The sequence below is a fragment of the Mesoplodon mirus genome (assembly GCF_964341445.2).
Source record: "Mesoplodon mirus genome assembly, chromosome: 18".
NCBI classification, from domain to species: Eukaryota; Metazoa; Chordata; class Mammalia; order Artiodactyla; family Ziphiidae; genus Mesoplodon; species Mesoplodon mirus.
Window position 1 is genome coordinate 5,421,249 of NC_138994.1, and position 100,978 is coordinate 5,522,226.

The 100,978-nt window shown below is 52.5% G+C and overlaps 6 protein-coding genes across 11 annotated transcripts; 2 read left to right on the forward strand and 4 right to left on the reverse strand.

Annotated features, from left to right (window-relative positions):
- Positions 1–10,601: 10,601 nt before the first annotated feature.
- P3H4 (prolyl 3-hydroxylase family member 4 (inactive)) lies at positions 10,602–17,420 on the reverse strand. The gene is made up of 8 exons (XM_082604947.1): positions 16,632–17,420; positions 16,365–16,517; positions 16,075–16,246; positions 15,212–15,340; positions 13,952–14,097; positions 12,993–13,076; positions 11,375–11,519; positions 10,602–11,049 (listed from the first exon to the last, which is right to left on the reverse strand). The coding sequence occupies exons 1-8, from the start codon at positions 17,112–17,114 to the stop codon at positions 11,027–11,029; spliced, it is 1,335 nt and encodes a 444-aa protein (XP_082461073.1). The 5' UTR covers positions 17,115–17,420; the 3' UTR covers positions 10,602–11,026.
- Positions 17,421–18,178: 758 nt separating this feature from the next.
- FKBP10 (FKBP prolyl isomerase 10) lies at positions 18,179–26,192 on the forward strand. Its single transcript, XM_082604946.1, has 10 exons — positions 18,179–18,512; positions 21,287–21,432; positions 21,759–21,948; positions 22,045–22,190; positions 22,677–22,866; positions 22,976–23,121; positions 23,720–23,912; positions 24,225–24,367; positions 24,594–24,757; positions 25,111–26,192. Exons 1-10 carry the CDS (start codon positions 18,271–18,273, stop codon positions 25,294–25,296), a joined length of 1,746 nt encoding a protein of 581 aa, XP_082461072.1. The 5' UTR covers positions 18,179–18,270; the 3' UTR covers positions 25,297–26,192.
- A 1,516-nt stretch (positions 26,193–27,708) lies between these two features.
- NT5C3B (5'-nucleotidase, cytosolic IIIB) lies at positions 27,709–36,273 on the reverse strand. 4 transcript variants are annotated; one of them, XM_082604949.1, is made up of 9 exons: positions 36,175–36,273; positions 35,853–35,951; positions 35,208–35,277; positions 35,075–35,121; positions 32,128–32,213; positions 31,477–31,566; positions 30,332–30,494; positions 29,283–29,483; positions 27,709–28,486 (listed from the first exon to the last, which is right to left on the reverse strand). In XM_082604949.1, exons 1-9 carry the CDS (start codon positions 36,184–36,186, stop codon positions 28,376–28,378), a joined length of 879 nt encoding a protein of 292 aa, XP_082461075.1. In that variant the 5' UTR covers positions 36,187–36,273; the 3' UTR covers positions 27,709–28,375. The 4 variants fall into 4 exon arrangements, with proteins under 4 accessions (XP_082461075.1, XP_082461074.1, XP_082461077.1 ...); XM_082604948.1 differs by having other exon boundaries at positions 27,756–28,413; XM_082604950.1 differs by having other exon boundaries at positions 28,360–28,594.
- Positions 36,274–36,903: 630 nt separating this feature from the next.
- On the forward strand, positions 36,904–42,666 carry KLHL10 (kelch like family member 10; the record flags this gene model as incomplete). Its single annotated transcript, XM_082604376.1, has 5 exons — positions 36,904–37,287; positions 39,436–39,925; positions 41,005–41,622; positions 41,928–42,077; positions 42,295–42,666. The coding sequence occupies exons 1-5, from the start codon at positions 36,989–36,991 to the stop codon at positions 42,664–42,666; spliced, it is 1,929 nt and encodes a 642-aa protein (XP_082460502.1). The 5' UTR covers positions 36,904–36,988.
- Positions 42,667–45,904: 3,238 nt separating this feature from the next.
- KLHL11 (kelch like family member 11) lies at positions 45,905–53,681 on the reverse strand. Its single transcript, XM_082605042.1, has 2 exons — positions 53,093–53,681; positions 45,905–48,633 (listed from the first exon to the last, which is right to left on the reverse strand). The coding sequence occupies exons 1-2, from the start codon at positions 53,635–53,637 to the stop codon at positions 47,052–47,054; spliced, it is 2,127 nt and encodes a 708-aa protein (XP_082461168.1). The 5' UTR covers positions 53,638–53,681; the 3' UTR covers positions 45,905–47,051.
- A 967-nt stretch (positions 53,682–54,648) lies between these two features.
- On the reverse strand, positions 54,649–97,558 carry ACLY (ATP citrate lyase). Of its 3 annotated transcripts, none has more exons than XM_082602910.1 (29): positions 97,410–97,558; positions 92,320–92,501; positions 91,022–91,144; positions 89,245–89,307; positions 88,599–88,789; positions 88,057–88,136; positions 86,871–86,998; positions 85,965–86,083; positions 85,219–85,355; positions 84,386–84,447; positions 82,478–82,595; positions 80,334–80,488; positions 79,792–79,882; positions 78,676–78,705; positions 75,445–75,586; positions 74,991–75,159; positions 73,130–73,234; positions 71,751–71,947; positions 68,999–69,080; positions 68,194–68,304; positions 63,977–64,104; positions 63,287–63,380; positions 61,098–61,252; positions 59,579–59,729; positions 59,236–59,379; positions 57,066–57,179; positions 56,617–56,699; positions 56,258–56,334; positions 54,649–55,612 (listed from the first exon to the last, which is right to left on the reverse strand). In XM_082602910.1, the coding sequence occupies exons 2-29, from the start codon at positions 92,476–92,478 to the stop codon at positions 55,518–55,520; spliced, it is 3,303 nt and encodes a 1,100-aa protein (XP_082459036.1). In that variant the 5' UTR covers positions 92,479–92,501; positions 97,410–97,558; the 3' UTR covers positions 54,649–55,517. The 3 variants fall into 3 exon arrangements, with proteins under 3 accessions (XP_082459036.1, XP_082459035.1, XP_082459037.1); XM_082602909.1 differs by having other exon boundaries at positions 86,871–87,001; XM_082602911.1 differs by lacking the exon at positions 78,676–78,705 and having other exon boundaries at positions 86,871–87,001; positions 97,410–97,557.
- Positions 97,559–100,978: the final 3,420 nt, after the last annotated feature.

A 100,978-nucleotide genomic window follows, 5' to 3' on the forward strand; every position in this document is an offset into this window, starting at 1 on the left:
GCAAAGTGGTAATAACATATTAGTATAGCATTTCATAGGCTTTTTTTTCTGGGTTGGGATTTTTTTCCCCCAAAGATGAAGTGCTCATGAGCTTTACAATTAGAAGTCCTGGATTCGGGTTCTGCTACTTAGTAGCTATATGATCTTAGGCAAATTACTTGTCTTTCACCCTGTTTCTCCACACCTGTAAAATGGGTTTATGAGCTATATCTCTCTCTCATGGGGGTGAAGGAAGTTTTGTGAAGTCACTTGGACAACTGCTAAAGCTTAAAGTTAAATTAATGATGGGTTTAAAAAAAAATTCTCATGACAATTCTGAAAAATTGTTAGGGCAACAAAATGGTCCTCATTTCAAAGATAAGGAAACTGCTTCAGAGAGATGACCAAACTAGAAAATGGCACATCCTAAACTAGAACCCTTTTCTAACTTCAAGATCCACCAAACCACATGCTCTCCTGGTGGAATAATAGCATAGACATAAAATGTCAAAGCAGTGGGGAGGGGCTGGGGAAAAGGCAAAAATGAATATTCTGGGGAGAGACAGAAGAGCCACGATGTGTGTCAAAGAGAAAGTATTGGCGGGTTTGGAAAAAGCCAGGCAGCAGATCTAAAGGACATCAACCCTGGCATAAAAGAAATGGGGCGGCAGGCCCCTCAGTAGTGGAAGGGTCTGGGTTAGTTATCAGAAAGAACTTCCCCGGGCTTCCCTGGTGGCGCAGTGGTTGCGAGTCCGGCTGCCGATGCAGGGGACACGGGTTCGTGCCCCGGTCCGGGAAGATCCCACATGCCGCGGAGCAACTAAGCCCGTGCACCACAACTTCTGAGCCTGCGCTCTAGAGCCCGCGAGCCACAGCTGTTGAAGCCCACATGCCTAGAGTCCATGCTCCGCAACAAGAGAAGCCACTGCAGTGAGAAGCCCGTGCACCATAACGAAGAGTAGCCCCCACTCGCCACAACTAGAGAAAGCCCGCGTGCCGCAACGAAGACCCAACACAGCCAAAAATAAATAAATAAAATAAATAAATTTTTTTAAAAAAAGAAAGAACTTCCCAGTAGGCGGGTTGAGAAGACAAGGGTCTTTCTGTGGTTGATGAAATGAATGCCTGCTGTACAGTGTGCCAAGGGTCTTACAGATATTCATTTATTAACACAAGTATTGGGCTTCCCTGGTGGCGCAGTGGTTAAGGATCCACCTGCCAATGCAGGGGACACGGGTTCGAGCCCTGGTCTGGAGGAACCCACATGCTGCAGAGCAACTAAGCCCGTGCACCACAACTACTGAGCCTGCGCTCTAGAGCCCGTGAGCCACAGCTGCTGAGCCCGCGTGCTGCAACTACTGAAGCCCTCACTCCTAGAGCCCGTGCTCCACAACAAAAGAAGCCACTGCAATGAGTAGCCCGCGCAGCACAATGAAGCGTAGCCCCCGATCGCCGCAACTAGAGAAAGCCCGTGAGCAGCAATGAAGACCCAACACGGCCAAAAATAAATAAATTTATTTTTTTAAAAAAACACAAGTATTGAGCACCAACTGTATGCTAGACACTGGGTAGGACCCTGGTGACACGGAAAATCAAAATGACCCCAACCCTCAAAGGGCTTCCAGAGGGCCAAGTGTAAACAGGTCATCTTAGCCATTCTGTGTGTGTTGGTGTTGGAGGGGTGATTGTTCAGGAAAGGGTCCCCCGCTCAAAAAACCTTCATATCCCCAAAGCTAGCCCTCAGGATGGGCTGCATGGAGGTAGGTCCATCCTTGACCACTTTCTCCACCAGAGAAAGGCATGATGGCCAAACGGTCTCACTTCTGAGGCTTGTGCCATCCAAGTCTTCCTGGAAGGGGCCAGGGAGACATCAACATCCCCAGCCAGTCACCATCCACATGCCCTGGCCACTGCCCTGTGCTTTGTTTCCCCTACTCCCCAACTTCTTTCTCCCTACCTTCCCTGTGCCCCACCCACCTGCTTGCCACCCTGCCGCGCCATGCAGCAGCCAGCCCCCAGCTTGGGAGGAAAAGAGCTCCCAATCCTAGGCTGCTACCCCCTCCAGGGTTTCTCTTCCTTCCTCTCCCACTTCCCATCTTCCCCTGCCCACTTCACACACCCCACACAAGGCAACACACGGACACACACACTTCCAGACCTAAGCCTGGCTTAACCCCTTCCTTTCTCCTGGCTTCAGTAGGTTGTTTGACTGCAAAGGGGTGGAGAAGCCTGGGTGGGGTGGAGAGACAGAAATAAGGCTTCAGAATAAAGCCTGTGTGTTTATGTGTGTGTCCCCAGAATTCTCCCTGCATGTCAGCCTAGAACATGCTGCAACAGGCTGGCCCCAAAACTCAGCCTGAGACTGGGTGGAGGCATCACCACAGCAGCAGGAAAGACTGGGCGAAGAGCTGCATCTCCCACATCAAGGGAGTTTCTGCATGTTTATGAAGCACCTACTGTTGCCTGCTAGGCACTAAGGATTCATCTGTAGGATACAGAAAAGAATCAGAAAATGATGTTTACTAGAATCAGCTGTCTGTATAGGGGATTTGGTCTCATGGGGCAAGGAGGTGCCTAGGGATAGGGATGAGAGTCCCTGTGGCCACAGTCTCCTCTGTAGCTTGAACTTGAAGGAAAGGCCACAAGACCATCTTACCCGGTCCCCTGCCTCCAAGCCTTTAAAGGCAGGGACTTCTCTGTTTGACAAATCTCCAGGAAAGGAGATTCTTCAGCCTCCCTTATATGAATACCCTTGTCTCCTTATTCTAACACTGGCAAATTCCTTCTGGTGTCTAGCCCTAATTCATATCCCTGCAGTTTAAACTAATTTCTCTTGCCCAGAGCTGAGTGGAAGCAGAGTCTTTGGGCCACCAAGAACACATGAAGTTAATTCAACTTTGCAGATTTGTGGGGCCTCAGAGTAAAGAAGGAAAGGGCATCAAGGGGCCCCTCCCAAGTCACCCCAGAGACAGGAGTTACCGGCAAAGAGGGGCCCGTCTGATGAGGGGAGCCGGTGGAGGATGGGAGGCGTTTCCCTGGAGAAAGGTGACCGAGGCAGCCCGGCTGCCCCCCTCTCCCTTCTTCTCAACCTCTGCAGGGCCTCTGGGCCATATAAGGAGGTGCATGAGTCTCTGTTGTCTGTTCACAATCAGTCCTTTCTCTGTGGAGGCCCCTTCCCCGGACAGAAACAAGTAGACATTTAGATCTGCACACGTTACACACACACACACACACACACACACACACAAACTTCCATGCTCATACCTCAGGGATATACACTCACAGGCACAGATTCAGACACACAAACCCCAGCCGTGTCAGCACTCTCTCCCCAGTACACTCAAATACACATGGCCGGGCTTCCCTGGTGGCGCAGTGGTTGGGAGTCCACCTGCCGATGCAGGGGACACGGGTTCGTGCCCCGGTCCGGGAAGATCCCACATGCCACGGAGCGGCTGGGCCCGTGAGCCATGGCCGCTGAGCCTGCGCGTCCGGGGCCTGTGCTCCGCAACGGGAGAGGCCACAACAGTGAGAGGCCCGCGTACAGCAAAACAAACGAACAAAAAATACACACGGCCTTCTTCCCTCCTCTTCTGCCTGGCCTCAGGGATGGCTGCCTCCATAAAGGAAGACCAGGTAAACAGACGGGATGCTAAACTTCAGGCTGATGACGGTCCCTTGCCACCACCCAGCAGCTCTCCCCTGGCGTTACAGCAGCGGGAAAGGAGCACGGACGAGTGGAAGTCATTCCCGGGTGGCACAGTCCCAGGCAAAGGGGCAGAGCCCTCCGCACACCCAGGCCCCTGCTCCGGTCCTTCTGCGGTTGCGTCCCTCCACACAGAGCCAAGGGCATGAACGTACACAGATTGATGCCTTGGCCCTTGGAGATCACACTGCGGGTACGTGCCCAGCACTGACCCTGCTTCTAGGGCCTGTGGGTCTCTTACTCAGGTTCTTTCTCCTGTTCAGATAGCAGCACTGTGCATGGTGTGAGCGTAGTAGGCCAAGGGGCAACAAGGGGCAGTTATGGGTAAGGGATGTGCACAGCGGGGACATGCAAGCTGGGTACCTGCACCCACATGCTGGAGGCCCTTTGTGGTGTGGGGGAAGCCAGGGCTGCGAAGGGGAGGGGAGATGGCCCAGGGGCTGGGGGTCAGGGAGAAGTTTTCTGCAGGCTTCCATGTTCTGAGAAGGAGTTAGAAGTCTGAATTCCAGCCTGGCTTTCAGGTCACGGTGGAGGTATACTTGGCAAGGTGTATCTATTTTTTTTTTTTTAACAAAAGAACATTTATTCTTCTCTTCCTTATTACAAAACATGTTAAGTATAAAAACTGAAAAAGAGGGCTTCCCCGGTGGCGCAGTGGTTGAGTGTCCGCCTGCCGATGTAGGGGACGTGGGTTCGTGCCCCGGTCCGGGAAGATCCCACACGCCGCGGAGCGGCTGGGCCCGTGAGCCATGGCCGCTGAACCTGCGCGTCCGGAGCCTGTGCTCCGCAACGGGAGAGGCCACAACAGTGAGAGGCCCGCGTACCGCAAAAAAAAAAAAAAAAAGAGAGAGAAAAAGAATCAGCTATATTCCCATCATAGTTAAATAATCTCTGTTCATATTTTGTTGTATATATTTCCAGCATTTTCTCTAAGCATTTTCACGTATCCATTTTTTCTTTTTTTTGGATTATAGTTGATTCACAATGTTGTGTTAGTTTCAGGTGTACAGTAATGTGATTCAGTTATACGTATACATATATTCATTCTTCTTCAGATTCTTTTCTCATATAGGTTATCACAAAATTAGTACAGTTCCCTGTGCTATACCGTAGGTCCTTGTCAGTAATAAGGTGTAGCTTTGAACAGTTAGCTTGACTTGTAGCTTATGTAGATCTATGTATGTGCAACTCCGTCTGCACTGTTGCCCCTGTTCTCTGCCCCTGGCGTTGGGGTGAGGGGACTTGCTCAGGGTGACCCCTTCAGGCCTGGGGAGAGGACATTGGCTACAGAAGAGTCTCCCAAATGCTCTGGCTGGAGTGGGCCCAAGCATCGCCAGGAGTGGGAACAGGGCAGGACCGTGCAAGGCCCCAGAGGTGAGGGTGGGTGTGCTCCTGCCATTTTTGCTCCCCTTTGTCCAAGGGGAGGAACCTCGAGGCCAGAGACTGCCCACGGCTTGGCCCAGTGGGTGTGTGCCCAGCCGGCCTGGGGAGGGCTCTTAATAGCAGAGGTAGCTCCAGCCACACTTCCCAGCCAGGCGAGGTGTGTGGGCGGGGATGGAATGTCAAAGGGAAAACAGGGAGACAAGAAAACAGAGATAGGATGGGCCAGAAATAGCACAGGCGAGGGCGAGATACCAGGGGCCAGTGGTGGTGGACGGAAAGGCTGGAGGAGGGTCAGGACCTCTCCAGAGAATGTCCATCTCCGAGCGGCCCCCTCCTCCCCCCTCCCCTACCTCAACTGTCCCAAAGTACGATTTCAGGGCTTCAGGAGCCCAAAAGGCAGGGCCCCAAGCATCAGAATTCTATTCTGGAGCTGGGTCTCCCTGGGTCTCTGAGCAACCTTATGCCCGTCTTGAGTGGGTTGGGGGAAGGGAGGGGACGAGGCCTTGCCGCCTGAGTCACCCCGCTTCCTGTTCCTGGCCTGGGCGACTCCACTCACAGGCTGACACAGCTGGGGCCCCACCCGCCTTGCCAGCCTGCGTGCCCCTCCCTCCCACAACAAGCCAGGGGCGATGCCTGCCCCGACAGGCACCCTTCCCACCGAGAGGCCAGCCCTCCCTGGCCCGCATGCGTGCGTGCGTGTCAGCGCGCGCGCGCGCGCGCGCGCACGCACACACGGCTGGAGTTTCTCCCCCACCTGTTGAGAATCCTTGGGAAGAGGGAGGAGAACTCTAATCAGAGCCCCCTTCCTTGTATATTTGGGGACACTAAATTTGGAGCTAAGACAGGAACTTCCCCAAGGTCACACAAGCAAACTCCTGGCAGTTGTGGGGAGGGGGGCAGATGAGAACCAACCTTGGGAGAAGTCAGCTGGAGGTGTGACTTCAGGCAAACCTCCGGATTAGAGCCAAGGCTGGGGGAGGGGTGGGGCAGCCCGGGGCTGGCCGGCCCTCCTCAGGGACTAAATCAGTACCTTCCCTCACTTCCTCTAAACCCTCTAAGCCGGCGAGGGCCCTACACAGACCCACCACCATCGATTATACAAAGAGACCCTTCCCCCACCTCCTCCCGCGCACTGGCCTTCCCGGTCTCCCTGACCTGGACTCCACCTCGGTGGGAACTAGGGCCAAGGTTTGGAGGCCTCTATCCTTGTACATTAATCCCAGCTTCCCTAGTCCCATCCTGCGGCCACCAGGGAATGTGAGAGTTGAGATCCTTGAATATTTCATCAGCACTTCAGCCTGCAGTTGAAGAAGCAGCCAACTTACAGCTCATGGATAATTTATGGCCCCAGCAGAGAACCTGGAAGTAGTGAGGGGGAGGGGCAGGGAGAGTGGGGGCGGGTGAAGCCTGGACCCGGCTGTGAAGCCAGCTCCATCCAAAGTATGTGTTGGGGGCCGGGGAGGAGCTCCAAGACCAGGGACATTTCCATTTTTGAGGATATCAAGGTATTACCAAAAAAAAAAGGGGGGGGTTATTAAAGTTACATGACAAGCATTTTCTGACTTCATTCCTGTGTCTCTGTCACTGTGTGCATAACCTCACTTGGAGATAACAAAAAATTTATGTTATCTCCTTCATGGCTGTGAAACCTCCAAAAAGACCCCCTGCTCCCCATACCCACCCAGGGCCAGGGAAAGAGGCCAGACTCCCCAGTTAGACTGTCTGAACCCCACTCCTTCCTAGCCTCCTCCTCCAGGAAAGCCACCAGGATTTAGCCAAATGCTCAAAAGAAAAGAATCTCAAATGGCCACCACTTACTTTGCTCCAGGAACATAACATAGCACTCTTCGTGTTAAAGGAAAGCTGAAAAGATGACCCAAAATAGAAAATGTCAAGTTCTCTTGGCCTCTTTTTTTTTTTTTTTTTTGGCCTCTTCTTTACCAAGGGACATACCTTAGTGAGTTCTTCCACAGATTCAGAGGATCAAGTATATGGGGTGGGGGAGGGGGGTAAACAAGCAGCCATGTCCTCCTTTTACCTCAGTTTCTCCCCCTGAGTTATGAGCATGAAAGGTGCTCCCACCCCAAGGGCTTTTTGGGGGTCAGAAGAGATGCTATTCAGGCACCCCGGCGCCAGCTGGCACCCAGGCAGGTGGTGATTATGGGGTGATGTGTCCCCAGTTTGGGCTGGGGCTGGCTCCAGTGGACAGCCCCAGCACTCAGCATACTCCCATCTAATCCCCAAGTCATCTTGGAGTTTTATCATGCAGCCCTGGGAGCCCAATCTAGTCTCTCTGGGCCTCAGTTTCCCCATCCATGAAATTGGGGCCATCTGCTGGAGCCATCCTTGGAGAGAAGCTGCAAGAGGAGGCCTGGATGAAGGCCCCTGAGTTGGGAAGCTGCACAGAGCTTGGGCCCTGCGGCTGCCAGGACTCCCCCAGGAAGCTTATGAGGTTGGCCCCAGTGCCAACTGGACACAGCCTTCTGACACAGGAGGGGGTCAGGGGGACCCTACTCTCCCTGAGGAGGAGAACACTAGGGTGAGACTTCAAGAACTAGTTCTCAAACCTAAGCGGGGAATTTCTTCCATTGGAATTTGCAAGAATTTGGGGGAATCCCATAGGACCCTCCCTCCCCCGCCTCCCTTGGCCATCACCTCTCAGGATTCAAGAAGAGGCTGGTCTAAATGACCCCAGCGAGTCTGTCCCCAGGCCCTCTAACATCTGGTCCAATCCCAGGGAGCCAACAGCGGGAAGTGGGACTGGGCTATGGAATCAGGCCTGAGAGTGAGGCTCGACTGCCTGCTCTTCCTCCTCTTCCTGCTTTCCTCCCTTCCTTCTGGAACTCTCTGCCTCCCTCGGTGAGCTGTGGCAATGTATGGGCTTTGTCTCCACATCTGGTTCTCACCTTCCTCTCCTCAGCCCCAGCTGACAGTATAAAGGGACAAAGCCAGCTCTGGGGACGAGAGAGAGGAGACCAGGGTGTTCTCTGCTCTCTCCCTTCTCTGAGCATCATGGATTTAGGGAGAAATGTTTCAAACCCAGCTCAGGCACCCCCCACCTTGAGGAACCTTGGACAGGTTGCTCTCCTTCCTCAGCCTCACCTGTGGCAGAAGGGAATTGGTATCTATGTTGCAAGACTGTTTTTTGTTTGTTTTGGCCGCATGGCATGCGGGACCTTAGTTCCCTGACCAGGGGTCAAACCCTTGCCCCCTGCAGTGGAAGCAAGGAGTGTTAACCACTGGACCGCCAGGGAAGTCCAGGAACCGGAAGACTGTTTTGAAGCCTGTAAAGCACCTGCCAAGTGCCCGGCACACAGTAGGTATTCAATACATTGTAGCAGTGATGCTTTGCTTGGGACGGGGTCTTTCTGGGTCCAGGACGCCTCTGTGACATCTGAGTCTGGCCCTATTGTGTGAGGTCATCATCCCCAGCGCCTTTTTGGCTGTCTCTACCCTTCTAGCCATTTTGCTACAGATGGTAGGGCTGCTGAGGTGCTGGGTGGGTAGTTGGGAGAGGGGTAAGGAGAGGACCGAGTGAGACAGAGATGTGGAGGAGGTGAAGGCGTCTGGGCTGGGTGGGCTTGGGAGAATGGGCTGGAGGGCCCCAGAGGGCCCACGCTGGGACTTGCTAGAACTCGGTCTCACCGGTTTGGGGAGCTGGCCGGGCAATGGGGAGACGCTGGCATCAGAGAGAGGTGGCAGTGGCTGGAGGCTGCCAGGGATGCAGAAGCTGTGTAAGGCCCACTGGAAGGGGTGGGCCTGGGCTAACGCCGGGATGTGGGTGAGTACCTAGAGAGGGGCGGCCTTCTGTTCCCAGGACACGCGCGTGCGCGCGCGCGCACACACACACACACACACACACACACACTCACCCTCAGATGCCACCCTCAGATGCACACTTGGACACACACATCAACACACTTCTTAAACCGTACCCCCATTCCCGCCCTGTTCTCCCGATCCTCTCACCCTGCTCTATTTTTCCAACGCACTTATGTAACAGCCAGATAATTCATTCATTATAACATTTATTGTTTATTGCCTGTCTCCCCGCTGGAATGCAAGCTCCAGGAGGGCAGGGGGTGCTTGGCTTGCTTTGCCCACTATTGTATGCCCAGCACCTGCGACGTACCCGGCTCGTAGTAGGTGCCCAATAGATAAGCGTTGAGTACAATCACATATTCTAGGGTTAGGGTCACGAATGCGCGCACGCTCAGGGACGCATGCGCAAACCCGCTGTCGCCCACGACGCTGCCACGGACGTTCTCAGACATGTGCACGCAGGCACTCGTTCACATCCACACTAACACACAAGCACACAGGCCTTCTCGCTCCCGCACACAGGCGCTTTCAGACTCAAACCCAGCGGTGCAGATTCCAGAGCTCCTACTCACGCAGGCATGCTGGAGCACGTCCCCACTCCCCACCCTCCGGAGGGCAGCCCCTCCCAGAAACAGGGGGCGGGGCCTCGGTGGAAGCTGACAACACAGCAGCTTGAGAGGGGTGGGGTGGGGCAGGGCCGCCCTGGTACCTGGGAACTCTTTGGAGACCCTGCGACTGCAGACCCACCTACGGGAGGGAGGGAGGCGTGAGGTCACCAGCGCCCCGAGCTTTGACCCCGCCCGTGCTCCACACTCCGACTCCGTCCTTCCTTTCTTCATCTTCACCAAAGGCCCAGGGGAAGGGCATGGGGTAGGGCAGGGAGTCCTCCTGGGCACAGCGATGGGCAGGGCCCAGGCCACGTCAGCTGGCACATCTGGGCAGGGGTGTGGACGGTGACAACTGGGCTTACCAGCTTCCGCTCCACCTTCCATAAGAGGAGAAAGGTCCTCCACCACCCTGCCGCTGGGAGAACAGAAATGGGGGCAGTGGGCCAGAACTGTCACCTGGCTGGCCCTAGCCCGCTGTCCCTCCCCAGAGAGACCCCTTTTGCCCCTACTTCCCTGCTCTGGAACATGAAGTGGGGGGGAATCACAGGGTGGGTGGTAGCCACCTCCAAATTCTCTGCCCCCCAGAGCCAATGCAAGATTGGGCAAGATGGTCTGGCAGTCCCACTGCCACCACAAAGTCTCATGTTATCAAGCCGTATCCCTAGGGTCCCTCTGGCCACTAAGAGGGTCTGTTCCCTGCTGTGCAGTGAATGGGAGAATGGGCAGAGAGGGCAGCGCAGGGCATGCTTGCTCTGACTCAGTAAACGCTTGGAAAGTAAAAACCGGAAGTGTCCTTGGCCCCCTCCCCACATTCCCTGAGGGAAGCGATGCTGAACTAGGAAAATACAGGACATACCACCTTAGAAATCTGAAACCACCACCTTGCTCAGGCAGAGCTGCATCCTCACGCCCCCTAGTGGCAGATTGCAATGGCAGGCTGATGCTCCTCGTGGTCGCAAACACCCAGGGTCCACAGAGGCCAAACTGTGGCCCCTCACCTGTCTCCACATTTACTGATGAGGGGAGATGGGTGCAGACGGAGGGAGGGAAGGACCTGCACCCTCACCACTCTGCCCAGGGGAGTCTGGACCCCAATGCTGTGATTCATTCAACAAGAAATGTTTATTGAGCACAAATTGCCAGTGTGCCAGGAACCGCTGGACTCCTGGTCCAGTGCTCTTTGTGATGCCAGCTGCCCCTCTGCGGTGTCTGCAATTCAGGCTGAGACCCCAACTAGGAAGAGCTAGCATGTTCTCCTCCAGGAGACTGCCCCACTGGGTGGGGAGGACGCTGGGAGGAGGGCAGGCCGTCAGCAGCTGCAGCACCATCATCCGGTGGTCCAGAGACCCAGAGAGGAGGCAAGAGGGGTCTGGGGAGCAGTGCTCACAGTTGGGACAGGATGGGGCCTGGTCAGCTATGTCCATTTACATGTTTAATAAATAGTTGTTGTTGCTGCCCAGGCTGGTGGGGGTGGTGCCACTGGGCCCGGGATTCCCAAAGCTCTTGAGGGGTGCCGGGGGCCCTCTTCTTATGCAAGTTCAGGCTCCGGCTCTGAAAAATGAAAGGACAGAGCATTGGGGTTAGCTTCCCATCCTCAACAGGTTTCTGGGTGCTGTCCTCGGGGAGGTGGCGCAGACAGGAGTGAGGGTCCCCAGGAACGGGTCTCAGCTGGTCCCTGCTCCAGGAAGGATGTCACCCCCACCCCTCTACCAGGTGGGACAGGGGTTGCTAACAGGCCGGAAGCCCCCAGAAGAGGGGCGCCAGCACCCAGCACAGCTACTCCACAGCCTCTGCAGCCCAGTGCTTGGATCTTCCTGTCCCTAACGTCCAGCCCAGGCTGCATCCCTGCCCCTCCACCAGGACTCAAGTCGCTGACCGGCCTCAGCCTCGTCGCCCTTGGCATCTGGCTCCTGCCACCAGTCAGCATAGATGCTCTCCTCGTAGTCGCCCTCCCCTTCAAACTCGGCATCAGACGGGGGCTCCGCAGGCTCCACGGGCGGTTCTGTCTCCTTCAGCTCCATCTAGAGCAGCCCCAGGATGGGAGGATAAACCAAGTCATAGCAGGCACAAACTCAGATCGGCTCCCTTCCTGGCCAAGGGACCCTCCCATCCCATCTCGGTCCCAAATCCCTCCTTCCCAGTCACACTCAAGACCTCACACAGGAAAGACTGGAGGGTTTCTCCCTAAGTCCTGTTCCCAAACTGCCCCCTCAATGAACTGATGTTTGGGGCTCCACCAGCAGAGCTTCAGGGTTGGTGTAACCTTCTTCCTCTCCACAGCCCCCCTTTTAAGCATAAATACACAGGCCACACTGGTAGTCCATGAATACTGTCTGCTCACACTGCTTCCTGGCCAGGAACACCTGTACTCCCCTGTGCTTGGGTAGCTTTTGTTTATCCCTCCAACACCAGGCATCAGCTCCAGCATGCGGCCCTTGCTGGTGACCCTGGCTGGGTCTGGAGGCCTCGTCCAGTGCCCCGTGCTGACTTCTCCCATTGCACTGAACTAACGGTGAGCTGACTGGGTGAGGGACTGTGCCTTTCATCAATTGACCACAGCCCCAAGCACGGTGTCTGGCAAACAGCAAGCAACAAATAACAGTAATCAAAATGGCTACCACCCCCTGAGCACCTACTATGTGCCAGCTCTACAGTAAGTGATTTACATACTAGATCTCATTGAATTCTCACCACAACAGTGTAAGATGGCCGTTATTCTCTCCGTTCCATGGATGAAGAAATGGAAGTTAGAGGGTTACCTAACACTTGCCTGGAGGCTATCCAGCTGGGAAATGGTGGAGCCAAGTCTGGTAAGCACCAAAGCCTGGGGGCTCACTGGGCAGACCTGGCCCCCTGTTTGATGAGGGGGGGCATGGGTGCACAAACAATGGAGGGGATGGATAAATAAGCACTGGGCAGCAACACCTCAGAGAATTCAGGCTCTCAAACCCTCATTTAGAATCAATGTAATAACACACTGTGGTCCTTCCTTCCTGGCGTCCTGTGTTCCTTCATTCACTCACTGGTTCCTTCAATCCCAGTTTCTGAGGGCCAGCTTGTGCCAGGTGCTGTGGGAGAGCTGGGAATAACCTGGTCCCTGTCCTGGAGCCCAGTCCTCTAGGAGGCTGGCTGGAGAAAGGGGCGGGGTGAGACAGACGAGGGCTGTAAGTAACTCCGGTCCAGGGAGGCACAGACGGTCAGAGTAGGCACTGCAAGCCCAGAAGACAGAGCCAGGACGTACAGCAAGGGCTTCTGGAGGAGGCGCCACCAGAGCTGGGCCCAGGAGAAGCGAGACTCAGACATGTAGAGAAGGGGGGTGTGAGAACACGGAGTGGGGAGAGGAGGGCAGGTGTAAACAAGGGACAGGTGAAATCTCTCTGCTTCACAATGGCTGACTGCCACGAGCTGAGGCTGAGATTTGGCACAGCGGCCCCAGGAAGAGGATCAAGGGGTATCCATCACCACCCAAGCCAGGAGGGCAAGGGGCCACTTACCTCGTCATCTGACTGCAGGTACATGTGCGCAAACTCCAGCAGCTCCCGAAGCTCAGCTGTCTGGTTGTGGTAGAGCATGGCCTCCTGGGAGGAGGGAAGGAAAGTGAGGTGAGCCAGGCCCTGCTGCCAGATGGTGGAGGAGCCAGAGCTCCTAGGATCTGGGCCCTCTGGCCCTTTTACAGCTCGAGGAGCAGGGAACAGGTATCAGTTCACATGCTGGTCGAAAAATCACAGCTGCTTGAAGTGCCGGGTTAAGAAGGATTCTGAGGGCTCAGTGAGAAAGAGTGCCTAAATCGATTCGCAATGTCTGCCACTGACAAGGAAGTGGGGAGTGGCACCACGTGCCCCATATTTGCCAGTCTTGCCCTAGAATTCCAAGGGGTTCCTCAGTTGGTCCAGGTTATGGGGTCCCTGGGGAAGAAGGGCAAAGGCCAGCAGTGAGCATGGTAAGAGTGGGGAAGGGAGCAGGCAGGGACAGATATTTTTTACCTCCCACATGCCAGGCACTGTGCTGGAGACGTAGGCTGTTCCACCCCCATTTTGCAGGTGAGGCAACAGATTCAGTAAAGGCCAGTAGTGTTCCCAGGACCACACACCTGGTGGCTTTGAACCTAGGACTCCAACTACAACCCAAATTCTTTCTTTTTATTTCTCACCCTGCCTTTGGAGGAAGGCAGGGTTTTGTTTTGTTTTGTTTGTTTTTTGGGGGGGTATGCGGGCCTCTCACCGCTGTGGCCTCTCGCATTGTGGAGCACAGGCTCCGGACGCGGACGCGCAGGCTCAGGGGCCATGGCTCACGGGCCCAGCCACTCCGCGGCATGTGGGATCTTCCCAGACCGGGGCACGAACCCGTGTCCCCTGCATTGGCAGGTGGACTCTCAACCACTGAGCCACCAGGGAAGCCCTTTTTTTAAAAAAAATCAAATCACATATCCTAAGAATGCCTCGGCAATGCCCACCTCCCTGGGCTGGAAGTCCTCCTCCTCCAGGCCCCAGCGGGCCCTGTGGAAGCGATAATACACCAGGTTTTGCTGCATGACATTGTCTTCGGGGTCAAAGAGCATGTAGCTGGCGGCACCGCGGGCGGCCTGGCGCACGTCGTTCACTGCAGGCAGGACAGGAGTGAGTAGTGGCCCTGGCACTTCCCCACCTTCAGGGATAACCCTCAACTAACCCACCCCTATCTCCCAAAATTTAGTCCAGTGCCCCTGGTTCCCCAGCTGCCTCCCAGAATATCTGTTGGGTGCCTCACCCCACGCAATAATAATACAGGCTAGAATGTAGTGGGCACTTACCCTATGCCCCATGTAACTCATTTAAGCCTCACTCTTACTGTCATCCCATTTTACAGATAAGAAATCTGAGGCACAGAGAGGTCAGGTAAACTGCTTGAGCTCACACAGCTGGAGAATGATGGCATGATGGTTCTGGGGAATCAGAAGCCGGTGGCCCAGCCCTCAACCTGTTTGCCAACTAGAACACAAAGGGTCTCCTGGCCCTTGGTCTTCAGCTCCTCCTCTCCAACTCCAGCCTGACTGAATCTTGGCATCTCTGCATTGCAGAGACCCTGGAGATTGACCACCTTAGCCCCGGCCGATGCCAGAATCCCCCTTAAGTGAGGAGAGCCTTAAGTCCTGGTGCTACTTTTTTTTTTTTCTTTTTGCGGTATGCGGGCCTCTCACTGTTGTGGCCTCTCCCGTTGCGGAGCACAGGCTCCGGATGCGCAGGCCCAGCGGCCGTGGCTCACGGGCCCAGCCGCTCTGCGGCATATGGGATCCTCCCAGACCGGGGCACGAACCCGTATCCCCTGCATCGGCAGGCGGACTCTCATCCACTGCGCCACCAGGGAGGCCCCTGGTGCTACTTTTTATTAGCCATGTAACTAATGGCCCCTTACCCTCTGTGAGCCTCGGTTTCCTCATCTGAAAAATGGGTCCATTAACGCCAGCTACCGGTTGCTTGTGAGAGGATCAAGTGAGATAAACAAATGTGGCAGGGCTTTGTAAACTATCAAGTGCTGTGCAGTTGTTGACTATCTAGTCATTTACCCAAGAGGCCCTGGCATTCTCCCCTGAGGCTGCTCTCTGTTCCCCGCCACAAGCTTCTCACCTGCCTCACCACCCCCAGCCTTCCCTCCCATCACCAAGGGTCCTCAATTCTGGCTTGGCTTCACTCCCAGTACAGTGCTCTCCCCACCCCAAGCCCACCAGGAGGCTCACACTTGTAGTAGGCAAACTGCAGGTAGTGATACATGGTGGCCACGAACTTCTCCACGAAGTAGCCGCCCACGTTGGGGGTCAAGTTGGCCTCACAGTCCACCTTGCACTGCAGGGATTCTGCAAAGAGATCTAGGGGTGGGGGTGGCAGCGGTGAGGAGCTGGTGTGCTGAACAGCTCCATCCCGCTGATGGGGATGACGGGCCGATGACTTCCAGTCCCAGCTCTGCCTGCTGATCCCACGAGACAGTCGAGGGACAAGGGATGCTGCGGAAGCCTACAGTGGCCTGGGCTGACTTATCACCCCCACAGCTCACCCACCGCCCCAAAGCCAGAGGAAGCCAGGGCACACTGGGAGGTTGGCAGGTGAGGCCTGGAGGTGGGACTGAAGGCCGAAGAGAGAAGCTCAGGACAGTCCCCTCTGCCCCTGCTGAGGGACTCCGCCCTTAGGGACCCCCAGACTAGGTGTGATTTCTGGCCACAAACTGCTTTCTGCACACACCTGCTGGGTCGTTTCCCACCTCAGCAACTTTGCACCTGCGTTGCCCTCTGCCTGGAAGGCCCATGAACCCAACCTCCCCAGACCCTTTTGGGATGTCACCTCCTCTCTGCACCGATGCCCAGCACCTTGGACACTCCCTACCGCAGCCCTCTGCACCCAGTGGCAGGCGTTCTGTTGGCCCCTCTGCAGCCAACGCCGACTGAAGGGTCTGAGGGTCGGTATAACACCTTATGCCTGTCCGCCTCCCAGGCACTTAGTAGGCGCTCCATAAATGTGTATGGAATGAATATTTGTGTTAAGGTGCCTTAGGAGTTCTGGGAAGCAGGGCCCTGCGGATGAAAGGGATGCCCACCGGGGTGGATACCTGCTATGGCTGGATAGAAGTCCTTGAAGTCCACCTGCTCGTGGGCCCCCTCGCAGCCAGCCAGACACCGGGCAAAGACGGCCATGTACTCGGCCAGGGCCCGCTCCATGTCCTCGGTGCTGCTACGGAAATCTCCGCTGTTGTAGAGCTTCACAGCCCGGAGGAACACGGCCTAGGGGGAGGGGACGCGGCACAGGGGTCAGGGGGACCCCCACACCTCCCCTCCCCCACGGGCCCTATGGGGGGACTCAGGGAATTGCGTCAGGGCTGGCCCTACCCTGGCACCCCACCTCATAGGGCTGGGCCTCCAAGTCCGTGAGGGGCTCGTCGGCGGCGTCCAGCAGCCCGCGATAGTAGCTGAGATACTTGGCGGTGAGCTCGTGCTTTGGGTTCCTCTGAAGGAAGGTGTAGGCCGCGGCCACCGCTTTCTCCAGCCGGTTCGCCTGCGGCGTGGGGACAGGGCCGGTCAGCAGGGCCAGAGCCCGCAGCCCCAAGCACACGCGAGGAGCCGCGCTCCCCCCGACCCGACTGGGAGGCGCCGCCGGCTGGGAGCGCACCTTGAACTGCGCGTAGTGCAGGTACTGGTAGGGCAGGCGGCTCTGGAAGTCGCGCAGCAGCTGGCGCGGCGGGTAGGGCACCTGGAAGGCGGGCAGCGAACGCTTGCAGCGCCGCAAGCAGGCGGCGCGCTCCAGGACGTGGCCGAAGAGCCGCAGCTCGCGGGCCCACTCGTCGCCGCGGCCGCCGTCGGGGCCGGGGGGCGCGGGCTCGGGGGGCGCGGCGGCGGGCGGCGCGGGGCCGCTGCAGTTGGCGTGGCAGAAGGCCTCGCTGTCCCGCAGCAGCCGGTGCAGCCGCAGCGCGGCCTCGAGATAGCGCGCACTCTCGCGCCAGCTCTCGCCCTCGTACTGCTCCAGCGCGTGCCCGTAGGCCGCGGCCAGGGGCATCAGGTCCTCGGGCGGGAAGCCCCGGAAGCTGTACTTCTCGTACTGCGCCCCGGCGCTGCCCAGCAGCAGCCACAGCAGACCCCACGCCGTCCGACCCATAGCCCCCTCCGCGCCGCTGTCTCTTCCCTCCGCGAGCTGGCGTCCCGGCCCAGCTGCCGGGCAGGCTGGCGGGCTCTGGGGCCCGGGACTGGCCGGCGCGCCCGCTGGGTCTTAGCGCCTGGTACCGGGGGCAGCGAGGCGGGGTCGTGGCTTGAGTCAGATCCCCCGAGGGGCCGAGGGCTGTGTCTCCACTCTTCTCAGAAAGCCAACACTATCCTGAGTCCCCGACCTCCTGCCCTTGGGGGTCCTCCCCTTGGCAGATGGTGAGAGGGTGGAGGAACAATTCCCGCAGGGATGCGGAGCCCAGAAAGCCCCTCCCACACAAAGACAGCCCCCCCCAGACCTTAATATAGAGAAATTGAGGGAAGTGCCACCTCTCTCTACTTTACCCAAGCCCTGGAACCTGCTCTTCCTTCCATCAGAGCGGTCCTTCTGCTCACTCCCCACTCCCAGCCCCGAAGAGATTCCTCCAAGTGTCCCCCCAGCCCGCGACGGGGAGGCACACCCCAGGTTTTACCCTGCACATCCTCCACTCTCACCACCTCCCACTCGATCTCCATCCCCACGTCAGAAAGTCCTCTGGCAGTCCAGCTTTTGCAGGACAAAGCAGCCCGTCCCTGGAGAGGCCGTCCCTGGGGCAGAAGCGGTGGGAGGGAGCACCGAGATACCCCTCCGATTCTGGAGCCTCACCAGCCACCCGGAGAGACCTAGATTTGGGGTTGCCAGCCAAAGAAACAAGGGATGCCTCAGTCCGGCTTTAGGACCCGGGGGGCTCCAGAAAAAAGACTCCGAACTTTTTTTTTTTTAAGTCGGCTCCGACTTTCCCAACTTTCCGGAACTTCCCTACCCCTCCCAGGTCTCTCAGCCCCAGGGTGCGGGTGGGGGAAAATCTGGAGGGCTTGGTGGCGCTTTCCTCGTACTCTAACGCTATCAGCCTGGCCCTCCTCCTCCTATTCCACACCCCTTCCCCCCCCCACCCCGCCCCGCCAGCTCAGCCTCCCCAGCCCCCATTCCACGTGGACCAGCCAGGGCGGGGGTGAGGATGGAGGACAGGAAGAGGGGGAGCCAGCTCTGGGAGGAGTGGGGGGAAGGAGTCTGGCGGCGGCGGCGGCTCTCTCGCTCGCCCTCACTGCCGGCCGTCCCAGCTCCAGGCACCATGTTCCGCGCGGGGCGCCCCGGCCACACCGTCCTCCGGCTTCCCCTGCTGCAGTCGCTGCTGCTGCTGCAGGCCGTGGGGAGGGGGCTGGGCCGCGCCAGCCCGGCCGGGAGCCCCCTGGAAGATGTGGTCATCGAGAGATACCACATCCCCAGGGCCTGTCCCCGGGAAGTGCAGATGGGGGATTTTGTGCGCTACCACTACAACGGTACTTTCGAGGACGGCAAGAAGTTTGACTCGAGGTAATGGCTTGGGTGCCCCCAGGCTCACCATTTCCCTTCCCGGAGCCCGGGACCAAGCTCTCTCAGTCCTGGGGTTCCCTCGTTGCTGCTTTTAAGCTGTGTCTGCATGCTCCCTACTCACACCGTGACCCGCTAACCTCAAACACAGCACCCTGCGTGGGGGGACTCCTAGACGTCCATCTCCCCAGACATCCCTGCCCTCAATTTCAAACCTTCGCCTCTCAGAAGACCCCTGTTTCTTTCACACAAACTCCCTGTCTCTCAGAATGCTTGAGAATCAAGGTGAACTGCTCTATTTACTTACCAGCGCTTTATTCAAAGACATAGAGGGGGGTTTCTGGTCCACAGAGTTGGGGGGAAGGGCATGGTCCCTGCTGCATGTGAATCCTCCAGTGGTCTCAGCCCAGCACCCTCTACCTTTCCATCCACCCTGACTCCCTTTCTGGTTCCAGCCACAGGTTTCAGTGCCTTTGTGTTTAGAGAAGAAGAAGTAAGTAGAGTTTTGGGGGGAGGGGGAGGGGGTTTTTAGCAGCCAGTGGGGTAAAGCTGGTGGGCACTCTAAGACAGCAGGATGGATCAGGGAGTGCAGGGCATAGCTTGGTGTAGGGACCCTGTCTGCCTACATGTCACACAGGCACACATGCCACCCTGGGCTCCTCCGAGGGTTTTCATGCCTCCCTCTCCCCGTGATCCCGCACCCTCATCTCCCTCCATCTTAGCTCGACCAGGTCAGTGCTGCCGCCCATGTTGCCAGCCTTGGGGTTTGAGAGATGGGTTCCTGGTCTGTGTCCAGGCTTTCCGTCTGCTCTGGCAAGTCCATTTTTTCTTGGTGGGGGCAGGGCTGTAGGCCAGGCCAGCCTCAGTTAAACCTTGGGTCCAGGTCGCACACACAACTCGGCCTATAGAAATTAGTGGCTTTGGAGGCAGGCAGTTTATTGGGTAAGAACACGAACTCCTGAGACCAAGACCCTGGATTCAAACCCAGGCTGTGATCATGGACAAGGAGCCTTGCCTCTTTAAGCTTTACTGTACTCATCTGAAAAAAAGGAGATTAAAAAACAGTCTGAAAAACTGCATCCCTGCTTCCTAAGGCTGATGTTAGGACTCAAGACGATGAATGAAAGTGAACTTCACACAGTACCTTACAATCTGCAAGCAGGTTCAGTACACATTAGCCTTGCCTCTGGGGAGAACTTTGGTCGTGTTTAACTGGTAGAAGCTTCTTGCCATGCTTGGGCTCTCACAACGGCACTGTGGAGGAAGCAGGCCATACAACCAGCTCAGTGGGCAAAATGAGGCATAGGCAGTAGCCAGGAGTACAGCTGTGAGCCTGTGGCCACCAAGGAGTGGAGGAGGGGTTGGGAGTTGGGGAGTGACCTCCCTATCGGGGATTCTGATGGGGACTCTTGGATCCAGGTTGGATCCAAGCAGTGCTGAGCTTGGAAAACTTTCACAACCCATGACACCTTCCATCAAAATAATAATCTCCCGGGCCTCCCTGGTGGCGCAGTGGTTGAGAGTCCGCCTGCCGATGCAGGGGATACGGGTTCGTGCCCCGGTCTGGGAGGATCCCATATGCCGCGGAGCGGCTGGGCCCATGAGCCATGGCCGCTGGGCCTGCGCGTCCGGAGCCTGTGCTCCGCAACGGGGGAGGCCACAACAGTGAGAGGCCCGCATACCGCAAAAAAAAAAAAAAATAATAATAATCTCCCATTTTTCCTTAACTTCTGAAAACTTTAAATTAAAACTGTAACTAAAAACAAGTAAAAGCCATGGCAATTTTAGAGTAGGCTTTTTCAAAATTGAAAACCAATCCCTATCCCCAGCCAGCTCTGCTTCCCCTTCCCTTCTTCTGTGAATTGATGGTGCAGTGGCCCAAACGTGGGCTTTGGAGTGCAACAGACCAAACATTAGCTGTGTGACCTTGGGCAAGTCATTTGGTCTCTCAAGTCTCAATTTTTCTCGTAAGAAAAATGAAATCAATAATGCCCATTTCGGGAATTCCCTGGTGGTCCAGTGGTTAGGACTCGGCGCTTTCACTGCTGTGGCCCGGCTTGGCCCGGCTTTGATCCCTGGTGGGGGAACTAAGATCTCACAAGCTGCATGGTGTGGCAAATAAGAATAAGAATAAGAATAATGCCCACCTCACAGGGGAGAGAATTAAATAAGATAATGAATGCAGGGACTTCCCTGGTGGTCCAACGGTTAAGGCTCCGAACTCCCAATGCAGGGGGCCCGGGTTCGATCCCTGGTCTGGGAACTAGATTCCGCATGCCACAACCAAGAGACCACATGCCGCAACTAAAAGATCCCGCATGCCGCAACGAAGATCCCAAGTGCCACAGCTAAAGACGTGGCGCAGCCAAATAAATAAATATTTTAAAAAAGATAATGAATGCAAAATGCCAAGCCTTATCGGCCTTATCATTTAAGTGCTGGATAACTGGTCTCCCCACACCCCCCGCCCTGGGTCTGCACTTCCCGCTCCTTTTCTGTCAGCAGATAGGACTGCTGGCACCATCTCCCCATCCCAGGGCAGATAAAAGCCCCTGGCCTCCTGGGACTTCCTTTTGTAACAGCCCATCCTATTAAGGTGGGAGTCACGGCCCACCTAGGAGGGAGGCTTGAAGAGTTGAGGAGGCTGTGGGTCTACACCTTTGTGTAGGGAGGGGGATGTTTTGTGTGTGTGTGTGTGTGTGCACTTGTGTGCACCCGTGCATGCATGTGACCATGGGCAGAGGCCACTGTATCCCATCTGCCCCCTCCCTCCCCAGCTATGACCGCCACACCTTGGTGGCCATCGTGGTGGGCGTGGGGCGCCTCATCACCGGCATGGACCGAGGCCTCATGGGCATGTGCGTCAATGAGCGGCGACGTCTCATTGTGCCTCCGCACCTTGGCTATGGCAGCATCGGCGTGGGTGAGGACAGCTGGGGCCCAGGCATGGGGGTGGAGGAGACCAGGAGGCAGAAGCAAGGGCCCAGGGCCAGAAAACTGAAGCTCAGAGAGGGAGAGCGGCTTTCCAAGGTCACACTGCATGCGCAGCAGAATGAATAGCGCGGCAGGTCTGGGACTAGGCTTTTCTGTCTCCTGCCCCTGGGGCGGGAGGAAGGGCAATAATAGGGCCCTGGGTAGGATCCTAGCTTGACCTGGGAGAAGGGGAACTAAGGGTGGTGGAGGGGGAGGCCAAGCAGGATGCTCAGACCTCCACTCCACCCCCCACTCTGGGGGCTGCACCAAACACAGCGGGGCTTATTCCCCCGGATGCCACCCTCTACTTCGATGTGGTCCTGCTGGATGTGTGGAACAAGGCGGACACTGTGCAGGTGAGCACCTTGCTGCGCCCGCCCCAGTGCCCCCGCATGGTCCAGGACAGCGACTTTGTCCGCTACCACTACAACGGGACGCTGCTGGATGGCACTGCCTTCGACACCAGGTAAGGGCTGGAAGGAGCCCTGGGGCGCCGGGAGAGTCGGGGGCCTTCCTGCCTCTCCCACCAACAGCGGCCTCGCCCCTACCTCGTTCTCTGCAGCTACAGTAAAGGTGGCACTTACGACGCCTACGTGGGCTCTGGCTGGCTGATCAAGGGCATGGACCAGGGGCTGCTGGGCATGTGTCCTGGAGAGAGAAGGAAGATCGTCATGCCTCCATTCCTGGCCTATGGCGAGAAAGGCTATGGTGAGGGGAGCAGGGACTTGGGGATTCTCTAGAAGTGGGCTGCCACATACAGTTGTTCAGGTTGAGTACTGCACAAGGACACCTAGCCAGGAGGCAAGTCGTGATGAAATCTAGCCCTTGGTGATCACCTCACTAAGAAGGGGTGCTTGCGTGGGTAGGACTCGACACTATCACTGCTGGGGTCCGGGTTCAATCCCTGGTTGGGGAACTAAGATTCCGCAAGCCTCGAAGCACAGCCAAAAAAAAACCCCCAAAAAAAGGTGCTTTATTCTGATTCATACAAAGGCTCATGTGGGCTGGTGGTGGCCCTGGGGAAAGCTCAGCTCAGGCCTCACAGGGGAAGAAGCAGGGTTGCTGATGGGCGTCAAAGGCTCTGGAAAGCAGGGTTAGCACCTTTTTGCACGGTGCTCACATAGGCCTTCCTGAGTGGAGAAGCAGCCCTGCTTTGCTCTCCACGTGTATGATTCAAGCCTATCCCTTCCCCAGGGACTGTGATCCCCCCGCAGGCCTCCCTGGTCTTCCACGTCCTACTGATTGACGTCCACAATCCAAAGGACACGGTCCAGCTGGAGACACTGGAGCTGCCACCTGGCTGCGTCCGGAGAGCCGTGGCTGGGGACTTCATGCGTTACCACTACAACGGCTCCCTAATGGATGGCACCCTCTTTGACTCCAGGTCCGGGGGGGGTCCTGAGGACGACGGTGGGGGCTGGGGGCAGCTCTGTGCTTCGGGAAGGGTGGGGCCGCTGTGACTCCCTTGCCCGCCTCCCCGCCTTGTATTGCAGTTACTCCCGAAACCACACCTACAATACCTATGTGGGGCAGGGCTACATCGTCCCAGGGATGGACCAGGGGCTGCAGGGCTCGTGCATGGGGGAGCGCCGGAGAATCACCATCCCCCCCCACCTCGCCTACGGGGAGAACGGGACTGGTAGGCGTGCTCCCTGTTCCCCAGGCCAACACCTCAGTTCCTCCTGACCTTCCCCCTGATGGGCGGGGGCGAAGGGGGCGGATTCCAGCCATCGCTCTGCCCCTCTCCTCGAAAACACTGGTCCCCCAGCCAACTCCTGCCACGAGGACTCCATCCTTCTCTCCAGGGGGCAGTCCCCCACTTCTCCCCTTCCACACTGGAGAAAGGCAGCCGACTCCTGAGCTCGGGGAGGGAGGGCGGTTATGGAAGAACAGAAACAGCAGAGCCCTGGGAAGCAAAGAGACCTGGATTTGAGTGCCAGCTTTGCTGGAAGGCTTTGTGTGCTCACCTGTAAAATGGAACTAATCACATCGATCAGCAGGGTGAGTTATTGGGAGGTTGCAAGATACATGTGGAAAAGGCTTTCCAGCTGGCATGCCCCTCCCCTCCCCTGCCTCCTCACCACCACAGAGTATATGACAGGAGTTGACTATGTGGACAAACATCCCATCCCATCCTTGTTTAAAACCCCACGATGGGGAAGGTCTGCGGCCTCCATGGAGACCTAGAGCAGCCCCTCCTAGACTCCAGCTGATCCACGCCCCCATTCTGGCCCCAGGAGACAAGATCCCTGGCTCTGCTGTGCTGATCTTCGACGTCCACATCATCGACTTCCACAACCCTGCAGATCCAGTGGAAATCAAGACACTGTCCCGGCCCCCGGAGACCTGCAACGAGACGGCCAAGCTTGGGGACTTTGTTCGCTACCACTACAACTGCTCTCTGCTGGATGGCACCAAGCTCTTCTCCTCGTGGGTCCGGGGCAGGGCCAGGGCTGGGCAGGTGGGTGGGCCCAGGCGTGGGGAGTCCTCCTAGCAGCACCCCTGACTCTTCCTTCCTCCCTAAGTTCCCATCTAAGCTGAAATTCTTAAGTCCACAGGCAGAGGGAGGGTGAAGTAAGCAGTAGGGGAGCTGCTAGGAGAGATGAGCCCCCGGCCACACTGCAGGGCAGTTACGAGATAAGGGGATGGATCCTATCTCTGCACCGCTCGGCCCCCCCACCCTGCCCTGGGCCTGCCGGGGACCAGGATGAGCACTGACCCGGGAATCTGCTCTCCCCCCAGCCACGACTACGGGGCCCCTCAGGAGGCAACTCTGGGCGCCCACAAGGTGATCGAAGGCCTGGACACGGGCCTGCAGGGCATGTGTGTGGGAGAGAGGCGGCAGCTGGTGGTCCCCCCGCACCTGGCACATGGAGAGAGCGGAGGTGAGCAGAAACTGGCCTGATGGCTTTCCTCCTCCCCTCTGCCCTGCCACCTGGGGCCTGGATGGCTGCTGGCAGGCTGTGAGAGAGGCCCTCCCAATGCTTCCCATTCCGTGCCCCACTCTCCAGCCCCCAAGGCAGGAACTGAGGCCTGTAGGCTGGGAGCGCACTGGGCAGGCAGTGAAGCCGGGCCCAGACCCTTCCCTCTCTCCTCCTCCCCTCCCTCCAGCCCGGGGGGTTCCTGGAAGTGCTGTGCTCCTGTTTGAGGTGGAGCTGGTGTCCCGGGAGGATGGGCTGCCCAAAGGCTACCTGTTTGTGTGGCACGAAGACCCTCCTGCCAACCTGTTTGAAGACATGGACCTCAACAAGGATGGCGAGGTTCCCCCGGAGGAGGTGGGTGAGGAGTTCGCTCCTTCTAGTCATCCCTCCCACGCTGTCACCTGGCAGGAGCCACCTTGCACGGTGGCATCTAACGAGAACACAGTGTGTGTCCACCATCCTGTCTGCACCCGTGTTCCTGCCCCTGCCCCTCATCCCCGCCTTTGCCTCTGGCACATGCAGCCCATTCCCCGCCGTGGCTGCCTGACCCTGGGCATGCCCTCCACCCCGCCCCCCTCAGGACGCAGCACCAGCTCCTCTCCTCAGCCCTCACTGGAAGGCCTCCGCCTGGGGGCCCCGGCCCAAGGTGAGCACAGCTGCTCAGGCAGGACGCTCTCTCCCCCTCCCCTTGGCTCTCCTGGCCGCAGTTCTCCACCTTCATCAAGGCTCAAGTCAGTGAGGGCAAAGGACGCCTCCTGCCTGGCCAGGACCCTGAGAAAACCATAGGAGACATGTTCCAGAATCAGGATCGCAACCAGGATGGCAACATCACCGCCGAGGAACTCAAGCTGAAGTCGGACGAAGATGAGGAGCGGGTCCACGAGGAGCTCTGACGGGCAGAGGCCTGGGCCCAAATGCGAAGGTCGTCTCAGGGGACAGTGGGCAGGGGGCTGACTTCCCAAGTCACCCTGCCCTCTGCTGGGATGAGGTCTGGAAGTTTCTAGAAAGTGGTCAGAGGGGACAAGTCTGGTTTTCCCACTGCCCGAGAGTAAAATCCACAGCGCAGATCTCTATTTGGTTTTCCTCTCCCAGCCCCAAACCCCTTCCTTAAAAGTTTTGGAATTACAAAGCCAATCTGGGGATTGGTGGAGTTTGGGGGTTGGCTGGGGTCATTGCTGGCCCCTTGCTCAGACCTCCCCTCCGTGTCACCAGACACTGAGCAAGGCCAAGCTCATCATTTCCTTATTTCCCCAAACTTCCCCTTTACCTGTACTTTTCCTCACCATCCTCGACCCGCCCCACCCCCCCCACAGCCCCCATTCCTCTGTCCTGGCAGCTCCCCAGGAACATGAACCCCCAGCTTTCCTCCCTCAGCTCTGGCTGGTTCCTAGGGAAGGGGACGGTTCCGGGGTGGGGGGGGCAGCCCTACCTTACCTGTCTGGTTCCCTTCACCTGTCCCATGCCCCCTCGCTGCTGTCCAGTGGTGGCTGAAGAGCCCCTAGGGTGCTGCACTTCAGGGCTGGGCTTTGTGTCACCTTTTATCCCTAAAGAAGGCTGCCTTCTCTAGGGACCAAAGAACAAGAGAAAAATGAAGGGGGGTGGTATGAGGAAACATACTTGGATGGACCTTAGGGCTATGAAATCCTTTGTTCAGGGCTGAGATGAACGTGGAAAAGGGGCTCATTACTGAGGGGTGAGGGGGGTGGGAAGAGCTCTGCACACTCAAAAGGCTAAACTGGTGTCAGACCCCCTGCTCCCTTGTACCAAATAAAACACGTCCGAAACCAAAGTCCTCGGGAGGTGGTCTTTCTTGGTTGGGGGCGGGAAGCTTAGACCCAAGTGTTGGGAGGAAAGGGAGCAAAGCAGGCCACCTCCATGGCCCTTCAGCCTCCTGCCTCCCTGAGGCCCAGCTGGGGCCCTCACCATGGAGGGAGGCTGGGGGGGTAAGTGTCCACAGAGAGGGGCCTGCAGGGGAGGCCTGGAGACATGATCCTGATCTCCTAAAGGTCCCAGCTGAATGGAAAAACAAGTTCCCTGAACTCAAAACACAACATGCAAAGCTCAAGGGTTAAATTAAACCACACAGGTCAGATTCCCCTTTCACATAGATCGTTTCTAATACCACGATGTTCCCACCTCTCCCTGCTCCTGGCCGCCAGCTGTTACCACCTGCCTGGTGCTTCTCCCTCCTGCCAGAAAGAAAGGTAATTGAGGGCTTCCCTGGTGGCGCAGTGGTTGAGTCCGCCTGCCGATGCAGAGGATGCAGGTTTGTGCCCCGGTCTGGGAAGATCCCACATGCCGCGGAGCGGCTGGGCCCGTGAGCCATGGCCGCTGAGCCTGCACGTCCGGAGCCTGTGCTCCGCAACGGGAGAGGCCACAACAGTGAGAGGCCCGCGTACCGCAAAAAAAAAAAAAAAAAAAAAAGGTAATTGAGTTCAAACCTCTGGTGTCTTGAGGAAGGAGTTGCTTCAGCCACTAATCAGGCCATCTGCCCTCACCTGCCTGGCTGAACTCTGGCCAGTGCGACAGAGATGACCCAAGCCATCCAAGGGGGTGGGGTGGAGGGGATGCTTGGGAGAGAAGATGACTGGATTCACACCCCAAACTGCCCCCACAAGCACCAAGCTCTTGCCCAAGATCCCCCGAGAGACGGAGCTGCTCCCCATGGTCGCCAGTGAATGATACTCCCTGGTCCCAAAGCACAGACAGCACCTCGGGGTCGACAGAGGTGACAGCCTCAGAGGATAACCACCCTCCCCCAAGCCTAACAGGACAGCCTGAACGAAGTCCGTGTGGAGGCAGCGTGATGCAGAAGAGAAGGCTGGCTCTGTCGGAAACACTGCAACCCCAGCTCGAGCTCCCAGCTCTGGCCTTTGGGCAAAGGACTGGTCCTTTCTAAGTGGACCCATACCTCCTGCAGGATCCCTGTGAGGGTGAAACGGCACCTGCAGCACCTGGGTGCACACAGTGGCCCTCAGTCAACACTCCCATCACTTTCTCTGCTGAGCTGCAGACAAACACAACTTACCAGCCACCAGGCAGGCAGATGAGGGAATGAATCCGACTACCCTGAGCACCTGCTCCCTTCAGGTCCCGACTCAACCACCCTTAAGTCATCCATTTCAGTGGCCGTGGAGGAGGAGGAAGGACAGGAGCCAAGGGCACCAGTGAAAATCCACACTCAGATGGATCACTTTAGGGACCCATAAAGAGGGGGCTCTGCATACAGGGCCAGCCAGATTCAGCTGATCTTAGCTGAATTTCAAGTTTAACGGCTGCATGAGAATCGAGTCAAACCACTCCAGGTCAGGAACACACCCTTCCAGCCCTGCCCGCCCACCGTGATGCCCACAGACACACTAGGCTGTGCTCGCTGTGCTCAGAGTCTCCTGGGCTAATTCAGGGGTTTTCAAACTGTGTTCCGTGGAGCTCTAGCAGCTTCTCGGAGGTTCCTGCGCCTCCAGAACCAGGAGGAATAGGCTCTGCCCCAACCCCACCCCAATCGGAACAGCTCTGTTTTCCTTTTTTTATTTTGATCTGTTTCACAGATTTGTTTGAAGAACAGCTTCCTATGTTAAAAAATACTGGAAAAAAGATTCCATGGACCAAATGATTCCTAAAGTGCTAACACTGTGTAGGTCCACAGTTCAGCTGGAATGGCTTTTGCTGCCCTCCGGGCTGGCAGGGCTCCCTCAAGGCTCTGGAGAACACACACCACGAAGCCAGGGAAAGGGGGAGGGAGGGGCGTGGGCCAGCAGCTCCCGGCCGCCCGGACTCTTCTCTGCAGCACAGGCAGGAGCAGTGCTCAGAGCAGAGTAGCCTTCCGGTGAAGCCCGTCCGCATCACAGCCCGCGGGCCCTGACCCCGGCCCGCCCTCAGGAGCCCTGCATCTCTGTCCAGTCCCTCTGCTGCAGGACGTGCTGCAGCAGCCCGTTGACCACGTCCAGCGTCTCATCCTTCTCCAGCACGATGTCATACGAGTCCATGTAGCGCTCCCGCCGCTCCTCCACCTGCCCGGGGAGCAGAGACCGAGAGTCCCCCAGCACCCTGCCCTCCGCGTTGCCCGCTGTTGCGCACCTGGGGCTGGGGAAGAGGGCATTCAAGCTGCGACTCCCCAGGAGGAGTTCAAGGTTACCAGGAACTGCCCTTTGGAGACACAGATGGCCATGGATGCAGGCTGCCACGATTAACCTTTGGGTCAGTGCCAAAAGGACCGTCACAACGATTAGAAACAAAAAATATCAGATGTTACCTCTCATCTATCTGGATTGAATCTTCACAAGGCTTCAGCACCTACTGGCTGAGGGTGAGAACTGGAGGCCTTCTAGCCTGATGCCATACTGTGCCCCTCTGTGACCTTAGGTTTTCACCCCTGTCAACCTCTGGTCTGTTCCTATGCTTTCCTTCTCTAAATTATAAACCCACATCCTGAATACCAACATCTCCCATCTCATTCATGCCTTACTGGTATGATTTAGGAGGACTGGTAATCAGCCCAACCACCTTCTAAACTATGTCACCTTGGGCAAGTTACTTAACCCCCTTGCCTCAGTTTCCTCATTTGTAAACTGCGTGTAACAGTCACTACCTCAGAGTATGACTGTACAGATGAACTGGGTTAATGTGAGCGGCACACGGTGAGCACTCGGTAAGTGTGGGCTCTGATGACGTGCTCTGACCTCTGGGTCACGCCGTGTGCTTCGTGCACAGCTGTAACCACTGGGTATTTCTTTTGTTTCCTATGAGACTATGGCTTGTGTCTGACCTCTGTGCCTCTCATACTTCACACAGGGTCTAGCCCACAGAAGGTGTTCAATAAGCACCCGTTAACAGGAATGAAGGAGAAGCCAGCCATGAAGAACCCGGGTCTCCTACCTACCTTGTCATTTAGGAAGCCAATCTTGAGAATGTTCTCCACGCCAGGAACCCCATCAGCCATAGTGAGGTCCCCCATGGAGTCTCCCAGCAGGAGGATGTTGGTTTTGCCCTGAAGCTGCTCGAAGTAACCAGAGTTCTCGCACACAGAGCTGTTCTTGTTGTAGGTGTGTATCAGCTGGCCCTTGAATCCCTTTAGGAAGCCCTAAATAATCAAGACAAGAGACAGACAGAAGGGCTACAAGGACCCATTCAGGACCAGTGTTCCACTGTATCTGCCACAGAGGAAAGGGAATCCTGAAAGCCACAGATAATGCCAAAACTTCATTGTGATCCAACTAGGGGTCAGCAAGCTAGGGCCTGTGGACTAGATTTGGCCTATTTTTGTAAACTGCTTTGCTGGAACACCTCCAGGTCCATTTGTTTACCTCTTGTCTACGGGTGCTTTTTTCTGTAACAGAGTAGTTGTGACAGAGATCATATTGCCCACAAAGCCCGAGATACTTACTACCTGGTCTTTTACAGAAAAAGTTTACAACCCCTGGTTTAAACTAACAGGAACCATCAAATATTGTTGATCACCTACTCTGGTGAAAGCATGAAGCCCGTGGTACAAGCACTGCCTGGCTACATGTGCGCTAACTTCAGCTGTGGGCCACACCCTAACCACAGGTCAAAGGGATGAAAATTCCAGCCTTGGTTTTAAGGGGAAGAAGTCAGAACACGGGTGAGTCAGAGCAGCCCACCTCTGGCTCAAGAAAAACAAGTCCAAGTCCAAGCCCTTGAGTACCTAGGATGGCACACGAGCCATGACAGTGACACAGGGCCTGGCTGAGCCCTAAACTCGGTCCTCCCTGGCAGAGTCGACTGTCAGCCAAACACCCAAGAGTGGGTCCTTCAAAAGCGACTGTCTTTAGCTGGCACTAGTAAATAAATAACTGCTGAGGGCAAAGAAGCCGGCATGCCTTCCCTCCCCCCTCCCCCATCAAGGTTAACGTTTAGGGTGAAGCACCCTGGCTGGCGGTCCCCACCCCTCTTCCAGCCCCAGCTCACATCTTCATCAAACTCCATGTAGTTGGAGACGATGTGGATGTTCGGGTGGAACACTTTCCTCTGCCGCATGATTTCTTCCAGGATGTCCCCAACGCCCGCGGAGAAGATGAAAAGGGGAACGCTGTTCTGGGAGAGGGTGTTGAAGAACGTCTTGTATCCAGCCCTGAAGTGACATGAACGGTTCTGAAACGGCATTGTCTCTGCGACTGTTCTTTATTTTCTATTTGGGTTACATCGTTAACATTTTTTTAAAAACATTTTCAATTGTGGTATAAAATACATAGAGTAAATTATTAAACTGCACTAATCTTAAGTGTTCAGCTCAGTTAATATTTACACATGTTCACACACATGTAGTTACTGACCAGGTCAAGATGCCCTCATGTTCCTTCCCAGTCGATGCCATCGCCCCCATTTTGACGTCACATCACCATTGATTTGCTCTCCCTGTCCCTGAACTTCATATACACCATATAACCACATTTTTTGTTTGTTTGTTTGTTTGTTTCTGGATTATTTTGCCTGAGCAAAATACGGCCAGGCAGCTATCCTGAGGGAGCTTCACTGGGGAACACCTCCAACCCACCCAGGCACTTACTGGGTCTGCACGTGTCTACTCTCCTGGCTTTCCACGAGCTAGCGTCTCTCCCCAATCAGGACACACAATCCTTGAGGGAAGGCACCCGTGTTGACTCCTTCCTCTACGTGCCCTCATCCCTCCTCCAGTAAAGAACGCTCCAGCAGACAGCTGCACTGTGAAGGCTACGGATGATCAAGGGTCCTAGGTCAGCCAACTCCCATGTCTGGATAAAGAACACCAGTCACCATGGGGACCCCAAAAGTCTTTTTATCATTGGGAAAAATGAGCTAGATGCTGTTTCTTCTAGGAGATGGAGCCCTGGTCATATTCATACCACATCCACTACCAGCAGACTGCATCCTAGGACACACCCAAGGATAGAAAATTCTCTGGCTGTGTCCCGAGAGGAAAAGCAAGACCTTCTCCACGTCAGCTACTCATGGTGCTAGATCGCTTCTGACTCTCCCAGCAACTGACTCCTCTTCGATCCTTCCCAGCCTCTCTTTTGTGAGCAAACCCATTCCAAACAGTCTGGCAGAAACCTTTTCCAGAGCAGGCAGCTCACCTAAGCATTGCGTTGGACTCTCTCACCACCTGGGCTATCTGAAACTTCTGAATCTTCTGCTGGCACAGGAGCTCGTGCGCTTTGGTCCACCTGGAAACAGACACCCCACGAAACCCCAAATTCAAACCACTAAGTGACCTTTCTCATCTCAGGGCCGAGTCTCCTCTGGACGTACTGACAGCGGGGGCCTCATCCTTTTCCCCAGCGCCATTTCCTGAAGGACCCTGCTTGTCCCTAAAGGAAGAGGGTGAAACAGCAACACAGCAGCAACACAAGAGCTGGGCAAGTTGCTGCTGATGTCACAGCTCTTCTGAATCCCTTCCTCTGTGACCCCATTCTATGGAGAACTGGGGCTTTGCCCAGTGAGACTGGCTTCCTTAGGAGGGTTATTGCCCCAAAGCACTTATTGCCCCAAACTAAGGGGCTTCTAACTCATTCCAAGGATACTTGGTGAGCCCTCTATTCTAGCAGTAGCCACACGTAGCCTGGCTGTATCCGGACAATTTGTTCTAGCAGCTGGGCTTGTGGCCTTCAGTTAAGCATTCAGTAAGGTAAAGGAGCCTGCATCTGACCAAAGCTCAGGAAAAATACACCCCCGTCCAGACCAAGCATCGTGAGGGCCAGGGGCGTCTCACCACCACCATCACTTACCATTCCACCATGTCAGGTAACTTCTCTTTGATGGTCCGGTGTGGGTCAATCTCAATTGGGTAATAGTGGTGGAGGAGCGCTTTGAGCTGTGACATCCAAAGGAAGAGAAAAGCCATTTAGTCCACATCAAGTTTTCCCCAGCAGAGTCCTACAGTCCAGCATGAGAAAAAAGTCACCTAGAAGATGCAACTTCATGTAAGGGAGTGACTGGAGCTGCAGAGCTGGCCATCCCTCTGCACTCCTGCTTAGTCACTAAGAACTAATTTAACGCTGTATTTCCCAAAATGTGGTACATTTTCTCAGGTGGTAGGCAAGATAACTTTGGGAGGTGGTACATGGATAAAAACACTTTTCATTTTAGTTGGTTGGGATTCATTTTAATGTATGTCAGAAAAAGAAAGAAAACTAGAATAGCACACTCATGCTTTCATAAAGATTGCTTCTTTCTTTTGCAAGTTAACTGCATTCAGACCTTTAAAAGCAGGGTAATTTACACAGATCTGGCAAAAATCATTCAAGTGAACTAGAAGACTGAAGCTTGGGACACAGCATGTTAGGGGATAACTTCATCGCACTGCCAACGTCAGGTGGACAATCTCACGAGGAGCATCTCTGTGCACCTCCTCTGGCTAAGGTCACCTTCCACATGCCAGGACCTTCCACAATCTAGGTAGGCTGCTTCAGGGATCATGTGTCACATGGGCTCAGTCAGTAACAGTGCCCAATAAAAATGAGAACTGAGCAAAAAATTTTAATTTTGGGCTTCCCTGGTGGCGCAGTGGTTAAGAATCCGCCTGCCAATGCAGGGGACACGGGTTCAAGCCCTGGTCCGGGAAGATCCCACATGCCGCGGAGCAACTAAGCCCGTGCGCCGCAACTACTGAGCCTGTGCTCTAGAGCCCGCGAGCCACAACTACTGAGCCCACGTGCTGCAACTACTGAAGCCCGTGGGCCTAGAGCCCGCGCTCTGCAACAAGAGAAGCCACCGCAACGAGAAGCCCGTGCACCGCAACAAAGAGTAGCCCCCGCTCGCCACAACCAGAGAAAGCCCGCGCGCAGCAACAAAGACCCAATGCGGCCAAAATAAATAAATAAATAAATTTATTTTTTTAAAAAAATTTTAATTTTAATACGTGCATGGTCTCGGAATATTATGAGATCAAATGGAGTCCCTGACCATCAGTCCAAAAGAGGGTTAAATACAAAGACTGACAAAGACAGAAAGCTCCTAAAATGTGTTAAGATTCTCAATGTTTTCTTGAGTGTGAGAACATTTTTCTGAAAGTATAACAGAATTCAACAGAATATACATTTCTTCTTTTTTAAATTTATTTATTTTATTTTTGGCTGTGTTGGGTCTTCGTTTCTGTGCGAGGGCTTTCTCTAGTTGCGGCAAGCGGGGGCCACTCTTCATCGCGGTGTGCGGGCCTCTCACTATCGCGGCCTCTCTTGTTGCGGAGCACAGGCTCCAGACGCGCAGGCTCAGTAGTTGTGGCGCACGGGCCTACTTGCTCCGTGGCATGTGGGATCCTCCCAGACCAGGGCTTGAATCCGTGCCCCCTGCATTGGCAGGCAGATTCTCAACCACTGCGCCACCAGGGAAGCCCCCAGAATATAAATTTTTTAAAAAGAAAAAAGATTTCTTACATAAATTTTGCTTTATTAATTTCTTCAGGAACCCATCAATGCCACAAATCTTAATGTTCTCTAGCTTCTTTATCCTAGAGAGGGCATCCAAACCTATTGTCTTATTTGTGGACGTAGCTCTCTGGAAGCTGCTATGATCAGGGATGTGAGGAACCAAAAAAAGTGACCTGCCAAAGGTAATCAGTGGTGCAGCCAGAATCTACCTTAAGCTGCAAGTGGCATCACCCAAGAGACAAGTGTAGAAACAGAAGAGCTATCTATAATTCACTGTCCATCCTAATAACCAGTAATCATGACAGAGTATTAGAAGATCTGACCAATATGGCAGACCAACAGACCACTAGTAACCAATTTGGTGAACTTCATAATCAAGTGGAACTAAATGATATAGCTATTTAGCAGAAAGAGCTCAGCAACCTGCAGAGAAATGAGGGGCTAGCACAGCTCTGCTCTGGCAAAGAGGACACTGATGGGAAGAACGTGTAGCAAAGTAAAATGAACTCCAAGGCTACAGGGATCGCTTTACAATATCTGTATGCATCTTACGGAAACAGGAGTTTCATACATAGACGTTAATTCAGAAGTCTTTCTTGGTACCTGCTGCCTTACCAAGAAAATGTATACCATCAAGGGAAGAGCATAATATAGTGGAAAGAGTTCGGGAACAGAATCAGATCTATGGGAAAACCAAGCTCTGCATCTTGCTGTATGACCTTGGGTAAGTTGCTCAAACCTCTCCAAGCCTGTTTTCCCATCTGCTAAATGGAGACAGTAATGATTCTGTCCACCTCTCGGAGTTGTGGGAGGGTTACACAGCACACATCGAAGTCTCCTATTAAGTTCTATAGATAGCAGTAAGCATATTCCAACCATCCATCATCACATGTCTTGGCCAAGAAGGAAAAGCTGTCTCAGTGTATTAAGACTAGGTCCACCTGAGCATAACAACAATTTTTTTAAAAATTAATCTTCTAAGGTCTCAACCCTGGAACCTTTGGTCCTAACCAAGAACCACTGGAAGTCATATATGATAGCCATTTCTTTTTTTTTTTTTTTTTGCGGTACGCGGGCCTCTCACTGCTGTGGCCTCTCCCGCTGTGAAGCACAGGCTCCAGACGCGCAGGCTCAGCGCGCAGGCTCAGCGGCCATGGCTCACGGGCCCAGCTGCTCCGCGGCACGTGGGATCCTCCCGGATCGGGGCACGAACCCGTGTCCCCTGCATCGGCAGGCGGACTCTCAACCACTGCGCCACCAGGGAAGCCCTGATAGCCATTTCTGAGCAAAGAAGGGAGTAACCCACCTCTTTGCGGCACTCCTCACTGATGATCTTGCTGTTATCCAGAATATCTGCAAAAACACAGAACTCCTTTTACTTGCCCCTTAGAAGCCATCATCCTGTCGAGCCCAATAAAGCAAGCTAGTATGTGACTTACTGTAAGAAGAAGGGCATCGCTTTCCATTATAGGCAAACCTGCTCAAGGTCATGTCAAAATCAGAAATGACCTAAAATGCAAAAGAGAGATGCCTAGACAGGCTCCTTCCAGGGTGGCCCTGTGCCAGCCAGAGAGGATGATTATGGAAGTCCAAACAGCTCAGTGCCAGTCTGCGGGCAAAGCCCTGGGGGAGTTAGGAAGCGCTGAAGGAATAACTAATCCTAGTTAGTACCTGTGCTAACCCAGAGAAGAGCCAGCCTCTCTGAGGATGGGGGTGGGGACTGCAGAATCAGGACCCCTTCCACTCTTTCAGTAGCACCCATCTCAATGCCTTGGTCCTTCCTAAGATGCCCCCACCTTTTGGCCCATCTACACATCTGCGCCTTCTTGGGGAGCCCACCAACCTCGGCTAGTGAGGACAACAAGACCCGGAGGCCTGGTGTGGGGGTGCTTTCTGTCTAGAGCACGACCTTACTGAGAAATTTGAAATCTAGGTTTCTGGGCAGGTGGGCTCTCCCTCAAGGCAAAACAGGCTTGCCCTCGGGCACCTGGTCATTTCTAGGGGCTGAAGGCATGCTTGCAGGTGTCCGCAGCAAAGCGGGAAGGCGCACTGGGCAGGCCACATCCCTAGCCCCCCCGCGGTACCTGTAAGCGGTCTCCCCCGCCCTTGCGGAGGGCGCCCACGATCTCCTGCACCCGCCCGGGCTGCCGCATCAGAACCGTGGCCTTCATCAGGGTGCTCACCTGTCCCGAGACCCGAGAGAACCGCTGACCCCGGCACCGCGCTGGGCCCAAGGGGAGGCCGGCGAGGCCGGGCCGGGGGCGCGGGGGACGAGCGGGGGCTCCGGCCGGGCCTGGGCACCTACGGGCCGCAGTGGCGCGGCGAGGCCCAGGCGGCCCGGTGGGGGTCTCGGAGCGCCCGGGGGTTCGGGGCCCGCCCCACGCCGGTCTCCTCCTCCCGCCTCACCTCCTCCGCCATGGTGCTTGCCGGCCGGTTGGCGGCGTGGGCACAAAGACCGCCCCGCGGCCCCACTGCGCAGGCGTCGCTTCCGCCGGGGCGGGGCGGGGCGGGGCGGGGCGGGGCGGGGCGGGGCGGGGCGGGGCGGGGCGGGGGTGAGGTGGGGGGACGGGGAACGGGTCCGGGGCGGGCGGGGCGGGGAGTGTTCCAAGAGGCTGAGGTTACGTGGGTGGGTGCCACTCTTTTTAGAACAAAAACCCTAACCGTAATGGACGTTTCCAGGTTTAAGGTTTGCATGACCAAAAGGCCGCAGATGGGAGGGGATGTGAAGGAGCCATAAGTGAATTCTGTTGAACATTCCAGAAGGTGCTTCCTTCACGGGGCTCGCTCCTCATCACAGAAGATGAGTGACTCAGTCCAGAGGGCAGGAGGGCCCTGGACATCTGGGCCAGAATGAAAACCCATCAGCTTTACTTCTCCCTTCTGCCTCCTCTGACTCGGTTTCCTTGACCTCAGTGTCTCGGGAGCCAAGTGCCAAGCTGCGGAAGAAGGTAGATGGTTGCTACAGAGACGCCAAACTGAGCACCGGAAGTGGGCAGCAGGAGCTAGAGTGAATCAAAAGTCTTATGTGGTGTTGGTGGTCACATCCTGCTCCTGGTTGGTTGCGGAAGGTGTGGGGTGGTCTTCAGCCTGAGTGATGCCTTGGGGGAGGGGGGGGGAGGACAGGGACAGGAGAGAGTTCCAGAACCTGACAGCACAATGCCGAGAGTGATCTCACTGCGGGCCCAGGATTCTGGAACTTGGGCTGCCTGCTGGGCCCTGTATGAAAGATGTAATAGGAAGAAGGAGTGACAGCTGGCTAAAGGGCCCCTACAAGCCTCCCCGACATCCCAGGAGAGCAGCCTGTCTCCGCTTGTCCCAGGGTGCCATGGAGATGGAGAGCGCCGCGGCCTCCACATGTTTCCACCAGCCTCACATAGAGAGGAAGATGAGTGCGATGACCTGTGAGGTCTTCAACGAGCTTAGGCTAGAGGGCAAGCTCTGCGACGTGGTCATCGAGGTCAATGGCTTTGAGTTCAATGCCCACAAGAACATCCTCTGTAGCTGCAGTTCCTACTTTAGGTATAACAGGGTTGCTGGACTAAGCCAAAAGGAGGGATGGGGCTCATTCTGAGACATTTTGGTTCATTCCATATTTCCCGCCCCATTATCTTAAGTTTAGGGACACTGTCAAAGCCCTGGGCTCCTGTAGACTGGCTCCTTTGTCTTCTGAAGAGGCACAGCTAGGGCCAGAGCCTCTTCTGTCTCGTTTTCAACTAGATTTCAACCAACTATTGGTGGGCCAGAGGCTTTTTTTCTTTGATTTTCACCCAAAGCAAACTTTGGGAAGGTTGGACACCTGTAGTGGATTTCCTACTTAAACCTAGATGACAATGCCACTTCAGCCACCCCTTAAGCCCCTATCTGAGACTATCTCAAACAGGGTGACAAATTAACAAGGACTGAGAGCATGGGAAGGGGGATGAGGGGAAAGAACCAAGGAAATATTTTTCAGAAGAAAAAGGGAGTTTGAGCCAAAACTATTGTAACCCAGGAAGTAAAAGACCTATTTTGTTCATGAGCTGAAAATATTTGAGTACTCGGTTCCAATGAAGATATGATAAGTGCGTGCCACCCGTTGCTAAAAATTCTCATTCATCTAGACCTAGAGCAGGGTATACAAAAAGACCAAATAGTGACTATTTTAAGCTTTGCAGGCCATACAGTCTCTGTCACAACTACTCCACTCTACCTTTAGTAGGAAAGCAGCCATAGACAATACTAAATGAAAGGGTATGGCTGTGTTCCAATAAAATTATTTATGAATACCGAAATTTGAATTTAATTTCCAGGTGCCACAAAATATTTTTCCCCATTTAAAAATGTAAAAAATATTCTTAGCTCATGTGCAGTACAAAAACAAGAGTTGGGCTGAATTTGGCCAAGAGGCTGTAGGTTTTCAGACCTCTTCTCTAGAGAATTTGATCTCTGAGCCCACATTCCCTTAAACTTCCTAGAAAAAGGAAGGAAAAATATATTAGGGCAGGGACTTCTGTCCTCTGCAACACCTAGAGAAGTACCTAGCTACATAGTAGGGACCCAATAAGTTGTTGTGGAATAGTAGTCATTTTACTCATTCAATAATTATTTATTGAGTGCCTATTTTGTGACAGGTACTGGAAATAAAACAATGTATAAACATTCCTGTTCTCGTAAAGTTTACCTTCCAGTAGGGGGAACAGGCATTTAATAAATAAAATACATATTAGATCATAAGTGCTAGGGAAAAAAAGGAAGATAGAGAGTGGTCAGTGATAATTTTAAATAGGATTATCACTGCTGACAAAGTGATGTTTGAGCAAAGACTTCAAGGGGCTGTGGTCTTGGGAAATAACAGAGATCTTGGGGGAGCCTTCCAGGCAGAGTACAAAGCAAAGTGCAAAGATGGAAGCATCTCTGGTGTATTCAAGGAAAGCAAGGCCAGCAGGGCTGGAGCAAGGTGAGGAGGAAGGTGAGAGGAAATATGGTTAGAGAGGTATTCATGGTCCAGATCTCAGAGGTCTTTTGTAGTCCCTGGTAAGGACTTTGTATTTTACTCTGAGTAACCAGGGAAGTCAGTGGAAGGTTCTGAGCGGAAGAGGAGCATAAACTCATAAGGATCATGCTGGTGTCTGGGATAAGACTATAAACTCTGGAGGTGTCAAAAGCAGAAGCAGAGAGATCAGTTGGGAGGTTTACTCCCAATAATCTAGGCAAGAGCTGGTGGTGGCTTACACCAAGAAGGTAGCAATGAGAGAGGTGAGAAGCGATCAGATTCTGGATATGTGTTGATTGAATAATACTTGTTTTAAAAGTGTATTTGCTCAAGTTTAATTTCCTTAATTAAGATAGAATTTGGTGGGCAATGGGCTGAGACAGAAAAAGACCTGGGTCTTACTCCCAGCTCTAGATACCAGTTTCTCCATCCACAAAATGGGAAAAAGGCTACTTATCATGAAGATAGGAATAAAAGTGACCAAAGTCAAAGTTCTTGGAAAGGTTCTCTTGACAACTGTATAAAACCTACCCTCCTCCCCCCGCTTCCTCACGCCAATTTATTTCCAAATTACTTATTGTGCACACTATTTGGAAAATGTCCAAATTTTCCACAACAAGAGAAGGTGGTGGGGGGAGGGAACATGGCAAACTAGAGAGAAATATTTCAGTGACTGCTAGTTTTCTTTCTTCCAGAGCTTTGTTTACAAGTAACTGGAACAACACTGAAAAGAAGGTATACAACATCCCTGGCATTTCCCCCGACATGATGAAGCTAATTATCGAATATGCGTACACCCGAACCATCCCCATCACACCAGACAACGTGGAGAAGCTGCTGGCTGCTGCAGACCAATTTAACATCATGGGTATTGTCAGGGGTTGCTGTGAGTTCCTCAAGTCGGAGCTGTGTTTGGAAAATTGTATCGGCATCTGCAAGTTAACAGACTACTTCTACTGCCCTGAGCTGAGGCGGAAGGCCTACATGTTCATCCTGCACAACTTTGAGGAGATGGTGAAAGTCTCAGCAGAGTTTTTAGAGCTCTCAGTCACTGAACTTAAGGATATCATTGAGAAAGATGAGCTCAACGTCAAACAAGAAGATGCTGTATTTGAGGCCATTTTAAAATGGATTTCTCATGACCCCCAAAATAGGAAGCAGCATATTTCAGTTTTGCTACCCAAGGTCGTTTAGTTATTCTTTTGTGGGATGCTTAATTGTTTTTATTTTTTATTTTTTGCCTGTGCCACATGGCTTGTGGGATCTTAGTTCCACAACCAGGGATCGAACCCATGCCCCTGCAGTGGAAGCTCGGAGTCCTAACCACTGGACTGCCAGAGAATTTCCTTAATTGCTCACTTTTGACTCATTTATCCCAGAGGGATTGTCCCAAGAGCCATACTCAGATGTTTGACAGATTCCAAGGCTGTAGTTACACTTACATATACTTATATATGTACATCTACAGAAGGCATCCCCTGCTATTCTCTGGAATTTTGCAATTTTCTTTGCCCTTGGCATTGCTAGTTCCTTCTGCTCCAGTTATATTCTTTTTTTTTTTTTTGCTGTACACGGGCCTCTCACTGTTGTGGCCTCTCCTGTTGCGAAGCACAGGCTCCGGATGCACAGGCTCAGCGGCCATGGCTCACGGGCCCAGCCACTCCGCGGCATGTGGGATCCTCCCAGACCGGGGCACGAACCCACGTCCCCTGCATCGGCAGGCAGACTCTCAACCACTGTGCCACCAGGGAAGCCCCAGTTATATTCTCTTTGACCAAGATTCTCCCTGATAGTGGGGGAAGGAGAGGGCAGGCCTTCAAAAGAATTCTAAAGGGTCTTCCTCTCACCCCTTTCCTTCTGTGAGTTTCCCCAACCAAAATAGGAGTTGGACAAGAAACCAGATCATGAGTATTGCATTCAATTGTAGCCATTTGGTGCTAATTCATGTTATTTTACATATAGAGACATAGATATCCAATTACTGAACAATGACCACAGCTTTTTCTGGTCTAATAGTCCTGTCCAGGGGCCAAGGAATGGACTAGCTCTGTGACCATTTGAGGTGGCTTCTATCTCGCTCATTCTCAGCATCCAATGTATACCACCTCCAAAACACAAATATTTAAACGGTGAGCTGTAAATTACAAAAACAAAACAAAACATGATCCTACTGCATTCAGAGGAGACTAAAACTGCGGGCTTAAGGACATGGGTTTTCCAGACACCGTACCTCATCTGAATGACTTTCTGTATTTCCTTCTTAGGTTCGCCTGGCTCTAATGCATGCTGAATACTTCATGAACAACGTTAAGATGAATGACTATGTCAGAGACAGTGAGGAATGCAAGCCAGTCATCATTAATGCACTGAGGGCCATGTATGACCTAAACATGAACGGACCTTCCAATTCTGACTTCACCAACCCACTCACCAGGCCCCGCCTGCCCTACGCCATCCTATTTGCAATTGGTGGCTGGAGTGGTGGGAGCCCCGTCAATGTCATTGAGGCATATGATCCTCGGGCAGACAGATGGCTGACTGTCATTTGTGAGGAAGAGAGTCCTCGTGCCTACCACGGGGCAGCTTATTTGAAAGGCTATGTTTATATCATTGGGGGGTTCAATAGTGTAGACTATTTCAATAGTGTTAAGCGTTTCAACCCAGTCGAGAAAACGTGGCACCAGGTGGCCCCGATGCACTCCAGGCGTTGCTATGTCAGCGTGACAGTCCTCAGTAATTTTATTTACGCCATGGGAGGATTTGATGGCTATGTGCGTCTCAACACTGCTGAACGTTATGAGCCAGAGACCAACCAGTGGACACTCATTGCCCCCATGCATGAACAGAGGAGTGATGCAAGTGCCACAACGCTCCATGGAAGGGTAAGACCCCGGGGGAAGGTGGGGTTAGGAGATGTGAAAGCAAACAAGCCTGGAAATAATGGGTGGAAAACAGAAGTGTCAGTATTCACTTTGCAATACTAACTCCCTCATCAAATGACTAAGTGGCCCTTTGTAACTATCTTTTCTGATTTTACTTATTAAAAAGCAATGCATGCACATGTGGAAAAAAGAAAATCAGACTGAAGACTGGCATCAGAAGTGTCCCCTGCCCCCAGCCACCACCATATACACACCCTTTCTTTCTACTCCCCCGTTTTAATAATCTTGGAACTCTCTTCGCACAGGTCTACATATGTGGTGGGTTTAATGGAAATGAATGCCTGTTTACAGCAGAAGTGTACAACGCTGAGAATAATCAGTGGACAGTCATAGCACCCATGAGAAGCAGGAGGAGTGGAATAGGCGTAATTGCTTATGGAGAACACGTATACGCGGTGAGTTCCTTTTGTACAACAAAAATTATAGCCCTAGATTTTCTGTTAGCAAATAGGTTTACATTACCACTGGGAAGAATTTGAAAGCTTTTTTCCATGGAAGATAGTGGAAGAGGGAGGTATGAAATCACTGGTCCCCCCCGCCCCCCCAAGAGGGCATCCTCAGCAAACAGAAGCGATGGTTAACAGCCAGCTGTGTTTCCTCTGCTGTCCACAGGTAGGCGGCTTTGACGGAGCTAGTCGGCTTAGGAGTGCAGAAGTCTACAGCCCAGTGGCTAATACTTGGCACATGATCCCCACTATGTTTAATCCTCGTAGCAATTTTGGTATCGAGGTGGTAGACGACCTCTTGTTTGTGGTGGGTGGCTTTAATGGCTTTACCACCACCTTTAATGTGGAGTGCTATGATGAAAAGACCGAAGAGTGGTATGATGCTCATGACATGAGTATGTACCGCAGTGCTCTGAGCTGCTGTGTGGTACCAGGGCTGGCCAATGTTGGGGAATACACAGCTAGACGAAACTTCACAGGATTAGCACTGTGTGATGAAGTACAGCATTCCGCCTCGACAAGTACCCTACCTGTATAAGCCTCTTCATTTAGCTAATAAAACGTCTGAGCAATAAGAATTCTCTCTCTTTTTTTGCGGTACGCGGGCCTCTCACCGTTGTGGCCTCTCCCGTTGCGGAGCACAGGCTCCGGACGCGCAGGCTCAGCGGCCATGGCTCACGGGCCCAGGCGCTCCGCGGCATGTGGGATCTTCCCGGACCGGGGCACGAACCCGTGTCCCCTGCATCGGCAGGCGGACTCTCAACCACTGCGCCATCAGGGAAGCCCAAGAATTCTTTCTTTTAAATAAATGCAGTGTTTAAACTTGTAAGAGTATTGGAAAGTGTTCAACTTAAGGGAGCCAAGGGTTGCATGACTGAAGGGAATAAGAGGGGAGGAAGAAAGCAATTATATTCAATGGTGCAGAGTTAAAAAAAGGAAAAATCACAGTGCAAATCAGCTCTAAAGAAATACATTTATTTAAAACTTACATTGAGATGATTAGTAGCTATAACACAGAACAAGATAGCTTTAGGAACATAAAACAAGCTATTTTACAATGTAATGTCTCAAAGTGTCCTAAATTCTACATCTCCTCTGACTTAAAGGGGGGCAGTCAAGATTATACTTGCAGTAGATAGGGGCTTGATACTGTTAGCCCAGAAAACTCACTCTATCAACTGGAACTAAATATTTATTTTACAAATAACTCAAAGAGCCCCAGCACATGGATCATAAGATCTTCAACCATGTAGCAAGCACTACTTTTCATGAGTGCATTATGCAGGAGGATTAAGTTAACAAGTGCTCTATTGTATGTGCTTCACTGTCAGACACTTCCAGTAATGGTCATGGAGAGTAAGACAAAAGCCGTACAAAGGTAATCAACAAAGAGTGGTTATTTGGCTATCTAATTAAATTCCTTGAAGCAAAATGACTAATATGTTATTGTTACTGTATTACATCACGACTATGAGCTGTTTTGTTTCCAATGACCAAAACATATTATAATAGTAAGCATTATAACAAAAACAAAAATGGACTATTCTCAAGAAAGTAACAAACTGGAGTGATGAACTGTGACAGAATGTTTAACAGTTTAAAAAAGGAGAGACTGAACTGTTTCTCCAAATATTCTACACTTAAATGACAACCTATAAACACCCTATGTTTCTAGTGTAGGCAGAGAACTTGCTTCACAATTCTACATATTTGGGAAAGACATGAAATGTGGCCGATACACTTAGTTTGAGGCACGTACAAAAAAAACCTCCCTTTGGTTATGCTTGATTAGGCCAAGTAACTAAAACATACAATTCAGCTTATGTGTCTACCAATAGTATAGTGTTCATATTAGAATTATGAAGCAGAGAATGAAGTATTTAAACATACCACGTCTACACTAGCAAGAAACATAAAGAGGAAAAAAAGTGTGCCCTAGAAACTGCCTTACCAGCAGCCTGAAGAGTTTAATATACAAAAGAACAGAAATCTGCCATAAACACTATCTTTCTATCTCTTCAAACTTCTGTCCTACATAAAAAAAGATTTCAAAATTTTTTTGGTCCCAGAAATACAATACAAAATCAAGTAATCAAGACAAAACTGATGTCAATGAATTCTGAGGGTTTTTTTTTTTTTTTTAGCAAAGTAGTTTTGAATTGGCACAGCAAAAGCAAAGTTGAGTATCAAGATACACAAGACTAATCATGCAAACAACTGCAAGTGAGATGTATTACTTAAACACTAAGCTCATGACTGACATTCTCAATATATACACTGATTTTTTTTTTTTTTTAACCGTGGTGGGGTAGGTATAGTTAAAGGATATCCATTCTAAGATATAAGTAGCCTCACTCAAAGTTATGTATAGTTATTACTTTTTGGTATAATCAATTCCTCTCTTTTCCTTCTACAAAACAAAAACAAAAGCAAAAAAGGTTTGCTTGAATACATATTAAGCTGTCTTTTTAAAGCTGTCTTTTTAACTGCTTACATTATCAAACACAATCTTTAAGTTTTCATCAAAAAGGAAATTTCTTTCCCAAGGAGCCATTTTAGGCTGGTCATCATAATCAGAACCTTTCCAAATACTGCGGGAAGTTATTTCCAGTTTAGAATTTCAGAATGTCAGCCTTGAACAGACTTAAGCAAATCTGGTTTCTTTCCTTATTAACAAGTTAGTTAGGATATTTCAGAAACACAAGTTACTGATGTGAAATCACACATGTGAATTCAAATATGAAAATTAGGAATTCAGTAGTCAGGAACCCTGCACACATCATCATGCAAGGAAGGACTTACCCTCTCTTTCCAGCCATGGCCTAGGCTGCCTGCCGAGTTAAAAAACAACAGTTTCAATCACGTTTTCAAAACCAGATTATACCTAAATCTTATGAGTTATGACTTCCGCCACATCATGTGAAAAAAAGATAACCCTACATATAACTTGGTAATGACTGTCTTAGAAGACAACTCTGAGACAAAAAAAAAAAAAAAAAAGGGCAATCAAAAACCTTACACCCTTCTGGAGAGAAACTGGCACCTTAGTGAGCTACTAAATTATTTCAACAGCACCAAGAAAAGGCAGTTTGCTAGCACAGTCTATCAGAGAGAAATGAGAACTTCATTCAATGAACTCTTCTGTCTTACTTGCATAGACCTCTCACAAGTACTTAGCACTTCTCAGAATCCAAACAGCTTTTATTAAAATAACTACAAATAAATGGAAATTAAGAAAACAGTAGAGGTGGGGTAGGATAATATATCCTCATATAGAAATAGACTTGCAGTCTCCCATTCCTACCCCAGCCTAAATTAAATGGTTTTAAAGCAGGTTTCCAACACAGTATTGAAAAACTCTGTCCTACGCAGGGATACCAATTCAGAAATTTCAGTTAAGTTCTTAGTATAGAGTCCAAGGGCTAAACATTAATAGTCTCACAGCACACTGAGAGCCAAAATTCCTGGTTGTGCTTTTTTTCCTTTTGATGTTTGATCCAACTAGTAAGATTAACTATAATGATGGACTAGGGAAAAAAAAAAAATCACTGTACTTGGAATTCACCTTCTAGAATGGTATTCCAGAATGTCTAAGAAGGTAGAGACATTCTGAAAGAAACAAGAAAAGTATACTGGACCCACACTTCAAACCGTTAGAGCAGGAGTCCCTTATGTTAACTGAGTGCTAAAAGTCAACCTAAGTGCTAATTTGCATAAAGCCTGGGCACAGATAAGAGTATCAGAAGAATGCATAAAAATAAATAAAAGATAACCATAGTGATAAATTTTTAAGAGCCATAATTATGCACCCAAATGTAGTATTCTAGGCTCAGGCAAAGTTCCAATGAAAGTCTAGGGCAACTGGATAAAACACCGTAATAATCCAGGCTGAGAAATAATAAGGCTTCTCTTTAGCAACATTTCTCTAAATTGTTACTTCCTTCCCATTTTGAAAAAAGTTTCTTTTAGAAAGGAATGGTAAGGATTCCAGACAATATGCATCAGAGCAGAATTTAAAATTGAAGGCATTGTGTCGATTGTCATTGGCATTATTTACACTCATTAATTTATCTTCAAATAAGCCTGCAACTCCCGAAAAAAGCGGTTTTAAATTTTTCAGTGCCTTTGATTTCTTACTCTAGACTAACAATACTTTTCTTCTTAGAGAAACACATTTCACAGATATAACTTCCTCTGTATTCAGTCCATCAGCTAAAGATCAGTGCTCTTGCCAACTACCCCTGTCTCAGAGTGATGACCTGAAGTTTATAACACAGTTGCTAAAGAAATGAAAAATACTCAAAACATACATGAGCCAATCACAAATTTCTTATCAATCATCTCTTCTAGAAATAAACAAGACAGCATCTGTAGATAAACAAATACAAAGAAGTATCAGTGCAAACATTCTGAAATCATCTTGCTGAAATATGGTGCTGCTTCCTTCAAATTTCAATCTCACTATTGCACACACCTCCTGTAGATGACGGCTCAATACATAAATTCTGATCTTGTCAAAACCAACCATTCGGGAAAAAAATGAAAAAGATTATCAAAGTAAATGTGCAAATATAACTGGTGCTTAAAGCATGTTCAAAATATAAGACCCTAAGACAAAGGAGCTATAACTTGCTGGCAGACAGTCAAGTAACTGCACCTGGTTTTTCCACTTATCTTTAATAAGATCTTATTCGGCTAACACACACACAAACCAAAAATGGATAAAGACCGCAAACTAACAAAAATTACCATGTATTGAATTGATCTTCCCATTCTTCAGTTTTTGACTGTATTTCCTTTATTTGGGGCGATGATCAGTTCATGTAGAAAATAAGTTATCGACATACTTTTTCAAGTAACAGTCTGGGTATCTTCAGCCTCGTGAACAGGTATAACTGTTTTGAGCTGCACATATCAGAGAACCTAGCATTCTATCTGAGAGCTTGGCACTCGGCGCATGTTTAGGGCGTGTCGATGTATTTCTTGCATCTGTCTGATCCGGTCCTTCTGCCACATTAAGTTTTGAGGCATAGGATATCTCTGAGTGCCATGCAAGTACCGGTATGGGATTCTCACATGGCAGGCAGTGGCTCTACAACGAGGCTGTGGCATGGGAGGCAGAAGCATCCACCTCTTTCTCTCGGCACAATATCGGTAAGCTTCCTTCCGATACTGTTTGTCAATATCATCACTGTTTTTCCAGCCTCCAATAATGAAAACGTCATCTCTGTAATAGCAAATGGCCGCGCCTTCGATGCTTAGGACTTCTGGAGGTAAGCTCTCAAGGATCTCATCAGAAACTTGGTTGGCAATTTTTCTTACTGCCTCTTCATTTTCTAAAGAATAACTCTTGGGGCAGCATGAGGCTGTCTGATAAAAGTTTGAATTGACCACAGACATTTGGAAAAAGCAGTAATTGTCAATAAGTGGCAAAGATTCCACATCTTGCCACTGTCGAGTCTCCGTATCATAACAAGTGATGACAGCCTTTAATCCATCTTCAGTGTCCCGGTCCACAGGAGTGCGGGCAGCGATGTACACAAACCGGTCCTCAATGGCTAGTGCTTTAACATCTCGAAGAATCTTTGGTGCTGATTCCAAGTTGTGCCATTTATCAAGCTCGGGATTATAAACGGTCACATCTTTAAAACCAGGACTGAAGTTGCCATGTCCTCCAATGCTGTATAGCTTCCCTTTGACTTCTGTTAGTCCAAAAGAATGCTTCCTTGTCATCAGACTACAAACGTGTTCCCAGGTATTCAAGTTTGGGTTATACCTTTCCACAGTTTTAGCAAACCCTGGTTCCATCGACCCAGCAACATACACATAGGATTCTGTTACTGCAACAGCATGTCCATCAAGGTGATTGTGAATATGGGGCAGGTTTACCCATCTGTCCTCATCGACAAAATATCCCACACATTCACTTAAATAGTCCCCTCCTTCTGACACGCCTCCAATGACCATGATCACGTCCATGTTTTGCCCATAGCGAGGTAATAATGAGACATGAGAAGCGGGATGCTGGAACGTGCCAGACTGTATATTCTCGGCTCTAAGAGCATGCCTCTCCACTGCATCGGCCACTAACTTGACACAAACTTCATTATTGGCCACCAGCCTCTCTGGTTTGACATGACGAGTAAGGTAAGTAGGTTTCATCTGGGACAATCTGAGCAACTTAAAAAGTTCTTCAAAGTATCTCTCTCTCTCTTCAGCATTTCTCTGAACCCATTTCAAAACTGTTTCAAATAGAACCTCTTCAGAATCAACTGTAATCTCCAAGTCCGACAGCCAGTCTCGAATGAGGTGGAAAGGTAAAGTATAAAATTCCTCATCCTGAATTACTTTGTGGAAGTTTCTCCGTATCATATCCGCAGCTTTCAGAGCAAGTTGGCTTAGAGTATACATGTGAGCTAAACTATGAATGGCCACACAATTAGAGAGATGAAGTTTTTTCTTGAGAAATTCTCCACAAAATTCTTTTAAACGAATTAATAGGAACCTAAAATCAAGAAAAAGAGAAAGAATTTTCAAATGTGCCTATTTTATGTGGCTGCACTTTGAGAGCATCTGAATTATACAAACTGAAATGTAAGCTTCATCTCACTTCATGCACAACTGAAAAAAGCATATCCTCCCAAATTAAAAAGGACTGTGCTGAAAAGTAGGTTTAAAAGCATATATAAAAATCATCTTTATATATTTTAAATTATTTCCATTAGATAGTTTATATGTATTATATATTATACAAAGTATGTATAATACACACACACAAAACAGAGTTTTTGATTATGTAAGGTGTTTCAGAACATATCCATTAATAAAGTACAACAGTCCCATCCATACTTTATTTCCACTTTAACTTGCCCTTGGCAAAGGCAAATCCCAATCCAGTCTTGTCTCTGCCATCCTGCCCTAGTCCTTTGCCAGCAACCAGCCTCTTCTTAGATGAGGCTGGGTCTCAGTGAAGGGAATTTCTTTAGCATCAGCTACATGGTACAGGAACTGTGACTCCTGGGAGGCTGTTTGGTCAGCTCTCAGAGGGAATGGCGGTGCAGGCTTTGTGTCAGAGGTTTTAATCTTCTCTTCACCAGGGCTTTCTCCCTGAGTAGCCCGGGGGGTGGGGGCAGGGGTGGTGCTCAGGGGTTTTGTCCTGAGCTGGGTTCTCATTAAAGCAGGTGAGGCAAGGCAAACGAAAATATCTGAAGAAGCCAGGAAATAAAACAACAACAGAAAACGTGTAGGATGGTCCACGTTAAAAAAGTAAAGAAAGTAGTTTGGCATGTAGCTGACCAGATGTTGTTTGCTCACATAAATTAATCTGGCAGAATTCAGCCCCAAGGGTGGCCAATTTGAGACCACTGCTAAAGAGTAAGTCCTCAGAACTGAGAACATGAAATAATGTAAGAACAACTTCACTGGGACTTCCCTGGGGTCCAGTGGTTAAGACTCCGTGCTTCCACTGCAGGGGGCGCGGGTTCCATCGCTGGTTGGGGAACCAAGATCCCACAGGCCGTTTGGCACGGCCAAAAAAGAAAAAAAAAGGAATGACTTCATCAGTCCAGGCCTCTCTCACTTCAGTAACCATGTGCTATTATGATTATTGTGCTTAATAACTGACTGCGACATGAAGATGAATTTCAAGACAGGCTCCCTTCACCCTCTCCAGAGAACACACCATCTCAGACATAAAACAAAGACAAGGTTGAGTGGTAAGAGCTCTACTGGCTCTCAAACATGTCTGGGTGACAGTGTCACTCCTTCCTGGGCCGCCCCACCCCCGGCTTCTGATTTTTGGCAGGCACTCCAGGTAAGCCGGCACGTATTCCCTTGGACAGGTATTTGGAAATACTGCTCCATGAAAATAATAGCTACTGTATACTAGGCATGTGCCATGTGACAGGCATCATGCTGGGCACTTCCTAGTATCTCTTCAGGTTGTAAGTGCCTGCAAGGTAGGTATGATCAGCAGAAAGAGTATATGGGGAGAGGTGGGGAGGTCGTAAAGGAATCCTGCCTCAGAGCTGACGGGTGAGACTGGATGTGATAGTTGCAGGGCACTTAATGCCAAACACAAGGCAGCTGCTCAGCAACTGACATATGGAGAGAAGTCAAAGTTTTAAGTAAACTGTCTGGGGTGTTCTCTCCTCTCCTCGCCCCAATTCTCCAGTAAAGCAGCAGTAAATCTGAAAGAACACAAGCTCACATGACAGAAGCAAACGTAGCTTGAATGAGTGCAATGACCCTTCTTTATCCATCTGCATTCAACAAACCTCCCTCTCTTCTCTCAGACCTATATCCACCCACCCAACCGCACCCTCAAATAGATGACCCAATCTCATGCTCTGAGAAAACAGAAGCAGTCAGGCAAAAACTTCATCTTCCCACCATCTTTTTTTTTTGGCCACACTTCGCAGCTTGCAGGATCTTAGTTCCCCGACCAGGGATTGAACCCGGGCCCCGGCAGTGAAAGCACCTAGTCCTAACCACTGGACTGCCGGGGAATTCTCTCCCACTATCCAATCTGTCTGCCTAACAGCTGTACGCTATACTCTGCCTTCCCAGTCCAACTTCTCCACTTTTAATACGGATTCTATCCCCTTCTTGGTTTCAAGGACTTTGGTCCTATAACATCAATTTCTCCTCTTCCACAGATTCATTTTTCATCAGCCCACAAACATGCTCCACTATCTCCTATCTTGGGGCCAGGGGGGAGGAACTTCCCGGACTCCTCTCCACACATGTCCACATGTATCACTTTTCTGATCCTCTTCACAGTCAGACTTAAATGGCTCTTGTCAGTGCCATCAAGGACCTCTATTATCACCAAATCCAATGATCACTTACAGTTGACAGAGCTGACATGATTGGCTACTCCCTCCTTGACACACTTTAGGTTTCCATGGGATCAGTCTCCTCTGCTGGTTCCTCTTTACCATTCTGGAGAACCCCAGGGCTCAGTCCCGCTGTTTCTCTTTCCTATCTACACTCTCTTCCTAAGTAATTTCATCCAGTCCCGAGGCTTTAATTGCCACCTGTATGCTAATTTCCTTCCAATCTGTAGCTCCCAGTGCTCTTCTATACAACTGCCTACTAGACATTTCCTGGACCAAAAACCAAACTCCTGATTTTCCTCCCAAACACTTTCCTGCAGTCTTCCACATCTTAATAAATAATGAACAAACTCCATCTTTCCAGTGGGTCAAAAAACTAGCAGTCTTTTCCCTAACCCCCCACATCAAATCCATCAGCAAATTCATCTCCTCTGCCTTCAAAATATGTCTAGAATCAAAGCATTTCTCATCAATTTTCCTTCTCCTCCTCAATCGAAACCTCCACCACCATTGCCACAACCTCCTAAACTCGTCTGCTTCTGCCCTTGCAGCCCCTTCCCCACCACCTCATCCTTTTTCTCAACACAGCAGCATTCTCCACATCAGACCGCATCACTCCTCCACCCCGAACCTTCCCACGTCATTCAGAGTAAGAGCCCAAGTCCTTCCCCAGGCTGACAAGGCCCTGTGGGATCCGGATCCATCCCCATTACCTTCAGGCCTCTCTTACTCCTCTCACCCTGCAACCCTTTGATTCAGCCACACTGGCCTCCTGCTATTCTCTAACACCCAGACAAGCACCATCTCAGGGTCTCTGCACCTGTGTCCCCAACCTGAAACACCCTTAACCTCACTTCCTTCGGTTCTTTGCAAAATGTCTTCTTCTTCACGAGGATTTCTCTATCCATCCAATTTTAAAAACAGCTCCAGGGCTTCCCTGGTGGTGCAGTGGTTGAGAGTCCGCCTGCCGATGCAGGGGATGCGGGTTCGTGCCCCGGTCCGGGAAGATCCCACATGCCACGGAGCGGCTGGGCCCGTGAGCCATGGCCGCTGAGCCTGCGCGTCCGGAGCCTGTGCTCCGCAACGGGAGAGGCCACAACAGTGAGAGGCCCGCGTACCGCAAACAAAACAAAACAAAAAAACCCCCCAAAAACAGCTCCTTTACACCAGCACTTTCTATATGCTCCACCATTCTTTATTTTTCAAAACAGCTCTAGCAATCACCTAACATGCTGTTTTATTTATTATTGTCCATCTACCGACGTAAGTGCAATGTGGAAAGGGACTTTTGTCTGTTTTGTTCACTGCTGAATTCCCAGCAGCTTAGATCCCAGTGTCTGAACTGATGCATAATAGGTACTCAATAGGTATTTGTTCAAATAACGAATGTGTAACATAATGCTGCCCCAAAAGACTCCTCCCCATCTCCAAACTGCATTCACCTGCCTCCTACCTAGTCCCTGGAACATCCATCTGGGCCCCCTACAATCCATCTTCCCCAGCAGCACAAACATCTTTAAAAATATTTAAATCAGATCATTTCTTTAGCCAGCTTCCCATCACCCAGTAAAATCCAAACTCCTTTTTCCAACACATTTCACACACCCTTCTCCCCTTCACCCACTAGATCACTGAGTTTTCCTTTTTTACTTCTTCTCTAAGCCAAATGAGGTTCCGCCCGAGAGACTTTGCGCTATCTGCCAGGAATGGTCATTCCCCATCTTTGCATGGCCAGTACTCCGTTGCCGTTTAAAGGTCTGTTTAACGGTCACCTCCTCAGAAAGGTCTTTCTTCTACGCAGTCACTATCCTTTCATCCTTTTTAAATGTCCACACAGTACTTATTACATACGGACCTTCTTCTTCACTGCCTTTGTCCCTTCGCCTGGAGTCCGACAGGGCGCCCTCGCCGGACTGGCAGGCTGCAACCTCAGCACCCAGCGCAGGGGCGGCCCCACAGCACACAGCAGGCGCTCAATAAGTATCAAACGAATGCACTTCGTCAGGGCTCCCTCGAGCCCACCCTGGGCACTGCCCTCCCCGCCTTCTCCTGCGCCCTCCCTGGATGCGGCCCTCGGTGGGCGAGCATCCCCACCCCCGCCCTGCACATCCCGCCTCCGCCACCTACCTGTCGGCCAACTCCAGCACCTCGTGCACACTGCCCGTGCTGACGCGGATGCGCCCGGTGTACATGTATTCGATAACGGCTTCCACCGTGTCGGGTTCGGGCCCGGGTTCGGAGCTCCACTTGCGCATCTCCACCCGGCCCGAGCGGGACTCGGAGAACTGGCCCGAGAGCAGGGGCGTGAAGTACTCGGTGGCGGCGGCCAGCACCGAGCGGTGGGCCCGGAACTCGCGGCCTCCCGCACCGCCGAAGCACAAGGTAATGTCGCAGAAGAGGCCCTGGCGCCGCTGCTCGTTCTGCCTCCATGACAGCTCCGAGCAGTGAGAGCTGCACTCGAAATCCTCGGCCTCCGGGCCCGGGTCGCCCCCGCTCGCCTCCATTGCAGACAAGCCAGGCCCAGGCCCGAAGTCCACCGTGCCGCTGCCTCTGACTTCGGCGGCCAGCCCCGCCGAGCCGGCAGCGGCCGTCTCCATGCTCTCCATCTCTAGCACCTGCAGAGATGCAGCCGCGGCCGCCGCTGCTGCCGCCGCCACCGCCGCCGCCGCCATCTTGACGACGCCGCCCCCGACCCCGCAGTCTCCGAAAGATCCGGCGGCTCTGGTGCGACAGAGGGATTCTGGGAATAAATAGTGGGCAAGGGGCGGAGCCGGCCGCCGCCGGGTCTGCGCATGCGCCCCCCCGACCCGACCTAACGCGTCCCCACTCAGGTAAGGTGCAAACGTACTGCTCCCCAGTTATGACGGTCTCCCCGGGGGCCGCCCATCCACACGCCCTTGGGAGGATGGCTGTTTCCATCCCCTTAGAGAGCAGCGTGCTCTTCGTGATCGTTTTGTGAAGCAAAAGCCCCCTTAGACCCTCACCCAGTGTTGTCTTGGGTGGCAACACTGGATTTTTATTTAAGGGTTTAGAATGGCCTTGGAGTAAAAATTGAAAAAAGAAAAAGACTCGAGACTGAGCCCCAGTTAAGTGGATGCGGGTGAGCACGTTACTTATGATCTCTGAACTAATTTATCTTGCTAAAAATGGGATACTATCTAGATTGGAAAATCGCGGTGAGGATTAAATGAGATGCTTGTCAGGTGTTTTACGTAGTGCTTGGTCCACAGTTACTGCTCCATACATACTTGTTAAAAAAGATAAATAAAAGCCACTTTGGGGCTTTAAGCAAGGGAGTGGCTCAATCAGCTGCCTGTTTTAAAATGTCGCTGGTGGCTGTGTGGAGAATGGACTGTAAGGGGACAAAAGTGGAACTAAGGGCACTAAGTTATCCGACCAGATATGGGTTGATCAGAGGGGTAAATCGACAGGACTTGGCAACCAGAGAAGTGAAGGCAGGCTTTTGGCTTGAGTATCTAAGGAAAGCTTTGGTTCCCATTCACTGAGAAACGGAAGGTACCGATTCACGGGAGAAGATAGTGGGGTTATTTTGAAGATAGTATTTTGATTCTTTTTTTTTTAAGAGATGGATGAACATTTTTAAAACTACATGTAGTAAAACTATTAGAAAGTACACTTCAAAGGAATGCAGATGAAAGGAAATGGATGACAGGAGATAGCAGTATGTTTTCATTGTTACTATATAGTTTACTTAAACCAAACTATAATACAGAGGAGAGACGGAGGTGGCAGCTGCCCAGAATCTTTGTGGATTACAAATGCAAACTGAAGACAAGTCGGTAACAGACAAGTCAGTTGCATAAATACAGAGAATGTTAAGACACAAGACATTTCACAGCTTTTTGCTTTGCACTTCCACTTTAAACATATGTATGTTACGACTTTACATTTTAAATTACTGCTCCACATATCTGTAACAATGGCTAAGGATGCAGTGGTCCTGTCCCCCTGACATCAGTCTGCAACACGGAACATTTCAGGGGGATACCAAACAAACTCTTAACACACAACATACGAAAAGATCCTAAAAAAAAAAAAAAATCAGATTAATACAATGCTCTTCAGGTTATAGGAGGAGGAAGAAAAGCGAAAAGGAAAAACAACGTATTAGGGGTCCTTTAAATGGAGTATCTTGAGGTCTTAAAAGTGTCATTCCCTTCCTTCAAGGGGAAAACACTTTTTTTACCTAATGGAAAAAGAAAGCAACATTGTAACACCCTACAATGAGGAAAAACACTACCCTGACAGTGCTTAGATGCTTCCATATAATAAATACAGCAGGTAGCAGAGCAAATGTTACAAGTATTGGCTGGGTTCTTATTTCTATGCTTATAAAAAAAAATATTAAGCTTCTTTGTGTAGACTGAACAGTGTTAGCCTGTGGGTGTTGGTCTTCGGTGCCTGTACACTGGTGGCTGTTTACATTCCAGGCCCATCCTTTAAGCAAGCTCCAGTGCCAGCTGTCTGTGGCTATTTCCCAGGGGCGAGGCATTCTCGTCTTCACTTTACTGTGGCAGGGTTCCTGGCTCCATTACATGCTCATGTGTTCCGGAAGAACATATGAAATATCATCCCATGGGTGACGGTACAGCCCCTGCTTCAGCCTCTTCTGATCAAGATAGTGTCCTAAAATGAAGCAAACGCATCTTTTTGTTAAGAGTTGGTGGGGCTTCCCTGGTGGCGCAGTGGTTGAGAGTCCACCTGCCGGTGCAGGGGACGTGGGTTCGTGCCCCGGTCCGGGAAGATCCCACATGCTGCGGAGCGGCTGGGCACCCCCCCGTGAGCCATGGCCACTGAGCCTGCACGTCCGGGACCTGTGCTCCGCAACAGGAGAGGCCACAACAGTGAGAGGCTCGCGTACCGCAAAAAAAAAAAAAAAAAAAAAAAGAGTTGGTGAGTTTTTAAAATTTTGGTGAGGGGGAGGAGATAAGGAAGGGAAATCTTAATACAAAAAAAATGGGGAAGGACATCCAGATCCATCCCACAGGCAGATGCCAGCCTTGGTAAAAGGGAACTCTTGGACTTCATTCTATTTTCCTGGGCTGGCAATCAAACTCATTTCCAAGAGCAAAGGAACAAAGATAAAGATAAGGCAGAAGTTTAAGAAAGGAAGGATTAGGAACAGTGATTAAGGCAATGTGTCATCTCTCTTACAGAAACTGGCCACACAGGTTAAGTGGTATACCTGAACGATGGGGTAAAACAAACAAAAACAGAAACAGAAACAAAAAACACAAAAACAAACACACAAAACTCTTACTACCAACTCACCAATGAAGCCCATACTCCTTCCCAGCACAAAGATGCCATTGAGGGCTCCAATGTCAATATATTCATCAGCTTCCTCCCTGCAACACACAATCCACTTGTAGGTTTACAGTGGCTCACAGGACTGCCCTCCTCCCCACAGAAAGTACACTTTCTGCCCAGGAATGAGAAGCTAGCTCTCTTTGAACTCAAAGTAGAAAAAAGGGATGTTCTGGATGGTAGGTGTAGAGGCACTTGTTTTCTTCTTTATACCTCTCCATGGTTTCTAAATCCTCTCTCATGAGCATGCATTGCTTTTAGAGTTGGGAGGAAACAAGAAAAACCAGTAAGCATTAGGAAGAAGAAAATAGCTGCAAGCTCACCGAGTGAAGGACCCACAGTTTCTGAGCATGTCTACAAATGCAACTCCAATTAAACCGTCTACATTCAGGATAAGGTTTGGTTTCTGGCAAGGCAAAAAAAATTCCAAGTATTTATCATTATTACTCATTTTTGTTCCTCGTAATGCTCCACCATTACTATGACAACTATTACTACGAATTCCTGACCACCATTTAAAAGGCTCCCACCAAAACATCCCAGTTGATTAGGAGAGACAGTGTCTTACTTAATTCCCAATGTCTAGCAAAGGACCCAACCCCTCGTTGACACTTAGTATGCCTGTTGAACTTAGTTAAGCAACAGAAACAAAAGTTTCCAGAAAACCACGTTCAATTTTAGCTGCACAGTCAAAATGTAACCTGGCTCTCATCTTCCCCGAGAAATTCAGCCAAAACTCTGATTCGGGCATTAGGGACATTTTCTTTTTTACCTTCGAGGTGGTAATCTTCTCTACTTCCAGCGCGTAGTCAAGCAGGGGTGTGGCAGGGAAGTGCTGTCTGACGTAATCTTTGAGGATCTGCACGCGCATGTCTGGGTTGTTTATCTAGAAAGTGACCCAAAGTTACGGAGGAACCCACTCTAACACTGCTGTTAAAAGACATGTTCCTCAGAATACCCTGGTGGTCCAGTGGTTAGGACTCTGCGCTTTCATTGCTGGGGCCTGGATCCCTGGTTAGGGAACTAAGATTCTGCATGCTGTGTGGCACAGCCAAAGGGGGGGAAAAAAAAAAAAAAAGATATGTTCATGCTTCTGTCTCACACAGGTGGACACGACTGTATGTGTCATATCCAGGAGGTGTGTTTCAGGGACTTGATCCACATGTATGATTCCATGTAGCACAGATCACGACAGTGCTGTGGGGCTTAAGGTTTTGTGACGTCCTCTCATATCTTACTTGAGCCTCAAAACCACCTGAGGTGTGGCGATGTTGGGTAAGTCAGCCATGGGGTCAGGCAGCAGGGCTGGGGTGCCTACCCTCAACGGGAAGTCTGAGGTTCTAGACGCTAGCCATACTGCCCACCAGCTTGGCAACGTAGTCAAGCTGTAACCAAGTTCTAGGTTTTTAACTAAGCAAGCACGTGTTGGCAGTGGAGCAGCAGAGCATCCCTGAAATTCCAGGAAAACGTCTGGACCTGAGATGAATGGAGGTGAATCTTCTGTTCAGAGACCCACACTAAGCCATCACCTGTTGGGGGTTGGGGGGTAGTGAGACAGGTTAGGCGCCCGCCAAGTCCCGATACCACAGGGACCTCCTCCCTTGGCCAAGACACGCAAGGTCGGGATGGAGTCCAGGAAGGAAGGCACCCAAAGACTGGGCGTGGCAGCGCAGGCCTGCCGCTAGCTGGGGAAGATGCCCTGTGCTGCGCGTGTGCCATCTGCCTGGGAGGTGGCGATGGCTGAGCCAAGTTCTGTGGGCCCAGATGCAACGTCCCTCAGAAGGAACCACTGTCCCTGGTTCAGTCTTTGCCATCCAGCTGCCTCTGGATCTACCCTGAGCTGGCCCAGCATGGGGATGCCTGGATCACATGCATGACCCTCTTGTATTAATGTGAGTCATACACCCTGCTCAGAGCAGCAGAGTGAGGGTTCTGGAGCTACGGAGCCAAGGACCCCGAGCAGCTGCCGCTTCCTCTTCTCTCGTTGCCTTTGATTTCTAAACACAGCTCACACGGGACACACACTGCCCTGTGAGAAACTCTATTAATTACTTAGAATAGTCACGCTGGCCTCTCCCAATCGGGCTGGCCCTGATTTTATTACTCTTCCTGCCCCAGTGGTGTCAGGCTTAACCACATTGACTTGCTTTGGCCGATGAAACGTCAGTGAAAAAAAAGGGGGCTGTGGGCTTCCCTGGTGGCGCAGTGGTTGAGAGTCCGCCTACCGATGCAGGGGACACGGGTTCGTGCCCCGGTCTGGGAAGATCCCACATGCCGCAGAGCGGCTGGGCCCGTGAGCCATGGCCGCTGAGCCTGTGCGTCCGGAGCCTGTGCTCCGCAATGGGGAGAGGCCACAACAGTGAGAGGCCCGTGTACCGCAAAAAAAAAAAAAAAAGGGGGGGGGGGGTTGCTGTGCAACTTCCAAGCAGAAGCTTTAAGAGCTTTCTTGTGGTTCTGCCATGGCTGTTTTCCTTCTGACATGAGACCAGCACCTCCTGGATAGGGGCTGCTCCTTCAGTGGAGATGACAGAGCCGTAGCCGTAGCGAACCCACAGTGGATGGAGGATGAGTAAGAAACAAACCTCTGCTGCTGTGAGCCACTGAGATTTTCGGAGTTGTTCGTTAACACAACCTGCCGCATTATGTAGCCTGGGACCAATGTGTCCCCTTAACCCTGACCTTAGTCCTTTCTATTAAGATTCACCTGGGTAGCTAAGTTACCGAGTTTCCAGCTCATCATATTTTCACACCACAACTGAACACAATACAAACTGTTTAAGGGCAGTCTGTATTATAATGGAAAAAACGGCTGCCTCAGTGCTGGCATCTGTCAACAAAGCTTTTCATGTTGGGAGCCAAGAGCCCGGCTGTGCCCAGCTAAATCAGTGCCCTCTCATCCTCATCCACCCTGTAGATCCAGTGCCTACAGAGCGACAACTTACCGATTTCACTCGGTGACCAATGCCCATGATGAGTTTTCCTTCCTTCTTCATCTTGTTCACAAACTCCATGGGGATGATGCCACTGTCAAAGGCCTTGCTGAACATCTTGGCCGCTGCATCCAGGGCACCCCCAAACCGGTCACCCTATAGGAGAAGCCAGCCCATGTCGCCCCAAGCTGTCGGAGTCTCCTTCAGCTTCACAGGCCAATCCGGCGTGCCCCGAACAGCCCCCAGCACGGGGTGTCACACTCCACGGCTCCCTCTACGACCCTACTGCAGCCAAGCGGCAGGATGCTAAAGCCTGGTGTCCCTGCTGTTCACCTCCCAGGATGACGGTACTCACGATGGTGAGCAGTCCCGAGGTGAGGCTGGAGACCAGGTCCTTCCCGGCCCGAGCACAGATGATGGTGTTGTGAGCCCCAGAGACGGCTGGCCCGTGATCAGCCGTCACCATCAGGCACATCTCAATGAACTGGCAGGAGTACTTGGGCAACCTGGAGGAGGGCGTAAAGGAGTAAAGGGGAGAGGACAGGAGAGCTGGACAAAGGCAGAGGCTGAACAGGAGATACGCTGACAAGGCCCCGGTCCTCCTGTCTCCCGTCTCCTTGAACAAGTCACTCAAGCTCAAGAAAGGCAGCAACCTCCCAATCCAGGCCTAATACTATCTTACAACTCCAAGGCAGCACCTTCTGATTCCTGAGGGGCTCTGGATGTTGCCGAGATCAAATACTGCTTTTAGAACTGAGGTTAGCAAGCAGGGTTTGAAATCTCTTCTTTAGGCAGTTTTCAGCCTGAGTTGCTGTGACAGGATGTGACATTATTTTTTGTGGTTACTACTCTCCACGTGCCAGACAGAGAGGAGGTGAGATCCCTGTCCCTTTCACAGTGCACAGTGATCAACCTCCCAGCTGATGATTAAGAACAAAGTCTGGGGAATTCCCTGGCGGTCCAGTGGTTAGGACTCTATGCTTTCACTGCCGAGGGCACGGGTTCAATCCCTGGTTGGGGAACTAAGATCCCGCAAGCCGTGTGGCGCAGTCAAAAAAAAAAAACCCCAAAAACAAGATCCCACATGCTGAGCGGTGCAGCCAAAAAAGTCCCAAAAAACAAAAAAAACAAAACAAAAAACAAACAAAAACCAAAGTCTGGAGCCGTGGGGACTCAAGAGCACACACAGTGAAAACTGCTTGGGTGTTACAACCCTTGAACTTTTCCCAGGAAGGGTCCAAAGCAGGACCAAGACCCATCTCTCTTCAGGTGAGGGCAGGACACCAACCAAGACTTCCACCTGGCTTTCTGCCCAGAGCCACTCCAGGCCAGGGCTCTGTGAACAGGTACTCATCGGCCTCCCTGCCCAACTGTCAGTCCCAGGGGAGGGCTAAGCTTGGGAACTGCAGAGAAAACCAATTTTTTTCTCCATGCAGGCTGATGAGACACAAATGTACAGAGGACACAGTACAAGGTACTTTAACTGTGCCGGTTCAGCAACTCCAGCAGGCCTGCACTCAAGCTACTGGACGCCTCTAGCCCTCCCCTTTGCTAACCCCTGCCTTTCTCTCAAGAGGCCTGCCTTCAACTCTGGCCCGTTTCTTTAAAAGTTCCCATGGCAAAGGCGCTGATCCAAAATCCCTGATGAGGTCATTGCTTTCTACTTCTCTAGGTTAAGGCTGGCCTTTCTGTCCTTGGAAGACTTAGGAATGGCCTTTATCTCTTTTCTCTGACCTTTCATTTGATCTGTGGCCATAAAGAGTGGCCCTGGACATACATGGTCCCCAAGGCTGCCCACCCTCACTCCCTTGTCAGGGGAAGAAACTTAACTCCGAGTCACAGGGCCCTGCCATCTTCTGCCCTCCACGCCTCACCTTTTCTGGAACCAGAGGAGGCCGAGGACCCCGCCGATGCCCATCTCCTCCTTGAAGACCTCAGTGATGGGCATGCCCGCGTAGATGAGCTCCTGTCCTCGCTCATCACAGATGCTGGTCATGAACGAGGCAGGTTTGCGGATCAAGCCCAGCTCCTGAGCAGAGATGGGGGCAGAGGCAAGCAGGGCTGTGGTGACCACAGAGATTTTCCCACAACAGCCCCACTGTCTGTGCCCAGAACCAGTGTCCCAGGCAGGTCTTAAATTCTGGCGGCCAAGCAACGGCTCTCAAAGTCCTCCCAAGAAGGAAGCGCAAAAGCCCTTTTATTAGATCATGTGGGGCGTAGAAAATAGGAGCAGTCATGCCCTGCCACCCACTCAGCCTGGGCACTGTGGCTGGTCTTTACCAAGCGTTTGCGGGCCCAGGCAGTTCGCTAAGCTGTTGAAATCCAGGGGTTCATTTTAACCTCACAAACGGAGTAACCAGCCCCAGGTCGCCTGGCTAAGAAATGGAAGAACGAATCCAAAGGGACAATTTTTAAAATACTCTACACGCAGCTACCAGTCCCCCAGCAAAATGTAATGAGGCCCACGGCTGGGAAAATGGGGAATCCCCTCAACACGTCCTTTCCCTGGGGGAGGGGACTGAGCTCCTGAATCCTCCGTTTCCAGAGTTGGGGCACAACAAGGGTAGCATCAGCTAACTCTCTCCAAGCCCATTTCTTCAAGTATCCCTTGTGAACTTAAGAAATGCTTTTTAAGTTATGTTTTAATTATAGAAGCAACATGGAAGTTATGTTTTAATTATAGAAGCAATGTGGATTTTTAAAAATCCACACTAGAACAGCTAAAATCATGTTGCCTTTGACCTCCACCCCATCTTGGTTTTCTGCCTTCGTGTTTGTTAGTTTAGTGGACATCTTTCTGGACCTTTCTTTCTCCACTTTTATTTACATGCATAGACACGTGGAGAAGAGACAACCGTGTTTTGCGTGCCTACATTTTTCATAATCATAATATAAATACTGTCCTATAATGTGCTGGTCACTCAATGAATCTGAGCTCTACACATGTCAGCACATATGTAGATCTAGTTCATTCCTTTTAACTACTGTAGAGTATCCCCTCATATGACAATCCTACAGGTTGGCCATTCCTCCACTGATGACCATCAACTAGAAAAATATGCTTGAACAAGTGTGTATATACGCAAGCATTTCCTTGAAGGAGCTTTCCAGACTTGGAACGGCCGGGCCATAGGTAGGAGCGCTGTTAAATTGGATTGACATTACCCAACTGCCTTTCACAAAGGCTGTGTCAATTCCACTCTCGCCACCAATGAATGAATGTAGCAGCCTCCTCACACCCATACAAACAACGTATCAGAGAACTGTTTTTTTTTTCTCTTTGCTGACCTGTAGAGCAAAATTGGTGTCACAGTTTCTACTTTGGTTTCTTTTATAAAGAGTGAAGTTGAGCATCTCTTTATGTTGAAAGAACATCTCCTATCCGTTTTTCTAATGGGTATTGGTCTTTTAAAAATTGATTTTCTAGGGACTTCCCTGGTGGCGCAGTGGTTAAGAATCCACCTGTCAATGCAGGGGACACAGGTTTGATCCCTGGTCCAGGAAGATCCCACATGCCGCAGAGCAAGTAAGCCCGTGTGCCACAACTACTAAGCCTGTGCTTTAGAGCCCACGAGCCACAACTACTGAGCCCGTGTGCCACAACTACTGAAGCCCGCGTGCCTAGAGCCTGTGTTCCACAAGAGAAGCCACCGCAATGAGAAGCTCACGCACCGCAATGAAGAGTAGCCCCTGCTCGCTGCAACTAGAGAAAGCCCGCGTGCAGCAACGAAGACCCAACACAGCCAAAAATAAGTAAATAATTTATAAATAATTTTTTTTAAATTTGATTTCTAAGAGTTCTTGTATATAAGAAAATTCACTCTTTATCTATGCCCCCGCCTTAGACAAGTAGCCTGAAATCTCTTAGCAGGTGCAAACAGCTCTAGAGGACATCGTCTGTCCCCAGCCCCCGTTCCCAGGTCAGGCCACACAGCTGTGGGAGATACACGCCGCCCCTTGCCCTCCTGGGCCCTGCATTTATTTCACCTGCTGGTCAAAAGGGGCCACCTCACAAGCTCCAGTGCACCTTGCCCACACAGTCAGGGACACACGTGGCACCTACCCTGGCCCAAGAGTAGTCCATGGGCACCGTCGGGGGCGGCACCTCCTGAGCAGGTATGATGACCCCTCTGGCCACGAGATCCTCGTACACGGACCTGGGAGGCAGGGGAAGGGGAGGAGAAAAGACATCCATGTGGATTTTATTCTTCTGGGCTCTTTAAGCTGTCCCACGAACGCTCCTCCCTCTTACCCCAGAGTTTCCCAGCTCTGTATCCCCTCCCGTCAGCAGTTACCAGGTGGATTCCTGAGAACTAAACGAAAACGGGTTCTAGCCAAGGCCTGCCCCACCGTCTCTGAATGGGGCTTTAGAGAAGGCTGAGAATCTGGAGGCCATGGAAGGCCAGAGGGAAGGAACGGGACGAGACAACAGCTTATGTAGCAGCTCTTTATCAATTGGTTTGAGATGACATTTTCTAATGTTTCTATGCCCTTCTCTCATTTATGGCCCGCCAACTAGGTAGGCTCAGAAACTGAATGTTTTAACACCAGTCTGAACGGCGCGTAACTGCTGCTTCTAGAAACAAAACAAAATGAAAGCCAAAAAGAAAGGATTTTGCACCATCCGTACAGCTGCCTTAGACACCTGAGAGGGTCCAGGAATATCAGACACCTATATTTTGGAAAGGGTGCTATCCTCGGGAGGGAATGGGAAAGGGACAGGGAGGTGGCATGCTCCACCAGCTCCGCGTACTGGATGATCTCTCCAAGCTCATCGAAGCTCCGGGGCACAAACACTCCGGCCTCCTTCAAAGCCTGGTTTTTGGCTACTGCAGTTTCAGAAGCCTGGTTGGCACAAGCTCCAGCGTGGCCGAACTGTACCTGGAAGGCAAAGGAGAACGGCTTTACCAGGCCTGTTAATCCCCCGAAAGAGAGGACAAAGGCTCCTGGGACCATCGGCACTGATTGTAGGCCGGACCCCACTCAATGCTCTATGTGAATCACTTCAAGCCTCCAGAAAGCTCGCTAAATAGGCATGATGGCTGACCCTCATTCACAGATGAGAACCTGAGGCACCCAGCAGTTCAGGAGCTTACTCAAGGTCACACAGCTGCTGCACTACACCCAGGACACCAAGCCTGGCGCCCAACTCCACAAACACCTTCATCTGGCTTCCCGTGGGGCACTTGTTGGGGTGGGGGTAGGGAGACAGAGAACAGCCGTTAGTTTCGAGCAACTGTGAGACGTCACAAACTGCCAACCTTGGCTAAGCTGAGCTCATAGGCATGATCTGACTGTCCTGCGCATACTTTGTATAAAGGATGTACCCTTATTAAGCAAAACAGAACACCAGAAGATATCATTAAAAATACAAATGGGACTTCCCTGGTGGCGCAGTGGTTAAGAATCCGCCTGCCAATGCAGGGGACACGCGTTCGAGCCCTGGTCCAGGAACATCCCACATGCCGCGGAGCAACTAAGCCCGTGCGCCACAGCTACTGAGCCTGCGCACCACAACTACTGAAGCCCACGCACCTAGTGCCCACGCCCAGCAACAGGAGAAGCCACCACAATGAGAAGCCCGCGCACCTCCACGAAGAGTAGCCCCCGCTCGCCGCAACTAGAGAAAGCCTGCGTGCAGCAACGAAGACCCAACGCAGCCAAAAATAAGTAAATAAATTAAAAACAACAACAACAACAAATTTCCAGCTTCTTTTAGAAAGTCAGATTTTGCACCATTTGGCCTGTACTGTGTTCCCACTTAGCAACAATCACAGGGAACCAATTAGCTATTGCCCCCTTCCACCTGAGCATGAACTAAGATTAAACTATAAACTCAACAGAATATGGAGGGGTAACTGGTTATGGGGAGTGAGAGGAAAGAGAAAAAAAACCCATCAGAAGAGCCAAGTGTTACCTGTTGGCTCTGATTAAGCAACAAGGAAAAGGAATTAACCTAATGAAATGTGGTATAAAACCCTGATTAGGGCAGGTGTGGTGGGTAATCATAACAATACCTTCCCTGTTTAAATAACACTGTGTCCAGGCACTTTTCTAAGAGCTTTACAAATGTCATCATTCAGTGGCTACGACTGTTTCCTCTCAACAAAGAAATGGAAGCACAGAGGGGTAAAGTAACTTGCCCAAGGTCACACAGGTAGTATGTGGTAGCATTTGAACCAGGCAATGTGGCCTCTCACTGTGCTCTTTACCACGACATATAACAAAAGGGGCTGAAGTGTTGAAAAGGGTAGGAGCCGCTGCTCCAGTTAGCGAGGCTTGAAGACACATGCTTCAAAGTGGGTTCCCAATGCCTTCTTTTTTTTTTTTTTTCTTTTTTTGCGGTATGCGGGCCTCTCACTGTTGTGGCCTCCCCCGTTGCGGAGCACAGGCTCCGGACGCTCAGGCCCAGCGGCCATGGCTCACGGGCCCAGCCGCTCCGCGGCATATGGGATCCTCCCAGACCGGGGCACGAACCCGTATCCCCTGCATCGGCAGGCGGACTCCCAACCACTGCGCCACCAGGGAGGCCCCCAATGCCTTCTTTGTAGGATTTAATCTGCATGGGTGGATGGGGTGGGAAGGAGGTTCTGCATTCACATAAACTTAGAGAACACTGTGTCCAAGGAAGTTAAGCAAGTGTAACTCAGATTTCTCAAAGCTAACGCTAAAGCTTTTAGAAGGGAGAGAGATGATATTGCATGTTCATAATTTATAGAAGCTTCCCGTTGTTTGTTTTTGTTTTGGGGACCGCTGCTACAGGACCGGTGTTTTGGGAAAATGCCACCTTACCACTGTCCCCTTGTCTCTACTCCCATACCCCAGTTCTCAGTTCAGTTTCCCTGAGGCACTGAACTGAGGATATCGTGTTGTATACCTATCTCTCCTCCTCTGTAGGGCAGAAAGCTCTGCAAGGTCATATGACCTGTTCAAGAAATCAAAAAGCACTTATTAGCTGGCCTGTCAAGGTACCATTCTACATTTGTATATCCTTGAAACTACACAAAGAAAGTTGTTAAAAAACGAATCAAAAAGCAAAAGTAGGGGCTTCCCTGGTGGCGCAGTGGTTGAGAGTCTGCCTGCCGATGCAGGGGACGCGGGTTCGTGCCCCGGTCCGGGAGGATCCCGCATGCCGCGGAGCAGCTGGGCCCGTGAGCCGTGGCCGCTGAGCCTGCGCGTCCGGAGCCTGTGCTCCGCAGCGGGAAAGGCCGCAACGGTGAGGCCCGCGTACCGCAAAAAAAAAAAAAAAAAAAAAGCAAAAGTAGAACACCTTGAAGACCTGCCCCACCCACGGGGCGATGACGAGCACCTGTCCAGAAACAGAAGAGCAGGGTCCTTGCCCTCTAGATGTCCTCGGCATAATGGGAGTGGGGAGGTGGGGGGCTCTTGTAAAGCAGAGCTGGTGAAGAGAAACCCTGGAGGGAAGGGAGGAATTATTTTTGGCTGTTGTGGTGGAGGGGAGAGCAGCCGTGAAGAAAGAGACTCAGGAAGAGCTTCACGGAACAGGTGTGTTGAAGCATGGAAATGAGTATTTGCTAAGACCTGTATGTGGCAGACCTCTACCATTACCTTCTTACGTAAGTCAGGCAACAATCCCGAATCATCCCCTTTTTACAGCTCAGGAAACTGAGGTAAGGAGAGGGTAAACGACTTGCCCCAGTCACACAGATCCACCAAGAGCTGATTCTCAAGCCTGTGAGAGTGGAGCTCAGCCCTGGAGGATGGGCAGGATTCCGTGACCTGCTCCCTGCCGTTTCACTTACTTAGAAAACAGATACGCACACGTACACAGTTCACAGTTACACCAGATGGATCCTATGATAAGCATGTATCGCACCCTGCCCCTTCTTAGAGTCAACATGACTTGAACTCTATGTCGACATCTCAAAATCCACCTCATTCTTCTCCTGCCTGGTTTCCAATTACACAGCCGCGCCATGAGGACACAGTGCCCTCCCGACCAGCGTTTAGGGTGTTTCCTTTTCCTGCCATTGCAACACTGCAGTGAGTATCCTTGAACACATACCTTGAAATATTTTTGCACGCAGACCCACAGAGTAAATTTGCAGGAATGGAACTGCTGGTTCAAAAGAGAGGTGCATTTTACAACCGGACAAATACTGCCACTTGGAGGTGGGCAGGACTCTGAAGGGGAAAGGCAAGCAATCCCGGGGGAAAGGATAGGACGACAGGCTAACTCGAAGAATTGAGGGTTTAAGCGTAGGGATTATCATTGCTGCAGGAATCCTTGATGGCCAAGTTTTATTTCATATACACACAGCAGAGGTCAAGGCCTTACACTCAGAGCCTGCTCAGCTACTGATGAACTGATGGGTGACAGGTGGTGGTTTCCTCGGTTTCATCCTCACCGGGTGGGCCATCTTCGAGACAGAGGATTGTCTAAGCTGGACTACAGGGGCTGAGGTCTGGCCGATCCCCCCCAGCAGGAGTCCGGCAGCTCAGAGCTTTTCTATCTAACATCCACTACAGGCTGTACCGACTTCTGCCTCCAGGCACTGTCACAGGCATCCGGTCACGTTCACACACACAGAGGTTTTCTTCTACAGCTTCTCCCCGCGCAGAACTTCCCACCACCGCCCTCCCCAGCTCTGAGCCTAGGGTGTGTCCTCTCCCTCCCAGGCCTCCCTCTTGCTCAGCAAACTCCTCCTATTCCTTAAGGAGCAGTTCATCTTCTCCAGGAAGCCACCTCAACTCCTCCAGGCAGTAAATTGCTCCTACTCTAAGAAGGGACTCAGAGCCTTGTTCTGGCCTTAATCTGGCTATGAGTTTGTCTCTTCCAACTGGCTTTTAGCTTCTAGAGAGCAGGGCCCCAGCTGGACCCTATAGGAACCAAGCAGGTAATAAACATTTATCGAAGGAACCAGCTGCTTCATAAGATGACCATACGGCTCCCCTCAGACGCCCCCTCTCTCGGCCTCCCTGCCCAGCAGGGATCCGTCCCGGCTATACCTCGGAAGAGAACATGGTGGCACAGGTCCCGATGCACCAGGAGACCACGGGCTTGGTGATGCGGCCCTCCTTGATGCCCCGGCAGATCTTATATTCCTCCGTGCCCCCTATCTGCCAGGGAACAGGGAACAAGAAAAAGCCCCCAAGTCAGTGGAAGCCATTCTGAGTTGCACCTAGAGCAGCAATGCAGCAGGAAATCTGTCCCAAATCAGGTAGGGGCCAGGGTCATCAGGTGTCCCGAGTTAGAACTTGGCTAGAAAATGAAGGGACATGGGCTTTGGCCTGGAAGATCGAGATTGGATGCAAGGAAGAATTTTTAAAGGGCAGTGGGCATCCTCGGAGAGTCCCCGGAACGCCCCTTTCCTGATCTAAGGGTATGAGATAATTTAGGACCAGACCTGATCAGGGGGACAAGTAAGAGAGGCTCTTTGACTCCAGCTATCCACTGCCCACCAGGGACAGACTGGGGCCAGCCAGTGAAAGCTTCTCCTCTGCTGGCACTAAAATATCTTGTGCCACCGAGGCAAGAACTTCTCTCCTGGGAACAAACACGGCAGTGTTAACAGTGACGGCCTCTAAGCCCCAGTGTCTAGGGAGTAGGATTACCAGGGACTGTCACTTTCAGTTATAGATAACCAAAATGCGTGAATTTTTTAAAACTAAAATCATCGTGACTTTTATAATCAGAAAAAAAATTTTTTTAACTTTAATAATCAAGTAACCTTTTCTTTTTTAATTGAAGTATAGCTGATTTACCATGTTGTGTCAATCTCTGCTGTAAAACCATTTTTTAAAAATAACTCACCTCTCCAAGAACCACAATCATTTTGACTCCTGGAGTGTCCTGGTAACGTAACACGTGATCCATGAACGTTGAGCCGGGGTACCTGGTGAGAGCAGGGAGGATTTTCATGATCAGGAGACTTGGTGAGGTGAGGTGTGTGTACAGGTGTGGGAAGCACACCTGTACTAAGAACACTGTGGGTTTTTTTGTGGGTGTGGATGCCCAGTGAGGGTCCAGAGATGCCTTAGGAACAATGGGGGAGGGGGAGGTAGTAAATGGGGCACAAGGGAAGGGAAGGAAGAGGAATTAGTGAGCCCAGAGAAGTTCATATGGCAGTAAGAGATGCCTCGAGAGCACATGTGGGGTGATTTTAAAATATGTCCACAAGTTCTTTGAAAAAGGTGGAAACTCATGCCTCTCCTCCTGAATTTGGGTCGAGTTTAAGGATTAGCTTCTAAGGAACAAAATATGGGGGAAGTCATTCTGTGACATTGACTTCCAAGGCCGTGTTATAAAAAAAATAGCTTCTGTCCAGCACTCTCCCCTGAATCGCTCGCTCTAGGGGAAGCCAGCTGCCGAGTCCTGAGGACTCTCAGCAGCCTGTGCAGAAGCCCACAGAGAAGAGCCACCTGCCAGCCACGTGGATGGGCCACCTCCCACGTGCCACATCTGACCACCTCAACAGAGAGCCCACCTGCCAGAACTGCCCAACTTGAGCCCTGAATCCTAACGCACAAGAACCATGAGGATACACATTTATTGTCGTTTGTAGCCACTTTGTTTTGGGGTGACTTTTTTTTTTCTTCTCTCACTGTTGTGGCCTCTCCCGCAGCGGAGCACAGGCTCTGGACGCGCAGGCTCAGCGGCCACGGCTCACGGGCCCAGCCGCTCCACAGCATGTGGGATCCTCCCGGACCGGGGCACGAACCCGCGTCCCCTGCATCGGCAGGCGGACTCTCAGCCACTGCGCCACCTGGGAAGCCCTTGGGGTGACTTTTTTAAAACACAGCAGAAGATAATTTAATACAATGTACCAAGCTGTATCCTAGGCGATCGCTAGAATGTCTATGTCTCGGCCAAAATATTTTTTTAGAGTTTCTACTGTCACATGAGTTTGCAAAAGAGTTGTTTAAGGCCAAGTAGGCTTAAGATCTACAAGGTCCTTGTAGATCTTCGAGTGCTTCTGATGTGCTCAGGCGCATTTAAATCCCAAGAGGACAGTATAACTGGCAGCACTTCCCAGACGCGTCTGACCCAGAGCCTTTCGTCAGGGAGCACCTGGGGACTAGGGGTCCCAGGGCCACCTCCCGGAAGACCTCAGCGGAAGTCCCTTCTCATGCAGTTGTTCCATTTGAAATGACTTGGGGGAGCCAGGAAGACCTGACAAGGTGACTCACTCTCCCAACAGCTTTTGCTTTCTGAGCCAAACAGCTGCAGTGGAAACAGCAGTAATAAGAGCGAACAGTTGATGGTCACATTTGTTCTGGTGGTGAGTACCAGGCATCGCTCTAAGACATGACTCAGTTGATGACCTACTGATTACTGTTCCGACTAACAAAACTAATGAGGGCACCATGTGTGAAATGATCAGAAATACAGGTGTGTCTCTGCTCCCAGTTCCTGACACGGAGCTCTGAAAGCCCTTGTCATCTCCGGAGTGGCCACGGGTGCTAGGAGCATCGTTTGTGCTGATACTTGGTCTTTGACACCGGTTCCTGACACAGCCCTCCCAAAAACGGTGTCATTTCCGTAGTCATGGGGGTGATAGGAGTGTCTCTGGTTCTCACGAGGCACCTCTTGGAGGGCTCCTGCGGTGTGTTCACCAGAGAAGGCAGGGAAGCTCCACGCACCCAACATGCCTTGCCCTATGCGCCTCTTCCATCTGCTTGTCCCTGAGTTGCATCCCTTTGTAATAAGCCGGTAAGCTAGTGAGCCAACTTTTCCTGAGTTCTGTGAGCCCTTCTAGCAAATTACCGAACTTGAGGAGGGGGTCATGGGAACGTCCGATTTATAGCCGGTGGTCAGAAGAACCAGAGGGCTGGACTTGCGACGGACATATGAAGTTGGGGGCACTCCTGTGGGACTGAGCCCTGAACCTGTGGGACCTGACGCTATGATGTTATCTCGAAGTAGAGTGTCAGAACTGAACCGAACTGTAGGACCTCCAGCTGGTACCTGCAGAGAATCAGAGAACTGCTTGGTGTGGGAAAATCTGGCCACGTTTGTGGCCAGAAGTATGAGTACGGTAGCGAGGAAAGGAACGGTTTTTCCTTTCACTCTTATTAACTACAACTAGCACCGAGTACTAAGTAAGCGCCAGGCCCTGTGTTAGTCTCACTTAATCCTGCAACAACCCCAGGAGGTAGGGACTATGACTTTACCTGTTTGCTACGTGAGGTTGATGGAGGTCTAGGGAGGGTTGGTAACCTGCCCGGGATTGCCCCCACCCCGCCCCCGCAAGCAGGGAAACTGGGATTTGAACCCCCAGGGTCTGACTTCAGAATGAGCCCTGCTAAGCACTGCACTCTGCCGCCACCCTCCGGCCACAACTCAGACAACAAGGCGGATTAATTACCCCCAAGGCCCAAACACCTTGTAAAACACCTTTCTGTGTTTTTCTCTGTATTTTCTGATCTTATGCTCACGTTGGTCCTGAGACGGAGAAGAGATGCCCCATTTTATGGACTTAAGCAACATCCCTGTGTGCCTGGAACTCAGCAGTGGGCGGCGAGCAGAGACAGAGGACCCAGCGCCCTGTCCCTCAGCTGATCACCTGTCCCCGCCGATGGCCACGCCCTCGTAGACGCCATCCGTGGTCCGAGAGATGATATTGTTGAGCTCGTTGGACATGCCGCCCGAACGCGAGACATAGGCCACGCTGCCGGGGCGGTACAGCTTGGAGGCCAGGATGTTGTCCAGCATCCCGCCGGTGTTCCCAATCTTAAAGCACCCGGGCTTGATGCCACCAACCTGCAGGGGCGGAAACCGCGGTCAGGGAGGAGGGCGGGCTGATTGACCATAGAGCTCAGGGGGTGGGGGGGTGGTCACAGAGCCCGGAACTACCTGCCCAGCCCACCCTGGCCAGCACCTGCATGTCGGGTTTCCTGCTGAGGAAGACTCTCTTCTCCCCATCAAGAGACATCACACAGAAAAAAAGGGAGCCTTATTGGTAAAACGTGGCTTACGACTGCGGATTTGGAGGTGTACACTCAGGGTGAGGTCGCCTCTTTTGCTCCAAAAGGGCAACAGCACCCAGTAAAGGTGTCTGATGCAAGTGTGCACCTCTGCTCAAGATCACCCTCTACCTCCAAGATGAAAGGTCCCTTGCTTAGCTCAAAAATCTTACACTTGAGGACATGGGGAGGGGGAAGGGTAAGCTGGGACGAAGTGAGAGATTGGCATGGACATATATACACTACCAAACGTAAAATAGCTTAACTAGTGGGAAGCAGCCGCATAGCACAGGGAGATCAGCTCGGTGCTTTGTGACCACCTAGAGGGGTGGGAGGGAGAGGCAAGAGGGAGGGGATATGGGGATATATGTATGCATACAACTGATTCACTTTGTGATACAGCAGAAACACGCCATTGTAAAGCAATTATACTCCAATAAAGATGTTAGAAAAAAAATTCTTAGCTTCAGCCAAATTTTTAATGCAACTAAATAAAAACAAACAACAAAAACAAAAAACATTCATGGGGCAATTTTTTCTTATGTAAAAGGCCTTTAGGTCAAAAATAAGGTCCCTAGGTAGATTTTTCTTTGGTTTACAGTTGAAGGAATAATCAAAGACCACGCTACGGTTGTCTGAGGGTGGACACTTTAAAAAATCTTGTCAGCCCCTCGAAACTGTAAAGGTGATACGGTCTGCGGAGAGAGCCCTTTAAAAAATTAACTGGAAATGGACAGGGAATTCCCTTGAGGTCCAGTGGTTAGGACTCGGCACTTCCACTGCCAGGGCCTGGGCTCGATCCCTGGTTGGCGAACTAGGATCCTGTAGGCCACACGGCGCAGCCAGAAAAAAAAAAAATTAACTGGAAATGGACAGACTGACTTTCAACGGGTACTCTCTCAATCTTTTCAAACTAGATGGGAGTCAGTAGAGTCAGCAATGAGCTTCCTACGGGCCCAGAAGTGGAAGGGATGCTCACAGTGGCAGGTCCAATGATGGTCACTCCCTTCTGCTCCGCCTTCTTGATCAGCTTCCTCGTGAGGGCCTCGGGGATGCCTTCAGCTATGATGGCGATGGTCCGGATCTAGAGCACGAGGATAGTCCCTTCCCGTTATCATTTCACCACTTGAGATGTCGAGGCAGTGACCGTTCCAGAACCCATCTCCCAGGGCCCCTTCCAGGAGTAACGATAACAATATGCACCCCCTTCTTCCCACAGGCCTCTGTTCCTACCCTGATCATTCAACCCTCCCCCCAAAGAAAGGCACCCAAAACTGCGCTCCATTGGTTAACACCACGGTGAGTCAGTAACCAAGTGGAACAAATGTTTCTGAAAACTTGCTGTAGTCAAAACTTTTATATTCTCACCTATCCAAAAACTCATGAGACTCAGCCCCACCTGTTTCCCACCTGTCCAGGTGCCGGATCATAAAGCAGCTATCTAGGGCTATCCCTGCTGTGCCCTCTGAGGCTCTGACTCTACAACCCCACAGGACAAAACCTTGATAGTAACAAGCTGCTTCCACACTTGGACCAGAGAGTGGGCTGAGGGAGAAGCCAGAGGGGGTGGTGGGAAAGATCCAAGGCAAACTTCTTCTATAAAGGGCCAGATAGTGTTTTGGGGTTTGTTGGTCATGTGGTCTCTGTGGTAACGATTAAATTTTGCCTCTGCAGCATAAAAGCAGCCACGGACAATATGTAAATGAGTGAGCATGGCTGTGTTCCAATAAAACTTTATTTACAACAGGCAGGGGGCTGGGCTTGGCCCTTGCACTGTAGTTCACCAACCTCTGTTCTAAACTAGAAAAGCCACTCATTTTTAGCAGATGTGTTTTCTTTTTTGCTTCATCGAGATATCAAAACAAGTTTACTTCAGTCATAAACTGAAGTAAGCCAGTCTGGGATCAGACAATAATTTTGAATAGAAAAATCAGTATCTTAATCCCTAGGGGCTCTTACAAATCAGTAACAAAAAAGATAAACACCTCAAAAGAAAAAAAGGAGGCGAGGCCATGTCACAGAATGCAAATGGCCAATACATATTTTTGAAGCTCATCTTAGTTAATAATCAAAGATATGCAAACTAAATAGAACGCCTATCATTTTGTCAAGTATGTACGTTCTTTACGTCCAAGCGTTCAATGTTGGCAAGGGTACAGAGAAACAGGCATTCTCAAACTAGTGATGGGAGTTTACGTCCCCATTTCTGGACTTTTCTGGAGGGCACCTGGGCAGGATGGATCAAAGGCTTTCAAATCTGCACATTCTGATGCAGCAGTTTGACTTCGAGACATTTACGCTGGGGAACCAATTAAGGATATATGCTCATCATGAGACTTGAAAAAGCAAAAATAATGTTGCTGGTAAGTATTGATGTGGAAAGAGTCACTGAAGGATTATAAAATAGATACAGCGTTATTTATTCCATTTGTTCCAACCCAGAAAAAGGTGTGAATAAGGATGTACTCAAACATCAGCAACCATATTTCTGGGAAATGAGACTTGAGGTATTTACCCTCTTCTTCTTACTATCAGCATTTAATTCTTTTCTATAATAAATAAGTAACAATTTTACAATAAGCAAAAAAAGTGCTTTTGATCCTGTTTTGAAAGCCAGTCTCAGCACAGAGGACCTGGTGGAGGCAGACGACCCCAGACTGACTCTCTGCCAGCCTGGGTAAGCAGCCCACCAACCCTTGGTGACTGCCTTGCCTCCTGAAGATCAGGTCTCCAGACACTATCCCCCAAATCACTGGCCAGTCCCCGAGTCCCAAGGCCTTTGTCGCAGCGGACGCCATTCAGGGTGCCCCTGCCTCCCGCCCCAGGGCGCAGTGAGCTACCTGTGCGTGATTCATGGTCTCGATGGTGCTGTCGTAGGCCGAGCGCAGGGAGGCAAAGCTGATCAGCACATCCACCTCCGGGTGCTTCTTCATGGCATCACCCATGTTCTTGAAGACGGGGATCAGGATCTCCTTGTGACCCCAGTAAAACTTCTGTTTGTGGTCCCCGCTGTGAGGAAGGCAGAGGAGGGGTCAGGACACTCTTAATCTGCCAGGGCTCGGGAGGGGCTTCATCCGGAAGGCGGAAAGGCAGGGTCTGCCTTCAAAGAGTTTAGTCTGTGGGGGAAAAAGATCCCCCAGGAACATCGACCGCCCCCGTCTGGGTTGGGCAGATGCTTCTCGGGCAAAGGGGACAAGCCAGGGCTCGCCCAGCTCTGTGCTGCTGCTGGAGGAGATGGGATGAGGATATCCTGCTAGGCGGCCGCGTCCGGCCTCCCTACTGTGCGCGACTCACGTGAAAGGATAGACCATGGCAGCCACCGAGGGCTCGTCGCGGGAGCAGACGTAGTCAAAGTCCAGCATGCCCTGCACGGCCCGGGTCTGCATGCCCCACACGATGGCCTTGGTATGGCGGCTGAAGAGGGTGGCGCTCTTTCCTGGGGGGGCAGAGACACAGCGAGTACACCCAGAACACACCCCCCGGGGGCTGCCTGCCAGACCCCTCCACGCCCCATGTCGGCGCCGCGTCAAAACTGCAAAGGAATGTCAAGAAGACGGAACTCTGACAACGTGGGGGAAGAGGCGCCTAGATTTCTTCTGGAAAGAGGTGGCAGAGAGCGCAAAATGAACTGAGGGAACCTGCCTGGCTGGCGAAGGGCTCAGCAGTGCACAGACAGCAGAATTCCTACAGGACCTGCTCAACTTCACAGGAAAGGTGTGTGTATGCAAATGACGGCTTGATCAGTTCTTTTTAAAGTCACCAGAAAAAAATGTTAAGCTCTCCCAATTTGGGTGACCGAAAGACTTTTTTTTTTTTTTTACTTTTTTTTTGGTGGGGGGGCGTGGGCATGCAGGATCTTAGTTCCCCAACCAGAGATTGATTGAACCTGTACCCCCTGCAGTGGAAGCACGGAGTCATTTTGGTTTTTTGGGTTTTTTTTTTTTAATTTTATTTATTTGTTATACAGCAGGTTCTTATTAGTTACCTATTTTATACATATTAGTGTATACGTGTCAATCCCAATCTCCCAATTCATCCCACCACCACCCCACCACTGCTTTCCCCCCTTGGTGTCCATACGTTTGTTCTCTACATACGTGTCTCTATTTCTGCCCTGCAAACTGGTTCATCTGTACCATTTTTCTAGGTTCCACATATATGCGTTAATATACGATATTTGTTTTTCTCTTTCTGACTTAGGAAGCATGGAGTCTTAACCACTGGACCACCAAGGAAGTCCCCTGGACTTTTTAAAATTAAAGTATAGTTGATTTACAATGATGTGTTAATTTCTGCTGTACAGCAAAGTGGCTCAGTTATACATATATATATTCTTTTCCACTATGATTTATAAAAGGACACTGAATAGAGTTCCCTGTGCTATACAGCAGGACCCTGTTGTCTACCACCAGACTTCAAACAGCTCCCCAACAATCCTTATCACCTGTGAACTTGGACATAAGCCAGCTCGGGACAGGATCTGAATCCTCTTGATTCTAGGTCAGCGTAGGTCCAATGAAGAGGTCTGCTATAGCCTGATCCTACCTGAGCTTCCACATGACCTTCTCCCCACATCCTCCTCCCAGGTGGCTCTTTCCTGCTCAGAACAATGCTCTTGGACAGGCCGGCAGGAAAGGGGCGTCAGGAAAGGGGTGAGGGGAACAAGAAGAGCTGGCGGAAGTGCATTCCTGAGCTGTCACCCCAGACAGGCAGGCCACCTGACCCTCCTGCTTTGTGCTGGAGAAACGTAGCCCACAGGGGACGTTCTCAGCTCCCCCAAGGAAAATAATGCAGAGAGCTCAGGGGCATTGGTATTAATTAACCTACTGTACTAGCACAGGCTTGGCTAAAAGAGACCAGTTTCCCAAGGCATGTAAGATTCTCATCCCTACGCAGCCTTGCCTCTTCCATCACAGCCATAAGCTTCTCACGACAGAAGGCTCCTGCTGGTGCAAACACCTGGGATTTACCGTGCCCTGGACCCATCTGGGCTCCAACGAGACATGAGCTCACAGAACGAGGGAGGCCACCTAATCCACTTCCCTCACTTCCCAGTCCCAGAAGACTGAAGGCCAGGGTTGCCAAATGATGAAGATTGTAGGTCATCTAGCATCAGAGCCAGGATTCTGTCCTAACCTGAGATTAGGAGCTCAACTGTGCAACTGAGGAGGGATATAAAGCCAGCCCGGCCCCACCACTCCCCCTCCTCGGGGAGCCCACACCCCCAAGAGTCAGCACGCGCGCATGTGCACATACACCCCGCCGTCCACCCGAGAGGCTACAGAAATCGGGACAAGGCCTGGAATCTCTATGAACCCACCCGCACTTCCAGCTCGAAAGGGGGCGGAACTGGAGCTCTCGGAGCACAGAGACGGCAGAGCTGAAGGTGGCGATCCTCAGCCCAGCAGCAACCCAGGTGGAGGCCCCAGAGAGAACCTGTGCTCCGGGGCTAAGCCCCCACCAGGCTCCTCCACTGGCCCTGCTGTCCAGGCCCAGTCTACCCTCCCTTCCTGATCCACCGCCATCCTTCCTCTCCCACGTCTCAGCACCGCCCAGGACAGTAAGACTAAACCCCACCTCCAGCCTCCGCAGCCAAGAGCTCTCACTGAGCGTCTGCCCCCGTCCCTTCTGTCCTGCGCAGGGCTCAGCCTCAGGTCTGGTCTTTTAGGCAACAGTGGAAGCTGCCAGAGGTAGGGGAGGAAGGGCTGCTTGACCTTGCCTAGTTACCCCTTTCCTCTTCTTAGCAAGGAGTCAGAGGTCATCATTACGAAACCCCCCTTCCCCAGAGCGGGGGATCTCTCACCGCTGTCAATGCCAAAAAGGTAAATGAAGACCCTGACACTTTGAACTGATTCACCTATTCAGCTCGGTCAACAGACGAACGTGTCCAAGTGTGTGTGAACACACACAGAAACTGTCCCCGCTAAACAGTGACCTCACACACCAGACAAAGCCCAGTCCCTCCTCCAGATTTACTGCACACCCTTCCGGGTCTCTCTCTCTCCTTCTCCATTCTGTCTTCCACCCAAATCCCAGAGAAAGCTAAACTTGTCTCTGGTGCCGGGAGTCTGGGATGAAGTCGGCGGTGGCGAGGCTGAGGTGGGAAAAGAAAACGGGGACATCATGGATGTAGATGAAAACCAGGTGGTCAGTGGCTCCCCGCCTGGCCCGCTGGCTCTGCCACGTCCCCTTCAGTTTCCATGGCTCCCTCTTTCCCAGGAGGACCCTCCCTGCTCGGCTCCACCCCACTGTCCAAGGCTGTGGGCCTGGCTCTTGCCCCTCCTGCGCTCTCCACCCCCTCCCACGTATGGAGTCACAGCCCCGCGGCAAGGAAAGCGGGGGCGTGAAATAAGCAGGGGTGGGAAAGAAAGGAGAGCGAAGACTAGGACTTGGGGCAGGCCACACCACGGCAGGGACAGAAAGGAGACCAGACAACACTGCAACCCACCGGGGACGGGGAGACCAAAGCACACCGTAAGACTGTAACCCGCTAACAAGCCACACGTGGAGCTGGGGGCATCCTACCTTGCGGGGATCTTGGACCTGGGACTGAATCTGTCAAAGAAAATGACCAAGGCAACTGAGTGACCCGCTGATGGCTGGAGGCTTTGGAGGGAGCGGGTGGGAACAGGGAGGGGTCCACGGACAAAGCCTTGCAGGGCTGCTGCGCTCACCGTCTCTTGTCTGTTCACAACAGACAGGAGCAAGGCCAACAGAAGAGAGACCCCCGATGAGCAGAGTGGAGGCGAGAAGGGGAGAAGGACCACAGAGCGCAGAGAGGAGCAAAAGCACCGAGGCTCGGAGGGTGGGCTGAACACCAGAGGCCCAGGCCCTGCAGAGGGACAGCGGGCCCGGTCCCACCCTCTCAACCTGTTGTGTCCCCAGGAAGCACAAGGAGATGATTAGGCCGAGGGACTGGACCTGTCATTCTGTGCTGTGGACAAAGCTGCCGGTTTGGGGACTGCAGGGCGGCGGCTTCCAATCTGGAGTGCCTGGAGCCAGCGTCACTATTTCACAAGATGCCTTAAGCACGCTCTGTCCGTCCCAGGAAGGGGCCGCACAGGCCATGTCAGCCCAGCGGTAAGTAACACAGGTTACCTAGTGCTGGTCGCAAGGGCTGGCGGGCAGGGGTCATGTCTCTGATGAATCACAGGAGGGGCAGACGAGCAGGCAAAGCACAGACGGGCTGGTAGACAATGTGCGCCCTTGCGGTGGGCTCACCGGAAGGGAATGTCCCGGTAAGAGCCCCAGGACGGCTGGGGGCGTGGGCGCGGGAGTTCTCTGCCGTTCTGAGCTTTGGGCTCCTGCCGTCCACTCAGGACGAGAGTCTGAGGGACCCTGCCCCCACCTGGCATTTCTGTAACCCTGTCTCCTCCGCAGCCTCCCTGCCCAGCTCACACCCGCCACAGGAGGGGGCGGAGGGGAAGACAATGGGGAGTGGGGTGACCCAGGCGCAGCGTGGGCCCTCAGCACCAGGAGAGCCCACGGGGAAGGCTCCAGCCACCACTTCCTCGTGTCTGTTCCCATCCCAGGCACCATGCCCCAAAGCAAAGCCCAAACCGTTTTCCATCCACCTCTGCTGGCCCAGCGGGGCCCAGGAAGGGAAGGGGACAGGAGGGTCCTGAACCTGCTGGGAGTTACCTAGAGGCACGGCGGGCTTGGCCTTCTTTGCAGGTGCCACCTCATCAGCCCTGGACTCAGAAAAAGACGCCGTCCTGCTGGGGGCTGGAGTCTGGGGGGACAAGGAGAGAGAAACAGTCGCAGGGAACAGCTGGAAGAAAAGCTACCGGTCATTAAGGCCCCAAAGAACTCAGGTAACAAGAACTGTGCCCAGCTCTGTTCTCTACAAGCTGCTTCCACAAGAACTATTTTAACAACCCTCCGAGACAGGAATTAGTATTGTCCCCAAGCTATAGGTGAGCAAACTGAGGCTCTTGGCGATACCCACCAAGGTCCCTCCCTTGAACTCAGGTCCGATTAAAAAATCCCTGGTCTTTCCATTACACTACCTTGATAGGGCAGAAAAAACTGGCAGAGATACAGAAACCAACCACATACTACCTTCTCCCCATACCTCCCCAATGCCCCCAAAAAGCTGGGGACTGTGCCCAGGATGGGATGGGATATGAGGGGCGACAAAGATGACTCTGCAGGCTTTACGGCAGAGGAAGACTGACACCTACCGACGTGCTCCCGCTGGCGTTGAGGAGGAAGTTTGCAGTGTGGGCCGCCGTGGGCGGCTGATTGGGGATGGGCCGATGGCCCAGGGCCATGCCCACAATGGCCGTCATGTGAGTCTCGGTGCCAAAGACATGGATGGGGATCCCAGTGGTCTTCCCTGTGAGGGACGGAAAAGCATCCGTGGTTCAAGTCTCCTAAGAAGTGCCTTGCAAGGAAGGCCACATGACTCTGGCAAGGCCCCTTTAGAGCCCGCCCGATGTCTGGCGCTTTCTGCGCAAGCCCAATTATCCCAGGAGAAGTTGGTGGTCATTATCTTCACCACCAAGCAAAACTCTGTAAAGGTCACCTGCCAATAAGAGCAAGAAACAGCCTTACAGACACTCTCCAGTGACCACAGGTATCATGAGAGCCTGCGCCCCTCCCGTTCCCCGGCTCTCCAACCCCCTCCAGATTTGTCGCCCGTGGCCACCACACTGCAGCCACCCAGCCCCGGACTCTGTTCCTCAACAGCCGGGCTCCTCTCCCCAGGGCTCTGGCCCTGTTTCTTCCTCTGCATGGAGCGGTCACCTGGCTGTCACTCAGCTCAGCTCAAGCGCCACCTCCTGGGAAAGGCCTTCCCTGACCTCGACAATCGCTCCCCCCGACACCGCCCTGCCTGTGGGTCCCCACCAAACAGCCTCTTGTTCCAGCCGCTGTTTACTTGTTCATTGTCCCGTGAGTTTAACGTCCCAGGCATGACTGAGCAACATTCACCGTGCTGTTCCGAGGGCTACGTCCATGGCAGGTCCACGGTTTTAGGTGAAAACGAGGACTTGGTACCACTTCAAGTGATCGAGGTGGGTTAGTGTTTGCCATGGATATCAGATTTGGGAAAATGGGAAGGTGGAAAGGTTCTGTCTCTCCAGTTAGAGGGCGTGATCACCGAGCAGAAGTGTCTCATATCCTCCTCACCCTCACCCCCCCACCCCACACATAACTGCTCTTAGCAACGGGGCTGCGCTGCACTCAACACCAAAGCTGCTGGTTCTATCAGGTCAACTCAGGGAGACCCAATCGTAGTCCTCACTGACGTGACGTGGTCCCCAAGTTCTTGACAGCTCTGAGTCTGAGATCTCAGGAGCCTGCAGGAGACGCCCAAAATGCAGAAGGAAGAAAGGAAACCAAAATGGACCCACACCCTCTCTGCCCTCAGCTCAGCGAGGGGCAACTCCCTCCGGTTCGATCAATTACCGGACCCCTCCCTCCATCCAGGCCACCAGCGGTCGGGGCCTGGACACTTACCACTGTCTCCCTCCCCCGCCCCCCAGTCCAGGCCACCACTCTGCCCTGGAGGCTGCCGCAGCCTCCTAGGTGGTCCCCCTGCTTTGACCTGGCTGCCCTCTGGTCTTGTCTCCACCCAGCAGCCTAAACAACCTTCTCAAACCTAAGTCAAATGGTGTCACTCCTCTGCTCAGTCTTCCAGCCGCTGCCAGGGTCACAGTCAAGTGCCCACGAGACCTGTTCTAGCCCCGCGCATATCTGCTCCCTCGGCCTCTCTGCCTCCATCCCCGGACTCCCTGCCTTCGCTCTCCCGACCCCAGTCCCTCAGCCCTCCCAGCTGGTCCTACCCCAGGGCCTTGGGACTTGCCCTTTCCTCGGCAGACAGTCACCACTGACTGCTCCCTCCTCCAGGTCTCTGCTCAAATGCCACCTTTCTGGTCAAGCGTTCTCCGATTGCCTCATTTAAAACTGCCGTGTCCCCTCCCACAGATGCTAGATGCACAGATGTCCCCTCCTTCCCCCTGCTCGTCTTCCTTCATGCCGCCTGACGCTGCAATCACCGTCCTCAACCGCACGAGGGCTTGCTGCCCGTCATCTATCCCATGTGGCTGTGACCCCAGGGTTCAGCACAGGGCCCGGCACACAGCAGACCTTCCACAATTATTTGCTAAACGAACAGCTGAATGAAAATGCCTTCCTGCCCATTCTGAATTTAGGTTTTGGTCAGGTGCTCTGTGTCAGGAGGGCACAGAACAGCAGCAGAAGCAAGCTGCACCTCCAGAGGTGGGTGGGAGGGCACGGAGGCATTGGAAGACTGACTCTTTCAGGAATCCCGAGGAGGCGTGACACTCAGGGTGGGAGAGACAGAAAAGGTTCCCCATCTTACCGACTTCTCCCATCACCCGTAAGCCCTCCTGGTAGTTGGGGCCACCTCTTCGGACAAAGATCGTGACCTCGTGCTCCTTCAGGGGGCCCTGGTAATCTCGAATCGCTCTCACGATGCCCTGGAAGCACCGAGGGACAACAGACATGTGACTAGAATGAACGCAGCCATAAAGCAAGCATTTATAACTATGGGAAACAAATGTCCCAGGGCGTAGATTACAACGGCTGCTGGGAGTTCCCTGGTGGTCCAGTGGTTAGGATTCAGCGGCTTCACTGCCGCGGCCCAGGTTCAACCCCTAGTCGAGGAACTGAGATTCCACAAGCTGTGCGGCACAGCCAGAAACAAAACGAAACGAAAAAACCAGGGCGGCTTCTCACAAAGCACAGCAGGCCCTGGCACTCAAGAATTTTACACGTGTTGCGCACACAAGCGACCCAAAGGCCCAGGACAAGCAACCACTGTTAATGGTGCTGAGGTGAGAACATGGGGCACCCAGCGGTGACACCCCTCGATGCGCAGGGTGCTGGGCCTCCAACGCCAGCGGGGCTTTGCTGGTCTCTCTTAACCCATCTATAGTTGTTCTTGTTCTCTTATTGCAATTTTGGGGGAAACTCTATACCGAGGTCCTATGCAAGAGTTGTCAGGGTGATCAGGACATAGTCTACTTAAATGTCGAAGTCCTACAAAAGCTTCAAGTGATTTGGGGGAAAAGCATTGCAATGGGTATCAACTGTGGAAACGTGGGAGCACGTACAGGTATGGACCAGTTTTGTCTCTCCAGATGGAGGGCAAGTTTACTGAGTCTAAGTTCTGTCGCTCACGGCATTTCACGGGAAGCTCTACACACAGTTCCTGCTCCAGACGTAACCGCCCTTATCGACGGCACTGCCTTTATTACAGGCTGCTCACAAGTTAAAACAAAGCTGTTGAGATTCACCTGTGTCAGATTTGTTTGTTGAATCAGGTCCAATTAGGGACCTGTTTTAGGCAGGACTGGCGAGGCCTGGTCCTGTCCTGGTCCCCTCCTTCTCGAGAGCTCAGACTTTCAAGACTGACATTTATTTATGCTGCGGTACGCGGGCCTCTCCCATTGCGGAGCACAGGCTCTGGACGCACAGGCTCAGTGGCCATGGCTCATGGGCCCAGCTGCTCCGCGGCATGTGGGATCTTCCCGGACTGGGGCACGAACCCGCGTCCCCTGCATCGGCAGGCGGACTCTCCACCACTGCACCACCAGGGAAGCCCTACGCATTATTTTCAAAGCTTATGTGGTACTACCAGATGGAAGACACTCTTTTGAAGGGCTTCAGTGAGCACCTGACAGGACGGGATAAGGGGCCTCCTGAGGCGGCCCCCTTGAAGGGGAGGGGTCTCGAGACACGTTAGCTGTCATCCTTCTTGACCAGCAGTCACACTTTCTTTAAACTGGGGCCCACGCCCCTGACCTGTGCACAGGGACCCAGGCTGACGGGCCTCTGGCTGGATGGGCAGGAGCCCCAGGGCATCAGACACTTCCTCATGCCAACCTTTTGGAGAACGGGCAGATGACTGGGAAACAAAACCACTAGGAGGTGCAGAGAAGCCAGAGTCTTACAATGGAGTGCTGGAAATGAGATCAGTCAAGCCAGTTTTTGAAGAATTGGTCCTGAAAGCGGGGAAGGCAGAAATCCCCCTTCTCCCCACACTTCAGATGGGAGAATTATGGCCCCGCGAGGGTCGGCTGCTTGCCCAGAGACACACAGGTTTGGACCCAGATCCATCCCAGTGTCTTGTGCATCCCTAGGTCAAAAGCCCCTCCCCGGACTGGGTAATTCATGGGAACCTGCTTCTGTCTCAAACCTACTTGCACAGAAACTTCCCTTCCCCGCTCCCAACCGCCCCCCCCCACATTCCCCTGCAGCTGGTTACCTTGAACGTGGCGGCCACATTGGTGAAGTTGGCAATGCTGCCTCCGATAATGAGGATCTTGCCTGGGTTTGGAGCAAGAGAAGTCAAAAAAGGGTTAGAAAGGTAGACCTGGGCATCCATCATACCAGAAATCCAGCTGAGGGAGTGCTGGCTCCCGAGTGAGTGTCCCCCAGCTGTTAGGAGATACCAGTGCAGAGGCGGGGGGAGCAAGCTGGTCTCTCCTGATGCCTGTTCAGTGTCATCAGCTCCACTCTCCATAACCTATGCCACCAAGCAGGTGGTTAATCCAAGCCCAGAAAACCTCAATTTCTTTTTCTGGCTGCGCCACGCAGCTTGTGGGATCTCACTTCCTGACCAGGGATCAAACCCGGGCCCTTGGCACTGAGAGTGCGGAGTCCCAACCACTGGACAGCCAGGGAATTCTCGAACCCACAGAATCTCTACATCATTCCTAGCTGGCATCTAGAAACCCAGCTTGGCATTTGGATACCCCTGGTGGGAATCTCTATCTGGCTCAAGGGAAGGGGAATTGGTATCTGTAGTCCCAAAACACAGGACAGGTGATACAGGAAAGCTGGGAATCACACAGCCCAGACAGTAAATGTGTGAGTGAGTTGCTAAGAACCGCGTTCTAGCAGTCAGCAAAAGCATGCCACCACCGCCTCCCCGCTTGCACCTGCTCATAGGGCTTTATATAGGAAACTGAGGTCCAGAAGTTAAATAACTAGTCCCAGGTTGCAAAGGACCAGGAAAACCTTGGTGCCTCACAGCCCAGCCAAAGCTGTTCCCACCGAGGACGCTGGGCTGTCCCAGGGAAGGAGCGCATGTCTCACCATCGGGGTGCTTCTCGCGGGTCATGAGGGAGAGGATCGTCTTGGCGTAGTCATAGGTCTGCTGCTCGCTGGGGGCACCTGAGTACTCCCCGTAGTTCGCTAGCTCGTTGACACCCCCTAGGTCGCAGATGGTATCACTGCCAGGGAGACAAGGAAGTCAGTGCTGGCTCCAGCTTGAGTGGCAGAGGGTGGCGGCCTGGTGCCTGGGAGGCCACGCAGACGCCCCTGAAGCCTTGACGATGGGCAGCCTATGGAACTGACCTCTCGGACCTCAGACCCTCAAGCCCCAAACAAGTCACACTTGAAGGTTAACTGTCCTGCATCAGACTTCCCCGGGGCGGGGGGGCATCCTCCCAGCCCTACCCAACACTTCTATGGAGTGTAAAAGTATGACTATTCATACAGGCACTACGACACCTGGAAGGACACACACCGTGGTGACCGTAGGGGGAGGGGTGGTGACACAGCCAAGCAACATTCACTTTCTGGTTCGTTTTCTGTTATTTGTTGTACTTTTGCATGGAGCACATATCACTAATTATAAGAATTATAACTAATAACTTCATTTTGAAGCAAAGAAGAAGGTTGCAGAGACACTGTGTAGGCCCCTCTGGGATGCCCTCCGAGTTCTGCTCTGCACCGAGGGGGGAAACTGGAGACCCCGAGGCGAAGCGACTTGATTCAGGCCACACGTGGGAAGCCTAGGTGGACCCAGCCGCCATCCCCTCAGCAGCCCTCTCAGTCACCTGTACACGACAGAGGCGCCACCTCCGGCCACCATGGTCCAGATCCTCCCCTTGGGGTTCAGCAAGGTCAGCTTCAAGCTTGCCCCACTTTTGGCGTCCAGGTCTGCGATGTAGGCTTCCTAGGGGCCAGACAGCAACAGGTGGGCCCTGGGGGCACACCCTTCACCAGGTCACAGATCCCAGGACCCCTCCCCTTCTCCTGGAGTCATATGAAGAGGTCCTCCATTGCCTTTGCAACGTCAGGGAGAAGGGGTTGTGCAGGGCCTCATGTGCCTGGGACAAAACGTGATGCCGTCTCCAAGTACCAAAACCACCCACAGCCAGTCACCGCCTGGAGACAAACTTCCCAACTCCTTTCTCTCAGACTTCAAGTCCTTGGCTCTCTGCCCAAGTCCCGGGCCTCGCTATGTCACTCTACTTCTAGCATGGCCCCCACTCCCAGCATCTGCCTGCCTAGCTCATCCCCCAAGGCCCCATCCCTCCCCCCAGCCGAGCCTCTTCCCTTGACCTGGGTTCTGCCACACACGCCTGATCCTGTGGCGAGGACCTCTCAGAGGATGGGGTGGGAAGGAGCAATTAAAATTCTCAGCAAGCGGCCGAGAGAACTACCTTCCTGACAGGATTCGGGGAGCCACTCAGAATTACCGAGAAACAACAAATCAGGTCATGAGCCCAGGGAGGTTGATTGAGAGGAGAGTCTAAAAGGATCTCCGGCCGGGAGTCAGAGGCTTGGCTGACCCCCACACCCTCCTCCTCCAGGGTTTTAAAAAAATTAAATGGCTCTTGGCCTTCCTTTCCTGCCAAATACATAGCCTACAAGGGTTGCCAAATGCTCATAGGAGATCAATCACCCCCCCACCCCACCGGTCCCCCTCACTCTCCATCTCCTCCCCAAACCATCCTTACCTCTGGATAAGCCTCCCGCCCGAAGGGGGGAGGGAACTCTATATCACCCCACTTCACTTTGCAGATGTAGTCGGCAGTGGCGTCCACCTTGGCTGCCAAGTCAAGGACGTAGACGCCATCTTTGGTCACTACTTTAAGAAAAGAAGGAACAATCAGACATGGGCCCTAGCAGAGATGACCATCAACCTCCAACCCCCTCTAGACTTCCCCACACACCGCTCCCATGGGGGACCACCCAGGCCTAACGACTCTCTAGCTCAACAAGAAACCAGATTGGTCCTTATGGAGACACAGCTTTTCCCCCATTCAAGGAAAAACAAATTCTACGAGACCAGTCCCCGCTCCCTGACCTGTAGGTAATAGGGCAGGAACGTCTGTTTCAGTTGCCATGGCAATTTTTAAGCATTTTTACAAAATGCTATCCTCCATGCCTTAAATGTCTAACTATTCACCCACCACAACCCTGCTATTTACCAAAAAAGTGTTTGAGGCACAGTCGCTAAGGCCCCTGGGTGCACACACCAGGGTCTCCTAGGGTCCGGCGAGAAGTGGGAAGCCGTGGGCTCACTGGGCCCCCCAGCCAGCAGGATTCATTCACTGCCACCTCACTGGAGTCCATTTCCCTTTCCCCCAGGGCCATTTAGCTAATTAAGTCAGCACAGAGCCATCTGGTCCATTCCCTAGTTGGAATCTGAATCAGGACTTTGCCCTACGAAGCCCCGGCCAGAGCCAGCCCACGCCACCTGCCTCCTTCACAGCGTGAGAGGCTTCGCCCAGATCTTTCCAGCCTTGGGGGTCAATGATGGACCAAGTCCTGGAGGGGGAGGCAGGGCGGGGGTCTCCGAGGCACCAAGAGGAAGGTAGGGTCTGACTGGTCAGGCGGATGCAGGGGCAGCTCAGCTCCTGGTAGGACAGCCTAACCCACTGGCAGAAGAGCCACAGAGCAGAGTCAGATCATAACCAGGACTTCCCCATCACAGAAGAAAGAAAGAAACTGGAGTTGGCGAAAAGAGGAATGATTGTGGCCTCCTGAGAGCTCAGGAACAGGAGCCTGGAGATCCCTCCGCCCACGCACAGCTGTCTGCGCTGCCCCCTGCAAGTGGGGGTCTGGTCCTCGGAACGTCAAGGCCAGGGTTACCATAGGTACTGGGACTCTGCCCTGTCCCACCCCAGCAGAGATAGTTACCAAGGGGGTTGATCTCGAGGTAGGTGAAGTACAGATCCTCATAGAAATTGAAGAGGCCGGAGATAAAGCTGGCCAGAATCCTACAGGGGGAGGCAGAGAGGGACTGTCAATCCGTGGCGGAGTGGCTCAGTAGCAATCTCTCACTGTCACTGACAGCTCCACTTGCCAACACCCACCCCGCTGACCCATCACTTTCCGCTCCAAACCCCGCTCCCCAGACATCACTCTTCAGCCGCTGAGGCGGAAGGGAGCTGTCAGGCATGCAGCAGGCGGAGGACACGCGCCAGACAGGCAAGGGCACGGAGGTGAGGGACGCTGACGCATGTTTCAGTCTGAGCCGGCCTCCCCTCCACCCGCAGCATCCCTCCTGGGGGCAGGGAGTGGCGGTGCCTGCCTCCTGCTCCCCACCTTCCGGCCAGATGCTGGGGCGGCGCAGTGGGTGCCCAGACAGGGAAGACCACTCTGCTTTCCCCACTCTGTGCCCAGAGCTGTCGGCCTTCCCCGTTCCTCCGCTGCCACCTCCCTGCCATCCCTCACTCAACTCTTTCTTGTCTTCGGGGGCATGGACCAACAGGTGTTTCTTGATGCCCTCAAGATTCAGCTTCTCGTCCACACCAACGAGCAGTTTCTGGGCTTTGGCGTCCACGTCACCCACATCCACCCCGCCTTCGTGGTGGAACAGGACGTAGTCCCCTTCTCGGGTAGCATAGATGCAGACGTAGAACTCCTCCTCCTTACGGGGGAAGAGAGCACCACGTGGGTGAGGGGCCCAACCCCGGTGGTATCATTTCTAAAACCCCGTAGACACCTCTCACCAGGTAAGAGCAGGTCACCATCTTCCCCTTGAGGACAAGAGACAAGAGGTCACTGCCTTGCTGGCTGACGGTCCAGACTGAGCCAACGTGACCTGCTCTGGGGGAAGGGGTCCTGCCTTCAAGTCCTTCTCATCCCAGCACTGGGAAGTCCCCTCTGTTACCAGCCTTGACTCCTTCCTGCTGCAAACTAAGCCCTTTCCTTCATCTCTGGACTCCCTGCTCCGCAGCACCCTCAAACCCTTAGCACCGCTTCAGAGACTCTGGTCCCTTTGGTTCTTCTCCAGCAGCTTGATTTCTCCTTCATCATTTTAGGGTCAGCAGACACAAAGCTCCCAGAGGGAGAAGACCCATCTGGGAGCCACTTCACACATACCTGAGTGTGGGGGACGAAGGGTTCGATCAGAAAGTTCTTGAGGAAGCCTCTGGCCTTGCCAACCTAGAGATTGAGGGAGATAAAGCTTAGACCAGAAGGCATGTGTTGCTCGCAGGGCAGGAGGAAGGATCGCCCTCTGGTCCCTCCACCTCGCCCTCCCATCAGAGGCGGGGCCCAAGCACTACTGCCATGACACCTTCCAGAAAGAGATCTTTCCAGAAACCAGGGCAATGGGCTCAAGAGGTCTTCGTGAGATCTCCTCTTCCACCCACCACCTCGTGCCAGCTACACTTCAACACTGACCTCACACATTCTTTCCTGCCTCCTCTGGAGGATGATAAATGAGCTGCAACATCACCCCGCCCCAAAAGCAGAGATGAGGAGCATCTCTCCCTCTGCTGTGCCACAAATTAAAGCGCTCAGACAAATCAAGGCGATCTATCCCAGAGCTCAGGCAGGGAGACCGAGCCCCAGAACAGGAGTCTAGGCGCAGGGGATGGCTCGGAGTGGGGAGAGAGGGGAGCTTGACAGGGAAAACTTTTCCACACAGACTTTCCAGGCTGAGGACAACAGGCCTGCAGAGCTAATCAGTTTGAGTGGGTCCCTGGCAGCAGCCGAGGCGAGACAGCCCTCATCCCTCCCAGCATGTCCCGAAGCCCCCGCCCACCCATGCGTGCGTCATTGCTGAGTCAGGACCAGACAGCGATCCATCAGAGGTAATGAGCTGCTCCTGCCGGGGTCAACGCTGCTGCCAGCGCACAGGTCCCTGACATCCCCCTCCCAACAGACAGCTGAGGAGAAGGAAGCATGAGGACCTCCCTGGGGACACTGCTCAGCCCCCAACCCTGCTGTCCTCTCCCCAAAGGCCTGGGGGCACAAAGGTCAAGATCCCTCTGCCCCCGGGCCTGTGTATAACATCAAGGATCCCTCTTTACCCACGAGAGCCAGACACTGGGAAATTAACAGGAAGAGCCAATTTGAGGAAGGCCAGTAAGAAGGAAGATGGCTCCATCACCATCTTCATCCGACTCCCGGGCAACCAAGTTAGAGAACAGCTCAACCCTGGTCCCTGGTCACCCCAGATGCGACAAAGCCAGGTATGGACAGCACACCCTCCCCAGTGTAAGCCAAGCCTCAGCTTACTCCCTCCCTTCAGTTCTCCAGCTCCTTTTGGGAGAAGAAAGAGAAATGCAGTTTTATTTCTGGGCATCACTTAGCCTTCCTAAGCCATATTTCACTTTAACTATCTCACCTACAGAGTTGAAATGGATCAACGAGCTGGGGGAAGGCAAGAATTAAGTTTACTCTTCAGTATTATTGTTTCCTCCTCCTAGGTTCTTGGCCCAAGAACGTTTCTGCCTAAATGATTCTGCATCTCCCTTCTGCAAGTTTTTTTTTTTTTTTTTTACCCACCCGCTTATATACACAGGTCGTGACAAGCTACCCTACCCTTTCTGGAGATTGAAAAGAAAGGAGTTCCCGGAATAGCTCTCAGAGTCCCATCTCCACGACTGTTGTTAAAGAAACAGACCATTTCCGCCTGGCTCTCAGATTGTACTGGGGTTACCTGTACAGCACACCTTGCCATTCCCCGATAGGGGAGCTGGGAATGAGCACCAAGGCGGCCCTGCTGCCTAAGTCAGCTCTGCTGGGCTCCTGCCTTCCCCAGGCTGCAATCTGACCGGCTGTGGGGGTGATCCACAGTGCTGATCTGGTGGCGACCACATTTGCTTCTGTTACCACAGCACATCCACCCCGATCCTACACCCAGACTCACTGTGGCCTCCTGTCCCAGCCGTGGCTTCAGCCAGGACTTGACTCCGTCCAGGGTGAGGTTGACCCCAACTAGGCCCAGCTTTCCACGCCGTTTGATCAGCTGGTCTGGCTTAACCACCAAGCTCTGGAATAAGAGGGGTTTGTATTTACAGCAAGGAAAGATAGGGTAGAGTAAGAGGTGACAGTTTGGGGACCCAAAGCACAGCGTAGCCTGGTGGCTTCCAATCCACTCCACCCCCAGAGCGAAATCCACCCAACCTTCAAGGTCAACTCCCAGAAGCTTCCCTCACCTACCCCGGCCAACATCTTTCTTTTAACAACCAGGAATCTAAAGCCATCCTCACCCAGGATGGGGTCTGGCAGAGCAGGTGCTCACTGAATACGTGCTGAATGAGTAAGTGATTCCCTACCCTCCCTATGTGGTATCTTAGCTTCATTCAACTCCTCAGAATGTGGACTAGCACCTGTGTTTCAAAAGAAAGAACAGAGACAGCCTTGGGGTGACAAAGGACCTTTGAGGACATCTGGTCAACCCGATCCCAGGGTTTGAACCCTGTCTATAAGACCAACAAGCAGCCCCTAGCCACTGCTCCCACACCTCCAGGACCAGGAAGTTCACCGCCTCCGGAGGCAGCTTGCTTTGTGGTTTGGGCTGCCTCATGGTGGGAGGGCACCTGCCTCCCTGAGCGCCTCCCCGTACTGGTCCCAGTCCCGCCCTCTGGGACCTGCCAAAGAAGTCTAAGCTTCCAGACACCGTCCCAACTACAGCCCTGCAGAGATCTACAGAGAGGAGCCTCTACTCCAGGGTGGATCCCATCAGCCATTCTACCCTAAGTACAGCGTCACACTTCCTCATGGCCCTGACATATTCCTGAATAGGGTGGATGTTTTTCAGTGAGCAACTACCAAGTGCCAGGCAGCACACTGAATACTTTCCAGACATTGTTACTAATCCTTAAACTCAGTGTTTGAGTGTTATGCCCATTTGACAGATGGGAAATCTAAAGCTCTACCGAGGTGAAATGGCTTGCCCCAGGCCACAAGGTTAACATGTAGAGAGCTGCCATCTGAACTCCGGTTTGTCCAGTTCCAGTCCAGGCTCTGTACGCCGTGCCAGGGGACCTCAGCATGCAGGGCCCGGGGCCAAACACAAAACGTGCTCAGCCCCCTGCACCCTGCCCACCCATGCAGACCGGCTGCCATCACATGCCCCGGGGGGACATCTCCAGCAAACCGACTGCTTTCTCTTCCTGGGACTCTCGGCCTGGAGAAGGGGCTCAGGCCGGGGGGCAGGCTCACCTGGCTGAGCAGCCACGGGTGGTCCTGCAGCAGGTGGGCCCAGTCAGTGTCAGGGGTGACCCGGGCATACTTGAACCGGTTCTGGATGGCCGAGGTGGTGCAGATGTACTTGTAGAGGAGTTCTTTGCCTGTCTGCTCGGAGATCGCCTTGGCCGACATGGCTGCGGAGGGCCCTGCTCTACCTGGTGGGGTGAGAGGGGCTGGTCAGAGGGGGTGGGGAGATGGAGGTGCTATCTTCTCCAGCAGGGCAGACCCACGCCCAGCTGCCCCCAGACTATAATACCCGATCTCAGCGCTTCTCCGAGGGAGAAGAGGGCCGCCCCAGGAGGAGGGATGGAAGGGAGATCTCAAACAGCGCTTCTCACATCATAGAAGGAGGATCGGGAAATGATGGTGGAGAAAAACAAGGGTGGCATTTATCTCCCCAGGGACTCTTGGCCTCCACCCCCTCTAGGAAAACTAGCTCACCCAAGACCACAGTCACCCTGGCACAGAGGAAGCCGGATGGGGAGACCAGGAAGAGCAGGGATGTGACCCAAACCTGAGTGCTAGTCCCACCCGAGGTGGACATACAGACACTGAAACACACCCTTTGGTTCTGTGACCTGTGGGGAACACGGCCAAACTGCGCAATGCTGGCCTTACACGCCCTCCACGTTTGGTCTCCCCGACACCCAGACTCACCCACTTCACACTCTTATACACATCACCAGCCTGAAGGCTGGGCGAGCAAGTCTACTTAGCCTCACGCAGGACCAAGCCCCCAAGGAGCAAAGAGGAAGAGTCACGTCAAAGCCCATTTCTCCCAGGACACTAGACTCCTACCCAAGTTCAGAGCAGAAACAGGCTGGGGGAACTGTGACTTTCAGTGCATCCCACCCACCCCACTGAGTCATCCAGCTACTAATTTAGAGCAAAACAGAGGCCTCTCTGGGGACCACCCATACTGGTCACTTCTAACTGAGCCAGAGTTGGGAGAAGAGGCAGAAACCATCCTCGGTCACATGTATGTGAGCCCTGGGAGGGACATGGAGATTTATGGCCTTGTTTCTTAGATGAGGAATAAAACCTCAGAGGGGTTCAGATAACTTGTCCAAGAAGCCTAATTAATAAGCGGGTTGGGCGGGGAGGACTTCCCTGGTGGTGCAGTGGTTAAGAATCTGCCCGCCGATGCAGGGGACACGGGTTCGAGCCCTGGTCCGGGAAGATCCCACATGCCGCGGAGCAACTAAGCCCGTGCACCACAACTACTGAGCCTGTGCTCTAGAGCCTGTGAGCCAAAACTACCGAGCCTAAGCCCTAGAGCCCGTGCTCCGCAACACAAGAAGCCACCGCAATGAGAAGCCCGTGGGTCACAACTAGAGAAAGCCCACACGCAGCAATGAAGACCCAACGCAGCCAAAAAAAAAAAAAAAAAAAAAAAAAGCCTTAGGTCCCCTGCTTTTTTTTTTGGCTGTGTTGGGTCTTCGTTGCTGCACGCAGGCTTTCTCTAGTTGTGGCCAACGGGGGCTACTTTTTGTTGTGGTGCACGGGCTTCTTATTGCGGTGGCTTCTCTTGTTGCAGAGCATGGGCTCTAGGTGCACGGGCTTGGTTGCTCTGCGGCATGCGGGATGTTCCGGGACCTTCTGGGATCAGGGCTAGAACCTGTGTCCCATGCACTGGCAGGCGGATTCTTAACCACTGCCAAACCAGGGAAGTCCGGGACCCAAGGCTTGAACCCAAACCCTCTCACTCCTGGTCCCCAGAAAACCCACACCTCAGCCCTAGAGAAAAGACCAGTTCTCCAAGGACCAGGCCATTTCCCCTACCTTCACCTCACAGAAGAGTCTCTGATGACAAGTTCTTCATATTCCCTCCCCATCGCTTTGTCCTGACACACCCATTCTCCCTTGGTAGTGCCAGGAGCGATTTGGGGAGAGAAAGGGTGGGGAGACAGGGAGGGAAAGGAAACCAAGTGATTCGTGCCAAGAGCTTGGCCAGATCAGGAAAAGTCACTCCTGCCTCTCCAACAAAGACCCAGAACTGAAGTTGTTGAATTTGCTGGGGGAGAAAAGTCAAGTGTAAATAAAAGAGGGTGGAACTGGAGGGCTGCCTGGTTTACACACTCAGGAAGGCTGGTCTCCATTCCCAGTTCCAGGGGCCACTCTGCACCTCCCTCCCAAAGCCAGGCTGGGCCTCAGGTTCTCACCCTGGCTTGGCTGGCTCCCTCAGCCTCCCAGCTAGTCTCCAGCTCGGCACAATGGGTGCGTTCAGTCTGGTGCCTGGCCCAAAGTCGGGTAGCTGGGAAGGGGCTCAAAGGAGACGTTCCCTTGTCTCACCTTTCCCTGGGATGACTTCCGGCTCCTTCTCAGCATAAGTTTCCGAAGGAGGTACCTCAACCGTCCCCACAGCCTCACAGCCCTCCACCCCCCACCCACTCCAGCTCCATTTCCCAACCTCCTTGACTCAGACCAGAAAAACTGGTCCTGAAATCAGATGGGTACACGTGCCCCTACCCCCCTCCCAAACAGAGTGCAGCCCAGGGCAGATCAAGCAGAGAAAGGAGGGGGCAGCTGCTGACCACCCTTAGCGGTTCAGACACATCAGCCGCCGGCTGATCACAGATTCCAGGAGAAAGGAAGCCCCTCGCTAAGCCTCTCCAGCAGAGGGCACTCCCAGAACAACACGCCCCCAAACCTGGCACCTCCCCAAACAGAGACCCAACTTTGGAAAGAACACGGATGAGCAACGGGACCTTCTGCAGCTGAAAAAAAAAAAAAAAATCACAATTTTCTTGAGCCCTTGTTCAAATCTCAGATCCAAGAACTCATCTTCAACCAGTCCTCGGGAGGGGATGGGAGAGAAGACAACAGGGGATGATACAGGATAGAAAAGCTTTGCCAGTTCACCCAAACAGATCTGCCACTAGAGCACTGTGGCTTAGATGGGGAAGGCCCTCTCAAAGCCAAGACAGAGAATTTACAGACAGAATAAAAGCACGGAAAGAATCTGGCCTCTGCATGTTCAAGACAGGGTAAGAAGGCTCACAAAGCCAGGGAGTGGACTGGGTGGAAAGAAATCCACAAGTTTAATCATTCGGTAGGGTCTCTCTAGGTCAGTGGCTCTTAACCTATCTGAGGTCTCAGACTCTTCTGAGCACCAGAAGAAAAGCCCAGAAAAATGTGCACATACCCAATTGTGCATACCATTTCAAGGTGGTGACCTATGACCATGATCTGACAGCCCAGAGACCAAGAGCTAAGAACATCTGCTCAAGTGACAATAGGACTTAACGTGTATACCAATCTGGGCTGGGAACACAACACAACCCACACACACACACACCACTACAGAGTCTTGGGCTGCCTCCTCAGGAACTGAATAACTGAATGTGCTATCAAACTGGTGAGAGACGGTTTCAGGGCAGAGCTAAGACCCCAGGGGTCCACTCTAGAGTCCCAGAAACTGTTACTTAGCTAAATGTGGGAGAAATCATGTCAAGGAACCTGAAAACATACACACAGACACACAGACACACACACACACACACCACACACACTCTCTCTCTCTCTCTCTCTCTCTCTCTCAATCCAAAGGAGGGACCTTCTGAGCAGAATGGGGTCTTTTCTGCAGACAGGATAAGTGGCCCAGAACTGAGTTCATCCACAGCAGCCACCGACGGCAGAAGCGGCCCACAGAGAAGGATGAATGAAAGGAGCCTGTTCCCCAGGACTGTATCCCTGGGACACAGCCAGTGGAGAGGAACCACTGGGGATGCTACTTATGGTCTCTGTGGGAAGGACAAAGAGCACTTATTTTAAGGTTAGTATCCGTAGGACTGGGATTTTTTTTAAACGACAGGCAATCCCTGGAGTAAAAGGAGGGGCAGAATTCTGGGGGTCCCCTACTGCAGCAAACATAGTGGAGAATGGGGGTGGAGGCACCAACCACCCAGCTCAGTGTCTGAGGGCTGTTCCCATCACCATCCTCCAAGCTGTTTAAGGAGCGCTTAAAAAAAAAAAAAAAGCAGCAGCAGCTCTTTAAGAGGTGAAAACAACCCTCTGGGCAGCTGGGTCTACCAGCTGTCCTTCACCCAACATTTCAGAATTTCAGAAACCCAATGATCTGAGCTGGCTGGAACCCAGAGCAAAGTTAAAGGGTGGAGAGAGAAGCGGGCTGTGGGCTGGCTGACCAAACTGTGCTATGCACTGCTCCCCTCCCACCCCCCCAAAATCCTCTTCCCAGGCAGACTCCGGAGGACCACCTAATGGCAGAACTCCTTGGCACTTCACAGTATCTGCCAAGGTTGGAGAGGGCAGCTGGCGCCGCGACTGGCCCTCGGCCAAGCCCAACAGGAGGGCGGCGGCAGCATCCTCCAGCCCCTTGAGGACCTTGCCTCGACCAAGCTCGGGCATCAACGCCAAGGGTGGGGAGGGAGACGGGTACCCCGGCCATCTGTCGCTTAGCGGCTGGGCCCGACGGCACCTCCAGAGCTAGGAGGGTCTTTCCTGCGCCGCCGATCCAAGGCTAGGTCCTCGTGGCGAGGCCTGGGTCGGCCCGGCCGCATGTGGCCCGCAGCGGCTGCGTGCCCCGCTCGCTCCCTCCACTTCGGCGCGGGGCTCAGTCGACTCCACAGAACTAAGAGGAAGGGCCTGAGCCCGGCTTATGAGGGGTAGGAGTGGGGAAACTAGCCACTACTTCCCGTCCCCGGCATCCGGTGGGAGGGACCCAGATGGGGGAAAGAGGTGGCCGGATAAAGCCCGACGAGGCTCGATGACTGGCCCCGGGGTGGGGATGAGGGGCTCCAGTTAGGGGGAAATGCAATTCGGCGGAGGGAAGACAGGCAAGGACGGCGGCAAGCCCTGTGCAAACTCCCAGGAACTGGAATGTGGAGGCGTGGGGGGGGAGGGGGCGACACGAGGCAACCAGCCGGGATCCCGGCGAAGGCTAACCTAAAGCTTAAGACCCTCAAAACTTCCAAGCAGGTGCAGGGAGCGCGCGTGAGCCCGAAGCCGGCTTCTGGGGAGGCGGTTCCGGGTTGGGGGAGGGAGGCAGGAAGCTCCGGGACCAGGTGAGGTCCATCTCCCGAAAGCAGTCGCCCGCCACTCACCACTCTGCGAAAGCCTGTGCGCGGCGCTCGGTCTACAGGACCCCGAACACCGCCACTACAGCGAGCGCTCCAGCCTCCCGCGGCCGCCCGGAATCCGGCTTTTGTCCGGGCCCTGGCGGGCTTCTCCCCGCCCCCATCGGCACACGGCGCGAGCCGCCCGGCGATTGGTCATACGCGTTCCCTAGCCTGAGCTCCAGGGCTGCTCCCAATTCGCTGCCCGGTATAGCCCCGCCCCCGAGGCCGGGGCCCAGTGGCTGTTGGGACTTGTAGTCCCGCTGGTGCGTCTGTCCCAGACCGCTGGCCGGCACCGCCTCTCCGGAGCCTGCCAGGACGGGGAGGGGTCGGGGGCGGGGCCTCGGGTGGGGAGATGGGCCGGGCTACACTGGGAGGAGAACGTAGGAGGCTGGGGGCAGTGGCCTGATCGCTTAGGAGGTGGGCGGGCCTCCGCTGCGATGGGGGAGTTGGGGAGGGGGGCTGGGGTGTCAACCGAACGGGCTGTATAGCAGCTTTGGGGACCCGGAGTCTCCTTCCTGTCTCCCCGGGGGAGAAACTGACGTCCGTATCCCCGCAGCCTGAAATCGGCCACACCGAACCCAGGTGCTTAGACCAGGTATTTAAGCAGCCGTGGTAGACTGCTTTCCCATTTGCACGTGGACCTTCTTCGTTGAGCTGGTGGGGCGAGGCAGAGAGCTGAGGCTTATAGATTAGACCTCCCAAAGTGCGTGGGATAGGGCGGAGGACTGGGTGAGCAGGTGGGGCTAGAAAGGCGTCAATCACACCACCTTGCGTCCTACTCACCTGCTCACCTCAGCGCAGAGCTGAGAATTCAACGGGAGATTCTAGCACAGAGCTGGGCCCATCTCGCTGGTCTCCTGCTCCCGCCCCTCCCCCCACAATCCCACGCTTAGACACAGCAATGAACGAACTGCTGCCTTCCCCCTCTCCATTACCTGTGAGACAGACTATATTTTCCAAGTCAAACTCTGGGACACCCGGCCTGACAGGTGCTGGTGAACTTGTGGGGCAGTATTTTTGAAATCAGACAGTCCTGGAAACCAAGACATATATTTACTGCTGCAACATTCTGGAGCTTTGCTATGTCCACCCCAGTCCTCTAGGCCTCCCGAGCTGCTCCCTGACCCTAACAGCTGTCTAGCTCCAGGAAGGAGGATCATGCGCTGAGCAGCTCAGGTGAAGGGGTCAGCCCAGTGTGCAGAGAATCCGCATGGCCGTGTCCCTGCCAAGCACTGGGGTCATACACTGTACACTGTAACGATGTTGACATTCTCGTGCACAAAAACTCTGCCAAACCCTTCTCCCTGCAATCCAGTCATAGCCAGGAATGGGGCAGCTAAACTTGCTGCCCATGCCTGAACAAAGTGACCCCTGTTGATGTCACTTTCCGGCCCCTTCCCTCGGGCATCTTTTTGAAATAGCAGTTCCTCAACTCCCCTCTCCTCTTGGTCATAAAGAGTCTTCCGGGCTTCCCTGGTGGCGCAGTGGTTGAGAGTCCGCCTGCCGATGCAGGGAACGCGGGTTCGTGCCCCGGTCCGGGAGGATCCCACATGCCACAGAGCGGCTGGGCCCGTGAGCCATGGCCGCTGAGCCTGCACGTCCGGAGCCTGCGCTCCACAGCGGGAGAGGCCACAACAGTGTGAGGCCCGCGTACCACTAAAAAAATTTTTTTAAAAATAAAGTCTTCCACTCCTACATGGAGTGAGCTCCACCCCTACCAAGAATCTCCCCAAATAGCATCAATCTTGGAGAAAGATCACCTCATCACAGCTAAAGAAAGCATCTCCTGGGCTTCCCTGGTGGCGCAGTGGTTGAGAGTCCGCCTGCTGATTCAGGGGACACGGGTTTGTGCCCCGGTCCAGGAAGATCCCACGTGCCACGGAGCGGCTGGGCCCGTGAGCCATGGCCGCTGAGCCTGCGCGTCCGGAGCCTGTGCTCCACAACGGGAGAGGCCACAACAGTGAGAGGCCCGCGTACCGCCAAAAAAAAAAAAAAAGAAAAGAAATCATTTCCTATGAAGGTACTCCTTTTCTGGCCTTCGTGGATAGCAACTCAGGATCTTCGTGGGCTAGTGGGAAGATTGCAGTCAGGGGGAATCAACTGCGTAGCAATTATCCTTCTGGTTAGAAAGATACACTCATCCAAACAACAAGGTCCTACTGTATAGCACAGGGAACTATATTTAATATCCTGTGATAAACCATATGGAAAAGAATATTAAAAAGAATACATATATGTATAACAAGCACTTTGCTGTACAGCAGAAATTAACACAACATTGTAAGTCAACTGTACTTCAACAAAATTAAAAAAAAAACAAAATACTCATCCAGAAACAGGCATCCAAGTAGAACATAAACTGTAACAAACTTTGTATATCAACTTGACAATGTGGAGAAAAAATTTAAATGCACATGCCCTTTGCCCCAGCAATTCCACTTCTAACAATTTATCCTGCAGATATATTTGCAGATGTACATGTTTTCTTCATTGCCGTCTCTCCAGCACTTTGAGTGGGGCCTGGTACATAGTAAATGCTCAATAAATATTTGCTGAGTGATTACGTGCCCCATCTAGATGTTGCTGCACCCAAGTCTGACTAGTCCTGGGCAGGACAACAAGAAAGTAACTATCCAAGGAGTGAGGGAGGAGAGGTGCTGGCCAGAGTGTCCATGAGCCAATCACTGAGGTTTTTCAGTTCTCTCAGTGGTCCCATTCCAGGCCCTACCCCCAACCTCACCCGGGAAGACTCCCTCATTACCTCACCATGCCCTCACAGAGGCTCCCTCTGCTTCAGATTAATCAATCTGGGCCCCATCTTCTCATCTTTCTGTTCTCTTTTGATTTTCCCTTTTGAATCACCTCCCTCCTCTTTTAGACTGGGCAGAGGACAGGTCCATGTCACTGGGTACCATCTCTGAGCCCAGGCTTTGGGCATTCTATCTCAGTTTCAGGAGCCTTAGACTACCTAATGACTCCCTCCTAGGTTTTAATCCATTTTGGCTAATATTCATTGAGCACCTACTACGTGAAAGGCATGGGTGCTAGCACATACTCCTCACAGCAACCCCTTGCACGAAGTGTCATCATCATTTTGCAGATAAGCAACTGACCCTCTGCCACCAGGTCCCTTGCCTAGTCCACTACAACCTGCTGCAGGTGAAGAGGAGGGAAAGATAATCATATCCAGTGCATCTCCCCATTGGACGATAAGCTCCTCAAGACTCGGGAATGTGCCTTGTTCATTATGGCATCCCCAGTGCCCAGCATGGGGCTAGGCACATATTAGGCACTCACTGTATATATGACTGAATATACGCTGGAATGAATGTGTGAACGAAAGAAAGAAATCATAGGGGGACAGTAGGGGGAGGAGGGAGGAGATGCAGCCAGGAGGAGGGTCTACAGGAGTGTGCAGTTCTAAATCCACCTCTCTCTTGTGACAGCCAGAGACAGGGGCTTACAGCACAGACCCATCGTCCTCCACCCTGTGGAGAACCAGGGGGCGTTCTCACTCCTGCAACACTCAATTTTTTCCCAACACCAATTGGAGC

Coding starts and splice junctions, on each gene's coding strand:
- ACLY (XM_082602909.1), bottom strand. CDS start 92,478: ATGTCGGCCAAGGCGATCTCCGAGCAGACAGGCAAAGAACTCCTCTAC. Junction 71,948..73,129: donor CCATCATTGGACCTGCCACT/GTGAGCATCCCT, acceptor CCGCCCCTGCAG/GTTGGTGGCATCAAGCCCGG. Junction 59,730..61,097: donor CTCCTCTGGTTCCAGAAAAG/GTGAGGCGTGGA, acceptor GCCCTCCTCCAG/GTTGCCCAAGTACTCCTGCC.
- NT5C3B (XM_082604948.1), bottom strand. Junction 35,278..35,852: donor GCGGGGGAGACCGCTTACAG/GTACCGCGGGGG, acceptor TTTGCATTTTAG/GTCATTTCTGATTTTGACAT. Junction 31,567..32,127: donor TTACCTGACATGGTGGAATG/GTAAGTGATGGT, acceptor GTCTGTTTCCAG/GTGGACCAAAGCGCACGAGC.
- KLHL11 (XM_082605042.1), bottom strand. CDS start 53,637: ATGGCGGCGGCGGCGGTGGCGGCGGCAGCAGCGGCGGCCGCGGCTGCA. Junction 48,634..53,092: donor GTGCTGGAGTTGGCCGACAG/GTAGGTGGCGGA, acceptor TCTTGATTTTAG/GTTCCTATTAATTCGTTTAA.
- P3H4 (XM_082604947.1), bottom strand. CDS start 17,114: ATGGGTCGGACGGCGTGGGGTCTGCTGTGGCTGCTGCTGGGCAGCGCC. Junction 14,098..15,211: donor GCAGTTTGCCTACTACAAGT/GTGAGCCTCCTG, acceptor TCCTGCCTGCAG/TGAACGACGTGCGCCAGGCC. Junction 11,050..11,374: donor GGGCGACGAGGCTGAGGCCG/GTCAGCGACTTG, acceptor TTCATTTTTCAG/AGCCGGAGCCTGAACTTGCA.
- FKBP10 (XM_082604946.1), top strand. CDS start 18,271: ATGTTCCGCGCGGGGCGCCCCGGCCACACCGTCCTCCGGCTTCCCCTG. Junction 21,949..22,044: donor GGCACTGCCTTCGACACCAG/GTAAGGGCTGGA, acceptor CGTTCTCTGCAG/CTACAGTAAAGGTGGCACTT. Junction 23,122..23,719: donor CTACGGGGAGAACGGGACTG/GTAGGCGTGCTC, acceptor TTCTGGCCCCAG/GAGACAAGATCCCTGGCTCT.